The sequence below is a fragment of the Notolabrus celidotus genome, chromosome 23 (assembly GCF_009762535.1).
Source record: "Notolabrus celidotus isolate fNotCel1 chromosome 23, fNotCel1.pri, whole genome shotgun sequence".
In the NCBI taxonomy this organism is placed as follows: domain Eukaryota; kingdom Metazoa; phylum Chordata; class Actinopteri; order Labriformes; family Labridae; genus Notolabrus; species Notolabrus celidotus.
In genome coordinates this window covers 8,986,379-9,128,854 of record NC_048294.1, presented here as the reverse complement: position 1 = coordinate 9,128,854, position 142,476 = coordinate 8,986,379, and the positions used below count along the sequence as shown (strand labels likewise).

Here is a 142,476-nt window from a genome sequence, read left to right as displayed (position 1 = left end):
ATTACTTCGTTGTTGTGCAACATACACAACAAAGAGATTGCATTTTGCGCAGTCAACAGGTTCATTAATCCATATTTATGATCCCTGTCTGACGTTGCAGCACAATGCTAATGTGACCTCTCTCCTTACACACTTACATAAAAAGGCTTTCACACTTCACTCCCTCAGATTACCGTAACGAGAACATTAACGTACGCTCTGCTGCTCAGCTGGGTCTTCTTATTCCATGACACGGCTCTTTTTTTCCACACAGTCACCTCTGCCCGCCCTCGACCGGCCTCAGATACCTGACTCCCGGCTGCATGTGTTTGTGTGTTTGACTCACTGCGTCTGGATATCCCATGACTATGATGAACTCATACTGACTCTCATATTCACAGTCTGAAAGCTTCTCTGCTTGTGTATACTACAATTTTGGCAGTGCACTGATCAGTCAATCAAAGAGAGGGAAGACAATCTTTGAGATAAGGGGAAGCCAGTTTTTAATCCAAAAGAAAATTCCATTGATTCCAGTTTTATGGTTTCCCAGCGTTGTTTGAATTTAAAGATAATTATGTAAAACGATGGCGCCCAATAACAAGAGAGTTAGCCATCCTGTTGACGACGACAGCGACACTGCAACATGCAACTCCCAAATTCTTTATGTTTGGGCGGCCCACTGTGGTTGAAGGTCAAGCAAGGGTGAGGCGTGACTCATCATAATTTCTAGCCTTTGCTTTAATAGTTGTGACATTTGATTCAGATTCATCACCAGCCTCTCGCCTCAACTCCAGGCCCTCCAGTTTGGGATTCATCTCACTGGCTGGTCCTATTTTGGGTTACGTTTAGCTCAATGCCTAGACAGTTTGAGCTTTGTGGCTACAAAATGATGGATCAACTCAAAAAAAGTATGCCTTAAGAAAACCCAACCTAACTTAGCAACACAGTGACTCTTAGGACTAATGTTTATAGACAATACAGAAAAAATGATTGCCAAATACGTTAGCAAGTTATGTCGTAGGTTGAAAAGTATTTGATAGTGATGAGAAAGAGCTGAACATATCTTTTTAACTGTGACTTGTTTTCACCCCCTCTAAACCACTCCTCAAAAAGGTTTGATTACTGCGTTCAAATCCGATGGAATAATATCAAAGCTAACCCTGAAGCTACCTAGCTTAAAGACCTCAGTCTTTAATCTAGGTAGCTTCAGGGTTTTATTTTTCTGGCCTGCAAATTATGTACCTGCTTAATTTCATCCATATTGCTTCAGTTTTTTGCTAAAAAAACATTAACAACAACATATATTTTACCCTCTGTTCGCTAGCTGCTAGCTTAGAAACATATTTCAAATAGACAAAGTTAGTAACTAGCTCTAGGATTCAAGGATTCAAGGTTTTTTATTGTCATACCAACACAAAATTTCATATCCCAGGTCCCATATAAAGCCACAAAGAATACACAATTAAAGGAGGACAACAGTAATAAATATAAAAATATAAATATTGTGCATGGACTGATTGGGTTGTTTATGTCATAGTGCAATTGAATGTGCAAATGTACAATGTGCAAGTTTTTGAGGTAGTCCATTGTATAGTACTGTTCGTATCGGAGTCTGTATGGCTGGGTGCGGCCGAGACCACAGAGCCCAGAGTTCAGCAGTCTTACGACCTCAGGAAAGAAGCTGTTCCTCATTCTGGTGGTTCTGCCTTTGATGCTCTGCAGCCTCCTGTCTGAGGGGAGAGGAGCAAACAGTGTGTGTGCAGGGTGGGAGGTGTCCTTCATGATGCCAGAGGTCCTTTTCCTGCATCTGCTGGTGTAAATGTAAATGTAAACATACTGTAGTTGCTAAACCAAACCAAAGTGAAAGAGGCTTTAGTATTGAAATCTACAACAAACAAGGCAAATTGATTGGTTTATTTATAGGTGACTTACCAGCCATTTTAAGTTAATACGTGTTTAATAGGGTAATATGTCAGAATCAATGTTTGCTAGACTGCCCCCAAGTGGCCAAAAAGATATGCATTTAGAAGGATTTAAACGGTATCATGAAAAGAGTTTCTATTTTCATGGCTGGAATCTACAAGGTAACTAAGAGACAAAGAAATAACCAGGAGAGTGAGAAGGCAGTTTTTAATGCTGCTTTCAAATGTTGATTGACTGTAACTCACTTCCTGTTCCTGATCTTTGATTTTAATGTTTGCTTTCAGGCCATACGAAGATCGGCTATGCACTTTACTTTTACTCCTACAGCTCATGGACAGGAAGAGCCGTTTATATGGAGGACTTGTACGTGATGCCTGACTTCAGAGGTAAAATTAACTGTTAAAAAAATCATTGTTATTATGAAGGTAACGTCACTTGTGAGAGAAGCACATTTTAAGTAACAAGGTTTTTGTCTTATAGGGAAGGGAATTGGTAAAGCACTGATGAGCAAGGTTGCACAGGTGAGTGAAACATCAATCTGCTGTTGAACTCTAACAGTCAAGAAATAGGAATGTGATGTTAAAATTTAACAGTACTCAAGTGCGTCTTTCTGTTCCTTTTTTCTGTCCTGCAGCTTGGCCTGGCCGCCGGCTGTGGCCAGCTCAACTTCACCGTTCTGGACTGGAACAAATCATCTCTGGACTTTTACCTCAACCAGGGTTGCACCGATGTCACTGCTGACATGGGCTACCACTACATGAGCTGCAAAGGAGAAGCGCTGGAGCACCTGGCCCAACCTTAAGCCAACATCGGGCAATATGGAACGGCAAGACCTTTGCGACTATAAGGTTAATATTCACAGTACAGGGATACACTGGCCCCGTTCCAAAACTTGACCATGACAATCGTTCCACTTACATAACAAAAAGAGAATGAAGCAAATAATTGACTGTTTGTTAAGCCCCCACCACTACTGGGTGCTGTTGCTACACCTGTAGTGTTCCACAGCAGCACAGAAGCAGCATTTAGCTAGTGCTAGCTAATAAGCTGAGACTAATAACTCACAATTTGGCTAACTACTCTATGTTTTTTAAAGAATACCTGTCTTCAAATTTACAAAGCTGCCCACGAAAGTAAGATTATCTTCTATAGACAAATACTTTTTGTCAATTCTCTCAGTTGAAATGACAAAAGTATGAATATTTTGAGTTGTAGTTTGAGATGGCTTGCTAATTTACTGATGCAAACTCACCAAGTTGGCGGAAAACTCGCTTTACAGATGTTCTTTTTGGTTGACTTTCTCTTAACTGATATCCTAGTAAAATATACATAGCATGGCTGCATACATGATTACTTAAGAAATAAGGCTAAAGCTAAGCTACATGTATCTGGCAACAAGTCTTTGAAATGAAAACTACATAGTAGATGGTTAACAAACACACAGCTATCATAATGAATTAACTAATAAGCTTGATTAAAAACCTTCCGTCCTAAATTATGAGAAGTATTGCTAACATTAGCCCTAAGCCTTATATAGCATTTTGGCTAGTTGTAGATTTGACTTATATAACGTCATGAAAAAAATTAAGCTTATTTACTGCTACCTGTAAGCAGCTAGCTAGGTAAGCATGCTAACATTTGCAGCTAGCAGATAAACCATGGCGCATTCCTCCCTGTTTCACTCAGAACTATTAATATTGTTATTGATATTGCTTCAACATGACGGCTACATGATCTGCCTTGTTCGGTTCATGGAGGGCTTAAAAAACAGTCAATTAGCAAGAAACAGTCACTTAGCTTAGCAATAGAGAAACAAGAATGCAAATTTAAAAAATATTGGAATGGGGCCTATGCAATATATTTAAATAGTATACAACTGAGACACCGAATAGTGTGTTTTGTGTTAACCCATGTGATACATTATGACTTAGAGCACCTTTGATTTCTATGTTAAATCAGATAAGTGTTAATAATATAGAATATATGGCCATGAGGAGGGTCTAACACGAGTGTGTGTGGGATTATGGGAGACATTTCGTACATCATTAACTATGAATAAAATTTGCACAAATATCCATAATAAGAACATTATGCATTGAAAGCCAAGCTGTATATTTCCTTGTGTGAGTGCTGAAAGAGAGACTTTGTGGTATCCTATCCCTTTAATTTCATTATAGAATATGACAACAGCAACCAAAGAGTCAGTCACCTCTCCCATCGTCTTCCAGATGAGGAGCTTTGTAAAAGCTGTTGTGAAGCACAATGTTGGTATTTGCACTGTTTTCATGGTATAAAGCTACTTGGTTAGCGTTCTTGAGGTTAAATTGTGACGTGATTGAATCAGTCAGACTCAGGTTGCACTTACTTTGGAGGTGATGTCTGAAATCAGACAAAAACACGATGTACGCACATCTGGGGTAGATTTAAAAATAAAGTCTTGGACTGGACTTGGTTTGTGTCTTTGAACCTGTCCAGCAAAAACTAAAGGGGCACATTCTGGTCTGCACTTCTGTTTTATATCCCAGACTACTTTTTATTTTTTTAACTTTTTGTATCATTTCCAGCAAGTTAATGAAAACAGCCTGGGCTGCGGGTTATATTTAGTTTGTTTTCTCTAGCTCTAAACAAGTAAGAACCACTGACCCTCCTCTGTAGGTTTTGCAATTTTCATATCATTTTAGACTTTCTCTGCAAAATAATTTAAGAGAACGTGCTGTTTTTATTTTGAGTTTTGGGGTTATGAGGTTGTAAAATATTCAGGTATTGTTTGTTTTCGATGTGCAGTATCTACAGACGAGTACATTTAATGTGCTATTACGGAGCGTGTGAGCCAAAAGATCAGCATACAGTCCAAGAGAACATGAAGGGGTATTTATAGCTGCCATTGTTTGCGAGTACAACACATCGCCAAACCCCAGAGCTATAAAAATATACAACTTTGCTCCCAGCGCGAATGCGTGAAGTTGAAGTTCAATCTTGATTCCTGTCAAATATTTGCAATAATTTTCTGTAGAGGAGCAATGTTTCTGTGGAAAAGACAAACAGATGATTAAATGTCTGAAATATTTACTCAGATTTTTAGATTAAAGGTTGTGTATGTAATTTTCAGAACAGTCAGTGAAAGTTGAAAAGACTACTACGATAACAGTTTGGTTTTCCTGATAGCCGTATTGAGGTATCCTGTGTTTACATTACATGCTTCCGATGTGTTCGTTAATTCATTAGGCATTGATGTTATAAGGAATTAGAGGCATATTTTGAATGGGTCTGGTTTTGTGGCTGAAATAGTTCAAAGTGAATACGGTCATCGTGAAGTGAAAATCTTGTGAATCCAGACATTTTTTAAAAATCACATCATCCACTATGTTTTTAAAGGGCTTCATAACATCATATAACTCCAGCATCCATAAAGAAGCATTAAAGCTCCTCTACTGAGGTCGACACAATAATGGATTCATAGGTTTTTCACATGACCACATACATTAATGTCTTAACGTTCTGTCACATGTAGAACCTAGAACCTGCATGAGATCCAAGCGTATTTTAGGCCACCTGCTGGCACCCACTCCTGAACACAGAGTGTGTTTCACTGTTTACCTGTCCTTGTTTGACTGCTCTGTTCAGTTTACACTGAGGAATAAAATCTGTCAGACTGCAGTAAAATAAAGTGATTCGTGGTGTGAATGTGTTTCTGTGTTGAGTCCAGTTGACAAAAGGCTTAAAGACACTTTTTTCTTTAACTCTAAAGCTAAAATGTTCATTAAAAAATGTGCATTTGGGGAAACAAGAGATGTATCTGACACTGGATGCTTTATTTCAGAATATCACAAACACTGGTGTAAGATAGTAGATAGAAAGACAACATATGCCAGGTCTAATGGGACCAATACAGATCATGACATCTCTGAACCCGAGCTAACCTCACCACCTTTTTTCTTCATCATAACAAGTGTTTACATTTTGCCGCAAACATAATCAGTTTACAAACTAACTATGGTGACATAAAATATCAGAACATAGTAGCTGGCAGTAAAACAAGAGCTTATTTTTAATGCTTGAAAAAGGAGGAACAAGGTATTTGAGAGTTGTTGGAGTGAGAGTTGTTCAAATCAGGAATTAATTAACAGAAATAAAGACTTCTCTTTAATACAAACAATTTACAAATGCAATAACGTAATGGAAGTGGTGCACATGAACCATAGACTATACACAACATGGATGTACCCTTTGCGATGTGCTCCATTGGTATCTGAGGACGGGTTCTGGAGGTCAACTATTACCGTAACCATATTTCAATCATGAGAGACACAATTTGAAGATTAAAGGTTATTTAATACAACTGAATGAATAATGAAACTTGACAGAAATCTTTGGTGTAAGGACTATGGGGATCATTTTGTGAGTGTAGGATGTGTGAATTTGTCAGCAGAAGAAATCCCCCTAGAGTCCAGAATCTGGTGGTGGTGGTTGATGAATTCTAGGAATTGAAGACTTGCAGAGACCAGGTGGAGATGGGGAGGTGGAGGGGTGCGCACCATCAATGCAAGAAGGAACCAGCTGGAGAGAGAGACACGTTTAAAAAGACAGAAGAAAGTTGATAGGCTGACGATAAGGGTGTGCCACTGAGCTATTGGATGACAGCCGCCGCTGATTAACCAATGACAGCTCCGGAGCATGCAGCTGGAAGCGGGTGAGCTATTGAACGAGGGAGAGGAGAGTTAAACAACTGCTGTGATTGCTTTTATGGTTTCCCTGTATGAACTTTCGCTAGAGCTAAATTAGTAATATGGCCAACCTGACCCAACCTAACATTTGGTCAACCTAGAAGAGGAGGAGTTACAGCGTTGAAAGCATGTTGAAATACTGCTCCCAGAATAAACATTTAAATATGGGACATAATGGGAATTCCATGGCTTTTTTAGCCATCCTCAAGTGGACACTTGAGGAACTGCAGTGTCCGACAATTTCCATTTGACCTCCTCCCTTTTTTTTAAAAAAGGTTTTAAATCTTAGTTTTTACACATTGTGAACAGAAGATCAATTTAAACTATTTAAGCAAGTGGGTTTTTTTTTTTAAAGGAAGCATGTTGCAGCAAAGAATACAGTCGGACGCTGGACGGACGTTTCACTCGTCTGAACTTTATTTTACCTTCACTGAACTTCTTCCACATATTCTCTGGCTGCTCACAGAACACTGCAGCTTCTTGCTAACAGCATCTTTCAGTAACTACGAACAATATCAAACTCTTCTTCTCACAAAACGTCTGTGTATATGCTCCCTTCCTGACTCACAAGCACCACCTAGTGGTGTAAATAATACAGTGCATGTAATCACATGTCAACGTCAGCCACGAAATCAATACTGCAGTTCAGGAAAATACATTAACTTTCTCATTTTTTAAACACAAAATAACTATAGCAAATTCCAGAAGGAATTATTAAAACCAAACAAATATGTATATGGTCCCTATTTAACATTGTCAACTCAATAGTCCTTGTTGGATCTCTTACAAACACAAAATATATAAAAAATAATAAAATAGATATATCTTTTCAACTTCATTTTTAACACGAGACGTTGCTGCTAACATAAAAATACTATTAGAATTGCAAGAAGAGAAAAAAAAGTTGGTTTTTTTTGGTGTGGGTAGGGGTCGGCGCAATAAAGACACCTGGGCCCCCCCACCAATGAAAAACAGTAGTACGCCCCTGCTGCTTCATGCAGATATCATTCTAAGTATGTCTTTAATACTTTCCTGACCACACAAGTACACCACTTGTATTCTAAAGCAGTGGTTGTCTGTCCGTGTTCAGGACCTCATATGTGGTTACAAGATCAAGTAAACATTTTCAGACATTTCACTCAATGAATGAATGGGCTGTTTATTCTTCATTGAGATGCAACTTCACGACTGGTAATATGGCAGAGACACTGCAGGTCCTGAAGCAGGGTGAAAAGATTTCGAGTCTTAACTTGTACAGGCATGGCCGTGGGAAGTAGGGGTGCTGAGGGTGCTGCAGCACCCATTGTTGGAAAAGGCATCACACGTTTTTTTCTGGATGCATAAATAAGTTGAAACAAATACATTAATTAACACAATAAATCAGTTTTTTTTTCATTGTATTATTTTTTGAAAATGTAATGCCTGAGGAAGATTTGAGAAATAATTATAGCATTTTAAAATAATTATTCATTTGAAAATAACCCGATGCCTTGTCCCTCTGTGTGTGCCTGCTTAAAAACTGAACATATTTGGATAAGTTCTGTTCAATGTGCTTTACTGCCTTTTGGGTCTGTTTTACAGGTTTGTCTTGTATGCTCTTTGCTGTACAACGGGGTATGGAAGTTGCAATTTGTGAATTTAAAATGAAAAGTTCTCTTGAAAGCTTGTATTCAAACCAGATAAATAAAAATAAAATGTATGTGTGCCATAGCCTATCAGTTGCATAAGTAACCTGAATGCAAAAAGAAAAAAAAATGCACCTCTTACTACAGCACCCCCAACTTAAAGACACTTCCCACGGCTCTGTGTACAGGGACTCTAAAAGTCATGAATATGTCTCCTGGGGCAATAGAAAAAGCTTTTAAAACAGAAGAATAACAAGGAAAGGTCATTTTGTGGGTTAAATGTTCAAATTCTTCGCATATAAAAAACACAAAGTCAGTTTTCAGATTAATTGAGTTTGTTTAAAAGACTTTCTTTTTGGCCCTTTGGGATAAATCTGAGTTTTTGGCTCACCTGTTGATAATACTCTGGAGCCACATCACAAAGAGAACAGTCTTGCGTTCTTTCCTATACATTACTGCCACCGTGTGGACATAAACGGGACTGTCCCACGCGTGAATGGCACATATTTTCACGGTATGCAAGTTGATGAAAGTGATTCGAGCAGCAGAGGAAGCTCCAGTGCGCCTCGTATGTTTTCCTTGTGGTCCCTGCGTAGATTTTAACAGCGGATGCACGCTGCTATCACAACATCAGAGCAATTTGAGGGCGCGCGAAAGTTCACATCCGAGTCCTGAGTGTGTGTGTGACTGTGTGTATGTGTCTGAGTGTGTGTGCTCTGCCTGTCTAATAGAGTGACCCCCCAGCACGCCGTTTTAAAGGGAAGACAAGAAAGCTGAGTCAACGAATCGCGAAGAGAAGGATGCAACAGTTGATGTGCGCGACTTGCACAGTTTTCTGGTGTTTGGAGACGGCGCGCGCACACGGAGGATGGTGGCTTTGATGTGTGTGGAGGAAGGAGCGGATGTTTTCTTGCTTTAAAACCCTCATCTGTCAGATTAAATCAATCAGAGAGATCTGCGTGTCTCGACAAAAGGCAGCTGCAGCGTGTCCACTCGCGCGTCCTCTCTCTCTCGCCAAAATGGACATTTGGACAGAGACGCTTTTGGAGGGACTTCTTCACGCACTGCTGCTGGAATGGAGTTGAAGCGGGGGTTTCGGATGGTCTGCGGCGGCGGCGAGGAGGAGTAGCAGCAGGAGCAGCAGTGCAGTCTGCAGCAACATGCATCGGATTCTGCAGAGGAGGCGAGTGCGCAAGCTGCGGGTCGTCTGGGCTTCTCTGGCCCTGGTGGCGCTGTCTCTGGCCGCGTGCAGCGCGCTGTTTACGGCGTGGACTTGGCGACAGACGCGGGACCTGTCGCAGTCCTTTAAAGTCCTGCAGGACCGACTGGAGCAGGTGAGTATCATACTTAAGAAAGAAGAATTAAAACCAAACAAAGTAGGGTGCATATTTGTGCCAAAATTTAATTTTGACCCTCTTGCAACTTCTGCAAACATTAAAGTGTTTCTTATGTAACTTCTTTTATGACTGCGGTTGTGTGGAATCTTCGCGGGGGGTGTATGGAAAAATGCAATTCCACACACTTCACCCCCTTCTATTTTCTCCCCCCTCCTGCACGTACTCTATTCTTATTGCACCATTCCTCTGCTTGGCACTTTAATTGCTTACCAATAAGCGCAGTCAAGTTGTGGTGGAGTTACAGCTTATTTTTGCCCCCCCTTCCTTCTATTCCTCCCCCCTCTCACCCCATCCCCTCCTCCCGCCGTGTTTAATTAGTCTGGTGCCAGTTGTGCTCCAGTTTTATCTCAATTTACTGGAAAGCCTCAACTATTTGGCACGTGAGCACTTTGTATCCAACTGAGTGCACAGAGGCTGCAGGAGAAAGTGTGGCAAGTGTAAATCGTGTGGACGCAGGATGTGATCACTTCAGGAGCAAGAGGGGGGGGTTCGATGCGCAGACTCCAGCCTGCAAAGTCATGCATGTGCAGCTTTAAGCTTCTTGCACTTGCAGCAAATGCTACTTTCCAGCATGAGTTGCATCACGCGGCAAAGTGTTTCTCTAAAAGCAGCCAAAAGGAGCTGATGGAAATTCTTCTGGTCTCAAAATATTTCCAAAACCAGGTTGTGCTGGATTTGAGATCAGGGGGACAGGTTGGACACACACGCACACACACCTTTCCCCTCTCTCTCTCTCTCTCTCTCACACACACACACACACACACACACACACACACAAACACCCTAAGATTGGCCACGTGGAGTGTTGATGCTGGAGCTCTCCCAAGGGGCCCCGTTCTGTCCATTTGACCGTTCGCCAACTCCTGATGAGAGCCAGCGAGCAAATGTCTGGAGAGCAACTCACAGCCTTTATTTCCACAGTAGCAGTAAATTTAAACACACTTTCTTTTTTCCCCTCCCGAGCTGCTTCTCCTCTTCAGACTCAAAGGCCTCCTCTGGTCACTCAGCAGAACCCCTGCCAGAGGATTTAGAACTTTGCTGCCTTGACAAAAAAAAAATCAGAAAGGGGAGTAGAGACGTGAGGAATGCAAAGCACTAAAAACATGCATTAGATGTCGCAACCGGCCTCGGAGGAAGTGGTGGGCTGATGCTAAAGCTAGCATGGCAGCAGGGGCAGGATAACTGTAAAGACGGGGGCCTGTTTGTTCTGCTCAGCTGAGTCTGAGCCAGAGAGAAGACATAATAAACTCATTGGAAGTGTGTTAATGGCGCTTTTCTCTCTCTTTCAACAGGTCAACACGCAGAGGAAAGCCATCGTGCAGCTCATTCTGGAGAAGCGAGAGCTGCTTGTGGGCCAGAGAGTGAAAAGAGACGGTATTTCAAATTAAAAGTCCTCCCTGGAGTTTTGAAAGAGGGACACAATACTCACCAAAATGCACTGTGTTGTGTTTTTTTGGGAAGAACATTTAACACAAACGCCGGCCACTCTTTGGCAACACATGCCACTTTGGTCAGGTCTAGCGGGGCCGCGGCAGGCACTACCCGCTGCTAAAAGTTGACACAGGAAAAAGTAGGCAGCTGGATTTGGAGAAATTACAGGTCTGACCAGAGCGGCCCTCGGAGCCCACAAAACCAGCTGGCGCGGGAGCGAGGCCTTGTTGCACGCTTCTGGGCAGTGAAATTGATTTCTTCTTTTCACCCCCCCTGAGCACACGACTGACACAGCTATGATTTGTTGTGAAAGCGGTGATATTTGATGACCTATCATTGCTGTATTTATAGGCCGTGCTTGCGTCACCATCACGAGATGGCTCGATTGTTCACATTTGGCCGAGAGTGAACTCTGAGAAGCTTTTTCTTGCAGGAGAGGGAAGAAAAAACAAATTGGACGAAGTGATTCATTTAAAGATCGGCGTGTCCTGCCAGAATATCTATAGAGATATCCTGCGTATATGAGCTTGAAAAGTCACTTTCTCTTCCAAAATGCATAAAAGAAGTTCAGATATTCATCGCTGTCAGAGGGAAAAAAGCCCAAACAGCTTTTTCTAGTTTGCAGAGAGTTGACCACCAGGACACTGCTGTTATGTTCTCTCCCGGTGACTGACAGCTCCAGTCAGGAAACTCAGGCCAGCCCGAGGGCTTAACGCTCAGCCATAGCGAATCCTGAATCTACAGGGTCACCCACCTGCGAGTTATTTTAGCAGGGGCTCTGTATTCCAGTCGGACAGCAGGGGCCCTGTGTTTGGCTGCTCCTGCTTGAAACATAAAGCATTTATTTCACAGCTCATATGCACAGAACGTGAGTCGTATCTGTGTTTTAAAGCTCCCTGAAGGACCAAGCCATAAAGAAACAAGAGCCGCCTTTCTGCAGCTCCAGCCTTTTAGAGTTGTCTTTTATTTATTGTATTTATCCAAAGATGTTGCTTCACTCTGTTCCCGAGCCAAAGACCTCTTTGACTCTCTTTTCCGGCACTTCATTTCTCTTATTTAGCGCTCCTCTCTTTGTCTCACATGTAATGCTTTCCTACTTCTCTATCCATCCTCCTTCACTCCACATCTCCTCTCTGTCTCCTGTATTTTCTACATGACTGCGACCAGCTGGCACTAAGATTAGCCCCTGCAGGAAAGAAGGGGAAGAAAAAAAAAAAAGTAAGAGGCACACGCTTCTGCCTGAAAATAATACTTAGAGGAAATATATCGAAGCACGTGAAAGGAAATCCTTTGCCCATCTGCTCGCCGCGTTAAAACAAGCCAAACTGAAACGCCTGCAAATTAACACACAATGTTATTACCCACACACGTACACCAGGATGATTGTTTTATCAAAAAAAAGCCACAAGTATTTCTCTCTGCCAGTCAAACTAATATTGTGTCTCTCTCTGCCTTCCGAAGGGGGGGCGGCGCGAGGGAGGAATGGAAACGGAAAGAAAGCGGCGTCTCATTTTGAGAGTAAGTGGCTTGGCAGATCCCTCACAGCCGTCTCGTGTAGCATCTGCTGAAGTGGTTTTCAATCATACACCCCGATACGGTTGCACTCGTAAAATCTTAATTGACTTTCCCTTTTTCTTTGTCAATGTCTTTTTTCTCTCCCCATCAGTCACCAAAGTCTCCTCTCAGCAAGGTAAGAGTCGTAAAAATGAAGGATGGATGCTAATCTGTGACACTCTTACCATATGAGAGGTTTAATCTTGTGTGTGTGTGTGTGTGTGTGTGTGTGTGTGTGTGTGTGTGTGTGTGTGTGTGTGTGTCAGTTGGAGAGGGTGGTGTGATAAAAGGTTGGGAGGAGAGGACGCTGAATATGAGCAAAGCGGTGAGGTACAACAAAGATCTGGGCACCTTCACTGTGGAGAAAGCAGGCGTCTACTTCCTGTTTTGCCAGGTGAGTCAGTGCTGGGAGTTGTAGTTTAGTCACTTTGTGGTCTTATGTTCACTTGTAAACCACATAGATCAATGTATTTGCATGGACAAAGGATCATATTACTGTGTAAAATATTAATGGAGTCGGCAACTCGAATCGATTTCTAACTTGACTTTGTAAATCACTATGTTCTTGAGGGCATTTTAGCGTCTTTCAGCTTTTTGTTTTGGTCTTTAAAGGGCACATGTACACAGATTTGGAGTAGATGTCACAATTGCGTCACAGCACTTGCGTACGCATAGTGGTGGCAGAAAAACACTAGAAGTAAGTGGTACAATCCCAAGACTAGAGCCTGCTCACTTAATTTAAAACTGTCTTGTTCCGTTGAATGTGAGACAAGGAATACGAATCTGTCAGGATACGGGGGATTGGGAGACAAGTGCAGACTTGGAGATGGGTTCTGAAAGTTATCCCAAAGGAGTAACCACTAATATTGCAAGGGATGAAAAGGGAAAGGGAGACAAGACAATCATATTGAGCAAGAAACAAAAAAACTAGGGTAAGCCGATCTAAACCAACGCTACGAAAAAGCAATCTCTCAGGGAGACCCTGGAAGAACTTCCCTTTAGGCCACACAAAGACGGCCCAAGAGGCTTTAAGGGTGAACAAAATAAAGCTTGGGCAAAAAATAGGCCCAGAGACAACCAACTGCTATATTGTAGAAACTAGAAACTGCTTTGATACCGCTCACTATCTCTGAAGGTGAGACAGTGAGCCAGCACAGAGCACTGACACTCACAGGTATATAAAAACTACTCAACCCTGGTTTCAATCATAGACATATAAAGAGTAGACGGCGCATCGACCGCTACTACCTATTGGCGCTGACGAGCTGTGGGGCTGCCATCTTGGTCCGGTCACCCGCTCCACTCAGTGTAATCTGTTTGGCAGGCGCAATTAAGTGTCAGCGCATTTAATCAATCATAACTAGCTAAATACTAAACTGATTTTCATGCAGGGTTTTTTTTCTGCAAACATACATGTAGGTATGATACAGGACACAAGGTTCGGCGTATTTTAATATTCATAGTGGGCTTAACAGTAATAGAATATATATATATATATATATATATATATATATATATAATATGTGATAAATGTGATGTATGATAGGTATTTTGCCGCAGTGTGCTCTGGCATCATGAAGTCTCTGCTGCTTCAGTTTACGTTTAAAGGTAGGATTATAGGTAGGATGACTGGACCAAGATGGCGGCCGTATTTCTTGCGCCCCAGCAGCCAATGTGGCGTCTACTCTTTATATGTCTATGGTTTCAATCAGGACCAATCAGCCCGCCACACACACACCTGACTCTGCTCTGGGATGATAACCCCACCAAAAAGTAGCTGGAGTAATGGCCCCTCACACGAAACAATAAGACCTCCAATTCTACAGAATACCTTTGTCGAGGACGCAATTTCATATCTTGTGGTTGCGAGCCATTGAATTCCCTGACTGGAAGATCAAATATAAACTAAAATGTTTCAAGTATATTGGTGTTTTGATAATTTTGGCCTAAAAATATAAGAATATTAAATTTATAACAGAGTGCTTTTATCTGTCTAGTTCATCACATGTAACCACAATCACAGGGAAGACTGCTGATTTGACAGTTGTCAATAACCATCTCCGAACAGCTTTTCTAAAACCATTCGTTTTGGTGTATGTCTCTTTAAATGCTTAGTTTGGCCCTTGTCTTCTTTATTTGGCATTGGGAATTTCCACAATTACTTAATTCTGACTGCAATTTATGAAATCAAACACCTGATTATGTTAAAACATACTGATCTAAAAGTAAGACAAAAAGGTTTCCTTCAAACATACTTTGAGATTCCTCATTATCAATCAATCATGGAAATCCCCCACACCTCCTTCCCATATAGTGTGGTTAAAGGACATTCTTCACTTTGTGAAGTTGGAGAGAATCAGACACTTAGTGAGAGGCTCCCTGAGGGAATTTCACAGGGTGTGGGACTCGTTCTTTAAGTATCTGCAGGAGCTGGACCACTCTGAGATACATTAGGTGGTTACCTTTTTGGCAATATTCAAAGTGAATCAATCAATCAATCAATCAATCAATCAATCAATCAATCAGTCAGTCAGTCAGTCAGTCAGTCAGTCTTTATTTCTATAGCGCCGAATCACAAGGAGATCTCAAGAAGCTTCTACAAACAGAGCAGGTCTAGACCGTACTCTATGTCAGGGGTTCCAAACGACCCCAAAAATATAGGTGCCAAAGACTTGTGACCCCTACTGTCCCTCAAAGTGATTAAATGTTGCTTCATACTTCATTTACTTCAACTTCAAAATTAGTTTACCTACATATTTAACTGTTAGCTAACCCTAACCCTAACTGTAGGAGTCATCTGGCAACAAAGAAAGGCAGAAAACTGATATAATGTACTTAATTGCAGGGTTTTATTTAAAATGTAACTACAATTGTTGTCAATATTTTTACAATAATGGGTAAAATAAGCAAATTTAGATTATTTTAAAAATATCAAAAAATCTTGAAGACATCTCGCAACCCTCCATTGGTGTCCTGCGACCCCTCAGGGGGTCCCAACCCACACTTTGGGAACCCCTGCTCTATGTTATATTATTAAGAAAGACCCAACATCAAGACAGCATATGACTTGGTCTGATCTCATCTTAATCCACAATGAGCAGAGCACATTGCAGCATTTAGTAAGTTACAGCGGCAAGGAGAAACTTCCTTCAACAGGCAGAAACCTCCAGCAGAACCAGATTCATGTTAGACAGGTATCTACCTAAACTGAGTTGGGTTGGAAAGAGGGATAGAGGGAGAAGGACAGAGAGAGAGAGAGAGAGAGAGAGAGATTTAAGTGGTAAGTGGCAGGCATGAAATATTGACGACCAAAATGTTAAACATTTCTATTTAGTTTCTTTAAAGGGTAAAAAAAAAAAAGACCTTTCAGAATAAATTTAGCTCGTAGTTCTGATTAACATAATTGACAAAGAGAAATATAAAATGTTGCTCTTCAGTTTGGCTTGCTTCTTAAAGAGACTGATTCATGTTTGTGACTAGAGAGAATCAACAGATTCTTGGACACAGCCCCAGTTTTTTTCATCGTCTTACTTAGTGCAGCTTTATAATGAACAGCCTTTATGTCATTCCAACATACTGAACTGGTACGTGTTGTGTTTTCTGGAATGGGGCTATCATGTTTTGGGTAAGACGTCTGTTGCCAGACTTTGGTTTGTCAAGTAGACAGACGTCTGGAGAAAATCTAGCTAAAGGCAGAAAGGGACCTTGGAAATCCTGGGGAAGTCTGGTTAGTTTTGAAGTTCTGTTCCGCTTGACACAGTAAATCAGATGAGGATTATATTCCGTGTCTCCTCAGGTGTTGTTCAACGAGCAGCAGTCTCAGTATGTGAAGCTGGACGTGGTGACCAGCGGACAGAGGCCTCAGAAGCTGCAGTGCATGGAGGGATACGGGACGACCCCCTCCGCCGGACCACACCCTTTCCACTTCCTGAAGCCGTGCCAGGTGTCCGGACTGCTGCGGCTGGACCGAGGAACCGAGCTGCAGGCCATCACGGGCCCCTCCTTCAGACTCCACACTGTTGGCAATCCCTCAGCCTCGCCTCACATCTTCAGCATCTTTAAAGTCAACTGAAGCTTTGAGTCTCATCTGGGACCAAAAAAAGAAAATGACTTTTTACGCGGATGACATTCTTTTCTATGTGGTAAAACAGTCATGAGCAATCAGGACATAAAATCAAGCCACGGCCTCTTCCCAAAGACGTTAATTTGAAAGACAGACCAGGCATTTGTGGAAGTTGTTGTGGAATTTTTTCTCTGGACAGCTGTGCTGTTTTGGAATGGAAAAAACAGACTTTTGGATTAAAACCAAGACACAAAGTAGACAGAATGCCAGGATGAATGTCTGCCGGGAGAACAGATGATGGACGGAAGCTGTTCTATAGATAAAGGGCATCTTATAAAAAGGAAACTAGCCTTCTTATCAAGTCATAAAATGTGCTTACACTCTCTTTATAAGACTGACAGTAAAGTTGCACCTTCCACTTTTTTTATATCACCGCAGCCTCAAGAAGCTGAGAGCACGTCTGCAAGTGTTAGATCCCAACACTATAAACAGCCTACATGAGTTGTCAGTGATATTTTATATGATTTAGTGTCAGCGTGTGTTTGTACGATGTTATGAATCAAGCCTTTTTATTTTTATTGATTTTATGATCTTTACAATGCAACAAGTGTGAAATTCCCTTGTCTCTTCTTTGAATACTCTGTATATAATTCACACGTCTTTTATGTATGTGCATATCAAGTTGGAAGGAGCAAAGGAAGGGAACATTTAAATACATGGATGTGAATTTGTGCTCTTTTTTAAGGTCAGATTTGATTGTAAGGTATTTTTGTGTATAGTGTTGGCTTAACTGTCCTGTTGTTAAGCAAAATGTATGGTTTTGAATATAGCTTTTGCCCTTTTTTTCCTGCGTTTGTTATCCTTTTAATAGCACAATAATGATCACTTTCAAAGTGTACCTTAAACCCACAAAATGTTGGTTATACGCCCCTAGTTGACAGATTTTGTGCTGGAAAAAATGCTACAACAGATCTCTAAGAAAACTCACAACACTAGTTAGGTAAGAACACTCTTTGTACAGCATAAAGGAAAACCAAAGATAACAGGTTCTACGACTAGCAGCGGCCTCTTAATTCAAATGTATTGAAATGTTTTCCTCACTAAGACAATCTACAACCATGCTAACCATACACAAAGACTGTGGTGTAACCCAGCGCCACTTTGAGCTAAATACTGATGACAGCAAGCTATCAATCAATCGATCTTTATTTAAAACGCGCTAAATCACAACAAACGTTATCTCAAGAAGCTTTTACAAACATAGCCGGTCTAAACCATACTCTATGTTATATTATTAACAAAGACCCAACTTCAAGACAGGGTGAGACTCAGTCTTATCTCATCTTAATCCACCATGAGCACTTTGCAGTATTTAGCTAGTTACGTACAGCGGCAAGGAAAAACTTCCTTTTAACATGCAGAAACTTCGAGCAGAGCCAGACTCATGTTAGACAGCCATCTGCCTCGACCAGGTTGGCGTTGGAAAAGTGGATAGAGGATATTAAGAGAGATGATCGTGATGAGATGGATAGTAGTAGTTGTTGCCTCTTGAGTCTAAGCTAACGTGATCCTGAAACCAATATGGTTCTTTTCAGCTGGTAAACTCTAAATCAGGTTCACTATCTTTCACTATTAGCTTGCTTTAAACCAGCTAATTAGCCATAAGCTGTTGATCAGGATAACCCATAGATTATAAAATATGGGCGTAGTATCCGTGACGTCACCCATTTGTTTCTGAAGCGCTGTTTTGAGGCCAATCGTCGGCAGCAGCCATATTGCTGCTGTTGAGCGATTGTGATGTAAAGAGGCGGGCTTTGAGCCTCCTAGCCAACATTTTAAGTGTTCCCGCCTGTCAATCAAGTCAGCTGTGCCTCTCATTGGAAGACTCGTAACCTCAATATCTTCTAAATACACCCCCTGTACAGTGTGTGCTGATCAAGAAATGAGCTATCCAGACTACATTCGTCTTTTGTACCAGGCTGTAAACATGTTTATTTCTGCTGTAAAGATCGGCTTCTTTGAATTGGTGTGTATGTGGTTTCCATCACTTCCAGAGCCAGCCTCAAGTGGATCCTTGATGAACTGCAGTTTTTAGTACTTTCCCATTGGACTCATATTTTTAGACTGGAGGTTGACGCTTGGATATGTCAGCTGAAGAGAGACAGGAAGTGTAAGGAGAAGAGAGTGGAAATAGACATGCAGCAAAAGGCCAGAGCTGGGAGAAGAACCAGAGTCCAGGTTAACCATGCCACCAGCTCTCTGAGGCCACAGTTTAGCTTTGAGGTAAATGCCAATGCCATAAAGTTAGCATGATCATAAAGCTAGCAGTCATTTTTGACTGGGAAAGTAACAATTTCATTTTATTAGCATGTTAGCCTGCTTCAAAGTAGCCAAATAGCAGTTCACTGTTATTCAGATTAACCAGACGAACAGCTTACAACCATACCAGCAGGTCTCTCAGGCTGCTTAGCATATTTGCTCACCAAATACTAGCCAATTAGACATGAACACAAAGTAAAATCAAAGTTTAAACTTTGGCAACAAACCGGGGGAACATAAATGTCAAAAAAAAAAATGTATGTGAAGATAATGAGATATTTGAGCCTGAACCAACTTTTAGCCATCTTTTCAGGTTAGCTAACAAGAACAAAAATACAACAAAGTGTATTTAATGTGGTTATCAAAGTAAATTAAAAAATGTAAGTGCGCCCATGGGTCTAGGATAACTCTGTTTAATGTCAATGGTCACGACTTTCTTGTCTTTTGAGAACTCTATCCATTTTCTTGTATTTTGCCGCTGCTTTCTGTAATATTCCTCGCTACGATGCAGTGTGTATTTCTAGAAGTTGGTTAAGCACGCCCACTCTTGTTTATAAGTAGTTTTTGTGGACAGACCACATTGGTTTCTCCTCAGCACTTTACTGCAGCGAACGTTGTGTTTTTAATTGGAGCCAAACGTTCATGTTTGCGAATGGAAAAAAAAAGTCTGATTTTTAAGTGTAGACATTATATCCTGTTCGATTTCCTCATAGTTTTCCTCTTCCTTTTTTTTTTTTGCCCTTTTCGCCCACACACCACCCCCACACCCCCCAACCCCCATGTACCTCAAATTTCCCTGTCAGCACCGATCAGACCGCACACACACACTCTTAATCCCCTGAGTGTCCTCTGCAAACACACACACACACACACACACACACACACACACACACACACACACACACACACACACACACACTAGCAGCCATCTAAATTTTCACTTCCTGAATCTGAACCTGAACCACATAGCTGAAGGTCTTTGAGGAAAAACATGCCTCGTCCCTCCACACACACACACACACACACACACACACATAGTCTTGCACACTTCCCTGCACCAATTCCTATTTCTGTAAATGTCAAAGTTTATTGAAATTCGTGTGAAGTCTTGTGAAGTCATTATCTGGAAATGATGTATACAATGATTTGGCTTTTTTATTTTCATTTCTACACCCTGCTCATCTTTATGTTGAATAAACCTTACTGGTTATTTTTTGAAAAGGTATTCTAATATGCATCACGTAAACATCTGTAACACCAATCCACGGAGAGGAGTTTGGCACATTTTACCGCTGCCTGTTGACAGTGTGGCAAAAATGTTAGTTGGTAGCTGAGTAACAAGTGAGATAATGTAAACCTTCCTGTTCACTATACATCATCCCTTACATATCATAATATGATCCATAATCTCCAAACTTTATACCAGGAATCCTAAAGCAGAGATCAACTGTGTTGCATCAATCTGTTGAATAGAGTGGGATGACTCCACACCTCATCATGAATCATTAACCATCTGCTCCTCAAGGTTTTTGTTGTGTGTTTGTGTGTGTGTGTGTGTGTGTGTGTGTGTGTGTGTGATGGAGAGAGTAGAAAGTGTGATGTATGCCCGAGAAGTGAGACACGCTGAATCACTCCGTCTCTTTCACATACGCCCACATTGACATCTTCCCTGCCAGAAGGCAAATTGAGAGCCATGTTTAATCTTTGAAGACCCAAGGTTAAGATTTATTTACATTGACTTATTAATGAAAGTAAACTAAGAGGCTTGTTTAAGAGTGCTGAGCTTTTAAAAGGGTTTTTAGTACTATATATATTATAATTTCTGCCAACTTGAATTTAAAGTCTGTTTTTTATACGTCTGGTTTGGATGGAAAAATATGGAATATGGGTCAGATGTGGAGTTTAAAATGTGATTTGTTGCTCCTAAATCTGCTCAAATGAAACAGCTTACACAATAAAGTGACCATATACACATAACTTGAAATCTGCTCAGCTTTAACAGTCCCAGTAGTATTGTTTTTTTAGAATTTAGCACTGTGATGAAAGAAATGAACACACACATTATCCTCTACTCCACACTCCTGACCAAGTATTGGATTTACTTTACTGCTACAACAGCTTCAGATAGTATGGTGAAGTAGCTTAGGGTGGCTAATTGTAACACAGTAAAAAGTATAATTTAGTGAAATTCACAAATAATTGTTAAAGTTTTTTAATCTTTCTTTAATTGTGCTGCTGTGAGATCATATCTAAGTGTGGACTTCATCCAAGTGATGTCACTATTAACTTAGTTCACATGGTTGACAGTTAACCTGCTGGAAAAAAAACTCTGTATGGTCATGTTAGCTTTCTAACATTGGCATTTAGCTCAAAGCAGCACTGGGACACACAGCATCCTCACATAGCTACTAGCATGGCCACCATTGCTTTTGTTCCTCATAAGCAAGCGGCAACCTCTGGTGTAAAAATATGAGTCCAATGTGGAAGTGCTAAAAACTGCAAGTCATCGAGGATCCGCTTGAGGCTGGCTCTGGAAGTACTGGAAACCACATACACACCAGTTCAAAGAAGACGATCTTTACAGCAGAAATAAACATGTTTACAGCCTGATACAAAAAATGAGTGTAGTCTGGATAGCTCATTTCTCGATCAGCACACACTGTAGGGGGGGTTGAATTTTTTTCTAACGCAGCAATTTAGAAGATATTGAGATTACAAGTCTTCCAATGAGAGGCACAGCTGACTTGATTGACAGGCGGGAACACTGTAGCTGTTGGCTAGGAGACTCAAAGCCGGCCTCTTTACATCACAATCGCTCAACAGCAGCAATATGGCTGCTGCCAACGATTGGCCTCAAAACAGCGCTTCAGAAACAGACGGGTGACGTCACGGATACTACGTCCATATTATATACAGTCTATGGTAAAGACAGTCAAATTTATTATCTAGTATGTGGTGCAAATTTGACACCTACTGTTATGTGATGAACTTTGACTCAAAATCCCCAAAGTTAACTTCACAGTGGCGCTGGAAGAAAAAAAAAAAGCAGATCATCAATGGCGGTTTGATTCATCCTCAAGTAACAATAAATTATGTTACCATTCTGAAGAGGATTGGTGCCACTGAAATTATTTTTTAGGTCTAGATAAAAGTCAGAATTAAAGAAAAAATATATCAGACCCCCCCATAGGAAAATAAATTTAGAGAGGAGATCTCAAAAGTGTTTCATGTATGTCTCCTAGACAACAATGAGATCTGTTTGAAAGCATAATGAGACTATAGCTTATGTCTCCTGTTTCTCATTCTTGCCTTCAGAAAAAAAGTTTCAAAAAGTCTCAGCTTAGTCTCCCTTTCAGTTCAAAAGGAGATCTCGTCAAAATCTGAAATGATTCTCAGGTATTTCTCAAGTTTTGTGACTCCATTTGAGCTCAGGTGGAGAAATCAGGGAGCTCTCTCAATTGTCTGGTGGCCTAGCGGTCTAAGCGCCCCACATACAGAGGCTACAGTCCTCGTCGTAGGGGTCACCAGTTTGATTCTCGAACGGTCGACCATTTCCTGCATGCCTTCCCCCCGCTCACTACTCCCCACATTTCCTGACTCTCTTCAGCTGTCCAGTCAAATAAAGGCAAAAAGGCCAAAAATATATTTTAAAAAAGAGAAGAAAATTAGCCATTAATGAGATCTCTCATTTAAGTCTCAAATAAGACTCATGTTATGGTCTCAACTATTTCTCCTAGTGAATTTTAGGAGAAACAAATGAGAAACAAATGAGAACAATTTGAAACTTGAATGAGGCTGAAGTGAGAATCTCAATTTTGTCTCCAGATACTTAGAAGAGAAAGCTTTGAGCAGTAAAATTTTCCTCTGGGCCGACAAAAAAATTCAGTGGCACTAGTCATTTTAAGTTGTAGAGAAGAACCAAATTATTACTTAAAAAAAAAATCACAATTCTGACAAAATAAAAATCAAATTGTTCCTTTTTGTCAAACTTCTGTGTTAAAATGTAATACTTCACATTTCTTCTTCAGTGGTGCCAGTCCTCTTCCACAGAAACAATATTGCTGACCTTGCTATCCGTTGAGTCATGCGGCTATATTAAACAAAAAATCGACACACTACATTTCTTCATTTCATTCAGTTTTATTACAAACAAAAAAAAAAAGAAAGAAAAAAAAAAAAAGGAGATGCGTCATCATTGACATGTTTTAACTGCCATTCATCATTTGATTGGCACCACTACATACACAGTGACACAAAATACCCAGAAATTAACACAAAAATCTGGAGAGAGGACAAAGTAAAAGTGGAAAAAAAAAAAAAAAGAAGTAAGTGCTTTTGTACACAACGTTTTAGTTCAGGGGTCGCAAAACTTTTCGATGAAACATAATTTAGAAAATGGATTGAGCATTTCCTGGAGGAGTTAGCGTTAAATGTCGGTGAATTAGGGAATAAATTAACTCCTTAAGTATGTCTTTTTGTTTGAACTTAAAGCGGTCTGACGAGGGTTTACAGTTGACATCAGGGTCTTAAATCAGTTTTATGACTTTACATTTGTTCAGCTAAGTTTAAGGCGTTTTTTTAATGATGCGGTTTATAAAATGGATTTCCAGCCTTAGATTTTTGACAAAATAACCTTGTATTGTTGCATGGGTTAGATAGTATACATTGTTTTTTGCTTAGGGAGGCATTTAGGGTTACATATGGCCTATTTTCTACATGTGTATATATGTCATTTGCAAGCCCCAGATCTAAAACGTAAGCAAGAAAAAGTTGTTTTCTTGTTATATATCTACCTCTGAAGTTAGCTCAACTTCTTCGTTTGCGCTCTCTTGTAGTTATAGGACAAATATGGCAAGGAGGTGCATTGTGGGTCGCACATATTTCATCGTTTTACAACAAAAAAAGTCTCTTTTGGTAGAAGCTCTTTCTCAAATAGCAACAGCGAGAACAACTGCAACATCAACAACAACAATACTCATAACTGCGAGAGTAGAAACACAAAGAGAACACGAATGAGCGGTTTAAATATGCAAAGTATATCACAGGTTTGTAGAAAGAAAAAAAAACTGGAAAAGGAAAAAGACTGATAAAGAGAAAGGAAGGGAGAGGGAGTGTTGGGGGTTGATCGATAGGTTTTAATAACACTGACTGCTTATGAAAGGTTATAAACATTCATAGGAGGTTTCTGAAAAATAGCACAAGGCTTTTTCTGGAACAAACCCCCCAAAAATACCTCAAAGCTCTGTACATAGATCTGAACATAGAAGCAGGATGGGATGGCAGGAAATACTTAACGTGGTCGAACAATTCCTGAATATTATTCTCACATCTTGCTGTGTGTATTTATATGAAGATTAGAAACACAAAAGATGGGAGCTGTGCTGGGAGCTGCTCGGACTGCGAGATCGGAGGGTCAGCCTCTCTCTGAGAATTCAAAATAAAACGACCGTAGGCACAGCTTTATTTTTTTTCCTTTCCACGAGACAGCGTTATTGTGATTAGAGCATGCTTCAGGGGATGGAGTGCGGCGGGAGAAATGATTTTCACATGCAGCTTCCTGTCAAGATCGGAGGAGAAGGAGAAGGAGGAGGAGGAGGAGGAGGAGAGGGGTTACATGGTCTATTGAGAGATCTAAAGGTTTTTTTTTTAGGATTGAGGTGGTGTGTGTGTGCGTGTGTGTGTGTGAAGTGTGTGTAGACGAGGTTAGAAGCATCCTAAGAGGATTAGGAGGAGGAGGCCTGTGTGAGGAGGCCGCGTATGAGGAGTATAATGGTTTGAGGCAGACGAGAAAGGTCACAAGAAGTTATGAGACAATATGTACTGTAGGGGTACGTGTGTGTGTGTGTGTGTGTGTGTGTGTGTGTGTGTGTGTGTGTGTGTGTGTGTGTGTGTGTGTTTGTAGTTTTTAGTGGAGTACCAGTCAGCAGAGACAAAGTTTGAAAACTTTCTTGGAGAGGAACTGAATATATCTTTGCAGCAGATGGGTTCAGTGTGTGTTTTAGTGTGTGTGTTTTAGTGTGTGTGTGTGTGTGTGTGTAGTCTAGTCGTCGATGCAGATGACCTCTCCACTGCGCTGCTCCCGCCGGTTGATCAGCAGCTCCACTTCCCGCTCCTTCTTGACAGACATGGGAGGCCCATTCAACACTACAGAGGAAAGAGAGGGGTGAGAGTTTAGCATTTGAGTTTAACCTTCTTCTCTTTTTTACCTGATGAAACACTGGAATGAGCAAATGCAAGTTAAGAAATGTTGACATCTTTTCAATTCTCTGTAAAAAATAAATACAAGTTGCAATCAAAGCTTTAAAATCAGATGCAGCATCTTTGTTTGAAAAGTAAAGACAATGCAAAAGTGCCTTAAACCTGCATTTCATCTTGTGTCCATTGGGTGACTACTTCCCTACCAGCAACTGAAAAACTGGATTGAAAAGAATGGACAACATAGCAGCTCTCCAAAAGTGAGGCCAAAATATTTAAAGCTCCTCCTGGTGGCTGGCCGCTGTATATGTCAAAAAGCCTGTCTCCTCCATGTTACCAGATTGGACATCAGTCAAACTTGTTTGCATCTCAAATACTGCTTTCTTATGTCGCATTCACACCAAATGCATACAATCGCTTAATTTGTGTGTATGTGAACAGCAGGATGTTTTTTATTGAATAGCGTAATTTGTGCGTCAAAATCGCGTGTACGACAGTGCCCAATTTACGCAAGAGGGGAGGAGTTTTCCTTCAAATGCCACTCCAGTCCGTTCTCATCAAAGACGGTTTAGCTAAACTACATTTAATGACGACACCGGTTATACTGAAGGAGGCAGTTCTAAGTTGCTAGTCCAACCGATAGCTGGAATCAAGAGAAAGACAAATGTTTTACAATTTATAAAAAATCAGACGTCCTAACTCACTTTCCTCAAAGTGAGCTCCTGTTAATTCCTGATCTCTTTAAAAGTAGGTAATGTCACAAAGGCCCTGTGATAGGTTGGCGACCTGTCCAGGGTGTACCCTGCCTTCCGCCCGAAGCCAGCTGGGATAGGCTCCAGCCCCCCGTGACCCCTAACGGGATAAGCGGTCAAGATAATGGATGGATGGATGGATGTCACAAAGTTTGGGGAAGCTGCCCAGATATACAATCATTAGTCATTAGTACGCCTCAGTGACACAGTTTCTTATCTTGACAGTGGGCATGTTATTGTATGTTGGTATGTTGAATGAATGTATTGTTTGTGAGCAGCACTGCATATATGTCCACGACAAATTTCCCCCGGGGACAATAAAGTTTATCTTATCTTATCTTACAATCAGTTTGTTTGATATATTCCAGATGAATGAACATCTGCCGATCTGTTCATCACATTATACGTCAGCGGAGGATCTGCACACTGATTGGCTATCATGAATGATTTGCTTGAGTTCATATCTTTTAACTCTCACAAATAGCGAATGATGCATGTATAACAAGCTTCATGGCCGGAACTTGCATCTTTTCATTGACTTTACAAGTAATTCACTTGTGAAAATGGTTATATTTGCGCCTCAATACAGTGTCTTACTCTATTACTGAAAGTTCATCCATTATCTATACCCCTTATCTTATTCGGGGTCTTCGTGGCTGGAGCATATCCCTGCCGTCATTGGGCGAAAGACTACTACTGGAAGCAGGAACCTTCTGACTGTGAGGCAACGGCGCTAATCACTTCACCACCGTGCAGCCCGTACTGTAGATACTAGAACACATTTTTTTTGAAGTATTGAATTTTTATTCCCTATAGATGCATTTGAGTAAAAAGTAAGTAATAACAGTTAGCTTTAGATACCGTCTGTAGAGAATGGATCATGTCTTTATTCTCTTCTGGAGATCAAAAGTAAAATTCTTTGGTAACATCTTCTGTTGCAACATGATGCAAGTTTTGGGGAAATATTTAAAGAAAAGTTTATTTTCTTTTTTGAATAAAATAGGAAAATGGTCCGTCTTTTTACTCTGATTATTTACCCAAAGAATATATATATATATTTTTTATCACAAGTAATGACTTTCCAAACAATAGTGTTGAATTAATAAACAAATTCTATCCAGGCTTCCTTGATTTCATAATGATCCTTTTAATGAGCAAACTTGCATACTACAATACATTTATATATCATATTACATGTACAGAATCTTGTTTACATTAATGAGAAAATCCCAGAATGCAAAACTGTTTACCTGAAGAGAGTGAGGCCAGCATGAGTAAACACACATTCACTCGGGCAAATAAGGTCACAGACACACAAACACACACACACACAAATGAAAATTAAATTCTTTCTACACAACTGCACAGCTGGCCCGCCAAAGAAGCTGTGCTTTCATTTATGTGCTATCATGAAACTGCTCAGGGAGTAGAACGGCGAGTTTAGCGCTCCTTTCAAAACAAAGCCAGGAATAGACTAACAGCGTACTTCTCTCACTTGCGCCACAGGGAAAGATAAACTGTCATAACACCCCAGTGCAGATCAAAGATACGATAAGGGGCATATTGAGACCAAGACGTTTGGGGGGGTGGGGGTGTAATGGTGTGTGTGTGTGTCTAGAACCGGAGGGGGGACCACTTTTGGGAAAACGTATGGCATTTGGCCAGAGGAGGCCAACAGAGGGGAACGGAGAGAAAGAAGAGAGACAGAGTTAGTAAATGTGTGTGTGTCTGTGTGTGTGTGTGTGTGTGTGTGTGTGTGTGTGTGTGTGTGTGTGTGTGTGGTGGGGGGGGCAGACCAAATCTGATAAGAAGCAAAACAAATCGAGGTAAAGACTGGGTGAAAGAGCGAGAGGAATTACGGGTGCAAAGCAAAAAAGATGCAGAAGCAGAAGATAGAGACGTGGAAGAAAGATAAAAAAAGACAGACGGAAACAAAACAATGGAGTGTTCTGGAAGAAGAGAAGAATGTGAACGATAAGCCACCGCAGCCGATAAACATACACAGCCAAGGAGCTGCAGTGAAAGAAAAGTGAATGTGATGTGTTTGAGGTCATACTTTGTCCACCAGAGGGCGCTCACAAGTATGTTCCCCACTGTCAAATATCCTGATTTGAAACAAGTGTCAATCTCTGGTGTTGAAAAATGAAGCCAAAACAGAAGTGCAATAAAATGCAGTTTCTCAAATGTCCACAAGAGGCTGGCTCCAAAAGCTGAGGAATCTCCATTTGAGCTCATATTAAAATGTTACTTTTCACCGCAGAAAGAAACGTGTTTAAAGTCAGGTGTGTTTTTCTTGTTTATGCATTTAAATAAGGGGCGTGGCCAAGTTGAAAGACAGGTGTTCCTCGTTGTAGCTTGTTATCTGGCAGGAGACTAAAGGTCCACTTGGGCTCCAGCTCTTTTGTTGGTTAGTGATTGATCAAACATCAATTTGAGTCAGAATGATTTTAGTGGATTATTCGTTACCTTTTTACACCAATGGGATTTAAAGGTGACATATTATGCTCTTTTTCATCAAAATATATTGGTCTAAGAGGTCCCCAAAACATGTCGTTAAAGTTTATTGCTCGAAAAACACTTTGAAATCAGATTCTGGCATGCCTGTAAACCCCTCTTTTTCAGCCCTGTTCAGAACAGGCTGTTTTCTGTGTCTGTGCCTTTAAATGAGAATGAGCTCTCTGACCACGCCCCCTCATGAAGTGGATGTGCCCTCGGCTGTCCAGCACGTTGATCTAACATTTACATGTTGGCTGAATAGACACGGCTGCTCACAGACCCACGTTACTTCAACCCTCTGAATCTGATCCAGAATCTGATCCTGACGGAGAGGCGCCTGCAGCAGGACCTTTCTGAGGGATTGGTCACAGATTTTGTGTTTCTTGTCGTTTTATTTGTCAGTATATTGACATGTGTCTTGGTACACAGCGACGAACATGTAGCTATATGCCTATGCTAACTAGCACTAGCACTTTTCCATGAAAAATAAAAATCATCCACTAGATCTTCAAATCTGCAGACGTGGGGAGTAAAACCGACCTTTGTGTTTATTAAGACAGCCTACAACTAGCATGCCTCCCTCCTAAGCTTCTTGTTAGCACACACGTGTGCAGGTAATGAAAAACGGAGGTGGGGTTGAGTTGTATTTTATACAGTCTATGGGCTGAACAAGCTCCGAGCTCTGACTTCCGTTACAGACGAGATGGCGTTATGACGTATGAAAAGCACTGAAATCAGAGCATTTAAGGTAAGGAAGCCATGAAGATAACACAGGAGGAGGAATTCAATGAGGCTCTTGTATAACACCAGATAACAGATATCTGCCAAATTCACTCTGCGATACTTCAACTCTGTCCATCCAAACTCCTCTCTTGTGTCCTTTTTCCAAAAGATCCTCCTCTCTCTCCAACCCCGTCTGCAGCTTCATCGCAGTAGCAGACATTGTTAGAAGTATAAAAATGTTCTTGTCCCAAATGAGGTTGGCAGTGACTTTTGTAGCCATCATAAAGATATGATCAATCTAGCAGCCCACACCTGGACACATCTCCAATAATCTCATAAATCTTAACCTTCTGTAATCGCCTACTGGGTCTCAAAGTCTGGGACTTCACTATTTGGACCATCTAAAGTCAATAAAGGCAATAAATTTAATTCCTGGCTGGCCCGACAGCATGTGTCCCTCCCCTGTAGGTCCTGCCTACTATCTGATAAAAGTGAGCGCTGCCATCTTGGCATGAAACGCAGCATATTTGCATGCTGAAAAGCTTTGCAGGAATGAATACATGCCAAACCCTTTCATCAGGAACAAGCCTCTGTGTCTGAACTGTCGACTGTTCAGGGTCTGATTTTAGAATTAAGAGTCTTTCCAACTGAGACTTTAAAAGACTTTCATACTTTATGTGCTGCAGGAGCTTCAGGGTGAAATCCACAACCGAGGTTCTCAGTCAAATAGGTCACTTTCACATGTCTATGCTACTTTACTGTGTGAAGGTGTATAATTATCATTAACAGTGAACACTGCACACCATGAGTTAAAAAAAAGAACAACTTTGGCATCAAATCCCCAGTGTCTAATTGATCGTAACTTATTCCTTGGTTAAACATTCTTGAATTATTTTTTGCACTATTTGGGAACATTGAAAAGCAACTTCCTTAAGAGTTGTGGATGATGGAACTGTAACATACTTAACGTTCAAGCAGATAAAGAAACATAATTCTGGAGTCGTGTTTCTGGCCTTCAAACAATAACTGCAATTATCTTTCCTTTTTTTCCTCTGTTTTTGGTCTCCACCACCTAATTTGGGAATTAATTGTCTCTTTCGCTAATAAAAGCTTAACTATCCTCACCAGTTGGTCTCTTACTTTGTTTGTTGTTGGATAAGTCAGATACAATCAGTTCATCATAGACTTTCTTTCTTTGAACAGCTGCCAGCAGCTGAAAACAAAGCTGATGAGTACGGTGGCTGATAAGGCTAACCAATGCAACCGCCTAAACTAGCTTAATTCTGAGAAATGTGCTCAAATTCAGAAACGGTGCACATTCATAAATTCATGCTAAAGTCCAAAGCCAATGCATTAATGGGAATGTGAATACATATGCAAAAAAAAAAGTGAAAAAAAACCAAAAACATTAATAAGAAATGCAATGCAAATACAAAAAAAAGATGCAAATCCAGAAACCCAAAGACGGGAAACGTTACAGAACCACAACTTTATGAAATGTATTACCCCACCCCCCACCCAAAACTAGCCAAGACTTTAGGCTTGCCATGCAGGTAGTGGTTCTATCATCGAGCTCTGCCCGGCATCCGGCTCTTAATACAGAGTGTATGTTTGCTACAGAGCTCAATCAGCCCAGCATTATTGTATGTTTGCAATATTAACATTACTCCCTGTCACGACACTGTGACACTCACTTATTTAAACAGTAAATTCAGTTTTTCATCGAGTTTACATTAAATAAGCAGGAGGAAAAACAGCTCATGTTTCTAATAAGGGCGGCTGTGTCTCAGTGGGTAGAGTCGGCTGTCGATCAAACAGAAGGTCGGTGGTTCGATCCCAGCTCCGACAGTCACATGCCGAAGTGTCCTTGAGCAAGACACTGAACCCCAAATTGCTCCCTCTGTTGTTCAGAGGTGTGTGAATGTGAATGAATGAGATTAGCTAACACTGATGGTCCCTCACTACATAGCAGCCTCTACCATCAGTGAGTGAATGAGTATGAATGGGTGAATGTGACGAGTAGTGTAAAAGCGCTTTGAGTGGTCGGAAAGACTAGAAAACCGCTATATATATAATTACAAGTCCAATAAATTGTTCCACTGAGTGCCCCCTAAAGGCTGGGAGTATTTCCGTTGTGGTGTCATAGTTTGCAGGGTTTTTCTTTTGCTTGTGTTTGTGTATTTGTGTGTTCTTAGCTTTGCATTGTTTGTGTATTAGCAGCACGTTTGCTTTTATTGCATGTTTTTGTCATTATCAACGTGTTTCAATTGCTGCATTTGTTTTGGAGTGAAGCACATGTTTTTATATTTGCATTTTATCGAATTTCCAAACATGTCTCCTGATGCAGATAGAGCAAGCCATTGCAGGATGGTTAGCTTTGTAGGCTATCATGGATTAGAGGGTTTGTTTGTTGATTGTTGACTCCTTTTGCAACACAAATACCAGTTAGCCTAGTTGATCATATAAATACATTCTTATAAATGAAGCTGTAAGTTTTAATTTTGAAAATATTCAACTTTGTCGTATTTCGCCAGAAATCTCCAATGGTGGCTTTAAACAAAATGCAGATTTCTGAATTTCGGCATACTTGACATTGACGCTCCTGTGAGGAACTGCCAGGTTGTGTAAATTTTAGTGCCCCTTGTGTACAAAGCAGCAGCTCTTATCTCGTTGCTTATTTTGTATTGTAAATATGAAGTAGTATTATATTTACAAAAAGTCTCCCTGCTTTATTTTGACAGTAAAATATATCGCACAGAGGACCTTAGCTGGGAAACAAAAGGCTGTTTCGGCTGAGTGCAGTAAGTTGCTACATTTGAGACCTACCCTCCTGGCAGTGGTTCAGGTATTAAAATATACTGTATAGAACCAGTTAGTCTTGCTTTTGTAGGCCATAAAGAGGCATCAGTATTAGTTTCATTGCCAGTTAAAAACTCCTTACTGGAGCTTTAAAAAACAAGGTTTATAGAAAAACATTGTAGTACAAATAAAAAGTATGGTGTGTTTTTATGAGATTATAAAGAAATGTGTTTATCATGTTGGCCCCAAAATTCAAAATCTTAAAGGATAATTCCATGCACATGTTTCCAAATCTCCACACACACACAGTGTAGTCCTCATTGCGGGCCACACGCCCTTCAAGCATACAGAGAAATACTTTAATTTTAGCTTAGAAATACTCAGACGTCTTAGAAAAGTATGAACTGTGTAACCGATTTTTCACATCTCTTGAGGCAGAGGAGTTTGTCCAGCTCTTTAGTCTGGGATGTCACGCTGATGTACAGCTCTACTGCACACACACACACACACACACACACACACACACACAGACACAGACATTCATACACACACACCGAGCTGGAAAACCGATGACACAGTCCAGAGTGTTTTATTTTCTCGGGGATCGGGGGACATTTTCCAGCATGGCATCCATCACGCTGTCACAATAAAAGAAGCTTAAAGAACAAAAAAAAAGTCTCCCCGGGCTTCAAAGTGAGGCTCCCTTTTTCTTTCGATGACGGATTACCGCCTTTAACTTTGGGGCAGAGCTGCTCATAAATATTGACGTTCTCTATGATGAGGCATAAAAACAGGAAATGTAAAATGGTTTGGAGTAATAACTCTCTTTGAGTAACCCCTGTGATGAAGGTGCAATAGTAAATATGCTTTGTAATACATTAAACCCCCAATATGAGCGGGTCAGATTGGGTAACATGCTGCCTCAGTGCTGCAGCATCTTACTTTTCTATATTTGGGCTTCTTTGCTTGTTTGGACTCAGGAATTCTCAGGCCGAAGAGTTCATGGGATATAGTCTTTTATATTTAAAAACTCCTTGTCTGTCGTCTTTTTGTCAACAGTCCACTTAGTGCCTTTTCTATTTCGAGTTTGGCCTTCATCTGCCTTTACTCAGCAGATAAAGTCAGCTCTTTGCAGGTTTCTAGGTTGTGTGTGAGGTCCAGAGTGTGTATATATATACTGTATAAGTGTGTGAGAGCGAGAGAGACGGAGGAGTGCAGGATTGTGGAGGAATGAGGGAGTTCGGGGTCGGCGTGAGGGGACAGGCTTGTTCAGTCAGCCGGTGGATGAAGAATTGATCCGTGGGGAAATCTTTTTCGGCGCAGAGGGAGAAAAGAAGTCTGTCTGAGAAGGTATAAAAAAAAAAAAGAACAGAAAAGGTCTGATTTTTTTTTTTTTTTTGCGTTTTCTTCTTTTTCAGCCCTCGTATCTGAATTCCAAACAAACCTGTGATTGCATTAACATACCGTCTTTTTTTCCTCCTCGGCGGAGCATCTTTTCCATTAACGTCACATTCTTTTCAGCAGCGTCTTTTCTCTCTCTGCACGAGGATTTGTTTGTTCCAGACAGGTCTCCCTTCTTTCTTTTTTTCTCCCTCTGTCTCTCTCTGCTTCATTTTTCCCCCCACGCATCATTAGTGCTTGATCTCAGGGCCAGCTTTGCACCTCTCCCTCCTCATTCCCCGTGTTTTTCTTTTAATAGATGCCACTTTTTTTCCACTTTTTTTATGCCCTCTCCTGCTGGCTTTTAATCCTCCATCGATCCATCAAGTTAGTTTTACTTCTCCCTTTTTATTCCTCACATTCCAGCAGAGTCACAGCGCTCTGTCCTTGGGTCCTTTTTGGACGTCATGCTTGAACACTCAGGTATTCATCTCTCCCTTTTTTATCTCTTTTTCTGTCACATTTCTTGGTTCCCTTCCTCTCCTCAGGGTTTCTTTGGTCGCCCGTTGCGCGGCAGGTTCTCCACCGTGTTGCTGAGCCGGTACTTGACGATGATGCTGTGCACCGTCGACTTGGGCATCCTCAGCTCCTGCCCGATGGCACCCTCCGATTTGCCGTCCTTCCACAGGTCCACCACCCGCTGCCGCTGCCCCACATCGTGCTCCTTGGTCTTCTGGCAAGCGGCGGCCAACCCTCCGGCGGCTCCCCCGATGGCCCCGGCAGCGACGGCGGCTTCTGTGGGGGCAGACAAGCGGCAGACTGTAGTGGAGACTCGGAGAGGGGAGCAGGAAAAAGTGACACTTTACTCGTCCCATTAGGGAACTCTTTTTTTAAGACTGGAGGTCAAAGGTCAGGGGATTCACTTCAGCACAGCAGGCGATTGCAGTCACGAGGGCTTGCTCCATTTCGAAGGACAATCTCCCTAATTTCTACGCCTCTACCAGATGAATCTATGTGGGACTCCTTTTAGTGCAGATGAGTCGCTTCCTCTTTGCAGCACTGATGGCAGAAACAGGTTTTTCCAAAATGCATTTCAAGATGTTGTGCGAATGCTGAATTTCAACATGTGTGAGACAGCACAGAACAATCCTTTATTGGAGCATATGATGCATCATTAACATTTTTCACAGGGTTCACAGAGTGGAGCTAAAGATGTAGATGTGAAGTTAGAAAGTGCCACAGCAGACATGCATATTTCTGGTTATGTTTTCTGTACTTCTTCCCTCCAGAGAGGTCTATTAATGGACGGATGCTCAGAGGTCAGAGAATTTTTCTGTTCTTATAACTCCGTCCTTTTTGCTTTTTTTTTCCCCCTCTGAGTTTAAAAAGGTCAAGAACCAGCGCGACCCCAATCAGGTCTGTAAATGTGGCCTCATTTGCTGCGTGCTTCTGCCCTGCCAGAGTTCAGGATGTTCAGACTCGAGGCCCTCGCGAGCAAAAAAAAAACCTCACAGAGTAACACAACTCTGTGCGCGCGACTATTTTTGCACAGCCCAGCCCTCTTGCTGCTTCACAAGTCACAACACGACGTTTACACAACCAAACTCCTTCTGTGGTTTCTGTCCCTCTCAAAATACCTCGGCGCAAAGTCCGAATGTTTTCTTGGCACGGCCGGTTTCAGACGGGCTTGAGCATAATGACATTTTCAGAGATAGAGCCCTGGCTCGCGAGAATGCAATGCCTTTGACAGATGTCTCAGTCTACAATTACATGAATGGAGATACAATGAGTGAGAGGCGAGCAGAGAGCTGGCTGTTATGGCTTTTTTAGGGCAAAGCTACCGGGGAATATCAGGTTTTACCAGTTATCTCTGCTATCTAAACATCCCTGAACACGAATACACACGCAGAGCTGAGACTGTGCGCCTGGTGAGCATATGCTCTTACCAAACTAATTATGAGAAAATAAATTCACAAACTGTGTGTGTGATGATAGACCGCAGGCCAGGGGAGGCCAACAACGTTCTTTTTTTTTTTTTACGATTTAAGAGTAATGAGAGCCACAATCGGACTTCAAAAGAGAAAATAAACATGCTTGGAAAAGAAAACACTCCTCAGACAGGTCTGATAGCGCTCCAGACTGTGCTTTTATTGTTGCACAATATGTCATTACTGCTGAGCCCAGCATTGAGGTTTCAAGGTTGGACATGTTAAGAGATGAAAATGCCTTAATATAGCAGCGCAGCACGTTATGTGTTTGATTTGGGTAATGTCTATTTCAGGTGTCTGTCTGGCAGCCACATCAGAAACTCTGCTACACACGTTATTTTCCAATATGGAGTCCTGTCTGGATTTTTTGAAGGTTTCACAACTTTAGCTGCTGCCGGAGGAGATAAAGTGTCTATTCAAAGAGTTCAAGCAGAGCTGCTTTAAAGCCATCAGGTAGCTCTTTACACCACTCAGGATTATACCAGAATTTAGGGTTAAATAACACAGACCCCATCGTGAAGCTAAGTGAGGAGATGTTCTTCTGACATACTCGTTTCCCAGAGTCAGTCATGTTGATGAAGCCTGACCCTTTCTCTGCCAAATACTTCTCCTCAACAACATAACCAAATAAAGCTGGAAGTCCTCTGATGCTATCTTTAAATAGAAGAAACTTTTTGGATCGTTTTTTGCCCATCATCAGTGAAAGTTGCCAACTAATCAAGCGCAGACTTCAAAAGGCGGACTCGTTCTTCTCTTTTAACTACAGGGATTAAAAGACCTGTCATTAGTGAGCTTGATCTGAATGTGTTTTCTCTGTTGGATATCTACGGAAGCCCCAGGAGGCAAAAAATAAAAATCAAGGTCTGATTTTCTTTTTTTTTTAAAACAGGTGAAAGCTTTGCCAGGCTACTCCTTCCAAGATCCTTGGAATTGTTTTATGCAAAAGAAAAAAAATTTCCAGGTGAAAATAAAAAACTTTGGAAAGATGAGCCTGGCGAAAAGAAAACCCACCTGCTAAAACTTTTATTTACCATCTGCTTCACAGATAAAAGGAAAAGTTACTTGAAGAGACCGTCCTGGAACATTTCTTCACCTGTTTTGAGGGTTAAGAAATGTTCCAGGACAGAAAGCCTTTTGAAAAAGGTCTGAGTTTTTCTTCATTAAAAGAAAATACAAACATTATTTGGCAATATTTTTTTCTCACCTGTTTTTTGGAATTAAATAAAAAAAAGAGAGATAGTCCTTTAACCCCGACCCCCCAAACAACAACAAAAAAAGAACAAACAAGAATAGAATAAGAATGAATAAAATAAGACTGGCATGTCTATTTGCTCAATTCATTAAGGGCCTGTGTCTATTAAAAGCGGCAACCTCCAGTCTAAAAATATGAGTCCAATGTGGAAGTGCTAAAAACTGCAGTTCATCGAGGATCCACTAGAGGCTGGCTCCAGAAGTACCAGAAACCACATACACACCAATTCAAAAAAGCCGATCTTTACAGCAGAAATAAACATGTTTACAGCCTGGTACAAAAGACGAGTGTAGTCTGGATAGCTCATTTCTCGATCGGCACACACTGTACGGGGGGGTGAATTTTTTTCTAACGTGGCAATTTGGAAGATAATTAGATTATGAGTCTTCCAATGAGAAGCACAGCTGACTTGATTGACAGGCAGGAACACTGTAGCTGTTGGCTTTTCAATTCAGAAGCAAAACAGTTCTGCGTTTTAAGTTCTCAGAGTACTCATGTTGGCATCAAATGTTTGTGTTGTGCTCTCTGTTCAAAATAGTCCATCTTCTGGAACACCAACATCCTCATCAATGTCACTTCTCCATTACCAACCAATCAGCATCAAGAAGAGGCGGGACTTTTTGGAATCAACTTTGTCAACAGCAATGGCCAAAGTTATGAGAACAGAGGAACCTACAGAGAAGAAACTAACCACACTCTTATTGAGGTACAGTTTACAGGTCTGGAGCTGCTGCTAGTGAAACGTCACTATTTCAGTAGTTTTTACGTTTTACTTTGAAATGCCATTGAATGACAGTACATAGTAAGCGTACAGAGCATTTTAAAGTTATATTTCTTTAGCTTTTTTTGGCCTTTATTTGATAGGACAGCTGAAGAGAGACAGGAAATGTGGGTAGTAGAGAGCGGGGGAAGACATGCAGGAAATGGTCACGGCCGGGCATCGAACAGCGACCCCTGCGACGAGGACTGTAGCCTCTGTATGTGAGGCGCTTAGACCGCTAGCCCACCGGCACCCCACACAAAGCATTTTAAAACAGAAACTTAATGCCCACTACTCAGGGAAGCACAAGTGTCGTGGAACAACCCTTTAACCTCATAGCCATATGTGCTGACGAGATGTGCTCTGAAATTGAGTTTGTGGATGCTGCCAGCACAAAAAATGCTACCAATGGACACAGGCCCTAACACAACTGAACATTGCTGTTGCTTGTAGAACTTGTTAAACTTAATGTGCAACTTATGTAACTTAATGGAGCGTTAACATTCAATTTTTTTACTTCCTTAAAGTGGTAAACTTGCAAGAGTTCCTTTAAAAAGCAGACAAAAGAAAAGTCAAAATCAAAACAGCACAGGTTAAACATCTGAGCTTTTTGGCCCAATAATTGGATGAAGCTCCAAAAAAAATGTCTCCTACATTTCCCATAAGGCAACCCAGTCTTTAATTAGAACCCTCACAATGCCTGCAGTTTTAATGTGGGCTTTTTATTTTAAACTATTAGTCTCCAACTCAAGAAGAAACAACCTTGATGACATCTCGATGACATCGTTATTTTCTCCTCCAGTGCCACAGAGAACATTTTACAACAGTTATAAATATGTTATCACCAAGTAAACAAGATTATAATAGGATATAAATGGAAATCATTCACCAGCTCAAGCTCCATGTGGTTTAAATTGCCAGCTTGCAAACTGCCACACAGATCACACACACTCTTATTGTTGTGTAAATCATCTTGAGTACTATAATCACAGACTCCTTAATACCTAAGATTTTTTTTATTACTGGTTGCGACACACACCTTTGTGTCTCTCACACACACACAGAATCACATCCTACATTGGTAGGTGAACACTAATCCTCCCAAAACAGCATTTATTTGAACATTCTTGTGGCATCCTTTCAAATTAAAAGCACATCAACAAAAATATAAAAACTCAAAACAGCACCCGAGAATTCCCAGATGTGCATCCAGGTTTTTCAAGCATTGTCAAAAAGAATCTTTGCCTTTGATTCAGTGCAAAGTGTGAATTTAAGCCCGAAACACCGACCTGATATGAAGGATCCAGGCGGCATCTGACTGTAGTTTGCTCCTCCCATGTGCAGAGCGCTTGGGGGTGCAGGGGTGAAGGGGGCGCCGTAGTTCTGAGGGGTTGCGTAGGGTCCTGGAGGGATGGGCTGCACACAGAAGAGGAGGAAGGCAAGTTTATCTTTAAGGAATTATGTGAATTATGGAAATAGAAAATAAAACAATGAGACAAAATAAGACACTTAAAGGTTACGTAACTGACAATGAAAAAAAATCTGCTGACTAAACAGTCGAGGAGTGAAAAAACCACAGGTGGGTGACAACATAATGGGTTCTTTATTTTCACTGGCAGTCCTCCGGCTGTTATTTTTCCACTTAATGCAGGCAGCACAGGCAGGTTCTGACTTGTGACTGTGGAGGCTTCTTTATATGTGTGTGTGTGAGAGAAGGTAAAGTAAGGCTGCTGACCGGGGGTGTGTGCGTCTCGGTGCCCTTGCTGGCCAGTCGGCTAAGGATGCTCCTCTCGGACATTTGCAAGCGGGCGGCGATGGGCGGGACTCGGGACAGCGTGGCTGGTAGCCGGGTCACGTCTGCCTTCATGTCACTCAGCAGCTCTTCCAGCTGGTTCAACACTGCAACAGTTAAAATAAACATTGAATATTTTATATTTTGACCTCAACCTTCTGCTTCTTGTGCGCTGCTTTTCATTATATATTTTACTTGAATAATTTATTGATACAGGTGGAAAATACATCTAAGGTTTGGGAGATAGTATGTATTCACTTCCTTCAGTCAATCTGGGAACCCATCTGCAATTATCATCTATCATTGTCTGACAAAATATATTCCTCTGGGTATCGATGCTAACTTCGCTGTAATCCTCATGAAGCCAGCGGGTTGCATTGAACAACTTCCAGCCAAGGCTTCCTTTTCAATGCATTTACTTCTGAAGAATATACTCGCCCATTTTTTTGTTTTACTATACCCCCCAAACACCCAGTAATCTCTTTCTGGTGAGTCTCAGCTTCACTGTAATTATTTAATTACACAGAATGGATCCCAACTCCTCTGTAACTCCGGTTTAGAGTTTGGTTGGCACTGAATGACTTCAAGCCAAGGCTTCCTCTTCGATGCAAAGTTAACTTTGGCAAAATAAACCCCACCATTTGATCCGGTGAGTCTCAGTTTCACTGTCAATAGTTGATCACGCAGAGGCTTCACTTTGGCTGTCTTCAGTGACATGAGCTAAAAGTAAAGACGTAGGGTTTTTGGTGATTTACTTTTTATTAACAGGTCTTCAATCAATCAATCTTTATTTGTATAGCGCCAAATCACAACAAACGTTATCTCAAGCCCCTTTACTAACATAGCAGGTCTAGACCGTACTCTATGTCAGGGGTTCCCAAAGTGTGGGTTGGGACCTCTTGGGGGGTCGTGAGATGTCTTCCAGAATGTTTTTTTTTTTTTAAATTATCAAAAAATAGTAAATTTTACCCATGATAGTAAAATATATCAACAAGAATAGTAGCTAACCTTGAAATAAAACCTTGAGAATAGAATATGTAATGAGTTTTCTGCCTTTCTTTTTGCCAGATGACTCTTAAGTTCAGGGTTAGTGAACAGGTAATTATCAAAAGCATCAGTAGCAGCAGGTTAATTCATTACGGCACAGGAAACACAGACACATGCTCATATAGGTAGGCTGATTTTCAACAGACCAGCTAAATGAAGCCACCTTAAATCACTTTGAGGGACAGTGGGGGTCGAGAGTCTTTGGCACCTATATTTTGGGGGTCGCGGGCTGAAAAGTTTGGGGACCCCTGCTCTATGTTATATTATTAGCAGAGAGCAAACATCAAGACAGGATAAGACAAAGTCTTATCTCTTCTGAATCCACCATGAGCTAGTATTTAACTAGCTACAGTGGCGAGGAAAAACTTCCTTATTCCAGGCAGAAACCTTGAGCAGAACCAGACTCATGTTAGACAGCCATCTGTCTCGACCAAAAGTTGAAGTCTTAAGTTTGCCAGAATAAGATCATGATGCAGATTTGTACAAAGTAAGAACAAGAGCTTCGTCAGAGCTGGCCCTTTAGAGTAGAAGAAAACTCTTCTTAAAATGGTTGTTTGTTAAAAGAGGTCAGATCAATCATTTCTGGTGTATTCCGGGAAGTTGCTAATCTAAACCCTGATTGGCTCCAGCAAAACAGCAGCAACAGATTTGATTAGAGAGATAAATATGTCGTCATCAGATTACTGCAGAAAGGAGCTGGGATGTCATATTGGTGGACTGCATTTCAACTAGCTTTTACTCTCTGCACTGACTGTCTTTCCTGAATGAACCAAAGTCTGCTGATACGTGATTGGTTAATACCACTCAGCAGAAACTAAAACACTTCCCATACTGAAAATCCTTTAGTACCCTTAAGTACAATTTCTTGAGACACCATTTTTTGATTTGTCACATTTCCTTTCTCATTTTCCAGGACATTTTCAAGACAGTTGAGCATTGTGCTCATTCTTTATGTTTAGAAGGTTTCTTGTCCTTTTACTGCAACTCTGCATTGAACATTTACTGGAATTATCAATATAAAAATAACAGCAGTAGCACGACTGCATTTCAAACTATAACCTAAAGTTACACTCAAATGGTAGTTTAGTTGGAGTATAAGGGCTAATGACCCTTACCAGTTTCTCACCACATACTCTAACCCTTTTACTACTAATATTAAGTAAAGTCTTTGACAGTGCTAAGAGAAACAGCTACAAAAATTACATTTCTTTATATCGTCCATTTTACCAGAACACTGCAGCACTGCAATGCTCGCAAAGAAAAACACAGTACCAGTTGCCAGCTGGTGTTCGACTTGCTCACGGTTTGGCTGCCGTTCATAATTTGAACCACAGCGTCCCATTCATGATCAAACTATCCCAACAATGCCCAACACACATTTGAAAACAACGCTCCGAGCCAGACTTGGTTGAATCACAAACCTTAAACCTCTGCATGCAAAACAAAGTAGCTAGCAAAGACAATTTTAGCAACTGAGGCAAACATGCAAACCAATTTCACATTCTTTGACTATTTGAAGCAGAATGAGAACAAGAAGTGATGATAATCTGTGCAACCAACAGAAAATACAATAAGCAGCCAGCTGTGGCTCATATTTGTTTTCTTAAAAGTATTGTTCATAAACTACTGTCACTATTTGATACAGTCCTTAACATAATGTGAACCTTTAAGATGACTGAGGACAATCACTTTCTAGGATTTTGCTTTTTTCCCCTTTTCCATGAGTTTTCCATGATTTGAACATTTTCTTAACTGTTTTCTAGGTTTTCCAGGTAGCGTGTGAACCTTGCTTTCTGTTCTGATAATCTGAGACAGGATCAAGAACAAGTTGTGCAGTGTTGTACCAGACACTTAAAAATTTCAACAGCATATTAAGTGTTATACAAGCCTGCCAGTGAGCAAATGTTTGGAGCTATCACTACACAAGCTTATCTGCTTGGTTTGCTTAAGTCAGCTTCAGGCAGAGTGACAGAGATATTGCACAACAGAGCTGTGAAATGTGTTTATGTGTATCTCTTTCACTGTATGCCTCTGTCTGTCTGACAATCTTTCATGAGTTTCTCTGTTGGGTTATTTCTCTCACACTGGATCTGTGTTTTTCATCACTGTGGGCATTTTTCCTCCCCTTTAGAGGCATCATAACATCACCTTTGTGCAGCACAGCGTTGGCAGGCTTGTTCCCTGCCAGTGACTCTTTGCTGAGGTGCTGATGGGACTCGGCGAGACACTCGACCTCTGCAAAGCGAGCATTTAGCGCCATGGCCGGGTGACTCGGGTCCTGGGTCATGTTCAGGTAGGCCGCCCGCCGTAGCTGCTCCTCGATCACTAGCGCCTGCTCCAACAGCTGGAGACAGAGAATGTCCAGAAGTGTTTGTACATATCTTGTATCATATTAAGGCAGTTTCGCTTTCTTTTAGCTCCGTTTGGGAGATTCACAAAAACCTTTGATTACTTCGCAAGACAGGATTGAAGAGGGGACAGAGAGAGGGAGATACAGTAAATGAGGATGTTGAAGGCAGGATCTGAAACATGTCAGCCGGCCAAAACAGGATGAGAGCATTTCCAGAAATGCAGCGGTCAGCAATACCACCCAGCCAATATGTGGGTCTAGGGGCATCCGTCATGCGACCATCAAACAAGTCAGGTGATGAAGACACAACTAAATGTGACTGAAATAGTTTGTCTGCATGGAAGTAGGGCTGGGTTTTGAACCTCAGGACTTTTTTAATGGAAACCACAACATGTCTGAGCAGAAAGAAAAATGTCTATTACTGAGAGGCTGGCTTTGAATAGTCATGATCAAACTTACTGTATTTATAAATGTAAACTTTAGCTTAAATTAAAAAGGGATTAAGAAGCCTATGTGGTTATGTTTTAAAAAATATGATGAATAGATCCTCTGTCTCTGTTCCTCCGAATCCAGGTGAAGCTGTCCTACCTTGAATCTTCTCGCCAGGAACTTGTTCTTCATCTCCAGGAAGTTGCCTTTATTCGCCTGCGATTTGAAAGGCTCATTTACAATAGCAAACTGAGGATCATTCTGGATGTCCTGCCACCTGGCGTAGCCGTGACTGGCAAGGGTCGGGTTAAGGGTAATATAACAGTTAGGGTAACGTCAAAATAGTGATGCTAAAAAGAAGCTAACAGGAGCGTGAGGAAGAGATGTTTAGAGTCAAATAGGAAAAATTAAGTTAAACATTTCAGAAAATATGTTAATTTCCTTTCTGAATTAATGTTAGTTGATAAGATTGACATGACAGTAAACCTTGTCGACAAGTGAAGTGCTAAAGCCAGAGCACAGCTAGCATGACTAAGCAGAAAAAACTAGCTTAAAGAGCAAGAGGATATAGCTAGCCTAGCTCTGTCTTAAATCTAAACAAATATCTTAAACACATCTCAAGCTCACAAATAAATACATTATTTTTCTTATTAGAGACAGAAATGTAAAAATAAATTTTCTGTGAGTACAAATGTTACTATCTGTCGATAAGCTCAATGTAGAAGCAGGGTTAGCAAACACTGATATCCATGTAAGGAGAAACACCATAGCTCCCCTTAAACCACAAACTACATTAACTCTACATTTAAATTTCTGAATTGGTTAAAAAAAAAGTAATACATGATACTAAACAACTTTAGAGCTTGTTTTGTGTTTCTATATCTGGGAAGAGCAAAGCTTGCAGTTTCCCACTTTTTCCAGTCTTCATGCTAAGGTTAGCGAAATGTTTTGCAGCTTAAGTTTCATGGTCAAAAGAATTGTTTGAACTTTAATATATTCAAGTTCTTAGCAATTGTTTGGGTGAGAAGACCTTAACTACTTTAATGACTGTCATGTTTAATTTAAAGCTACAGCAACCAGTATGTTAGCTTAGTTTACCATCAAGGGGGAGAGCAGAGAAACAGCAAGTGTTGCCAACTTGCCAACAAGTTTTCAGACCCCTCTAGTGACTCTTTTTCAAAATATGACTAGCGACTTTTTCTGGTTTTACATGGAGACTTTTGGAGACTGACGTGAAAGCATGTATCGTTCTTAACGAGCAGTGGATGCTGCTGTGACTCCCTCCTAGCTGCATTCAGGGCAGGCTGCATTCATCCCTCAGCATCCAGACTGCAAATGCATCACACATGTACGAAGACACCGCTGGCTGATCCCACCTACTGTCTCTTTTTGGTCCATTCAGATAGTAAATGTAGATTGTGTACAATAAACATTTTGAAAATCTAATGTTTGAAAAATGTAATGTTTTACTTTGATTTGTAGGCTCCTAGGTGTAGTTATCAACATATTTAGGGTGTTTTATTACCTCTTTTTGTCTCTCCCTCAACATTACACGTCTCTCCTACAGCGTCCATTACAATTTAAATTATGCAAATTAAGTGATGACGTCATTTAGAGACTTCTAGCAACTTTTAGGACAGCCAATAGCTACTTTTCTCACTGAGGAGTTGGCAACACTGGAAACAGCTAGCCTGCCTCTGTTTGAAATTTAAAAAAGCTTTCAAGGTCAATAACTAACAGGTTGTTTGTTAATTTTTCATTTTCTGGATTAAAAAAATGCAAAACAGTTTTAGTAAGTGAGTTTTATAAAGTGTTGTTTGGTTGTTCAAGTTTTGGGAAGAGCTAGCTAGCTGTTTTTTGCTCTTTACAGTCTTTACATTAAGCTTAACGCCTTGGATCTCCAGTTCAATACTTCCCAGAATGGTTTGAGGTTTCACAAAATATTTATATTTTCAGGAAGAGTTTGACGAGAAGACCAACACCACTCAAATTACTGTCATATTCAATAAGACATTGCAAGGGAGAAGTTAGCTTACTGTGAATAATGAGAACAGGGACACAGCTAGCCTGCCTGTCTCTGAAATTGGAGAAATCCAGCTACCAACTTTTCTTAAGATCTTTTCTGAACCATCATTTTGATCTACTCTAAAACAGAAGGTCTTAATAAATATGTTAAGTTATTTTGAAATGCTAACCGTTCCTTGTTAGCTGTTTCACCCTGCTTAATCAGCCCAGTAGTTTCAAAGTTTATATCCCAAAATTGAGAGCCAGTGTTTCCCTGAACAAAGATTTATTTCATTTTTTATCATCTCAAAATACAAAATCTGGATTTAGTTTATCTTGAAATCGTTATCTAGCAGCTCCTGCATCAAAGCATTTCTCTCTTCTGTTTCAGTCAAACTAGCCCTGAAGCGTTAACTTGCAGAATAATGAACATAGAGTTTAATGTGTATGCTACATGCTCTTCATTACCATAATAGAAAGAACAGCATGAACTAAATGACCCACTGCATCAGTCTCCAGCAGACACAGTTCGCTGTTTACTGAGCTCTTGCTGGGTTGTTGACTTATTACGCTCGGCTTCTGCGGGCTGACAGAAAAATAAACAGAGCGGGGGTCATTGCTTGGGCAACTGCTGTCAAGGATACATCACGATTCCTGCCAGCAGCCAGAAGTCGTGTCGGCGGTGCCAGATCTCGTTCATCTTCCCTGAGGAGATGGCAGCCCGCTCTTCATTCTGCCAAAGTGTATGCAGCTCTGCGGGGGTGAAGCCGACACAGGTTAAAAAATGTGGTTTGTCTCAAAGTGCTTAGCTAGCTGAAACCTGGCCGCAGGTGTTTCCACAGCACAGAGAGCTTTTCTAGGTTTATGATCGAGGTGGAGATAGTTGTGGCTGCCTGCTGCTGTAGTACAGAAGCTCTGGAAAGTCAGTGGGAACGTTATGTTTTTTTATAAGTCATGAATTTGATGTTGTTTGGACTTCTTTGTAAGTTGTTTGGCTGAGATAATTTCACCTTTCTACCTTTCGCTCCTCTCCTCTAAGGGATAGAAGAAAAAGACCATAACATTTAAACAAATCAATCTTTTTCTTAATGAAGTAATGTTCTTTATAATCTAAATGAACTTGAATGTGTGTATGTAACGCTTTTCTCTAGTCTTCATTTAATGCATAGCAATGTAGTGCTAGCTTAAAATATAGAAGTGCTGGTGAAAAGCTACCAAAAATGAGTTTGAAAGGCGAATTCATGCCAATATTGGTGGTATAAATTCAAACTGAAAGCTTGGGTATTTATTAATTATGATCATATATTCAAGTGTGAAGTTGGAAAACACAAGTCCCTAAAAATTCGGGTGTTTTCTTTCACCCTCCTGTTATGTTGCGGGTCAAAATGACCCTTTTTAAAGTTCAAAAATCAAAAGAAAATTGTTGAAAGTATTTTTTTGTATGGAACTTCTTCTGCTTGGCTTAATAAGTGAAATGAACATATCAAATTAAAATGGTTAATTTCACATATTTGCAACCCCCCCCTGCATGTTTATATTACATAGATACTGTTTGTGGGTCAATTTGACCCGGCAGTCAAAGTGGAGGCTAAAAGGGGTCAGAGGTGTCAAATACTAATTGTTTCTTTGCAACTGTGTTACATATTTCACCCCAATCACACACACACATGCACACACACACCCTTTTAACATTAATTTTCTTAAAAAACGAGTGATATATCCTCATTAAACCATGATCTGTGAGAATTAAAGAACACTACTGCACTAAATATTGATTTAAATGGTTAGTAATGGAGTTAATAATGAGATTAAAAAATATTTATTGGGGATTTTTTTGGGTTCTGACACTTTATGGATAATTACATATGCCCCGGGTCAAATTGACCGAGGAACATTATTGCTGTTCTTGAGAAACAAACATAACAGGAGGATTAAGGTAGCTAATTCCAAACGTAATGAATAAAAATGGACTTATACTGACTATGATTTTGCAAGTAACATTTATTGTATTTATAATCTACTTTATTCTGATTAATCCTTTGTCTACAGGACATTCAAAACATTAAGAATTGAGAACAAGGTGTTTCAATTTTTATTTTGAATCCCCCGATATTCATTTCAACAATGAAGCCAAACAAAGAAAGAAAAGAACATTTAAAATTTGTAACTTTCACTTTTTTTGACATTTTTGTCTTAAAATGACTTTAATGACGGAAAGAATATTGAAAAGTGGCAAATTAATCTTGTTCCAAGCACTTTAAATCACTCAGTTTCAAAAGGACAGCACTATATTTTTCTATTAACTTATTATAATTTACTCGCAGCAGACTGCCCAGCTACGGCTGACACTGCCTGTGTTTCAAAGAAGATGGAGAACAGTAATTGATTATTTTAATTAGGATTTTTATGTTTTATTATTTGGATGTTCATCTCTATAAATCTTGCTAGATGGCTTTTATTAAGGTCAATCTTTATGTGTGCATGTTAAGCCAGGTATATGTATGTCTAAATGTATGTCTCTATGTATGTATTATTATGTGTCATGTGAATGGTAGGTCTACCTGTGTGTACCTGTATATGTAAAAGAGGATGATTGTGAGTGGCAATGTATGGCTGATGTGTGCATGTTCCACCCTGTGTGGGACTGCTCAGCTAATATCTTTCTGTGAGTTGGAAGGGGCCCAATCTCAAGGTGAAACTGTTTTTGTGTATTTATAAATTGCCTGTTGTTTTGAAACTGTGGCAATAAAGTAAAAAAAAATGATAATTTACTTGCAGCTGCTCTGCATTTCAACTTCAAGTCTTGCCTTGTGTGTCAGTTAGTCTTTGAAGCATACAGCAGCCTTTGACCGAATCAGCCTCTACTACAATGCATACTATTCCTTTAAATGTTGTTATTTTCTCAGCACCAGAGGGATCCTTTGGTGGGTTTCTAAGCTGCATTTCTTTCTCATGAATGTGTATAAAATGCCTCACATGACTTAAATCACTTTCACAACTTCCAGAGGTCACTCCGTGCTCACCTGTGAAGCCACCGTCTGCGATGTTAAACATAAAGCGAGGTCGCTCGATTGGAGCCCTCCCGTTCCCTTTAGGGGGAATGGGCGTCTCCTCCTTTGCTGGTTTGACTTCCTTCCCAGCATCCTTTTCACCTTTAACTTCCTCTGTAATGGAGAGAGACGATTAGCCGATACATTCTGATCGTGTTAACAGAATCATACTATCAGACAGTTAGACGTACCTTTCTTCACATCAGCCGCATCGCTCTTCTCCTTTGCATCTGCCACTTCTGCTGCTGTCTCTTCCCGTTTTTCTTTGTCTTTTTCCTTCTCCTCCACAGACTTCTCTCCTTCTGCAGGAAAAACAACAACTTTATACTGGCAACAATTCTCTTTTCCTCCTCACTACTTGTGAGGAGGAATAAATAACTGATTGCATTGTTTAGCCTCTTCTTTTACCTGATTTCTCCTCTTTGACGTCTGCGTCTTGCTTTGTTGTTTCTTTTGTTTCTTCTTTGCTCTCCTCTTTCCTTTCCTCTGTTCCAGCAGCAGGAGTGTCAGATGTTTCTTTTTTCTCCTCCTCTTTCAGGTCGCTCTCCTCTTTGCCTTCCGTTTTTTGACCAGGGGACGAAGTTTGTGACCTCTCTTTTGTCGAGGACAGCAGCTACAAAAAGATTCGTGTCAGTTTCTGTGTCTATTTTGTAACTGGCGCTAAAATATTCAGCCATTAGATTAAAATGAGCTTTAATAGAGATGTGAAATTACTATTCATGACTTCCTGTCACACATTTTTTCTGTGTACAACCACAACAAAATTTTGGATGATTTCACAAAATTGACAAACCAAACAAAAAACAAAAAAATGTATGAAATATAAAGAAAAATATGCATCAATTGCCTTTTTAAAAGCACACTCTATCTGTTCTCTGAAAAACACAAACTCTCTATATTTTAGCTGCTAAGTGTCGCCTGTTTTAATGACACTGTCCCACCTCTTCAGGGTCTGCCGTCTTGTTTCCGTCCATCTCTTTCCCCTCATCCTTCCCTTTCTCCTTGTCAGATGTCGCTTCTCCTTCCTCTTTCTCCTCCTCTTTCTCTCCCTCTTTTCCGTTCTTTTCCAGCCTCTCTGAAGGAGCAGGGGTTGCTGTAAGAGTTCAATAAAATGAACACACATATTACTGTTGGGCTCCAACCAGATCTGCTGCCCCTTTGAATAGGTCGCCCCCTGGTGGACCATGTGAGGATGATTGTGTGTGTGTGTGTGTGTGTGTGTGTGTGTGTGGGGGGGGGGGGGGGGGGGGGGGGGGGGGGGGGGGTTACCTGGCTTGGAGGTGCATGGTGTGTTGTTGTAGCTGGCGTCTGGAGTGGGCGTGGAAGTCTTCATGGCAGGAGAGGAGGCCCTGGACGAGGTTTTGTCCACGCTGACCTCAGGTTTGAGCTCTGGGAGGCTCCAGCGCCCGTTGATGTGCTCAAACTCCTGAATCTGGACACAAAGCAAAAACAGTGAGATAAAACCTTGGCACACACTTCTTTTACCTAATAGCTCCCTATTTAAACTCACCACCCACATGCCCTATTCGCCTGGCACTGTTTCATCAATTCCCTCTGGCACAGATAGCAGTTCAGGATGTCAGCAGGTTTCAACAAGTCGGACTGAACACTGGATTAATGTTTGGATCAATTTGAGTTAACTGGCAAACTGGCAGCAGCAGGGAAATCAGAACATCTTTGAAGATGCCAAGAGTGATACCTTAGACAGTTTTATAGGATCAAAAGAATTTATCATCTTTGAGGTTTGTTGAATCAGCAATTCTATTATACAAAACAGAGGCAAGTTGTACTTAGTAGTTTTCTTCCTAAGTAGAGAGGTTATATAACAGTAATCTAATACTGGGACAAGCTTTTGTGCTAACCTAACGACGAAAATTTGATGCAATCCAAACGTTAAGTTTCAAGGCCATACCAACATCAGGTTTTGACGTCTTCCCAATGTCTTGCTGCTACGTCAACCCAATGTCACGTTTTGATACCATCCCAACGTCAGGTTTCATCCCATACCTAATGTGTCATTTTGATGAACTCTCAATGTCAAATATGTACCCATCCCAACAACAGGCATTGACATCATTCAAATTTTAGGTTTAGACGCAATCTGAATGAAAGGATTTTAACGCCATCCCACCAACGTCACGTTTTAACGCCGTCTCAACGCCAGGTTTTAATGGCATCCCAGTGTCTAAATCTCAATGTCAAATTTGGACCCATCCCAACAACAGGTTCTGACACCACCTCAACGTCAGGTTTGAACGCCAACCAGATGTCAAGAATTGACTATCCCAATGTCTGGAATAGTGTCACATACCAACATTGGGATGGCGTCAAAACCAATGTCAGGTTTTGACGCCATCCCAACCTCATGTTTCGATACCGTCCAAATGTCTCATTTTGATGACATCTCAATGTCAACTTTGGACCCATCCCAACATCAGGCATTGACGCCATCTCAATGTCAGGCTTTGACGCCATTGGAATGAAAGGACTTCAACACCATGCCAACATCAGGTATTGATGCCATCCCAATGTAAGGTTTCAATGCCATCCCAATGTCTAATTTTGATGGCATCTCAACTTCAAATGTGGACCCTTTCCAAGAACAGGTTATGATGCCACCCCAACGTAAGATTTTGACACCACCCCAACATCAGGTTTTGACGCCATCCCAATGTCAAGTATTGACTATCCCAATGTGTGGAATAGCATCAAATTCTGAAATAGGGATGGCATAAAAACCAATGTCAGGTTTTGACCCCATCCCAATGTCAGGTATTGGCGCCAACCCAAAGTAAGACTTTGACGCCATCCCAACCTCGTGTTTTGATGTCATCCCAATATCATGTTTTGACGCCATCCCAGCATCAGATTTTGATGCCATCCAAATGTCAGGTATTTTTAAAGCCATCCCAATGTTCGATTTTAACACCATCCCAACATCAAGATCTTATGTCATCCTAACATCAGGTTTGGAAACCATCCCAATGTCAAGTATCGACGTCATCCCAGTGTGACGTTTTGACGCCATCCTGATATCAGGTTTTTACGCCATTCCAATGACGGAATTTATTGCCATCCCAGCATCAAGCTTTTACACCATCCCAACATCAGGTATTGACGCCATCACAATATTGGGATTTTGCTTCAACCCAATGTTTTGTTTTGAAGCCATCCCAATGGCAGGTTTTGTTGCCTCCCAATATCAAGTATTTTTATCGCCATCCCAACAATAGGATTTAATGCCATCCTACTGTCTGGTTCTGTCACCCAAAGTCAAGTATTGACGTCAACCCAACTAAAATCTTAATAAGACTTGATGTCAACCGAAGACAGGTTAAGATGTCAACAAAACTTCTTGTACTGACATCAATCAGGAGTACATCATGTGTAACGCCTCTTTTGAATTTAACGGTACAAATCTGTAAGACTGAACTTCCTGCCTAGGCACACACAGGTGTCACACAATCAACCTGACCTGAGCTGTTGAGTAAAACATACTTGCACTGACCTTTTTCTTGAGAAGAGACATCACGCCGATGCGAGTAAGGACTGGCTGACGACACAATCCTTCTCTTGGCACGCCATCTGCGAACGTCTCGGCACCATCAGCCACCGGCTCGCACAAGTGACGCATGAAGAGTGACACGTAAGCTCTGGAGGAGGAGAAGAGTAAAAAAAACATTTAAAGAATAAAAATAATGTAGATTATCTCAAAATAAAGAAGCAACAGTTCGTCCTTACTTGAACTCTTTCTCCGTCTTTCCTCTGAGGTCTCTGACGAGCCACTGAGAGGAGAAGGCGTCCTGAGAAGGCATCCCCCATCGCATCACTGCATTCAGGAATGCTTTTCTCTGCCGGGTGTTAAAACCCAACACCTATTGATGGAATAACAGGATATTTTAGATATTTCTGAGTGTTAAACCCAGAACATTGTGATCACATCCAATATCATCCTGATTGAATCTGCATGAAGTGGCTCAGATTTGTTGGAGATTTTCACTTTTACAAAGCAAAGAGAACTTTAAGATACACAAGTATGACTAATAAAGAAGAGGAACCGGTTCCAGAGAGATGCACAAACCTCAAGATTTCCGCCGACTCTGGCCAGGAGAGGAGGCAGAGGTTTGTCCTTCTCATTCCTCAACTGGCGACGGACTGCCTTCGACCTGAAAGAACGCAGAGGAACACAAAAATTTAAGGGAAGAAAGATTGTTTGTTTTATTTTGTAAATTTCTCTGTCTCTTCTTGAAACTTTAAAGTTACAAGTTTATAAGTTTGTCAACCAGGAGAGCTCGCCTCTAGCATTTTTCCTAACTTTATGGAGTACAGAGGAAGAGATGGATGGCGGTCCGCATTTTTGGCGATAAAGCCCTTTGCCTCCGCCAGGCGACTGTAAAACCTAAATCAATTTCGACCTGTAATTCAACACAGACCTGGCTCTGTGCGCATGCTACAACAGGCATCTTCTATTCTTTATGACCTTCATTTGTGTCTTTTTTGAAAATCTCTTCTTACCCTCCGGTCGATCGTCAAAGTCCTCGTCCTCCTCCTCAGAGCCCACTGAATACTCGGACTGGTTATCTGAAATGTCAGCATGCCACTCTGAAACAGCACATGGTGGTCGGTCAATAGGCCAGGCCCATTCACTTCCACTGTGCAAGCAATAACTCAAACAAGGAGACATCATCCAAAGTACTTCTTCTACCAAGATCACAAGAGGTGTAATAAATCTGTACAAATCCAGGGCTTCACACAGAGATGTTTCACAGATAACATAATCCCAACACTACGGTGTGATTGATAAAAAAAAAACAAAAAAAAAAACAGCTTACTTCTCGGCTTACTTGTGTTTTTGAGACCACAGAGTACCAGGTCCAGACCTGGTTCCTACCTTGGTCCTCCTGTGCAGCGTCGTTATAGTTGACAGGTTTGCGGTTCCTCTTCCCTTTCCCCAGTTTGCTGGCCAGGTCCTCCTGCTGCTGCTCGTAGTGATGCCGCAACAGCTTCTCCCAATAATCCGGATCCACGTTCTCCTCTTGTTTGATGATCTCTCGCTCGATCTCTTCAATCTGCGGCAGTGGAAACAGAAAAGTCGGTTATCGGACTTCGACCAGATTCATCTCTGATCTGCTGCGCTCCAACTCCGTACTCTCTCGTCCAGCTGCATTGTCAGAACGAAGCACGGAGCAGGACAGCTGGAGTCATGCTGGAGTCATGTTTTCCTGCTGTAATTACTGAATCAAATATTACCCGACTCCTCTCCTCATCCATGTTGTCTTTATTGGCCTCTAAAAACCTCTGACCTGTTGACTCCAGGCCTGGCTCAGCTCATCATGACAGTTTGTTGTTGTAGTTAAGTGAAATACGATCTGGTGTTTTATTCTGAAAATCAACCGGATGTTTTTGTTTTGTTTCGGTGCCTCACTTCCTGTCCTGCTCAATCTGCTCCCTGCAGACTTAAGTGTTGTGCTCCAGCATCCGTCAACAATAGAAGTCTTGTGTATCTGATCCGGAGGGCTCTAACCTGCCGGATCAGAGATGGAGCTGGAATGCAACAGAGTGGATCCAGTGGAAGTTAACACATTGACTAGAATAGAAACCTATCAGATTCGACGCCGTGACGGATCAGAGACGGACCGGACACGGATCTGGTGGAATTTGGCTGATAAACTCAGAGCTGCGGTTCGTTTCTATCGTCTTCAGACTTCAGTTAAGAACCCCTCTCACCTTGTCCTCCTCTCGGACCATGTACTGAGCCACTTTAAAGGAGCTGAGGTACTCGTTCATGTTCTGAACATCCGTGTCGTCTGTTTCGTTTTGGCTTCGGTCCAGCAGCCTCTCGATGGCCATGTTGTCGTAGTGTATTACGTTGCCCTCGTCCTCGGCTTTATCTCCAGCATTGTTCTTCATCATACCTGAATTGTGAAGATTAAAAACAAGTGAAATGAGTTTTCCTCCTCTTCAAAACGAATTTCCCCCCCCAAAATAAACTTCCTGTTGTCACCTTCTCCTTGGTCCTTAAAGAGCTCCTCCGTCCCAAACTTGAGGATGTCGTCCAGCTCCTGTTTGCTCATGGAGCCGGCTTTGGACCCGAGGCCCGGCCGAACCACCAGGTGGGTCAGCATCATCTTCCTCTTGGCCACCTGTGTGATCCTCTCCTCCACGCTGGCTCGCGTCACGAAGCGGTAGATCATCACCTTGTTGGCCTGCCCGATTCTGTGGGCTCGACTGAACGCCTGTGTATGGAGCAAAAAAAATTCAGTTCATGCCATATCAAGTTGTTTTTCGTCCTCTTCAGCTGACATTATGTGGTACCTGGATGTCGTTGTGAGGGTTCCAGTCGGAGTCGAAGATGACGACGGTGTCCGCTGTGGCCAAGTTGATGCCCAAACCTCCGGCTCTAGTGGAGAGCAGGAAACAGAACTGACACGCACCAGGAGCTGCACGAGGAGAGACAAACAACCAGAAATAGAAATTATTAAACATTCTTTTTCGGCTGCTGTCAACACAAACAACCTTTGTTTTCTTTTTTTGTGCGCTTGAACATCATGAGAAATCTTTGCTTGTGATTTCCTCCCTCAGTATCTCACCATTGAAGCGGTCGATGGCCTCCTGTCTCAGCGCTCCTGTGACGCTGCCATCGATTCTCTCATACTTGTAACCTTCATGGTCCAAGAAGTCCTCCAGTAGGTCCAACATCTTAGTCATCTGTAAACAGACGGAGAGAGAGAGAGAGAGAGAGAGAGAGAGAGAGCGAGAGAGAGAGAGAGAGAGAGAGAGAGAGAGAGAGAGAGACAGATGGTTGTGAGTATGCTTTCATCTGTAGGAACAGCTGGAATCAGAGCTGTGGTGGGAATAACTCACCATCTGTGAAGAGGAGGATAGTGAGTAGTGTGTGTGAGTGTGTTTACCTGTGAGAAGACCAGCACTCGGTGCCCCTGCTCTTTGAGTTTCCTCAGCATCTTCTGCATCAGCGTCAGTTTCCCAGAAGCCTTAGTGAGCGCTGAGCCCTCGTAAGCACCGCTGGGGGTTTTCTGGGCTTCCTAAAGACACGGAAAAACATTTCATACAGACAATTCACATCTATAATTTAATGTTTGAGCATTTACTGAGTCTTATAAGATTCTTAATCACTACAGAACATCACCACAAGGGGGCACTGTGCTGCAGTTTGGGTGTTATTGAAAGCAGAAACTGGAGAACTTCATGCCAAACCTATCAGACAGGCGTTTCAAAGCAGGACTCACCATGGAGGCGACGGGGAAGAGGTAGGGGTGGTTGCAGCACTTCTTCAGGTCCATCATGATGTTGAGCAGGGAGACCTGGTTTCCTCCACCTTTTGAGTTCAGAGCCTCGAAGTTCTTTGTCAGGATCAGCTTGTAGTATTTCCTGTGTTCAAAAACACAGAGACAAGAAAAAGATGAATAATACCCTTGCTCATTGGGAACTGTAAAAATAACAAGGCTGAGAGGTCAAAGAAGTAGCTTTAAGGGAACTTCTGCCCCATTTCTCCTGTCAAATGTTTTTATCACTGACACGTCTCCACTTTCCTCCTCCTTTATGTCTTACTTCTGCATAGGGCTCAGCTCCACCCTGACAATCAGCTCGGTCTTCGCCGGCATGTTTTTGAACACGTCGGCCTTCAGCCTCCGCAGCATGTGAGGCCCCAGCAGGTCGTGCAGCTTTTTGATCTGGTCCTCCTTGGAGATGTCGGCGAACTCTTCCAGGAAGCCTTCAAGGTTACTGTGCAGGGACACGCGAGAAAGACAGAGACTTAGAAAAACTGTCTTTAATACATCAAGCTAGTGTTTTATACCAATAACCAGTTCTTATTAAAGGAAGAATGATGTGCATGTACTTGAAGCGGTTGGGTGTGAGGAAGTTGAGCAGGTGGAAAAGCTCCTCCAGGTTGTTCTGCAGAGGAGTTCCTGTCAGCAGCAGCTTGTGGTCGATCTTGTAGTCGTTCAGACGCCTGAAAAACTGCAGAAAGAAAGAAACAAAAAAACTCATCATATCATGCATCTAGAGTAATACTCAAATAAAAATTTAATTTTCTTATGAAAAATACCCACAAAAAATTCAACAACACAAATGTCTTCATTAGAAGTTGTCAGTACACTCTCTGTCCACCAGAGGGAGCTGATGAGTTAATTTATCAGTACTACAGTGGCTCTCTACATGTATTGGTCATATTTCTTTCATAAGCATCATTAAACTGTAAATTAACAATATCTAATAAGAGTATACATGCACACTGACAAGCTACAGTACCTTTGATTGGTTGTTCTTCAGGCGGTGAGCCTCGTCCACCACCAGGCAGGCCCAGTCGATGGACTTGAGCGCCGTCTGATCGATTGTCACCAACTCGTAGGAGGTCAGCAGCACGTGGAATTTGATTGGAGCCTCTCTCTGTGGAGATGAAAACAAAGAGGGAGGGGGATAGGATGATTTTAGTTTTTTTTTTCTGATAGTCATTGAAATTTGGCGATTGCACTGGAGTGGTCCAAATATCTTGTTTTTCCCCCTCAATGTTCTTTCAGGTCTTCTGTATGTGACGGACAAATCTGATTGGATCAATATATTTCATATCAATCAATGATTCATGTTCATACAGGTCAGATTCTGGCACTTTTGGAATCATGGTTTTGATTGTGTTCGAAAGGAGAAACCTTGATTTTGCAGCACTTTTAAAAAAAACTACAAACTGCCTTACGACAGCAGAATAAAAAAGCAGGAGGCTGAGGATTGAACCCTGAGGGACTCCACAAGGCAAAGATTCAGTTGAAGGTCTACGATCAAAGCTTTCATGGATTATTTAAAGATGATGTTGTTTAATTATCATCCAACCCTTCATAACACACATCTGTTTCCCTCACCCTCAGCTTGAAGGTCTTCTTCCCTCCTTTTATGGCCGTGTCGTCGAAAGAGAGCTCGTTCTCTCTGATGATGGCTCGGCTGTCCTTGTCTCCCGTGTAAGTCACCACGTAGAAATCCGGCGCCCACATCTCAAACTCCCTCTCCCAGTTGATGATGGTGGAGAGTGGAGCGCTGACCAGGAACGGACCTTTAGTGTGACCCTAAAGATTCACAGAAATCTGTCAGCCTTCACAAGAAGGTGAAACAAGACAGATAATGTTAGCGAGAAGTAGTGCCGGTACCTCTTTGAAGAGCGAGTAGAGGAAGACGATGGTCTGGATGGTTTTGCCAAGGCCCATCTCGTCTGCCAGGATGGTGTCTGTGCCCTGAGCCCAGGAAAAGCGGAGCCAGTTCAGACCCTCCAGCTGGTACAGGTGCAGCGTCCCACCTGTTGATGTGACAAAGTCCGGCTGCTCCTCGTACTTTATCGTAGGCTGGAGGGACAAAAAGAGGGAAGACAGAGGAAAGATTTAAAAAACCTTGTTGGACATAACTAGAGTTTGAATTGTAGTAACAGTTAATAAAAACTGTGACTCACATCAGTGACTGGTGAAGCAAGGGAATCCTCCTCCTCCTCCTCTCCATCCTGGCTCTTGCTCCTTATCTTCCTCGGTTTGTCCGGGTCCTCTTTCATTATTGTGTCTCTGTTGGGCAGAATGTTTTCAGTGAGTCTGGATAGAAAAAGTTAGCCACAAAAAAAAGTATTTCTCTTGGTAATGAAGTGGATGAACTATTCCGACCTGTGCCTCCAGTAGTTGCTCTTATAAATCCCAAAGTCAGGGATATCCAGGTCATCTCTCTCCCAGGTGCACTGGTCGTAGGTCAGGTCTCTCCATTTGACCAGGTAGTGATATGTACCCTTCTTGTCCACACTGGTAAAAGACACATACATTACACACGCTATGTTTATAAGGACCACTTATAACTAGAAAAACAGCCTGATCAGAGTAAAATATAAAGTAGGTAAGCAAGGAAGGAAGAAGAACAGTGAGTACTTAAGCAAGTAAATAAGCAAGCAAGCGAACAAGCAAGTAAGTAACTAAGTAAATACACAAGGAAGCAAGCAAGGAAGCAAGTAACTAAGTATGTTGGGAAGTAAGTAAGTAAGGAAGGAAGGAAGGAAGTAAGTAAGCAAGTGAATAAGTACGTAAGTAAGGATATAAGTCTGTTAGTAAGTAAGCAAGTACGTAAGTAAGCAAGTAAATAGGCAAGCAAGTATGTAAGTAAGTCAGTCAGCAAGGAAAAAAGTAAAGAATTAAGCAAGCAAGTAAGCAAGTTAGTAATTAAGTAAGTAAGCAAGGAAGAAAGTAAGTACACAAGCAAGTTAGTAAGGAAGTAAGTAAGGAAGTAAGCAAGTGAGTAAGCACGTAAGTAAGGATATAAGTCTGTTAGTAAGTAAGCAAGTACGTAAGTAAGCAAGTAAATAGGCAAGCAAGTATGTAAGCAAGTCAGTCAGCAAGGAAAAAAGTAAAGAAATAAGCAAGAAAGTAAGCAAGTTAGTAAGGAAGTAAGCAAGTGAGAAAGCACATAATTAAGGATATAGGTCTGTTAGTAAGTAAGTAAGTATGTAAGTAAGTACCTAAATAAGCAGGTTAGAAAGAAAGTAAGTAATTAAGGATGTTAGTCAGTTAGCAAGTAAGTAACTATGATAGTAAGTAAGTAAGGAAGGAAGTTTGTAAGGACGTAAGTAAGTAAGGACGTAAGTAAGTAAGTAAGTAAGTAAGTAAGGACGTAAGTAAGTAAGGAAGGAAGTAAGTAAGTAAGGAAGTAAGTAAGTAAGCAAGAAAGTCAGTAAGTAAGCAAGCAAGTTAGTAAGGATGTAAGTAAGGATATAAGTCTGTTAATAAGTAAGTAAGTAAGTAAGTAAGTAAGTAAGTAAGTAAGAAAGTAAGTAAGTAAGAAAGTAGGTCATAGCATGTTTGTTTTGCTTGGACCATAATTTTTACTTTAACAGACTAGAAAGGTGTGATTATTAGGTTTTCCTAACATTTAATAATATTTTACATTACAAGAAGTGTTCACCTGTGATTGATGATGCGGTGGATCATCATCCACTCGGGCTTGATGCCGTATCTGTAATACTTGTCATCCATGATGGCGTACTCGGGGTCCTTGGCCCTCCTCTTCTCACTCTTCCCCACCCCGTTTTCGTCCTCATTACCCGAGCCATAGTCCAGGCTGGGCGGCTCGTCCATGTCCGTCTTCCTCTGGTAGTTTCTGTACATCACTGAGTGGAAAATCTCCAGCTGAGGAGAAGAAGACGGAGGGAGAATTAGAGGACTAAGGATCAGGATTTCTCAACATTTTTAGCTTGTGATCCAGAATAATAACTTAAACAAAGTCCAAAGAGGACCAAGTTATGTAAGCATGTGAGGCTTGGATGAGTTATCATTACTCTTGTACCTGCAGCTCAGTGATCCAGGTGCAGTGCCAGTACGACTGCCCAGCTAGCTTGACAAAGAACTCCCTCTCAGCTCTGCCCTTCATTGGAGGCGGTGGAGGAGCATCAGGTGGGGCGTCGGGCGCTGGGGGAACGGGAATAGGAGGTGGTGGCTCACCCCATCGCCAATGGAGGATCTTCTGAACACGGCCTTTGATTTGTGGACACTAAAGAAGGGCATAATCATGCTAAGTCATTGCTAAGGAGAGTAGAAAAAAGCCAAGAATCCAACATAAACAGCAAGTGTCTCACCGTGCATCGCGGACACAGCCACTCTCCGTTGGGGATCTCGGGCAGCGGCGGGTTCAGACAGTGGATGTGGTACGAGGATGTGCAGGTGTCGCAGCACAGCAGCTCCCCTCCGTCTTTACACACCCGGCAGAACTCCATGTGGTCGTCATCCTCCTCCTCTGCTCCTGCGCCGCTGGGAACCCCCATGCTGACCTCTGATATCACTCTGTCCTCACTGTCCTCCTCGAAATCCTCAAAGTCCTCGTCTTTCGCCTCCCACTGGATTCCCTCCTTTTCCTGGGTAAACGATGGAGGGAAAGTGTTAGGATAACTCTTGTTTTGGTGGAGGAATTATACTGATGTCTGTGCATGTCTGGCATATGTATCTGTATCCTCATCACCCTGTGTACCAGAGACTATTTATGAGTACAAACTTAATCTGGATATAACAGAATAACTTCATTATCTGATAAATACTGGCATTCCATGTGATGAGCAGACTAATTCCCCGGCTGATATTTGCCGATTAGAAGGACAAAGTTGTGGGAAATGAAATATGAAAGCTTGGCAGCTGAATGTGAGTCGACAAAGAAGCTTCTGTTGCAGTCTAACATGCCACTCGCGTACAGTGCTTACTCACGAGTCGCAGAAACATGCTTAATAATGATGACGAACGCTTGCATGTTGTGCACAAAGCTTGCAATCTTACTTGTGCTCTTAAAAGTTCTGCAAGAAGAGCTGAACAGTCAATCAAAAATATTTATAAAATGCAATGTGCCAGAAGGAATATCCAGACAACAAGAAGATCAACTGTGACAAAGCAGCCTTTTATGAAACACTGTAGTGCTGAAGAGAACGTGAGATCAAAATGTTGTTTTTCAGATGCAAGAACACATGACCGGGTATTCAATCCAGTAGCCATCAAATATCATTAAAATTCTAACTTCCAGTTAACCTGTTTTGATACAACAGCAACAAAAAATTAACTCTGGGCGCCAAAAGTTCTGTTACTTTCTTGTTTTCAAGTCCCTTTTTTGTGACCGAGGCAGAGCAGAGACACACAGCGTGCAGTGCGAAGAGCAGCTGCATTTGAACAGCTTGCTGCAAGTTTGTGAGGAGGTGTGTGTTTGTTCTGTTTTAGAGTGTAGTGGCAGTGAGACAATCAAAAATAACATCTAATTTTCCTGTTTCATCACTTTGTTTTCATTAGCAGCACTTGCTCACCCAACGCTGCTCTCTCTTTTTTGTTCGCAGCAGCTTTTGGCTTAAAATTTGACTTCAGACCAAGCGACAACCTCCGGCCGTGAGAATTGAAGCCAATGCGGAAGTGTTATAAACTGCAGTTCATCGAGTGTCCGCTTGAGGCTGGCTCCGGAAGTACCAGCAACCACATACACACCAATTCAGAAATGCGATCTTTACAGCAGAAATAAACATGTTTACAGCCTGGTACAAAAGACGAGTTTAGTCTGGATAGCTCATTTCTTGATCAGCACACACTGTACGGGGGTTGAAGAAGATATTAAGATTACGAGTCTTCCAATGAGAGACACAGCTGACTTGATTGACAGGCGGGAACACTGTAGCTGTTGGCTAGGAGGCTCAGCCTCTTTACGTCACACTAGCTCGACAGCAGTTAGTTCCCACATAGCAGATAGCTCTGGGCCAGATCTGGCGTCAAGCCGGCACAGCTGGCTGACTGCTGGCATGGCAAGTGGTATGTCAACCGGATGTGGGCCAGGTCTGGCAATGATGGCATTGTATATTTGATGGCATACCACATCTGGCCAAATTGTGGCTTGGTTTATGTGGCCCAGATCTGTCCATGCCGCATCTGGGCCGATTAAGGTTGAGCTTGTGATTAAGCTGGCCCATGTGTGGACCGTCTCTGGTAAACTATATCTGGGCCACTTACTTACTTACTTACTTTGTGGTATGTTGGCCGAGTCTAAGTTTATTGTGGGCCAGAATCAAAACGTGGGGTTGAATCAACATTTCAAATATGGCTCCTGCCGACAATTGGCCTCAAAACAGTGCTTCAGAAAAAGATGGGTGACGTCACAGATACTACGTCCATTATTTACACAGTCTATGCTTCAGACCTGTAGTTCTTTTTTCAAAGCTTTGGTTCTTTGAACACTATCGACTTTAGTTGGAGATGGTATCATTTTAGAGCACACAGTGCAAAAAAGTATAACAAATTGTGAAAACCCTGTATCACAGGAACACGATTTGAATATATTTTGCTTGTCGCAGCAAATTTTCATTAATAACAAGAATATATTTTGACCTTTTTTGAGGACAATTTGAAAATATTGTTCACAATAGCTACATAATCATTCAGAAGTATCCAATTAGTTGTGATGATTGAACTGTTTTCTGCTTTAATGTCCACATTATTAAATTCTCTTCCATTCAACTTTGGGAAAACAAGAACCCGAGACCCAGAGCAACTCATGGAGCAACACACACCCTGTAACAATTCTGGATGCCATTAGGATAAACCAAATAAACCATTATTCCAGGAAGTGCTGATACAGCTGACTAATCTCACTTGTTTCAGCAGAAAGGCAACGCACCGTATCATGGAAACATAAAATGAGCTCAGGCTTTTATTACTGAACAGATCTACACCCACAGCAGCCCTTCAGGTATCTGTCTTTGTGCTGTGTTTGTCTGACTGAGACTCCCTCTCCACTGAGATTTGTGATGCAACTACAAAAGCCGCTTTTCATCTGCTGCTCCAAGCAAATAAACACAAGACACTTTTAAACCATTTTTAACTCTGGCTTCACTTGAGCAGACGTGGAGATAGGCACGCGAATCAGGTCATACCTAGAAAGCAGAAACCGGGTGTGATTTTTTGATCGGTGGTACTCACGCAGTGCGGGCAGCTCCACTTGCCCTCGGGCGCTTTGTCCAGCTCGGGCTCGAGGCAGACGAGGTGGTAAGCACGGGGACACGTGTCGCAGAGGATGATCTCTCCGCCCTGCTGACACACCTCGCAGTAGTCCTGATGATCCGTCTCGTAGCCGTCGCCTTCCTCCTCACCTGGGGCTTGAGGTAGCGAGACAGAAGCATCTAAAACAGGTAGAAAAAAAGTATTTTTTATGTTATTCATTCACAGAAATCAGGTCAGACACAGATAAATAATATCAATTAGCCTAGATGGAAAGCTCTCAGTGCTGATATGTAACCCTACAACTAACAAGTACTTTCTGTGTTATTTCGAAAGTGAAAGTAAAGCTGACACAGGTCTTAATATACATGCATACAATCTAAAATGTGCTTACTTTTCTTCTTCTTCTTGGCCGGCCGTCCTCTTTTATTCTTCTTGACCCGTCCCGAGCTGTCAGAGCGAACCGAGGAGCTGTGAACGCTGGAGTCCTCCTGCTCTGATTCGTCTTCCTCCAGATCCTCGCTCTGACAGCGAGCGAAACAAAGGTGACGAGATGAACAACATAAACAAAGAGAAAAGGGGTTGGGCAGGCAAGAGAAATTGAGACAAAAATTGGGAGATGGCAGAAAATGTGTACTCACGGAGCAACTCTTCTTCCTCTTGGCTCCTATAGGTGACAGTTTGATACGAATGGGGGCCATCTTTTTAGCCTTAGCCAAAGCCTTTTTCTTGTCAGGGACTCGGGGACTTTTACTGCGCTTCTTATAACCAGGACCTGGACAGGTGATATATAAATGTGCAGTATTTAACATTAAAGGATGACAAAGCTGAAATAAAGAGGAACACATAAGATGTCTGTCACTTTAGCTGTCTGATATGGATACAGCTATCAGAAATGCCTCTAATATGGCCTAAAATTAAGTAATAGAGATTGGTGAGTGCACCAGTATATACACTGATAATGCACCACAATGTATTTACCCAAGAAAACAATACACTTGTTTCCTTTTCCCTACAGCGACAGCCTTCAGGAACTTTATCAGATGCTGCTAGCAAACTACCTCAGTGTGGTGCTAACAGAAAACTTAACGCTAGCCCAAATTAGCTAAACGTCGGCACACTGTGTTTTATTATCCCACACAAGTAATAAAGTATTAATTATCATTAAAAAATCCAAACTGAAAAAAGTTATTCATAGTCAATAGCTGAGTTGATGCTAATACTTCTTGGAAATGCCTCTGAAAGGGCCTGAATGAAGTAATGGGTGTTAGCGAACACACTAGCTAAAACACCAATAAAAATACAAAATTTTATCAGGCAAAAAAAAATAGTAAACTTTTTTTTTTTTCTTCATAACTACAGCCTACGTAGCTAAATGTTACATGCTACTAGCGACTTGTGTTTTAGAGGGTGGAAGAAGAATTATCAAATGTTGCTTCCAAACTAAAACAGCTAGCAAAAGCCTCAATATTAGCTAAAAGTGGCTTCTTGTTAACCTTCAATGTCCTCATTTTAAATCTGTATGTTTTTAATTATTACAGCTCTAGCATAGCTGTTTAAGTTTTAATGACAGTATCAATAAATAAAGAGTCTACACCTGGGTTGTCACCAATACTACGGTTAGCAATGCCTAAAATGAAGTAATGGGTCTTGTTTAGTACATCTGTACATACACTGATAAAAACTTTGATTAACTAGCCTACCTGAATGTTAATTTTGCCGTTATCTCCTTCAAAACACTTGCCTGAGAGGGAAATTGTCAAATGTTGCAAGCTAACCTACATTAGTGCGTTGCTAGCTAAAAACGTAATGTTAGCCAAAGAAAGCTAAATGTCAGTGTTTAAATCTGTATGTTCTTTGTGTTATATAGCCTTAAAATTACTTTTTTGTATAACTACATTTATACAAAATTAAAAATTAAATAAAGCAGTTTCTTTTTTTTTTGTGAAAAGGTAGCTACCGTTAGCTTAGCTTGTTTCTAGATTAGAAATCCTAAAGAGTGCTGAGCCAGGTCGTATACAAACTGTTGAAATTATAACACAACAATACGTAGTTTGGAGTACGTAGTTTACAGCTGTTAAAAATTATTATAGTATGTATATTTGTTCTCATTGCACCAGTATCAGAGGGGGACACTTAAAGGGATATTTCAGTTTTTTTGAAGTAGGGTGATATGAGTTATATTGCACTAGTACTCCTGCTAGCCACAATGAGTGCCGGTGAGCTCTTCCCCTTTAATGAGAAAATTCCCAGATGACCGGCAGGCAAGCTAGGCTACAATTTTCTGCAGACAGGGACACCTCTTTGGCGTATTTTTGCTAAAGTTGAGAAAATATGGTCCAGGCATTCATCACGGTGCAATTGCATGCACACGCGAAAGAGGTGTCCCCGTCCACAGAGAATTGTAGCCTAGCTTACCTGCCGGTCATCTGGGAATTTTCTCATTAAATGGGAAGAGCTCACCGGCACTCATTGTGGTTAGCAGGAACACTAGTGCAATGTAACTCATACGACCCCACTTCAAAAAAACTTAAATATTCCTCTAATTAAAGACCTTTCAAGAGCATGTAAATCACAGCAAACAAAAGCAGATGAAAAGTAATTAGCATGTGTTAGAAATTATTGCTGTTTGTTGGGTTTGTTTATAACTTCAACGTCCTGGCCTAGGGTCAGTTTTCATTGGAAACTACTTTATAATGGATCCAAGGAGAGCAAGATTACAAGTCTAAAGATATCTGCTGACCTTTCCCCTCTTTCGTCTTCGCCTTTCTTATTGGCGGCGGCTGTGGTGGTGGCTCAGGCGAAGCAGTCGCTGCGGAGACCTGCTCAGCGACAGCGATAGCAGCTGCTGCAGCTGCAGCGGCGACGGCAGCAGCGTTGCCTTTGAAGGGGTTGTTGGAGCTGAACTCCCTCCACTTGGCTCCCAGGATGGTCATCATCTTGGACATGGGGATCTTAGGGTTCTTCTTGGCTATCATCGGCCTGAGTGACAAAAAGCTGAGGTTGTTAAAATGCTTTGAAGGGAGGACACAAAGAAATCTGGATATCTATGAGGGTTGTTAAACACTCTTGTTTTATTCACACTGATTGTTAATTAGATTTATATAAACTAGCCAAAGGAACAGTTTGTATAATCCTCAGCACGGCTGAGCAGACTTTATTTATCCACTGCAGCTCTGTCTGCCAGTGGAGCGGAAACAGACAATTACTTCCCGACATCAACATGCAGCAGACATTATGGATTACTTAATGTTATCAGAGTCAGAGCAGGTATGAGTCAGACACAGGCCGAGGCTCAGGTTGCCACTGACAGCACTGTTGTTGGAGTACAGCAAACCAGCCGCGATGATAAAGATGCAGCTGCTGGAGGAGGACAGGAACAAGTAGTGCTCTTGTTCTGAATCTATGACACCTGTACCTGGGGTTTCACAAAGGACTGTTATTGTTGAATTGAGCTGCCATTGTTGGAGGAGGCTGGTCTGGGTGACTACTGGTCACTCAGAGGAAGAGCCTGAATGATATATGATTATAAAAGTGATACAGCAAGCTAACTGGTTGTTGTACTGTGGCTGATAAAGCTTTACTTTAAATGTGTTTGTTTATGGGAGACAGAGAGTGGGGAAAGACATGTGGTAAAAGGCTGGGATCGAGCCTGGGCTGCCCGCTATGAGGAAAATAGCCTCTGTACATGGGGCGCAACTCAACCACAAGGCTTTTTTCATTTCATTGTGTGCAAGTTTATCGTCCAGTCCCCCAGAATCTGAAGGTGCTGTTTTACTTTGTTGTGCAAGTTGCAATGTTTCATGTAAAATACAGTACATGCATTTGCAGTCAGTTAAATTGAATTCTGTTGACTGTGACGTGAGTTCAGTTTGATAGGTGTTTAACAATCTGCCTGTGTGATAATCCCATTTTGAAGCACTAGAATTAATTTAATCTTGCTAGATAAAACAGATGCTGATGTTTTCCCACAGCTACATAATTTTCAATAACAAACCGATAGTTGTAATATACAGTATGTTATCGAAATAATCAGCATTCTAATAAAAATGTTAAAATCACTGAAAATATCAAATTTTTGACTTCAGTATTGAAATAACATTAATCTGAAGCTGTCCAGTGATTCCTTACTCGGCAGATACTGCATTCATTTTATACTGAAAAAAATTATTGAATTTTTTTTTAACATTTATATAAAATTTCAAAGCCTTTCCTAAGGCATCCCATAATTTTTTTTGCTCTTTGGTTTGCAAAAAAACAGGGGTGGGGGGTTGGGGGGTTAATCTTGGCTTGTATTGAAAAACATGAGCATCCATGATATAATTGGGATAAATACCAATATCGGCTACTACTATTGGCCAGCTAATATAACTGATAGAAAAATACCAATTTGCATTTTTAAAGAACAGATAAAATCACTTTGATTTATAATTTTAGGACTGCAGCAGGTTAGATCTCACACAATGTGGCTATAACTTCATCATAGTGCAAATAACCCTCCAAGCAAACTCAAAGAAAGCGGTATAAAAGTCAATTTTGCAGCTCCTCACCTCATGAACTGGCTGAAGGCTTTGTAGTTGGTGAGTTCCCTGTAGTCCTCCTCTGTGAAGGTATGATCAACATCCTCCAGACCCCACTCCTTGGCCAGCTGGGCCGAGGTCTTCTGTTCGATCGGTTGCTGCCATGAAACCAGCGATCAGTGCAGGAAGATAACAGATCAAACAGAACGAAGCTTATCAAAGATGATTAAGTTGTATTTACCTTTGTTGTTTCCTCCTGACTGCTGTCTCGGTCTCCGTCATCTTTTTTCTTCTTCTTGGTTTTCTTCTCCTTCCTCTCTTTATGCTTCTTCTTCTTCTTTTTCTCTCCAGAGCCATAGTCGCTGGCTACACTGTCTGAGTTCTCGCCGAAGTCTCTCTCTCTGTCTGAGTCCCTCTCTACATCACTGTCCTGGAGATAAGAGAAGTGAGAGACACTTGAAAATAACAGAGTATTGATATCTTCAAACACAAAGCATGACAGTTTAACAAACTTACAATCTTCTTTCGTTTCTTTGCTTTGACTGGTTTCCCTTCTTTGTCTTTCTTCTTTGTGTCCTTCTTCTTCTTCGGTCGCCCTTTCTTCCGAACCGGGACCTCTCTGTCTGATAACTCCGGCTCTTCCTCTGGGAGAGAGAAACGCAGAGAGGAGACGGAGGTTGAAGAAAGCAAAGAAGAAAGATCAGATTGGCGATAATCTTCTCAAATGCTTCCCCAACACCCTGCGATAATCCCCAGTGAACATAATTACACACAACAAAAGCTGCGTGATAGCCACTGTGGCTTCTGCGACCTCTGACCTCTTCTGAATTGTGACACACGCTAAATTAGATACAGTTTGTCAGAGGGCTGTAAGTAGATTTGACAGCCGGTTTTCCATAGAACAGAGATAATTGGTTTATAGTGGGGGAAAAGTGTGACCAGGAAATATCCATACATCCTTTGAAGAAGAGGCTGAATAAAAAAAATCTATGGTTACACTTTGAAAAACTTTTGATTTAAGAAAAACACAAGAAGAAATAGAAATAGTTTAAACCTTTACTCCTGTATCATATCATAGTAAAGTCTTACACACAGTGTGTCCAAAATAACTGACTCTCTCTGCTTGCAGGGAGAAGATGATGTGAAAATATCAGGCCAGTTATTCCCCCATGGTGCCTGTGCAATATCACAACCACAAGAAAAGCAATTTAACCTGTAACCTGACCTGGCTTTGGAGTATTAAAGAGATTCAGCAGCAGCTCTCTGCTTCAAAGTGCAAACTGCAGCAGAGCATCAAAGCAGAGCAGAAATATGGACTGCGGTTTCCTCCACGCAACCATCCTGTTTGAAAGACTTAAAGGTGTGATGTTTGCGAACGAGTCGGCCTTTTGAACGGCTCTTTTAAGTGAACGATGAGAACCGATTCGCAGTTGCGAGCCGTTCATTTGGGAGCTGTTTTTATCAGCAGATTGCCCACGCTGCCTTCACGTGTCACCTGCGTGCCCCATGAGTCTTTTGTTCACACTTATTGTCTACACTTTGTTATTGTTTACAGTGTTTACAGTGTTTTGATGTGGATTTGAGTCAAGGAGCTGAGCTCCTGTTTGTAAAGTAGTTCAGGTGTAGAGACACCAGGTGGGGTAGTACAATTTTGCATTCACATTTTTATAATGTCCTAATTTTTATTCTAGTTGTATTTATATTTTTTATATTCATATATATTTATTCTTATTTATTATTTTTATATCTTTTTCTGTATTTTTAAAATATTATTGTATGGAAAATGTTACAGTAAAGTTGTTTTGCATGGAAGTTATCTGTAGCCTGCGTAGTTTTTATAGTGCCACAAAGTTTTTTTAGGTGAGGGAAAATTCAAAATAGTGATCTCACTGTTAAAGCATGACCATATGGCACCATCTTATGGAATGTTTACAATGCCAAATTAAATTATAATCAATATTTCATAGTAATTCCCGCTAGTATATATGTATATGTATATGTATATATATATTGGTGGGATGTGTAAGTTTGAATTATTCTGATCCAAATATTACCTTATAACTGCTACCAGTAACTGTTTCCTTGATAAAAACGAGTTTCCCCTGGTTGACTTCTAAAAAATAACTATAACAATGAGCCAAAGAGCCAATCTTTTGAACGGCTCTTTGAAAGGAACGACTCTTCAATATCCGGTTCCCTTCAAAGAGCCAAAATCCCATATCTAGAAAGACTGCAATTTCTCTGATTTTATTGTCTGCCTGCCTTTGTTGTTGAGCACTAACCCACCAGCAGCACGCAGCAGAAGCAGCAGCAGCAGCAGCAACACAGCCCCCCAACACCTCCTCTTCCTCCACCACCTCCTCTTCGCTCCCACCCCCGTCCAGTAAAACAACCCGCTCCCCGCGTGTCTGTGCAGCGAGCATCCGCCGAAGACGCGCCGGGGGCGGCGGCAGCACGCACGCAGGGCTCGGTGATTCAGAGGCCGCCAGCTTAGCGGGACGGTGCGGTGAACTGGAACGACTTTCTCTGCTGCGGTGCTATTCCCACGCCGGGACCTCGACCACCACGGCGGCTGGAGGTCGTCAGGGGGTTAAATAAAAGGTCCTCCAGTGAATTAAACCGGAGTGTAATTTATCTGTCTGGCACCGGCATGGCGGCGGGTCCAGAGTACAGCTAATTAAGCCTACAGACAATGGATGATAACTGTACTGTACGCATAGAAAATCACCCCTGAGTCTCCTTTATTTTTGCATTTTCTCATATTTACACGAGTAATGTGTCTTTTAAGTTGTTCTGCTACATCTGCAATGCATCTAAACCACATTATTACAAGTTCTTCTAATGAACTTCCACCATAAGGCTGCCGCACTGCCTTTTTTTTTTAAACTTCTACCAACCCCTACTTTCTGCTACAGCTTCACTGTCACAGAAACTTCCAGAATGACATCCAGTCAGTCACATTTAGACAAAATCAATACTGCAGACGAAGCAGCTGCTGCAGCATGAAACTGCTTTGTTGTGTAAAATATTTTTAAATATGTTTAAGAATGAGTTAGCTAATTGAAATGGAGAGTCACACCTTCCTGGCCTGAAAGTGAGCATGCAGCAGCAGCAGCAGTGTCCTATTTTGACCTGTCATGGAGACAATGAGGGGTAGCAGGGGGGCAACTTTCTGTCTCACGCCGCGCGGTTTCACACCAGCTTTCATGTCTGCACAGCAAAAACGCAGCATCTCCTCCCATGATGGGTATCAAATACATGTAGCCTCCGGCCAAGCGGAGTCCATGTTTGTGCCCGCCGTGAGCTTTGTACCCTTCAGGGCGACCTTATTACCTCGCAGACCGAGCTCATTTGCATGTCATGACATGTCCGTGAGCTGTCAACGGAGATTTAAGGGACAACTTTTTGATGGTTGATGGTGGGGAACGCCAAAAAAAGCAACCGTGGCAAGTTGGTGTAAACTTTGTTGGGATGTGCAGGAGGTGAGGAGGAAGTGGAGGGAGAGAAAAATGAGGCGTAACAACACAGAAGAACACATTTTTTGTCCGGTTGTGATTTTTGTTGTTGCAGTTTGTTGCAAAGTGTTTGTTTTGGAAGCGCGCGTCGTCTTTTACGCGGCACGTATGGCATCCTATATGGGATCATATAACGGGGATATAGTGGTTTTAGGAGCTGAAATATTTGCTTGTTCGTCTCAAATCTCGACTATAAGTGTGTTTCTGATATTTACGCGCACTCGACTCCTCGCTGCTGTCTACTGTACGCGGACAGGCAGACATGGGGTACACTCTGCGGCTACTTCGAACGACCCATTTCTCCACATTTTTAGTGCTAGTAAGTGTTTTTATCCCGTGTGCGCGCTCCCGACCTGTCCGCCAGTTTTCTTTACTGTACCTGGCGCGGCTGGTGTTGCAGTTTCCCGAGGCGCCGCCGGCGAGTTTATGTCGCTTGCGTTCTCGTCTAGGTCTCCGTCGTCGTCTTCTTCATCAAAATCTCCTCCCTCGGAATTAACCACCATGCCCTCGTCTTCCTCACAGGACCGGAGAGGAGAGGACATTATATTCCTGTCATTGGGTTCCCGTCCTTGTATGCAAAAAAGCGTATTCTTGCTCGAATGTGTGATATTTATTTAATATTCAAATCGGCACAGAAAAAAGTGGGGGGCGTTTTGAAATATTTTACACTAGGCAGAGCAACAAAGATGGCCGCCCTCTTATATTTATTTTTTAACAACCCCCCCAATAAGAAAAAATCCCCTTACATAAAAAATGGCTGACTATATTATTTCAGAACGCACCCCCCTCCTCCTTTCTCTATCTCTCTCCGTCTCTCTTTCTCCCTCTGCGCGCCCCCTCCCTCCTTAAAAACGTACACATTGTTACAAGAAAAAAGGGGTGTGTGGCTGCATGTAAGTTACATTGTTAGTTGTTTGTTTTTTTTCTGTCTGCCCCCCTCCCTCCCTCTCTTTTTTAGCTCCCTCTCTTTCTCTCTCTCTCTCTTTCTCTCTCTCTCTCTCTCTCTCCAAGTCCGGATCAGTCACGAATCCGACAGACTTGCCTGGTGTCACTGTCACTTGCAAGATCACACGCGACAACTCTCGCTTTCTGCATTGCAGAGCCCGACACAAATCTATCAAATATGGCCACCTTAGATTCTCCGGAGCCCCCACCGTTGTATAAAAAAGTATTTTGGAGCAGCAGGGTTGTGTGTGTGAGTGTGTGTGTGCATGTGCGTGTGTATGTGTGTGTGTATGAGTGCTGGGGAGGGATTGAGAGAGGGGGGTTGGGAAAATCTGCCGCAGCCATGCCCAGACTTACATCAGATTGTATTGCTTAAAAATTAACTACTTGTGGTGGGGATGAAAACAATTCAGAATATGTAAACTGCACCCCCCTCTCTTCAAACCACCACATTAAACCGCTTAAAGTGCACAACTCGTCTCCGTGAGTGAGGTTAAAACACAAACACAAGCATTTTGTGCACACTTACTGTAAAATCTGAAGCTGCAGGCTGTGTCAGCTGGATGGCAGTAAGGCCATGGGAGTCCCGAGATCCACATCCAGCCCTGAGTGGCTGCTCGGAGCACTCTCTGTTTTGACAAAAGGAATTTTGATTTGCTGCTCATATTTGAACCTTGGTTAAAGCTGAAACAGGGGTCAGAGCAACTGTGGTGGATAAAATAGGAAAAAATAGCTGTATTTGGATGAACTTTATGCAAGAGGGAGCAATTTTCAACCAACATTATTGATCTTTTTTTCCAAAAATTTGAAAATAGGGCAATGCAAAAATGTACAGAAGCCCAAGCAGACATGCAGCTATAGATTTTCATGTGACAACAGTTAACTTTTTAAAAATATCTCAACTTAGTCAGATGATCATAACTCCAAGTTGCAAAAGCACAAAGCAGACACCGAAACAGTCTTATCTTACCTTATCTTATTAGTGTGGACAATGACAGTGTGCCATGCCGTGGTCCGGTCTATCACATTGAACACATTTCACTTGAAAGTTTCCTGTGAAAAAATGAGCTTTTGTTATCTTGAGATATTGAGGTAAAAAGAGAAACAAGGTTTGTTATCCTGCAAACATGAGAAATTTAAGTTGTAATCTTGAGGAATCAACTGAAATAAACTTCAAATCATGGGAAAGGTGTCTGAACATGCAGTTTTTTAATGTCTCATATGACTTGTAATATGTAAAAGGCCTTTAACTCCATCAATCACATGAACATCTTGGTCACAGTTGACAATAAGTGCCTCAGTTCACCACATTCTTGAACTTTAAAACAGTTTGATGAAAACAAAAAGTAACAGACGGATCACTTTCCAGCTGATCCTGAAGTTTTAAACAACTTTCAAACAAAAAAACTGAGAGACGATGTTTGATCCCTTCGATAGCTGAGTGGAACTAAATGGAAGGGTCAACAGGTGTTTTTTTCACGTGAGAAAATCTGTCTTGTCCTCCATGAGAGAGCAGACTGTTGTTAAATGTCTTTACACTAGATCTCCATTATTACTAACTGAAATTTGACAGTTTTTAAAAAATAACTTTTATGTTAAAGCTCAGCTGTGCAATAAGTGCATTGTTGAGGGCAACAACACAGTAAAGGTCAGAGGTCAACAGCTCCTTATCCTTGTTCAAAGCCCTTGGCATGTCGCTCATAACTCTGCTGTGCTAACAGGTGCAGCCAGAGTCCTTGGAAAGATATAACAAGAGGAACAAACTCAGTATCCATCTATTCAAAAAGTTAACTCTACACATGTTTAATTTAATTCAAAAATGTGTCTGTAGAATACCAAGAAAGGCCACACTTCAAATACTCCTTCACTAGAGCTTAATTTATCTGATGAGCCACGTTATCTCAAGATAACAAGAAATCAAAAGATTGTTTCAGAGATAAGGAGGGCCATGTTAGAAGATAGTCTTAACATCTGTAGCAACTGGTTTAACCTGAAAACAATGATAGAAGGAGCACTCAATATTAATGAATGTAAAGGAATGGATTTTAGGGCCTATGTCCACTGACTCTATTTTTTGGACTAGCAGATTTCAGAGGTCTTCTCATAAGCCCTTACTGCTGGTAGCCCATAAGATGTCCTGAGGCACTTCCACTTCTCTTAGCAGTGACCATTAGTTTGTTTTATAATGCTCTGTTGTATGCTTCATATTTATTCAATTAAATGCAGAAATTCGAGAAACAAGTTTTAAAGAGAGTCCTAGCATTAGCAGCAGCTCTAAACCTGGAAACTGTAGACCTAAAAAAACAACAACTGTGTTTCTGTAGTTTCTCTCTTACAGACCACCATAGTTGTGGAGAAAGCTGATATCAGAAGCCCCGCCTCTTTGATTTTGATTGGTAGACGGTGGGAAAGTGACAGTGACAAAAGTTGAACTGTTTTTAAGCAAGCGGCAACCTCCGGTCTAAAAATATGAGTCCAATGCAGAAGTGCTAAAAACTGCAGTTCATTGAGGATCCGCTTGAGGCTGGCTCCGGAAGTACCGGAAACCACATACACACCAATTCAAAAAAGCGGATCTTTACAGCAGAAATAAACATGTTTACAGCCTGGTACAAAAGACGAGTTTAGTCTGGATAGCTCATGTCTCAATCGGCACACACTGTAGGGAGGGTGAATTTTTTTCTAACGCTGCAATTTCAAAGATATTTAGATTACGAGTCTTCCAATGAGAGGCACAGCTGACTTGATTGACAGGCGGGAACACTGTAGCTGTTAGATAGGAGGCTCAAAGCCCGCCTCTTTACGTCACAATCGCTTGACAGCAGCAACATGGCTGCCGCCGCCGATTGTCCTCAAAACAGCGCTTCAGAAACAGTCTATGATTTTAACTTGTGGGGTGAGCACAGCAACAAAAGACCGCTGACCCTAAGGGCATTTTTGCATTTAGGACCAGAGTGCTGTGAAACACTGAACTGGGTTGTATAGAGTTTAGGCATGCCAGCACAAAGAAACACAGTTAGTCGACACAGGCCCTTAATTAATGTCGTAGCAAAAAACCAACAGTGGCAGAAACACAGGTGGTATGAAAGGCCACTAAATCAAGCCTGACAATATACAAACTGGCACCTTAAATCCACGGCATGTAAATTTTGAGGATGTGCAAAATGACTTTGAAGTCATTTCATATTTAAGCTAGTTGAAAACGTGACTTTGGTGTGACATTATAGGAAGACCAAAATAATCTTCTATTCTATTCTGTAGGGAGTCCTTTTTTTCATCTTTTCAGTACTCTGTGTATGATACTGTACCAGCTGCTTCATCTCCATAACTGGTGAAAGTAAGCACCTCAGTTATCATTTCCCTCTGCTGCAACAGGTGTCTGAGCTGCTCTGGTTGTCTACAAACAAGAGGAGAGGAATCTGTTAGCGCCTGATCCAAGAGGGACACATCTGCCAAGAGAGAGAAGGCACAGAGTGGAGATGTGTGTGTGTCAGCGCAGGAAAGAGCATCTGAACCTACCAGATATCTGAGTGTGTGAAGTGTCTGTTCTCATGACTGTGCATCTGTCTGCGAAAAAAAACAACAACAACACAAGGGTTAAACTAGCCAGGCCTCTCTCTTGTACGCCGCAGGCCCTGACACACTGCACTACTCCGCTGTGACTACACCACCACCACCACCCCCCTTTGTGTCCGTTTGGCAGGGAGACATGAGAGGATGAGAGGGAAAAGCGCCTCCCCTGGGTGCTGCACTCCAGCTAACCCAGATTTTATGCAGTGTGACACACACAGAGAAGACACCGGCGCCTGTATTGCATTCAGAGCTGAGCTGTCTGAGTCCCGGGCAGCACAGAAAGAAGATAATGCTGAAATAATGTTGCAGCAGCAGCAGCAGCAGGGGGGGTTTGGAGGAGAGGTTAGCTTCGTACATCACAATGAAGCTTCTAAAGTGAAAGTATGACTTGTTCCTGCTGTGCTTAGCTTGCATTAGCTGTGTAATAGGTTCAAACCATGTTCAGTTCTGTGTTTGAAATACATTTAATGTACACTTATTGATCTATGAAGTCATGTAATCAGAAGGATACTGTATGGTGAGCAGGTTATTACAGCAGAGAAACCCCTTGAGGATGAAACCCCTTTCCCTCAGCATTTGGGTCCTGCTCACCCTCTCAGGTTTTGTTTAGTTTATTAGTGTATTTGAGAGGGACCATGCACAACACAGCTGCTGAGCCAGAGTTAGCTAAAGGACTTCATTTACATCTGTGATCCCTGGACAGGAAGATATGCAAAAACAACCCGCTCACTATACATTATCCTTTACTTGGAGTCTTTCTTTCTTTACTTGGAGCCTCCATCTCTGCAATCATAACACTTCCTTATACCTTAAAATGTCTATCCACTAAGAGAATAAATGATTAAAGGTGCAGAGATGTCGTCAACACTACTGACAATCATGTATTAGTAATCTGTCGTCACTCAGATTTTAATATTTTTGGTTCATAAATTTGTTTAAGAGTTGAAGAGTAATTTTTCCAGTGTAGTTAGTTCCAACATGAAGTCAATACTGAGTAAAGGATGAAGTCTTGTTTGTGTTTTCTCTACATATTCTCCACAAACTCTGTAACTAGTTTCTGGGAAATTACCCTGTCCTCCAAATAACAAGGTGGGTGGAGCCTCAGAGTGACGGACGCAAATACATTATGTCAGAAGAGAAAAATACAGAGGTAAAGTTGACTCACTTTTATGTGTTTTCCTGCATTACATTGAAGAATGCATCCATTCTCAATTCAGTTGTTACAGCAACCCAAACATAAGTACAATCAAGAAAGAAGTTTCAATAAAATAAAATAAGTAATAATAAAAATAGATAAATAAAGATAAAATACAATTTAGATATATACAATGTTACAAATGGATTTTAGATTAAATAGCAGTAATTACAGGCAGTATTAAAAATGTTTCAGTAGTGACAGGTTGACATGGTGTTATTATGGTTGGTAATGACAAATTAAGCAATAAATAAAAATAAATATGGGTATGTAATATGACCATGAGTTGTAGTTACAATAATAATGTAATATAACATAATATAATATGGCAAAGATAATTATAATACAGTATATTATGCATTATAATGCCAGCAGCAGAGCAGTCAAGAGAGTCAGTTCAGGATGAGATGATGGAGTGTGATAGACAATGCAGGGATGGTATGGATCTGTTCATGGGGGGGGGGTGTCAGTGGTCAGCGTGGTGCAGTCTGTGGCCTCCGTTACTGTTCAACAGTCTGATGGCGGTGGGCACAAAGGAGCGCCTGAAGCGTTCAGTCTTGCAGAGCTCCCCATCAGGTAGAGTCACTTCTTATGAACCAAATTATATTGCCAAATGAACAATGTGCAGTTTTATTTTTTTCATGTAAGTCAGAAGTTTCCATAAATCAAAATCTTTGTATGAAAAATTAAAACATCATTGAATGTAACTTTAATTTGTAGCATGGATTAATTTTGTTTAGTGTCACAGTGGTTGAAACACATTGCAGGTAAAATTTGGCACAAGCTTTCTTATCTGATAAAACTCAACATTAAGACAGACTCATGAATAAATTAGCCTTCAGTTTCAGCCACGTGACCAATGCTGGACCTCATTATTAAGGGATTCAATTGGCATCTTTGCTGATGGTTCAGTATGTCTCCATGTTAATATAAAATTGTACTATTGCGTTATTAATTAGCATTTTGAAGCATGTTTTACTGTCTACTTTCAACCATGCTTTCAACTCATAATAAAGCAGAAACTGTCGATGTAGTCCACCGGTCCCGCCCACTCTCTCTGTTTAACCAAAGATAGCGGACTAATGGACGCCACCACCGGGACAAACAACAACAAAACACTGAGTTTAAGACAACAAAGGACAATGCAGTGTGTCCAGTGACCACTATTCTTCACCTGGGAATGATAGAGCAACTTGTAAGTCCGTTGTAAAGTCTCTATAATGTAATATAGACACTTTATTGCAACTTTTAGGAGGAAATCACATGGAGGTGTGGTTTAACTTGGACCACGCCCCCAATGCAGCTATCACCGTCTCTGTGGCGCAATCGGTTAGCGCGTTCGGCTGTTAACCGAAAGGTTGGTGGTTCGAGCCCACCCAGGGACGAAGCGTTTTTCTTTTTCGACAGCCAAATAAAGACAATAATCACTAATTGAACTTTTACTGCAACACAGGTACGGTAGATTCAATTCTATTTAACTCACGACGCACCTTTGTCTCGTATTAACACATTCACAGCACAGATCACCTTGGTTTTATGTTATTTGAATTTAAAATGCAAAAAGAGGCACAAGAAGATACATTTGATATATTTCCATGAATTTTTTTCATCAGTAAAAAAAAGATCAGATTTGAAAAATGCACTTAAAAAAGGTAAAACCATCAAAATCCAAGCTTTAATTACTTAATATTAACACACACAACAATCAGGAACAAATGAACATGGAGCAAATGAAAATGTGTTGTGTTTTTGATTATATTTTAATGATTATTACATGTGTGGTCAGTCTATTCTTTCTTGGAGATGAGATAACATGATCGATTTGACAAAATATAAAAGAATAAAAATGAATTGATAAAAAAAAAGCACCCTTATTTAGAGGAATTAATTGTATTGGTCATACAAAATATATTAAAGTCTGTCTGCGAGTTACTAAGACTTTTTAAATCTTAACTTTAATGAAATAAGAAACTATAATGAGGGCAGTGCCTTGTCAGCTGAAATAAAGCTTGTGAATATGTGCCGGCTTTAGCAATTCATTCTTAATTTTCGTGATTCTCTACCGTCATTAGTGTCTGTTATTATGCTACTGATTTTGTTGTTTACTTGTTTTTATAATTGCATTATTAACCTTCAGTGGTGGACAGTAACAGAGTAAATTTACTTGAGAACTGTTCTTAAATACATTTTTTGAGTATCTGTACTTTACTTGAGTATTATTTTTTGGGGGAACTTATTTATTTTACTCCACTACATTCAGAAGACAATTATTGTATTTTTTTACTCCAAACATTTCTATCAGTGCTCTAGTTACTCACTACTTTAGCATTGAAGTCAGCTCATGAATTTCCTTCTCTTTTCTGAAATCTGATCCCTCAGACAGTAAAATGTGTTTGTGTAGTTCTGTTTGTCTCAGTGGTTTAGTCGTACCTGTATATCATGCGTCTCCATGGTTGAACGTGGAGCAAACACAGAGCATCACTCAGATCAGGCAGTTCATGTAGAGGTGGTAATGATGTCTATAATTCTCCACCTGAGCACCCATGGCCATATCTTCAGCCCGTGTTAGAGGTTTTTGAAATGAAGAATGATACGTATCGTTTGAAATGTTCTCCCTGTTTCCCACTCTGCCCAAACATACAAACATTCACTGTCCAACCTGAGAAAGTGTGTTGAGCTACGTAACATTTGTTTCATTCCAGAAGAACATTTCAAACTAAGTTGTCTGTGATTAGAGTGACTTAGTTTATATTCTATGGTATAGTTTTTTGAGATTTCAAGTAATGGTTTCTAGATAAACAGAATGTAACAGAATGTACTTCTATGTATTCTTGACTGCACTCGTGCTTTGTGAAAATACAACATTTTGAGATTTTTTAAGAAGTACTTTGAATACTTAAGTATTTTTAAAAGCAAGTACTCCAGTACTTTAACTCAAGTAATAAACTGACAGAGCAACTTCCACTTGTATTAGAGTAATATTTGACATGAAGTATCTATACAGTGACTTAAGTAATGAAGCTGTGTACTTTGTCCACCACTGTTAACCTTCATAACATCAATAAACCTCGGTGGTCAGAACTCTGTGGTCAGAAGGTTACGTCCCCTTTAAGAAAAAACACTACAGTTTGTGTTTCCGGTTTGGCTGGTCCGTCAGCTAAATCGCTCCGTAAGCAAACGTAGGAGAAGGAGGATAAATAATGGCAACAATGATTGAGGAAAACGGTCCTTCGAGTCATGTATGTTGTTTTCTTTTTAACACTTGGCATGACTACTGAAATTATTCATTGAGTCAAAGTGTCGAGTCACGTTTTTAGACAGATCCCTGCGTTATAGGGCGACAGGTTGTAGCTTAGCATTAACCGGTAGCTAACGAGACTGATGTGTCAAATGTTGTATCCCAAAATGTATCCTTATTGCTGTGATAATGTTTGCAGAAGTTAACCCAAGTGACTTTGTATGGAACCACATGGTGAAATAAGAAGTTACTATGTTAAATGAGTGGAGTGTCTTGTTCCTGCACTGCTTATATTGGTGGTAATTGACTCTGTTACCCTTCTGTCCGCACACAGCAGCAGGCTGAAGTGTCCTCCTCGTCCCAGGCCAGACAGAAACTGGAGGGTCTCCTGAACAAGAACATGAGGATCCGCATGACAGACGGGCGGACCCTGGTGGGGCTCTTCCTCTGCACAGACCGAGACTGCAATGTCATCCTGGGATCAGCTCAGGAGTTCCTCAAATCGACAGGTGAGTCAAGACTTAAGAAGACAAGAAGACATGCATGGAAATAAGGCAGGAAAGGTGGGAAGAAGACCAGAAAGGATGAGCTTTTACAAAATACTTAAATCAGTAATAACAAAGAAAATGTAATGAGTTTTCTGCCTTTCTTTGTTTCCAGATGACTCCTAAGTTTAGGGTTAGTGAACAGTGACTTATCAAAAGCATCAGTAGCAGTGTGTTAATTCATTACGGCACAGGAAACACAGACACATGCTCATATAGGTCGAGTGATTTTCTGCAGACCAGCTAAATGAAGCCATGTCAAATCACCCCTGATCTAATAGATGAATTGATAATTAATCCAAGTCATTTGGTGCGCTGTTGGCCTAGCGGTCTAAGCGTGCGCCCCATGTACAGAGGCTATAGCCCCCGTTGCAGAGGTTGCAGGTTTGATTCCAGCCTCAACCATTTACTGCATGTCCTCCCCCTCTCTCTGCTCCCCACATGTCATGTCTCTCTTCAGCTGTGTGGTCCATTAAAGGCGAAAAGGCCCCAAAAATATACCTTTAAAAATAAATAAATCCAAGTCATTTAAATCCAATAATATTTTCGTCTAAGATTGCACTAAAATAACATTTTTTGGACTACAATCAACATTTTTTTCTCATCAAAAGTCTCTCTTACCTCTGTAAAGAAATAAGCAAATGATGTGTTTCTTTCCCCTTCAGACACATTCTCCCAGGGTGAACCCAGAGTCCTTGGCCTGGCCATGATCCCTGGTCACCACGTGGTGTCTATCGAGGTGGAGGCAGACAGTCTGGAGGACACACAAGGATTTGGAGCGAACTGCTGATGATGATGACCTGCACGTCAGTGGGACTGTTTCTCAGTGACACGGCCGAGGCGGAGCTCAGAACGGAGTGGACATGATCGCTGCTGGATTTTGTTGCTTCACCCCTGCAGACGTGGACGCAGAGCTCCTGTGTCAGCTTTCTGCTTGAAGATGTGTCCACTGGCAGTGAGGACTGCACATTATAGGATGTGTTTAAACTGCCTGGGTATGCCGTGTGTGGATGAGGAGTAAGCAAACAGAAGTGATATGTGTGTGTGTGTGTGTGTGTGTGTGTGTGTGTGTGTGTGTGTGTTTGGTGATATTTCAGTGTGGTGTTCAGTAAATGTCTGTTTCATGATGTTTTCAAACTGAATCCTGTGTTTGAGACTTCTGGTATTTTGACTCCTTTGTACGTTTTGTATCACCTGATATGTTTATTTCAAACATGTTTATTAAAGGGCAGATACACCAATAGTTGAGTACATCCTTTTTTAGCCTCATAGGAAGTGAAACCCTATGGACTGCCTCGGGTGATGTCATTTGAGGGATCAGTTTGAGGTGCCGACTAATGCCCAATCCCAATATCCACCCTTCAACTCAAACATTGAACCCTCATGGACTTAAATGGCATGAAGCGTGCAGTGTGCAGGGGCAGAACCAGGAGGTGGCCCCAATTGAAATCTGACTGGCCCCCTCAAAATCTTACTGACTTCTTTTTTTTGCCTCTAATACGACTCATTGAACTAATATTACAATCAACTCTTTGGACTGCCAGTAATTTTTTTGTATCAAGACGTTTCACATTTTTTGTTGGTACATAAAATTGTGACATCTTGTTTTTGAGTCCTCTACATTTAAAGGTGCCATGTGTAGAAATGGGAATATTAGCGCCATCTTGCAGTCAGATTCTAGAATGAAACCCTCCGTTCCTCAAGGCTGATTTATACTTCTGCATCGCCCTTACGCAGCAGAGGCTGACGCGGACAAGAGCACCACGTACTTGTGTGTCGAGCAATTCTCCAGCAAAACGAAATGCTTGAGGGCAGTGCGGTCTCTCTGAAAGCCCCGCTGCGATCTCTGTTTACTTTTCCACAGAGATTCAGAGCGTGTTATGTTCATCTACTAATCTACAGCTTATACATGTTGCTGTTTATCATACAGACATGATTACATGAAGGATAGAGTGGAGGATATGAAATACACGGCTGATGAGTGGGGATCCCTGAAGTTCTGTAAATACAGGAAATACAATGCCGCCGAGCGGACCAATCACAGGGCTTGTGGTCCGCGTCGATTCTAGAGGTAGTTACATTTTGGAGGAGGTGCACGTCAGCTACATGCGTAGGTACAGGAGCTACGCGGACCTCCAGCGTAGGCTACACCTTCGATTCGATGCAGAAGTATAAATCAGCCATAACCCTTCACATCACCTAATCCAGTGTTTTTCAACCTTTTTTGAGCCAAGGCACATTTCTTACATTAAAAAAACAATCCTGAGTCACACCACCAACCAAAAGTTTTTAAAAATGACACATTAAGTCTCTCAATATATTAATCTATTTATCAGAGAGAGGGACTTTGGCTACTTTTTTAACTGTGTCAGGGCAAAGCATCTCATTTATTATGGCTTTTGCAGGTAGTATTAATGTCTCTGCCACAGTGTGTAGCTTTTTTGATTTGGCTACGAGTTCAGCTACTAAGTAGCTAGCTTTGAGAGCTCTCACAGACACCATTGTAGTTTTCTCATAAAAGTTGCCTTTTCAACCACCCATATTATGCTCTTCATCCAGGTTAGAATTTTGTCCAGGGCCAAGTTTGGAGTTTTCATTTTTCCTTTTTGAATATTTATCCATCACTGGTCTTGTCACATACACCTCACGCACACATCATTAATTCTATTGTCTTAAATTAACAAGGTCATTAGTGCGCTTTATTGCCACCCAGTGGGTGGGTAGGGCAGCTCAGTACATGTACGACTACTGAATTACTCCACCAGTCACTATACTGCAGGCACAGACGCACTACATGGCAAATTATTAGCAGTATATGAATAATATTTTTTTGGACTCATTAAGTGAAATTGTCCCACAGCACATCTGACGATCTGTCATGGGACACTAGTGTGCCACGGCACAGTGGTTGAAAATTACTGACCTAAGCGACGGTGGCTGTGGAGGACCAGAAGACCCAGAACATAACAGGAGAGTTAAGAAAAGTAAGCCAAAGTTACCTCATCAGAGCTCTGTAGCCCGCTCATCATTCAACATTCAGGTTTCAGGGGAATTCGTTCTGAAATACTCCTTATTTTACCAAAAGTCAAGAAAAATTCAGACAAAGTTGGGTTGTTTTAATATTTTTATACGCCTTAGCATATCAGCTGATTCAGTTTGGCAACAGTAAAATTGAAGCCACAATCAACAAAAAAAAACCCCTCAGAAAAGAAACCCAGAAAACAAAAACAGTCCCACTGAGTCGATTTAAATACAAAGAGCCCGTCACATTCGCTTCACACAGTCAAAATGATTCAAACAGAATAACTTAAAAGTTTAAACTCCAAATGTCATAACCTGCCAAAAAACATAATTTTGTGTCTCTGAACTTCTTTAAAAAGTTGCACTTTTATTCTGCAACTCACTGAAACTGTGCCTCTGACTGCAGCTCCACTCCTCTTTAAGACTACTCTACAAATGAGGCTCTCATAATTACTGAAGACACACTTGGCTTGTAGAGAGTCTTTAAAAGGCTTCTAAAAGCCTGCGGTAACAACTCAGGAGTGGATGACATGTGGAGTGGTCTGTCTAACCAAAAGGGTAAAAGTGCAAGATTTCAAAGACGTGCTCTGAAAGGAGTGAAAAGAAAAACTCATAAATCTCTTGTACAGTCAGACTGCTACACCGTTATCTCAAAAGAAAACCTTCCTCTCAGTTCAGACCGTGTTCGAGTTAAATCATGAGTTATATCACTGACATTTGGTGCTGCATAAATAGCCGTTTGAAGATACAACAATACAGATTTCACACATTATTCCTTTTTAGATAGTTGTAAAAAAACAAGCTCAAGAATAACTTTTAAAACGATCACAGAGTGGCTCTGATTTAAGATCCATAGGATTTCAAAACTGTCCTACGAGTTTCCTTTTATAGTGCTCAAGTCTAAGCAACTTACCGCCACAACAACAACGCCGCTGCTGTGTAGAAAAGCCTTGGTTCTCTAATCACAGAGAAGGTTTGACATGGTCAAAAATATAGACTGAAATCATTAAATGTGATTCCTCATTAAGAATACTGCGAGCAGAGACACAGACAGTCCGCCTGTGTGATGGCTGAGAATGAGCGACTGCGTTAAAAAAAAAGGAGAGTCCCTTGAGGAAAAAAAATGGCACAAAGAAAAAAAGTAAGAGCAGACACCCCCAAATGTCACAATGACTGCTTTCGCCCGCCATCTTTTCCATTCCTAAGGCAGTGAAGTGTTGAAACAAGACTTCATTTTTCTTTCCTCAGCAGTAGCGACAGTCTGGTCCTTCATTTTAGTCCAGAGAAGTTACAATTTATAGTTCAAGCCTCTTCTGTGTAAAAAAAAAAACAACAAAAACCCCCCGAATGTTCAAGTAACTGACAAACATGTCCAAAGCCAAAGCAAAAACGTTCCTGGGAAGACGTCTATCCGTAGTTCCTGTAGTTCTCTCTCTCTCTCTCTAGTTGTGGTGGAACTTGAAGTGGAAGCTGCCGCCGGACTGGAAGGGGTCGAAGTGGAAAGGCCAGCCCTGTCCTCCTCCTCCCCCGCCGCCCTGCTGGTTCTCTGGGTCCAGAGGATCCTCACCAGCATCAAACTTCTGCCTCATTTCTGTCCAGACAACGGCAAGCCAAGAGGGACAAATTTAAAACAGGAAAAGGTTAACAGACTTCTAACATGATGCACACAGTACATTAGAGTCTGGCTGTAATATGTCTTTAATTTTGTCTTATGGAGGTAGAATATTTGTTTGACTGATATCACCGATACAGCTTGGAGTGAAATAATACAGCTAATATGACAAATCCATATTTTGAACTAGAATACATACACATTATCGATGTAAAAAAAAACTGTATAATGTATGTGACAAAAATGTTCTTAACTTGATATCCAAAAACATGGACACCAATATTGATGTCTCTGTGATATGGGGCTGATAATAACAGCTATAATCTTTGTACTCCATCTGGCTTGCGGTTCCTTTATGTCTTCTTAATGCTAAGCTAATGTTTATGTTTATGTTTATATATTTGCACAATTAAAAGAAAATATATACAAAAAAAAAATAGCAAAGATAAATAATATAATGTGAGGCAGAACACTCAGAGAGCTTTTTTGAAGCCTCCACCTAAATAATGTTCTAATATCAAAAATGAATTAAAAAATACTAAATTGACACATATGAAGACAACTAAAAATAAAATAACATAAGAATATACAAAATGAAAATTTAATATAAATACAGTTATTACATCAACAGAATTCAGAAGTAAAAAATATGAATATGATGTGTATGGACACCTACTCTATGAGTATGTGGTTGAGCATGATGAGTATAATTAAGTAACAGCAGTTAAAAGTTTTTTCAAGCATCCTTTATAACATTTTAAAGATAAACAGTTTTTCGCTACATTGGAATAAATATTAACTGTTTCCTGCTAGCTAGCTAAGCTAGCAATCTGCTCACTGTAGTCTCAATCTTTAACGCACAGTCACGAGAGTGGTGTCATTCTTCATGTCTAAGTTTGGACAATTAGATGAGAAAGTCTCTTCTAATGTTCAAGTATTGTTTTACTTAAAAAAAAAAATTGCCTTTAAAGCCTCTTTAATGTTTGTTGTTTTACTGTACCAGTTCTTCTTCCCAAGACAAACCAGAGATCAGACTCACTGAGGTCCTCCTCAAATTAAACTAAAACAACTTTTATCAGCTTAGTTGATGGAAGCTACTTTGTTACATTTCTGGAATTGAGAGGATGCTGACTCAGTGCTGTGAGTTCCTTACCTGGGTTAATGAGGACTTCTTTAGCTGACGCTATGTCAATAAACTTCTTTTCTGCTTCCTTTTTCTCCGTCTCAGACTGGAAGTTGTCGGGGTGCCACTGCTGTGCCAGCTTCCTGTATGCCTTTATGATCTCCTGCTTATTTGCACTCCTAAAGAAAACAAAGTGAGCACAGATTAGGGAGCTTGAAGTCATTGAGATTAAACTAACATTTTTGTACACATTTAGATATTTCCATTAAAAAATTCTAAAAGTTTGGGCGCCATTGGACTAGCAGTCTAAGCATGAGTCCCATATACAGAGGCTATAGTCCTTGTAGCAGAGGTCACAGGTTCGATTCCAGCCTTGACCATTTACTGCATGTCATCCCCCACTCTGTACTCCCCAGGTTTCCTGTCTCTCTCCAGCTGGTCTAGATACTTTCATTGCATGTATTACAGGGAAATGGTACCAACATATTCACACATTTTCAACTTGCTATAAGTTCCTCTGCTGCTTCCTCACTCTGTCTGGTTTCTCCTTTGTGCACGCTGTCACTTCTGTGTAATGTTTATGCAGCCTAGGAAAAAGTAGCACTACATTAAAGGCAAAAATGCCCCAAAAACAAAACTTAAGAATAAGAATAATAATTCTAAAAGTTTGTGATAATTTCTACAGAAATTTCTGGAATGGATACCCAATATTTTCATGGATATATGTTCAAAAATTCAACAGAAAGCTTGGAAAGTTTCTGGAGAGTTCAACTGAAAACTATTAATTTCCCCAAAATAGCAGTACAATTAATAAAATTTTGAGAATTTTGTAGTATTTTTTGTTCCCCAAAAGTTTTGGAAAATTGCATTGAAATTCACAAAAATCCGAAAATGTAGGACATTTAGAATTTTCTTAAGTTTCAGAAAAAAATCTTGAAATTGCAGAATTTTCAGGAAATTTCCACAAAAAAAAAAATCTGAAAAATTCCAAAACATTGCGATTTATATATATATTTATTTCTAAAATGTCTTCTGACATCATTTAAGAAAAACTGGTTACCTGCTGACACCCAGGATCTTGTAGTAGTCCCTCTTCTTAGAGACTTTCAGCATTTTCTGTGCTCGATCCAGCCCTTCTCTAATATCCGGGTTGTCACCGTCAAACTCTCTTGCCTCCTGGTAGTCCTCAACAGCTGCAACAAATCAAAACAAAATAAAATGTTAAAATTAAAATAAACATAGAAAGTTTTGATGCAGAGACAACAACACATGTTTTAAATTTCCTCTACTTTGCCCAGCATGCTCTACCTTTCTCGTAGTCCTGGTTGAGGATGTACGCCTCAGCTCGATCTCGGAGGATGTTGACGTTGCGAGGGTCTCTTTGATGAGCTTCTGAACACACATCTATCGCCTCGTGAACCAACTTGATCTAGAATGGAGAAGACGGAGGGATCAAGTTTTTGCAGATATCATTTTCAAAATGTTGATGATCAGACTTCATGGTGAGTATTACTCCGTTAACTAACCAAACATCACTTTCTTTAACTTAAAATAAACGCACCTTGACATAGCAGAAGCAGATCCTCTCTTTGGCCAGGTTGGTGTAGAACAGGACATTTGGCTCCGTCTTCATAACTGATTCGTATTTTTCAATGGCTTCCTCAAACCTAGTTGTAAGCCAGAGGAAACACAGTAAAGATAATTCATTAGGTTAGTTAGGTTGAACGTTTTATTATCATTTAAAGCTCCTGTAAGGAACTTTAAGTCTGTGTTGATTCTTATGCCACCTGTGGACGCAAGATCTTACTTTATTTCTACATTAATTTTGTGAAGTGGATGTAAAAGTTGTTTTTTTAAACATTAAATCTCATCCTGTTCAACCAAATGTTTCACTCATTGCTGTGGAAAATGTAAATAAAGGCTGCTTAGGCTGCTTATAAAGGCACTGTGCACCTACCTCCGCCCTGTTAGAGATGTCATTCATTAAAAATAACGGTATAGAAAAGTCAGTCTTTATGTTTGCAGTCTCATTTGGTTTTGTAGGTCCTCAAGAGACACCAGTATAAATTTCAGTCTCTTTTTTCCACCTGCTAAAAATTCCTTACAGGAGCTTTAATTTAGGAGGGGAAAGTCTACCGACCTGTCCATGTGTATGAGCTCCTCTGCTGCATCCAGCTGCTTGCTGAGCTTCTTCACCTGCTTGTAGTGGCTGAAACACTCCTTGTCATCCTGGTCCAGCTTCAGACACTCTCGGATGTGACTGCAGGGACACACGCACAGATTTTTAAATGAGATGAAAATCAGCTTGGTTTTGCATGACTCAGAGTCATTTGTTTACTTCCGGGCTCACTTGAGGGACTCTTGGTGTTCTCCGAGGCTGTAGTGCAGCATGCTGAGCTTCAGGAAGGCGGCTCGGTTGTCGTTGCGGAGCCTCGTGGTCGGCGTCAGATCCTGGATGGCTTTCTGAGGGTCCCCCATACGGATGTAGCACTCTGCTCGGAGCTCCCTCGACTCTGGATCCCAGGGGGAGATCTGAGGAATAATGGGAACATTTATACAGAGTGAATTTCTTTAGTCAGAAGCAAACACTTGACTAAATGTGTGAGATCTTAACGTTCTACCACAAAGGTTGGAACTGAAGAGGTTTAGGATCATATGTAATTTCATATCCTGCTGATATGTTGTTTTAATCACACATAATCCACCCAGCTACAGATTATTGTTGACTGGGAGGACCTCCAGAGTCCAGAATGTACAAAAGTTTAAAGCCCTTTTCACACACGTGTTACAGTCCTGAATATTTTGAGGTGGGCAGCATGTGTGAACGCAAAAACTGTCAAATTTTACACCCTGACTTTATCTCAGTCCGTCTCAGTAAAGGACGGCAGAGAGATAATGTTGTATTTGTAATTCTATACTAGAGTTGGACATCTTGCACACTTGCAAAAATTACACTGTGGCAACAGCAGTGTGCTTCTTCTCTCACATCCTGCCTCTCGACACGTATCCACGCCCCCCCGTACAATAGGGCAAAGTTCCCGCTGTGAGGAACATGTTTGAATAGCACTTCGGGAAATTTCAAGGACAAGCTGTCCAGATATTTTATAAAAAAAATTCAGGAATACATTTGTGAAAAGGGTTGCATTTCTTCCTGTAGTGGCTTGCTTTCGCCAATAGAAACAAAACCTATACGCCACTGAGGGGCTGCTGTACCGGGACTCAGTTGACGCGTGTCCTTGTGCAGGATGGATGAATGACGTCCAAACTCCATACATTGACACCAACGGGTTTATTTTACATCGACATACAATAAAGGCTCAGCGGATCAATCCACACTTACATCTACTATGCGCTTGCAGAATTAAAGGCATAAAGTTATTGGGCACGAAACGATGACAAAGATTACGACGATGGTGAAGACGGCGTTCAAAAACGGTTTGCTACCCGGTAGACAGCTCACCTACCACTAATTGGGTTTTCTTCGCTACATTACGCTTTCTACACCTGGCTTGACACACCCGCCACCTAGTGTGTACACAAGTGCATCAAACAAAGTAAAACAGTCCACACATAATATTGACACACATATGGCTCTAACACTTCCTCTGTGGTATTTCCTAATCATTTCTGTTGCCTGCTTCCGTCTCCCTTTTAGTATAATTTCTGTGGATTCTTTATTAACGTATCTATACGTCATAAAAGTAACAAAAAGTCATTGTTTTACAAGTGAGTGCGGCAAGCTTCAAGTTGCAGCAAATTAAATTAATAGATATATGTTTTTTGACGGATATTTGACAATTACTGGGAAATAATAAGACATAAACAGGTTAATAAAATCGAAATACAGGAAAACAGCTTTAAATGCAAACTCCCTCACCTCTATCACTCTCTCCAGCACAGCCACTGTAGTGCTGTAGTCTCCCTGGTGATACGCAGCATGTGCCTCCTCCTGCAACTCCACCAGCTCACTGGCTTTTTTCACCTGCTCCTCGGCTTCTTCGTGGTCTGGGGACCTTGACAGCTATGAAAATAAAAAGCTTGTTGACTCCTTCTGCTGGAAGATTTTTCTTCTTAAAGGAGGACAGAACTGTGAGGAGTTAGACTCACCACTGCTTCAAAGTCGTCCAAAGCCTCGTCTGTGTTTCCCTGCTTCAACAGGATGTTCCCTCTCTGCAACCGGGCCTGAAAGAGCAGGAGCGTAAAGATGTGATGAGATGAAAAGTAGAAAAGAGGAGAAGTCGGAAGACAATGATGGGCCTGGTGAACTAAAAGAATTTTAGCTATTGTGGACTAGTTTTTCTGGTTGTGATAAAGTATACATACAGCAAGGAAGTCAGGTTTGAGCTGGATGGCTCTGGTCAGGTCTGGGAGCGCTGATTTAGACTTTCCCATCGCCAGGAACACGGCAGCCCGCTTGTAGTAGGTCAGATAATTCTTAGAGTCTCCCTCTTTGAAATAACACAAATGTGGATTTAGAATTTGTCACCAAACTTTGGTCTTGAAGAGGACACGTCAGCTAGCGGTGAGAGCATAAATGTGACTCAGCGTCTGTCTGTCTGTCTGTCTGTCTGTCTGTCTGTCTGTCTGTCTGTCTGTCCGTCTGTCCGTCTGTCCGTCTGTGTATGCGTGTAACCTTACCCACGGCAGAGTGGTAGTGAGACAAGGCTTCAGCCAGCTGCCCAGCCGCCAAAAGTTTGCGGCCCATCTCCAAGTGCTGCTCGATCTCGACATGGGATGCCCCGAGGACGCCTGTAACATAAGATGGAGCCTAAGTCAGACTGGAAATACACACTGACAAAGAGACAGCGATAAAAATATAACAGCATGATGGAACTTCCATTTGTCTTCCTGTTACACACAGGCAGTCTCATCTCAGGCAGTAACATCAACAGGTAAGAACTCTGTGGACTACATTAAGTTTACTTGTGTTGTATTGTACGAGGTTGTTGACATTTTATACTATGATAACATTTAATTTGGTGCCAACATGATAACCCTGGTGATGTATCGGCTCTCACTGCCCAGCTACTGTCTCATTTTATGCCACCTGTTTCTGGGACTATAGCTTCTGTACATGGGGTGCATGATTTTCCTGCAAAGCCAAACTGGCGCCAAAAACTGTGACATTTTTTAGTTTAATAAGAAAAAAGCAAATGGGGCTTTTTAATTTGAAATATATTAGAAATCAATTTAAAGCTCCAGTGAGAAACTTTGTGTTTGTGTTGATTCTGATGCCTGCTGTGGACCGGCCTGAACATCAACACTCTATGCTGATCTTGTTCTATACAAGTGTAAGTCGTGTTTTCTCATTACAAAATCTAACCCTGCTTTTTTGACTGTCACATTATCTTCCTCGTCGTTTTAGCAGCTTCCTGTTAATCCCTTCAGCTGACACCTACCCTCCTCCAGTGGTATGAAACATTAAAAATTAAAACCTAAAAGTTTTATGGGCATTGTCCAGTTTGCTCTTGTTGGTCAAAGAGAGGCAACATTTGTCATATTAGACAGTTTTATAAAAAATTCCACACAGGAGCTTTAAAAATAAATTCTCCAGTGCTGAAAATTTCAGTTAGCATTAGCATCGATGTTTATTTAGCACCCTGTGTTTGTGTTACCCAAAGACTGTGTAAATAATGGACGAAGTATCCGTGACGTCACCCTTCTGTTCCTGGGCGCTGTTTTGAAGCCAATCGACGGCGGGGGCCATATTGGAAATGTTAAATTCAACCAAACTTATTGTGACGTAAAGAGGCGGAGTTTGAGCCTCCTAGCCAACAGCTGAAGTGTTCCCACCTGTTAATCAAGTCAGCTGTGCCTCTCATTGGAAGACTTGTAATCTCAATATCTTCAAAATTGCAACGTTAGAAAAAAATGCTGGTCTGGCAGCGCGAATCGCACGAAGCGAATGAAGCGATTCACAAGAGTTGAAATATCTGAAATCCAGCGAATCCATCGCGCTGTGAGAGCCAATCAGCGTACAGATCACCCGGTGACGTGAGGTGTGATGTATGGACCAGTGGAGATTCCCTCATCTGGAATATATGGGACACTTTGATTCTATATCTGTGCAGCTTCCCTGAACTCTGTGACTATACCTGGTTTTTAAGGGGTCAGGAATAAACAGGAGCTCACTGTGAGGACAGAGAGGGAGGAGGATTCTGTGCTGAGCTGTGAAAAACTTTGTCTGTCACTTGAATCCTGCTATGGGTTGTAGTAGGAAGTTTAGCATTACTGGCTTCCACATTCAATGTCAGCAAGCTCAACCTTGTTTGATGACAACAAACTGCTGTGGCGTGGGAGCCCCCCTCCCCCTGTCCATGTACTTTGATCACCACATAAAACAGTTGTCCCGGTTATGCTTCTTCCATTTACGAAACATTGCCAAACTCAGGTCTGTTGTGTCACATCCCGAACTGGAAATGATCATACACGCTTTTGTTTCATCCCGACTGGACTATTGTAACTCACTTTTCACCTGCCTCAGTAAATCGTCCCTCCATCGTCTTCAATTAGTCCAGAACGCTGCTGCAAGGCTGTTGACCAAGTCCAGCCGGACAACCCACATCACTCCGATTCTAGCTTCCTTACATTGGCTTCCAGTTAAATTTAGGATTCACTTTAAAGTCCTCGTTTTTGTGTATAGAGCTCTGCATGGTCAGGCTCCTGAATACATCGTCGACCTGCTCCACCCCTACCTTACCAGTAGGCCACTCAGGTCTTCTGACCAGGGCTTGCTGGTTGTCCCTCGAGCGCGCTTAAGAACAAAAGGTGACCGTGCTTTTGAAGTTGTGGCACCGACATTGTGGAACGCTCTTCCTGTAAATGTCCGTTCTGCTATATCTGTTGTCGCCTTTAAAAAACTTGTGAAGACACATTTATTTAAACAGGCCTTCGAGTCACTGTGTTCAGACTAATGTTCTATTTATGCTATTGTCTGTTTCTTTTAATGTGTTGGATATTTTCCTGTGAAGCACTTTGTGATTTTATTCTGTGAAAGGTGCTATACTAAATAAAATGTACTTACTTACTTACTTACTTACTTACTCCCTCTAAGCGAATATTCACGTCTTGATTTGAACGCACCATTACCCTTGACTTCATCGACGAACCACACAGATTACAGGTCAAAGTCAAAGGTCAAAGTTCAATATTATGGAGGGGATATTTTTTTTATTCCTATTTTGGCTTCTAATTAACGGTAAAATGAGTTAGCACGATTATATAATCGCACAGTTTTGAAAAAAATGTAAAAGTTAAGACGGTTTCGAAGCCGCCATCCGCCATCAAAGATCATAGACTACGTACAATAACATTATCCGTCGCTGTTTTGAACTACACGTCGTCGTATGTCAATAATTGGTGAACCCTCACTCCTTTTCTCTATATTTAGATATTAATGCAGGGGTAACAACTGAGGTGTGGTGTCCTCCTGACTGGAAACATCTTTTATATTCAACTTTAGGAACGTAAATAATTAGTGGTGCATTTACAGTAACAGAGAGGCTGTTATGACTGAAGCTCAGAGGGGCGTCATCTGAGTTAGCATTCACTTCTTAGCAGTTTGTGCACACATATCAAAATATATCATCACATATCGTATCAAAGTTAAGCTAGCTTAGTGTGTATAAGTGTTTGACATGTCTTTCAGAAGCTTGTTGATGCATGTAAAGCCAGCCCTACCGTCCAGCTGGATGTCCAGGATGACACAGAGCAGTGACAGGGAGCACAGGACCCCGCTGAGTCCTGCCCGCCGACACGAATCCATCCCTGAAGCCGTTCACCTCCTCACACCGGAACCTTCCGCGGCTCTGCTTTCCAGTCCAGTGAGATTTAAGAGTAGTGTCATTGAAACGGTGATATAACTTATTGAATCTGCATTGTTTCCCTCCGCCGGTCGGACGGCAGAAGCAGCAGCTACGACAGTTGCTATATTTACGGTCCGTGTGTTACTGTACTCCGGGTGGGAACGAGGCACGCAGCTTGAAGGTTCCCCCCTAAGCCGATAACAATAAACAGCACCTTTCCTGCCTTGATAGCGGCTTAGCTGTCTCTACCTGACTGCAAACACCTTCACATAACAAGCTGATACAGAAGTTAAGTAGCTGCCGGCCTGTTAGATTCGTACACGAAACCCTCTGTGTCTCCGGTTTCGTCGTCCCCTCCCTTTCTGCCCTACATTCCCGTGGTTGGTCCACGCAGCGCACATCCGTGTTGGTCTAGAAACGTGGGCTGCTCTCATTGGAGAGCCTATTTTAACCAGCACTGATGCTCTCTATGTCCCTGCATGGGCCAGACAGGAGGTATGAGCTGTACACACACAGCGCATGCCATTACTCATCATGCAAATTACCAAGATTATCAGGCTGAACTTGTTAATCTCATGATGTTCCAAAAAGAAAACCGAAAGTGCTCCTTGTGTAACTGAAGCTTATTTATGCAAAGTAAGAAGCTCAAGGAAGTGAATTTAATTTGCTAATTCTGGAGCAGAACCATGAATCATTTTTGATTTTCTACTATTTTAATAATAGCATACTCTTACTTTTTCTATTTGTTTAATAAAATAAAGAAAAGCTGAATCTAAAAACTGAATCTAACATGTATTATTTCCTATTTCAGAAAAGTACAAAGCATGTTCTGACTAAAGCATCTGATTACTCATGTAAATTACTGTAGACCATGATTATCAGGCTGTACTTGTTAACCTCATGATGTTCCAAAAAGAAAACCGAAAGTGCTCCTTGTGTGACTGAAGCTTATTTATGCAAAGTAAGAAGCTCAAGGAAGTGAATTTAATTAGCAAATTCTGAAGCAGAACCATGAATCATTTCTGATTTTCTACTGTTTTACTTATAGCCTACTCTTACTTTTTCTGTTTGTTAAATACAGAGGTGTCAAGTAATGAAGTACAAATACTTTGTTACCTTACTTAAGTAGAAATTTGGGGTATCTATACTTTAAGCTGACTTTTTACTTCTAATCCTTGCATTTTAAAAATAGCCTCGTTACTCTTATTTCATTTCAGTTTGTCATCTTAAAAAAAAACCACATTTATGTACATTGACATTCCAATAAATGCTGTTGATAACATGCCTGTGAAGTTTGACTTTTTGCACCATGACAATACTTATAGGCAACTAGTCATCATATCCTCCACTCCATGAAACATGTTAATGCTCAGTAGTATACATATATGGTTCTTTAATGTATTTGCATTGTACAAAAAAGCCTTCATTTTCAATGGGCATAAATGCGACTGAAACAGGTGCAACCCAAATATTTCAACATTAACATATTAATATAACATTATAGTCATTATGGCCTTTAGAAAAGTGTTTTTTGGGGAGGGTGGAGTAGTGCACAATAGGACCCTGTGGCGCAGCCTAAGCTTTTGTCCGTAATGGCATTTTTTCCCCCTTACATTACTTTTACTTTTATACTTTAAGTAGTTTTGAAACCAGAACTTTTACAGTTTCACTTCAGTAAAAAGCTTGAGCTGATACTTCAACTTCTACAGAAGTCTTTTTAAACCCCAGTATCTATACTTCTACTAGAGTAATGAATGTGAATACTTTTGACACTTCTGGTTAAATAAAATAATGTGAATCTAACATATATCATATCTCATCCTTTCGTATCATATCATAATGTTTCGTATTAAAATAATGTGAATCTAACATGTATTATTTCCTATTTCAGAAAAATACAAAGCATGTTCTGACCAAACCATCTGATTGGATTCCATGAGTGCTAAAGAGAACATCAACACTTCGCCTCAGCCAGATGTTCTGAATAAAGAACAGCTGACTATTAATCTATCAAGCAAATATCTCTGAAACACACAGGCCATCTAGTTATTGTAGGGTCTAATTTCACTGTCTGATAACACAATAAGACAAAATGAGTGATTAAATGAACAAAAACTACAAATCTGTTGCTTTAAAAAACAACAACTTTGTGCTTCTTGGATAACTGATGTACAAAAGTGCTATCAGACTTAAGGTTATGACATTGGACTGAGTATCAACACTGGTGTGACTGTCCCTGTAGCTTTAACCAAACCACAGCAGTGCTGATATTTGGTAGGCCTACAATATCACTCCCTCTTATGCTTTAGCGTCTAAATATTTCTGTCTGTCTTGAAGCAACAATGTCCTCCAAATGTGCTAAAAACTTGTGTTGTATAAATAATGTACCTAAATAATTTTTAATACCACTTTTGTATCAAGAAAATGAAAACATCTGCAATATTTTTCTCTGAGACACAACACATGACCTTTTTTATAGTTAACTCTGCAATCATAAAATAACCTATCATTAATAGAAGTATACACTTTGAACTTTGCTAACATCATGAATACAGCGTTAAACCAAATCATTGAGCATAAAACATTTTATTACGTACAATCGTATAAAAACAAACAAAAAACAATGCACATAACTCGTCCTTGTCCTTCTTTCAGAAGAATTTTCTATAAAACTGTACAAAAAACACAGACGCGCACAATGAATCACATCAGTTTCTGACCAAAATTAGACAAAAGTCTTAATAGAATGTATACAGATTATCAAATGATTGGAAAGCTTTATGAAAAGTGACTGTGTGTTAATGTATTTGTGCTCATATCATCAGAGAAACATAAATAGAATCATTGAGGGCGTACAGTATGTCTGTGTGATGTGTGATGTGGCCCATTGGCCCTTCACAACTTTTACGTCTTGAGCACTATCAATTTGAAAGCTATCATTTGTACAGAGTACACAGTTCTGTGGTTAATGTCATATCAACCACTGAACATTGAACAAACAGTAAGCTCCATCTGAAGTGTAAAGGTCGTACACTAGGATATATTTAACCCATCAACAAACAATGTGGTGATGAATAAGTTCCATCCAAGCATTTGTGACGGATCAGGTTTCTGTTTCTCAAACATAAGCATTTCTTCCGTAAGTGCTGGCAGCCACACTTCTGGTCTGTGCTGGTCCAGAATATGCAGTTCCTCTGGATTGATAAGGCAACGGGCTGCAAAACAAGATGGTGAAACAGGAACAGTCATCATTTGAGTTGGGTTCAAGTTGTATCCTCCAATCAACATTCTTTGAAGCTTTTCAGTAACTTTTATCACTTGGGTAATGTGCAATATATGTTGTTTGTGGAAGTCATTGGAATGTGCTTCTCTGTTTACATGTGGATTGTTTGATGTTTGATTTTTTTCTCCGTACTATTGTATCGGATCAAACTGTATTGTATTTTTTTGGGACATGTCATATTCTGTAGTGTCCTGTTGTGTTGTATTGTGTTGTATTGTATCATGTTGTAATGTTTGGTATCATATCATGTCGTAGTGTTTCGTATCATAGTGTCTTGTTTCATATCGTATCATAATGTTTCATATCGTATCATAGTGTGCTGTATGATATCATATCTCATCCTTTCGTATCGTAACAATGTTTTGTATTGTATCACATCATACCATATCCTAGTATATTGCATTATATCGTATTATATTGTATCGTATCATATCATATTATATCGTATCATATTGTATCCTATCGTATTGTATCGTATCGTATCAAAATGTTTCGTAATGTATTGTTTCGTATCGTATTGTATCAACGTGTTCTGTATCATACTTTACGGTACTGTACTTTTTCGTATTGTATCATAATGTTTCATATCGTATCATATTGAATCATATCATATCATAATGTTGCGTATCACATCCTAATAAATAAATTAATAAAGTACATTCTATTCTATAATGTTTCGTATCCTATCAGTGTTTCGTATCGTAACACGATTATGTATCGTATCATTACATACCGTATTGTATCATATCGTATCGTATCGTACCATATCGTGTTGTATTGTATAGTATCATATTGTATCCTATCGTATTGTATCATATCGTATTGTATTCGTATTGTATCATATCGTATTGTATCGTATTGTATTGTATCGTATTGTATCGTATTGTACCATATCGTATTGTATTGTATCGTATTGTATCATATTGTATCCTATCGTATTGTATCATATCGTATTGTATCGTATTGTATCATATCGTATTGTATTGTATCGTATTGTATCGTATTGTATCGTATCGTATTGTATCGTATTGTATCGTATTGTATCGTACCATATCGTGTTGTATGGTATCGTATTGTATCGTATTGTATCGTATTGTATCGTATTGTATCGTATTGTATCGTATTGTATCGTATTGTATCGTACCATATCGTGTTGTATTGTATAGTATCATATCGTATCGTATCCTATTGTATTGTATCAAAATGTTTCGTAATGTATTGTTTCGTATCGTATTGTATCAACATGTATTGTATAATATTGTATTGTATTATAACAGCAACAAAAGTAGAGCTTTACCTTAAAGCATTAACGATGGCCTGCTCAGTTCCACTCTCACAGTCATGCTACCTTCAGACTGCAAAGACTGGCCTGATTTTTGACAACCAGTATTAAGGTAACTCACGACCTCACAATAATCAACGACATTATTACATTTAAACAGTGTTATACCTTTACTATTACTCCAATAGGATTGTTGTTGACTTGCCTCAGGTCTAGTCCACTAGGTGGTGCCAAACTCAACACAAAGCAGTTCTAATCGCTAAGGGGCCTAATTAGGCTTAAATCAACTTAAACATACAACACAGGTAATTAGACTACACAATAAAGTAGTTATGTTTCTCTTTAAATTTCACTTAAGTAAAAGCTTTTGAGGGTGCAAACCTCATAACAGCCTCTTTTATCTCGCATAAGGAACCTCCTCAGGCACTTAAATTGAAGGGCACTCCCAACAAGCTTGAGTGAAACTGCCCATTGAAAACTTTGTTTACACTCAACAGGTGTGGTGGTAAATTCTGGCCTCTAGAGGGCGCCAGGTTGCATCAAATTTCTTCCTGTAACTGCTTTAAAACGGTCAGGGAGCTCTAAAGTAAAAAACATTCAATGGGTGTTCAACAAGTGCATGTGAATTACTTAAGCTTGGACAAACTTATTATTTATTTTTTATAAATTATTTGATGTATGCATGTGACTGTTTACTTAATTTTTGCAGCTGTATTTTGTTTTTAAGGTCAGATTTCTATCTAGATATACATTTTCCAAGCCTTAAATTATTCTAGTATCAACTGTCATATTTTAATATTGTTTAAAAATGAATTTGTGGGTAATTTAAGTCCTTAAATGAATTATTTCACAGATTCATCTTCTTGTATTTCAGTGTCTGACACGTGAAAGTGACCTCACACCAGTAGATCTGTTGTATGGATGCATTATATCACATTTTTACACATTGGATGGAATCAAACACCAACACATGTACTCACTATTTTTCCTCATGCCCCATTCTGCAGGAGCAGGTTAGGCAGGCTCCTCCGGCGATGGCGAGCACAGCCGAGCACCAGCCGATGTAAAGTGCTTCTCCGATTTCATACCTGAGACATACGGAAGTTTCTTGTGTGAGGCTCAAGATCAGACTTTATTCTACCCTCCCCTTTCTCCACTATGACAACAACAAACACAGTCTCACCTTATCCCCGGATAGAACGGGTCAAAGAAGTCCTGAGTGATGTTGAAGGCGTACCAGGAGACTGAGACCATTGTGCACACACCTTTAGATAAAAAAACAATCAGATATTCTTTAATCAATATATGGCAGTTGGCAGCTTCTAAAGATACAAATGGGGTCCAAAGTCTTTCAGGTCACCAGAAGGAAATCTATGGATAATTGATTTGAATGTGCAATAAAATATTGATAAGTAGTTTTTGAAAATGTGTATTTCTGACATGCATTTCCTCGTCTTTGTTACCTTGCAGTATGAAAAGTACTCCAGCAGTGCCAGCAATCCTCCCTTTAAGAACTACGTTGCCCTCTGCAGCCTTCGAGCACTGCATGCCTATCAGGGCCGCAACCAGTCCGAAGGTGCCCAGCACTACAGATGTGATCATGAGGGCACGAGACGCCTGGACGTAGCCTGCAAGTTCACAAAGAGAGGCAATAAATCCACCATGTGGGACACGTGAGCTGTTTTAAAAAACGATCATGTGGCTGAAGACAGTTTGTGACTTTGATAAGGCCTGTAAGCATTTTTTTATGGACAATTAAAGTTCAATAAAAAAATTCTCAAGGTGTACAAAGCACCATAAAACCTCAAATCATCTTAGAAAACATACACAACCACATTGAATTATATTTTTAAACTAAGAAACAAACTAATTCTCTATTTTTTTAACTTTTCTGTGCAATGTGATTGTTTTTGTCCACGTACCACTCAGAGCCAACAAAGAAGGGAACTCCCTGCAGTTGTGGACCCCGGTTGAATCCGTCGCACATGACATCCACAAGTTCTCATAGATGGTGGATGTGGTGATGACGTTCCCGTCCACGGTGGAGGTCTTCCAGTACCTGTTCGGCAGGGTGACCCCGACCATCACCCAACCGACGAACCCCAAAATAAAAGCCACTACTTCCACAATCGGATCCATGATCCCTCCTCGGCCCAGCAGTCGTGAAGAATTAAATCCAGATCCTTTATATTTATGTGATAAATTCACCTGGTTGTTGAAATCAGATGCTCTTATTTTGAAAGCAGTGTGTCTCTGTGAGTGTGTTGAGTCTCGTCTGCCACTGTGAGATGTGCCCAGCTCCACAGATATGTATAATGATTTATATGACTCCCTCTCTCTCCTCCCTCCTCCCCCTCACACACAAACTCATCGTCCGTTTTTTTTTTTTTTTGTATTTTACACCCCTGAAACTGAACAGGTGTTTATCGGCTCATTCTCAGGGTCCAATGGTCATGTGTCGCTCCTAATGACACCGCTCTGTGTATGTTTATTAGACATGTTGGATCACGTTTTTCTTCAAAATACATCCGAACACAAGGAAGAGCTGGATTTGAACTGACTTATGCACAGACTTTAAACATTTATGTTTGATTTTATAAAACAGAATTCTCAAATATGTTGGTGTTTGTGTCATTTGTCCTCCATGATTCACGTTCAGTTGAAAATACTTTTCATACAAACCTAAAAACAACTTGGAATCTTTATTGTTTTATTTGAAAATCTCAAGGCCAAGGTCACTAACAGTGAGCGTCACACCCAGCATTTTTCTAGCCTTTTGGAGGACTACCAGTATGTAATTTGTCTGATCTAAGGCCACAGCTAAACGCTTCCACAAAAGCTCTTCAGTTAGCCAGTGGTCTCCCATGGTTTCTGTGTTTGTGTGTCTTCATTAATTATCTTCCTGATAGCTGCTGGGTCAGCGTTGCCAAATCCAGTGCACGCAGAGTTCAACAAGCTGATAATATTCAGATAAATCTTAACCTGCATTTCAGACAAAGCCGTCGAGTTTTAAGACGAGAGAGGATTTGTGAGCTTGCAGACTAATTTGTTTAAAGGTCAAGAATGAGGCGCCAGAAATAGAAACACAGCAGTTCAACAATAATAAACCCTGATCCAAGATGTGTGGCGGTTTTCTGAAGGGGAGTGAAAGCTTCAATGTCTGTTAATCATCTCCTGTTACAAAGAAATGTTCAAACTTATCACTATCAGTTTTTTACACCCTAAAAAACTTTCGTTCTGAAAGGACGATACGGAAAACAGAAAGAGGAACTCAGCTACAGAAACAATTCTGTTTGAATCCATCATCCAGTTTTAAGGTAATAAATTGATCAGTCAATTTTTATCTGTAACGTGCCAACTCATTACAAAAGTCTTGGTTATACTCTTTGTCATATTATTTACAGACACCCAACACTACTCCGCCATGAGCAAACACTTAGTGCCACTTGAACAGGGCAAGCTGCTAATAAGATATTAGAAAGCTGCTGCTGTTGTGCAATAATCTCTGACGATAGAAACCAATTAAAGATTACAGTATTTTTACAAGATAACAATAAAGGTTTGTACATGTTGTGACATGAGGTGACCTGTTTTCACAGGAAGGGTCTAGTGGAACTTTCCAAAACACCTTTTCCTCAGAGGATGAACCCTCACAGTCTTGGTGCTTCCCAGGAGCTAGCTGTTAATGAAATCAGATTGGATTTGTCAGGTCAAGCTGTTCTGGCAAAAATATGTCCGAAAAAATCTGGATTATCCCGATCCAAGCAGCGGGCTGGATTCAGCTTAGTGGACAGGATGAAAATCAAAGACCTCCAAAACATGGATCTAGTCTCAGTGGTGTCATCAATTTTTTTCTGAAGCAGAGTTTTGAAACCTATTAATGGCAGTCGCCATATTGGGAATACTGACTCAACCTAACTTTCTGTCAACCTAGCAGGAGGCAAAGAGGTGGAGTTGTGACGGGCCTATAGCCTCTTTGCTCACAGCTACAGTGTCAGTCATGTCAGTTGTGCCCATAGACTGTATAAAATATGAACGTAGTATCCGTGACGTCACCCATCTGTTTCTGAAGCGCTGTTTTGAAGCCAATCGGCGGCGGCGGCCATATTGCTGCTGTTGAGCGATTTTGGCATAAAGAGGTGGGCTTTGAGCCTCCTAGCTAATAGCTACAGTGTTCCCGCCTGCCAACCAAGTCAGCTGTGCCTCTCATTGGAAGACTCATAATCTTAATATCTTTGAAGTTACCACGTTAGGAAAAAATGCACCCCCCTTACAATGTGAGCCGATCGAGAAATGAGCAATCCAGACTACACTCGTTTTTTGTACCAGGCTGTCAACATGTTTATTTCTGCTGTAAAGTTCGTCTTTTTTGAATTGGTGTGTATGTGGTTTCCAGTGTTTCTGCAGCCATCCTCAAGCAGATCCTCAATGAACTGCAGTTTTTAACACTTCCACATTGGACTCATATTTTTAGACCGGAGGTTGCCGCTTGGGGTGTAGTTGGCTTTTAACACTTTTGGAGCCGGCCTCAAGTGGACACTTGAGCAACTGCATTTGTGATCCCCAAATTTCTAATCTAGTGCCACCATGAGGTTGACAGGCCTACTCCTGTTTTTCATTAAATGTCTCTACAAGATGTAAGGCCATAAAACTTAATTGGTAAACACATTCTTGTTCTCCTATGAATAAAATGTGAAATCTTTTGGGTTATTAACTTCTGATAAAGTCCTAAAATCCGGCTATGACCAATACAATACGTAGAGTCTCTGTTTAGCTGGGATGTTTTGCTGCTTTTCATAATTCCAAGCTAATCCTTAATAATCAGAAATCCCTAGGGCTTAATTTTAAATATGAAGGTTACCATCATATTTGCCATCACAATTATTTTTTCTCCAGTAATGCAACGCTCTGTGATTGGAAACCTAGCATGTCTGTCTTCATAACTTTGACAGAACAAGAGAAGCTGAGGCAAAGGAGCATCAATTAGAAGTGAAGTTGTAATAATACTACTTTGCTTAAACTTTAAATACTGAACAATGTGGAAAGGGAAATGCTAATGCCCGGCGATGTGACATCAACATGATTGAATTGCCTTCTTTACAGTACATTTTATCAAGCAATGACTTTATTTTTCTGAAACCAAACCCATCTTAATCCAGCCAGGAATTAAATTATGACCCTCTAAACTTTTCATTTCCTGTCACCAATCTTTTGTCTCTGGAAAAAACACTCCCAAACTCAAACCAGTATTCCCTCCTCTCTTCTATTGTAAAGACCTGATCGCTACTCAGTGTGACCTACTAGAATTTTCCTCTCTTACTTCCCCTGATATCATCAGCTAGACAGTATATCACTTATGACGTTTACCACCCCCCGTTTGAAAGCATTATCATAATCTTCTATTTCCTGAGCCTGATAAAAGTACAGTATGTTCAGTTAGCACAACTGATAGGTGATAAAATACGACAAACTCTCACTGATATGTGTAAGGTCCTGACCGCGAGGATAACACTACTCATGAATGTTCCCAGGACAGGCCTGGACCTTTTGTGCTATCTGTATTTTTTCCCCCTGTCTTCAAAAACACTAGAAAAACAATGGTGAACTTTTCAGTCATCAAATCCTGCTTATTTTTCACCATTTCATCAAATCATGGTCAGACTGCCCCCAATATTTCTACAACTATAGCTCTTCTGAATACCTGATTTCACACTAATAAGTCAATCCCTCATACTCAAACTTTGGGAATATTTATATATTTTCCTTTCTTTTGTAATTAGGAGTGTTCAACCCTACATGTTATTGTGATATACTGTATTTTAAAGTATGAAACAGACCAAGGCCACTACAAATGTACCAAAATAATTGGGCAAGATTCTCCACATTCATTGCTATTAATACCACAACCTTGGAGGAGATGGTGTTCCATTGGTTTTTGGCCTGAGACAACATCAAAAGACCTCATTAACTTCAGTGTGGGTGCTGGCTGAGTCAGTGCAATTTTCTAACTATGGACCATAAATAACTTCCTGACAGACTTGAAGAATTGGTGAGACTATCTGACACGGTCTTTGGCTGGCTCAGATCATATCTCAAAGGTAGCTGCCTATGTTGTAAATCTTTGCAGGTCAATCTTCGCAGGTCACTCTGACATATGGAGTTCCCCAGGATTCTATTCTTCAACCACTATGTTTCTAAAACACTGGTGGACGATACAATCCGCATTAATAACTTCTGGAGGCTACAGATTCTGCACTTTTATGGGAAATCTTTACAAAGGGATTAGTGTGACTTTTACATAGACAGTAAAACACTTAAAGCTGCTGTTGGTAGTCCTGGAATAAGCATCAGTTCAGGGAGAGATATCAAATGTCAACACTACCCCTCCACACCAGATTTCCCTCTCACTACACCCCTCTCCCACCTTCTCTGCTCCTATAAGCCCCGCCCACAAACAGATCATAGTGCATGCTCAATCAGGACGATGTAGGAGGACCAATTAGGAGAGTGGCTCTGATTGGTTGGAGCTAACGTTGGAGCAATTGGAAGTTATAGATTGCTGGAGTGTTAAGACTTTTTGTTTGCCAAACACAGCACAGAATAAGTGAAGTTTTTTAACCCCAATCCAACCAACTGCAGCTTTAAGTCCAGTTACATGGATTTCTGGATTAATTTTGTAGCTGTGTTTTCAACAGCCATAAAACCAGGTAAATGTTTTTTGTTACGCAGAGGATACTCTGATCTACCTTTTGTACTATTTGATGAAGTTCTCACAGTCCCTTAATTTCCTGTCTTAAACAAGTAAGCAGCTGAATGCAAATACATTTCTTTAAATCAAAGACCCACATAGCAAAATTGGTCTGGCCTGGTTCTGGCCCACAACACACTTAGACTTGGTCAACATACCGCAAAGAATGACGGCCCTTAAGTGGCCCAGATATAGTTTACCAGACATGGGCCAGCTTAATCACAAGCTCAACCTTAATCGCCCCAGATGTGTCATGGACAGATCTGGGCCACATAAACCAAGCCACCATCGGGCCAGATGTGGCATGCCATCATATATACAATGCCATCATTGCCAGACCTGGCCCACGTCCGGTTACACCACTTGGCCCGCCAGCAGTCAGCCAGCAGTATCGGCTTGACACCAGATCTGGCCCAGACCTCTCTGCTATGTGGGTCATTGTTCCCTCAGAATAAAGTCTAAATAAAGTAATTTTATGTTTTAGTAAACTAAGATCTGAGCTTTGGCATCCACATTAAGGCAAAACTAAATCAGTATTATATTTTATTTTCTCAAACACAGAGCAGTCACAACAAAACCCGAGGCTAAGATGTCCAGAATATGTAGTGTTTTCATTTCCAGTTGGCTGGACTGCTTTCCTCTATGTCTGGTTTTGTCTGAAACTGCTACTTCAGTTCTAATGAGAACCAAGAGAACTAACACATTTGTTCTTTACATTGTACACTACTTCAAGCATAGATAATAAAGCCCTGCCTCAAGTTTATGGATCACTCAATAACCATGGGCTGAAACGCAATTCTGCTCACGTCAAAGAATATTTAACTCAGGGCCTCGAGATCTTTAAGAAGCAATCAACTGTCAGTAACCTCGAGTCTGAACCAAACAAGGTGAAGCTGGGTGACGCTGCAATTCTGCTGACATGATTAAAACGTGATAATGAATCTGCCTTCTAGTAAAAGAGCAAATATTCTACAACAAGACAATCCTGTAAGTTTCAATGTTTATGTCTAACTTTGGCATCGAAGCCTGCTTCATCTCCACTTGACAACTCTTTTGACGACTGGATCCCATCCTGCCATAAATGTTCGTTTATGGCAGAGCTGTTTGCCAAGTCCATTTTTTACAGCTCACTTGACCGTGTTGTTGCTAATGTGTTTGTCTTTTTTATTATGATGTGAGGACCACAGAGGTTCGGCCTGTGAAAACAAACTTTATGTGATTTGAGGAAGAGCAGATAAGCCCGTAACTTTTTCATTCACTTTCTTGGAAAAGCTAATTAAAGAGGGGTGAGATCAGCGAGTCATAAAGATGAACAAGGTGGACGACAGACTGGATATCTAAAGCATGTCTTTGTGTGCTGGTCTATCTGTAATAAGAATATGGATCACGACTGGGATAATTCATAATCACGTGACCTAAATAAATCCTAGTATCTGGGACGCCCTGACTAACTGTTAACCCATTCAAAGGTGGCGCTGGATGAACTGGATGGCACATGAGTGAAGGGAGGTGCCTGCTTTATGACTCTTGTGATGTTCCTGCTCTCAACTGCCTATCTGCCTCCATTCATGCATGGATGATAGGGGACATTCGGGACCATGTGGAAGATATTGTCGGAGACAGATAGGCTCTACTTTTAAGAGTAGGCTTAAAAATGTTCCCTTTTCGATTAAAACTTATACACTACCAGTCAAAAGTTTGGAAACACCTTCTCATTCAAGGGTTTGTATTTATTCTAATTATTTGAAACACTGTAGATTAATACCAAAGACATCAAAACTATGAAAGAACATATATGGAATTTTTTAATTAACAAAAAAGTGTTAAACAAACCAGAATATGTTTTATATTTTAGATTCTGTAAAGTAGTCCCCTTTTCCCTTCATGACAGCTTTGCACACTCTTGGTATTCTCTCAGTCTGCTTCATGAAGTGGTCTCCTGGAATGGTTTCTAATTAACATGAGCCTTGTCAAGAGTTCATTTGTAGAATGACTTGCCTTCTTAATGTGTTTGAGACCATCAGTTGTGTTGTTCAGAGGTAGGGTTAGCACACAATGGATGGCCCTATTTGACTACTGTTGTAATCCAGATTATGGCAAAATCAGACTATTTCATAGTTTTGATGTCTTTAGTATTAATCTACAATGTTGAAAATAATTAAAATAAATAAAAAACATTAAATGAGAAGGTGTGTCCAAACTTTTGACTGGTAGTGTAGTTAGGGCTGTCTCAGGCTTGGGCCAGCTCTTAGTTGTGCTGCTATTGGCTTAGACTGCCGGGGGAAACTGACACACTGGTATCTCCCCAATCACTAACTGTAACTCTCCCCGTCCCATCAAAGTTACTAACCATAGACCTTTCTGGATTCCCTGAGCTCCCTTGTCTCGTAGGTTCCTCCGAGTCGCTGTGGACATTCCAGACTCCAGCGGCTACATCTACTACTATCCGTCTCACCACTATCATCTCTAGCTCTTATCCTCCTCTATCCCTCTTTCCAAACCCAACTCAGTCGAGGCAGATGTCTGTCTAACATGAGTTTGGTTCTGCTCAAGGTTTCTGCCTGTTAAAGGAAGTCTTCCTTGCCGCTGTAACTTCCTAAATACTCCAAAGTGCTCTGCTCATGGTGGATAAGGATGAGATCAGACTAAGTCTTACCTTGTCTTGATGTTGGGTCTTTGTTAATAATTGAACAGAGTACGGTCTAGACCTGTTTGTAAAAGCGTCTTGAGATAACTATGTTGTGATTTGGCGCTATACAAATAAAGATTGATTGATTCATTGATAAATGCTGGGATGAGGGGAAATGGGATGGGTCTGTTCACTCTTCACAAGAATGAAGATGCAATGTGTCCGCATGGCTAAAAAGGCTGAAGGAATTTGAACCTTTAAAAGCAGACATTTAAAGGGCTTTTTTATGCGCTCTGATTGAGGGATCACAAAATGCTTCATCATTCTTCCCTACAAGCTTGTTTCTGCATCCAGGAAACCACGAAACAAGTAAACGTGACTGTATCAAAGATAAAATCTACAGATAGAGTTTGTTATCTGTGTCGATAAAGATAAGGACTGTTTTCCTGTTAATCCCTTCAGAGATCGATGCTCTGCAAATAAAATCTACAAACCTTCACTGATGAAAAGAGGCAAGAGGAGGAAATGTTCCATATAAAAATCACCTTATAACTAGTCAGATATCTACATGCACTGCCTTTGTCTGTGTGATTAAAATGTTTGCTGCTCATTTGGATTACACAGTAACTTCTAATTACTGTGATGACATGTAAACAGGGTGTAACTCAACCAATACACCGTGTTCTCTGACGTATTCCCTCGGCTGTGTCTAAATCAGTGGGCACTCAATGAACATTGGCCTTTGTGACTGAAACTCACTGATGCGTACCTGAATTACTCTGAGGGAATCATTCATGTAAGAGTTTGTGGTTAATTATTACGTTTGTTTTCTGCCCTCGTTTGGATTTCGAATCCAATTTTTGAGAACTTTATCTGAGTCCTATTTCCCCTTCACCCACTCCATCACCTCTTTCACACCAAAGCAGCTTATTGTTCCCATCGATCCGTCCCCCCCCTGTGTAGTTTCGGTCCCGTCAGGTCGGTTAATGAGTAACACCGCACGAGGCTGATAACGCCACACACCACTGATAGCCTCCGTGAGCCGTCCTGTTGTAAAACGGCGACATGAATCCACCCGCAGGTCAAGATGTGAGGACGATCGGCTGGCGAGGGAAGTAGGGCAGGCACGTTTTTTTTTGTTCAGACGGTTACGGCATTATCTTTGTGTTGAAGACTCACTTAGATAGAGATCAGAATGTGCTCTTCTGCTCGGTGTACATTTAATAATGTCAATAAATGGCAACGATAAGGATGGACTTTGCACCATCAATTAAATATCTTCAATAAAAGGATGCAGGTTTAAATAACGGAAAATCACAAGTTCCTCCACCTAAAAATGTTGGGGAATTTTCTAAAATTTGCATCAATTTTAATCTTTCTTTATTTTAAGTGTTCACAAGAGCCAGCGTCATTGAAACAGCTTGCAGATATAATGGGGTTTGTATTTTCCTTTGAACAAATCGTCTAAGTTGGAAGTGATATTTAAACCTAAATATTAAAAACTTACTGGTGGACAACATTTGTATATGTTTTCTGTTGGCGTCATGTGTTAAAGGCAAGCATTTGATTGAATACATGTATCTTATATCTTGAATATCTTCAAAATAATTTAATATGTACTTAATAAAGATGGAATTGAGTTCTCTGGTTCTGTTATATATATATAATTATATCGTCTGCATATAGGGATATTTTGTGTTCACTGTTAGTGCATACTTTTTGAGGAATTTTGAGAAAACCTTTGAGATATAAGAAACTTTCTTATGAAATGTTTAGGAATTTTTGGAAACTTGCAGGAATTTTTTGTTGTACCTACATCTGAGAGTAAGTAAATCACGGATCTACAGTAGACAGGAAAAGCTGGGTCTAACTCTCTCAACTCATTTCTGTAGAAGGGGACTCTGCTCAGTGTAGTTGGGAAACTCATTCCACCACTGTGGAGGAGAAGAGTCTAGCTTCTGACTTGGCGCCCTGTTGATATGGGAGCATCCCTTAGGCACGGGGTTCCCAAAGTAGGGGTGGCAACACACTAATGGGGGTTGAAAGATGTCTTCCAGAAAGTTTTTTTGTTTTAAGTAATCTAAAATTGCATATTTTACCCATTCTTGTAAATATACAGTTGTGCTCATAAGTTTACATACCCTGGCAGAATTTGTGATTTTTTTTGGCCAGTTTTCAGAGAATATGAATGATAAGAGAAAAACTTTTTCACTCATGGTTAGTGGTTGGGTGAAGCCATTTATTGTCAAACAACTGTGCTTACTCTTTTTAAATCATAATGACAACAAAAACTACCCAAGAAATCATAAATTCTGCTGAATTCAAATGCAAATTCATTTTTCTTTTATTCATTTTCTGTCTTTCTTGACAGACGACTCCTGAGGTTAGGGTTAGTTAACAGTTAATTAACACAAGCAGCAGGCTAATTCATAAAAGCACAGAAAACACAGCCACTCGTGCATGTAGGTAAGCCTACATTTTGGGGGTCATGGACTAAAAGTTTGGGAACCCCTGCTGTGGCGTTTGGGAAGGAGTGTAGAACATGGGCAAGGGGTAGGCAGGAGCTGTTGTAGTTGCTGTTGTAAGCATGACGTAGGGTTATTAATTTGATGGGAGCAGCAACTGGAAGCCATTGGAGAGAAATGAGCAGCAGTGTGATCCGTAGGTTGGTTGAAAACCAGTCGGGCTGCTGGATCATCTTTGAATTTGCATACAGAGAGGCCGGCTAGTAAAGAGTATAGGCGAGACAAAACGTGATGCTACAGACCACAGACCACATCAGTGCAAAGGGTTCACTCCTTGATAAGACAAATCTCATTTTAGTTCAAAATTTTTTTTTATTTAATAAGATGGAAAACACAACCCATTAAATGCAACAAAGGTAAATAATATGATGCAATTTACAGAATAAAATATTCATTTATAGCAAGTGCGTCGCCTCCCTTTAATTTAAAGTAGTATTCAGAACAAGAAACGACACCTCTGGTTCTGAATCAATGCAAACATCATCTCATCCCCTCAGCGTGGCAAACTCTGCAACCTCTACTCTGTGTGTTGCGTTTGGCATGACAAGCTACACTTTCTCCAGCAGCCGTAACACTTTCCTAAACAACGCAATTACACAGATACAGATCAACAACTGCACTTCTATCACGGCTTGTTTCAACAAATGTAAATGTCAACGTAGAAAGTTTAGGCTGAGGTGCATATCAGCTATGAAAGTAGATTAAAGTGAGCCGCACCTTGACTCTTCTGATTTATATACAGAAATAATTAACAGTGCAGTGTGTTGTGTTTGAATAGACAGCTGAGCAAAGTCATATGTTTGTATGAAGCTAAACCAAAGTATGAAAACAGGTTATTCTTCAAACCCTTTAATGTAGATTATTTATATTCAACCTTGAAAATCCTTGAGGAATTCTTTGGAGCTTTTGCCGCAAACTTTTAATATTTTATGCGAAGGGGAGGGTCAGTGTGTCAGTCCAGCAAACCGAGGACATGTAGTCCTGCACATGGGGTTAGGATTTAGCAGCTCCCTTCGATACGGCCAAGCCGATGAGGCCCGCCAAACCCATCACGCCGACGCCGATCCCCCCGACAATCGCCATTCCAACCAGGCCATCTAGACGACAACAAGTGAGTGTCAGAGTTTTGTTTTTAAACACTATAACTGATGAAGTCAGGTTGCATGCAACATGTGCTGTTACCTTTTTTTAAAGCCTTGTCGATGAGTTTCTCCAGATCCAGAGCCTGCTTGTTCCCCGGCTCGTTTTTCAGGAGAGTCCGGATGTACTTCAGAGCTTTCTCATATTCCTTAGAAGGAGAACAGAGCAGGAGGGAAAAGAAAGTACTCTCAGATGATTGAAGATTTTAAAAGATGCATTAACTTTAATAGAGGCAACCTTAATGCACAAAGCTTTCAATTAACAGTCACTACTGTCCGGACTTAAGGTGGACACTCACTTTGAGTCTGTAGTACGCCACAGCAAGGTAGAACAAGAAGTCCCGGGAGTCTTCCTTTGATGATTTCTGGACGAGTTCTAATAAAATAAAAAAATGATGAGAACAGAAACATTCAATGATTAAAACAGGGTTCAGTCGTGCACCTCAAGTAGAGACGCTTTAATCCTCATGCAGGAGGCCGGGGTTCGCTTTGCAACCTGCGTGTCACTCCCCTATCTCTCTCTCCTGGTCTCCTCATCTATCCTCTGTCCTATACTCTCTGACAAAAGGTGCAAATGCCTGAAAATACAACTTTAAAAAAGGGATAACCTCAACTGGGCTGTTCTTATCGTCTGTTTTTAACCTTGTTTTTACCTTTGCTGCTTTTATGATTTTTTTGTAGCACTTTGGGGTTTGTTCTTAATGTCAAGTGGGTTATGAATAAAAAGTATTATTATTATTATTATTATTATTGTTGTTTAAAGAAATGTGACATATAAATAAAGTGGATTGGATTGGGAATTTTTTCCTGCTGGACTATTTGACCAATGATATCTTAATCTGCCATTTTTATAATGCCTTCATTCAACCCAGTCCAAGCTGAGCTTTTGTTTTTTCTTTTTTAAAGTTATTTTAACATTCTTTTACTCTTTATGACAAGCCTTATCTTGCACTGTTGTTGTCACTGACATGTTGACTGTTGACTGTTTGTTTGTTTGTTATTGTTTGTGTTGTTTATCGACAAGCTTGTACGCTGCTCCTGCTGCCGCTGTTCGTTATTTACCCTTTAACCCTCAAAACGGTCACTGTGAATAAGAATTTGTTCTTAATGGCTTACCTGGTTAAATAAAGGTTAAATCAAATCAAATCTAATCAAATAAACCAAATTGTCCTCTGGGATTAATAAAGGTATCTGAATCTGAATCTGAATCATAGGAGTCAGTTATACAGAACTGCGTCATGTCTCTGGGTGATTTTTTAAATAAAGTTTTGAAAAGTAAATTTAAGACTTACCTTTATAATCTGGCTTTTATCTTGGAGTAATTTCATTTTAAGCCCTGGACTGCATTATTACTTTTAATACTTTTATGACCATTGTTTAAGCATACATTTTTATTTTTTGTATTCTAAGTTATTCTATTATCGTCTTTTTTTAAAATATTTTATTCTTCTGGTATATATTTGAATTTATTTGAATTTTTATTTCTAAAGTATTTCACATCACATTCCTCTATCTTGTTTGAGTCTTGTATCATTTTATCTGTTGCTGTTGCTTATTGTCTCTGTTCTTTTGTGAAGCACTTTTGTGAAGCACTTTTGTGAAGCACTATATAGATAAAAATGAGTTGAGTTGGGACTTCACTTTGACTATTAACTTACCTTCCAAGAGCACGATTCCCTTCTTGATATCGTCTGTGTATTTACTCCTGATCAGACACCAAGCATATTCAAACTTTGTTTCTTTGGAGACAGCTCCTTTCACCAGCTCGTTGTTGTATTTCTTCTCGAATTTCTGCAGAAACAATAATAAAACCCCGTTATACATAACGTGACCATACTGGAAGAAAGTGACACATTATTTCAACTTTACGTCACTTTTGGCAGGTGAATCACAGAATGATGTAATGAGTAAACAAAAGCAAAAATAACAGTTATCTCCATCTGTAACGGAATCCATGTCACAAAAGTATACAAACATCTGAACCTGGAGTGCTTATGTTTCATATTAATCCATCAAACGTCATTAGAAGATCAACCTGCCTCGATTTTAATCGTAAACATCATTAGCATTAGCTCGCTGGGTCACGCGACAGTCTCCTCCTACACGTCCAGTTTCCCCTTAATTCTTCATTTAACGAAAGTAAAGCGGGTTTAATAATCTAACAAAGTGTCTGTTTTGAGTTTTTCGGGTCTCTTTTAGGGAAAGGAAGGCGTTAAATGGTGTCTTTACTCACCAAAAGGTCTTCGGGAGCTACAACATCACTCACTACAGCCTCCATGTTTCCGGAAACAGATTCCTGACTCCGCCCACTTTCGTGACGTGAGCTGGCTTCTGGAGATGTCGCCTTCAGATCTTCAGAGCTCTGGTAAATTCTCTGTTATATAATACTGGTACTACTGGTACTGCTGATACTAGTACTACTATTACTACTACCAGTAATAATAATTATATCAATAAAAAAATAATAATATCAACAATTAAAAAAAAAATTAGAATAATACTCAAATAAAAAATAAAATACAAAAAAATGTTAATGGTTACAAAATAATAATTATAAAAAAACAATGGTAATAAATTATAATGATAATAATTATAAGATAATAGGTGTTTTTTTTTTGTTTTTTTTAAACTTTGTTTATTGATTTTCACATCGAAAAACAGTCACATCCAAAATTAGAAGTTTGCACATGCTACTTTTTTCTCTAGGCTGCATAAACAGTACACAGAAGTGACAGAATGGACAAAGGAGACACCAGACAGAGTGATGAAGCAGCAGAGGAACTTAAAGCGAGTTGAAAACATGTGAATATGTTGGTACCATTTCTCTGTAATACATGCAATGGAAGTATCTAAACCTGTTACCTGTTTACTGAGATACACTGACAGAAAGAAGAGTATATGAAAGATATGATTACTGTGGAGCTGTGGGAGGAGGTTACACTACCGTAGTCTAAAACTGCAGCTAATCACACTAACGCTGAAAGCCAGGTTGTGAAACTCTGGCGCCAATATGTGGAACAGCATTTTCCTTTTTTTTTTTTGGAACAAAGAAACATACAAATGACATACGAAATACAAAACAACAAATAACCCCCCACCCCGACACATACTCCCTCCAGACTAACTAGATAGAATTCCAAAAATGGAAAACATAAGATAAAAAGCAAGTATAATAAAAACAAACAGATGAAAGCAATAATCCAAACATAGTAAGACACACCATGTTGATGCTCAGTCTAAAGACACACAGCAAGCCGAGCTCTCAACATGAGACAAGAAAGGGTCTCAGATTTTTTTTAAAAGATGTGAGCCTTGCCACCCAGGGTCAGCCTAATCTTTTCAAGTTTAAGGAAATAGAGCACACTCTTGATCCAGCTCGAATGGGTAGGTGGGGCAGAGGACTTCCAATTTAACAATATCAGCCTTCTGGCCAGCAAAGTCGTAAAAGCTAACATGTCCTTCTTGGCTGGAGAAAGAGCAGACAGAGGAGGAGACACACCAAACGAAACAGTACAAGCATTAGGGACCAGTCTTACTCCAGTTGCAATAGTCAATGTACCGATAATAGGTGTTTTTAAAAGTAAGCTTAAGACTTACCTTTTTAATCTAGCTTTTAATTTGGAGTAGTTTATTTTAGCCCTGGACTGCATTATTATAATTTTGGTTTTTTTAATCATTATTATCTAAACCAAGTATTTCTTTTTTAATCATGCCTTTTAGAATTTTACCATTGCTGTTGTTTTCTGACTGTCTTTTACTCTGTGAAGCACTTTGGGCTACATGTTTTTATGTATGAAAGGTGCTTTATAAATAAAGTTGAGTTGAGCTGAGTTGAATTGAGTAATAATAAAAATAATAAAAGAAGACTGCACATTTAGGAGGATGTGTTTATTTCATTTTTCTATCAATTTGCAGTGTTTTTGTAACACATCTCAAGACTAGCTTGCAACAACAACAACCATAAAATGAATAAACGGCTGTGTAGTCTCCTCATTTCTTTGCAAGGTGTTCAGAGGAAAATGCGTGAGGCAGCAGTTCATTGAGGCTGGTTTCTTTGTAAGATCCATCAGGCTTGATCAAGTATACAATCCAATCTGCTCCAAACTGTGAAGAGGGAGAGAGAAGCTTGAGTTGAAAGGAGAAAATACTGACATACAATGTATTTACAATTCTGTATCTAATTATTGTTGTTTACCTTCAAATTATTGACAAACTGTGAGTCCAAAAACACTGGAATCAGCCAATAAAACATTCACAATTTCTAGAAATGTTACTGCATCCAGTTTACTAAAAATCCCACACTCCCTTGGATGCATTTTGTATTTAACTCAGCAATGCCAAATGTGCTGTGAAACCAAGATTTTGCAGGTTGGTTTTTATAAGCTCATCATGACTTCAAAAATGAATGTAAAGAAAACAAAGGTTGGAAATGTATTCCTGTGGGAGCTTCTCTCTCTGACACACGCTTAAATGTTTTAGTTTAATTACAAAGGTAGAAAATAGACAAAAGATCACTTCTTCTAGGATACCTTATCTAAGAACGACTGATTCACTGCTGCTCTACTTTTTGAGGAAGCTACAACATTATTGGTTATTATTAGTATTAATGCTGTAAAATACAGTGTGTCTTAATTTAAAAACACCCACACTCTAATGCAATATACAAAACAGGTGTCACAGGGTTGAGTCAGTGTTTTATCAAGTCTCAAATTCCATGAAGTTTAAGATCAATCAAAATATCTAACGAGGTACTTTTATGGTATGTTGGTTTTTATAGCACACTTACGGACAGAATTTACTCAACACGTTCCAACACTTTTTACAAGAGATCACCTGCCAATCACGAGATAATAAACGAGATGCCTCACCTCCATAAGAACCTGTCGACATGCTCCACACGGCCCGACAAAACGGTCTTTGATATCACTACAGACATAAAACAGAAACAGGCAGATGAATGCAAAATGCACTGAGCAGCATTTTTCAATGTAATGCAATGCTAGTGAGAGTCTCACCATGTTACAGCAATGGCAGTGAACTGTCTGTGTCCTTCCACCACTGCCCTCTGGATGGCGGTTCGCTCAGCACACACTGTGAGACCATAGGAGGCATTCTCCACATTACAGCCTGAAAACACATGATACAAACCACTCAGGATTATTTCACAGTGTTAAATGAAACATTTAAATATTTTAAAAGTTGTAAAATATGACCTCTGTATAATGTGAGCTGCACTGGTTTAATATTCAAAACACCTCTTTTGGGCATAAACCATTCTGAAAATTTTTGTATGAGCAAAATTTTCTTAAAATCTCAAAAGTGAAAAAACTCAAGCATCATAATGGCTCCTCTCAAAAATAATAATAAATAAGGTCAAATTAATTTTTTTATTATTATAATTCTGAGAAAAAAGTCAGAATTCTGAGATTAAAGTCAGATGTCTGGTGGATTTCAAAATAAAAGCCATCTGAGATATAAAAATGTGCCTGGTAATTATATATTTGGCATTAAAATAAATCCAAGTTTCCACAGATACGTTTTGATTCAGACAGTAAGGAGAAAACCTCAAATGTGATGCAGCCAATTACAGCTACACCTGATGTGGAATTTCAATATAAAAGCAATTGAAAATGTAGCATATTAGTGATGATTTTGGATATTTTCAAAGTGAGATTCTTAAAAAAAAAAACTGTTTCCACTGACTAATTTCAGTTCAGACAAAAAGTAGACAGAATTCTGACTTTTTTCTCAGAATTCTGACTTTTTTCTCAGAATAATAATAATGTAATTCTAATTTGACCTTAATTTTTTTTGTTTTCAGTGGCCCTAATCCTCTTCCGTAGTTTTCAGTCCGTTTTGTTAGGTGTACTCAGAAGAAAGGCGAAGTCACCTGTTGGGTTTTTACCTGTAATTATAGCGCCATCTGCTGTCAATACGGCGGCACCGACAGAAAACCCGCTGTACGGACAGTATGCCCTGTCCCGGGCCTGCAGGCACCCTGACACGAGCTTTTTAATTGTGTCTGCGCATGACGGAAACAGAAACAGAAACAGCAACATTTCATATAAAAATGTTGCAATAAACAATGAGAAGTGTTGCAATGATGAGAAATGTTGCAAGTAACAATGAGAACGCTTAGAGTGGAGGACTTACCTGTCATGGTAGAAGAAGAGTGTCCACAGTTTTTAGAGGGCAGTTTTGGACTCTGGTACTCTTGATAGCCGGACCGTCACGTGACCAAGGGAAAAGGATGACCATTCTGTTATTGGTTTAAAGTGGATGCTGATTCAGGCTATATCGCTTTCCCCGCATTGTTTACCTTCACGTTATTGGCTGGTTGAGCACCAGCGTCATCAGCCCGCTGGGGACAGGACTGTGTGTGGTGACCTGGTGACCAGATACGATTTTAATTTTGTCAGTTTTCTCTGGAATTAAATGAAACGGATTATGAACCAACGGTCACAATGATAATAATCTTTATTTATAAGCACTTTTCAAACAGGGTTATAAAGTGCTTTATAAATAGAAGACAATAAAAGAAAAATGTGAGGAAGAGAATGAAAAATAATAAAATTAATAATAAAAACACAATAACCTGCAGGGAGGTGACTGCAAGAAGAAATGACAGAAAGGAAAATAAAAAAGGTTAAGATAAAAAAGAGTACTAAAAGCGGCAAAATGTAAAAGATTAAAACAATAAAATATCAGAAATATAAAATATTAAAATATTAAAGAATAAAAAGAATAGACAGTAAAAACCTACCATTGATACTGCCTGATAAATAATAAAACATCTGGAATAAAACTTTGATTTTAACAATGATGAAACTGACCCAGTCCCATGTTAAGACTTAATATTTTGATGTAACTAAGCTAACAAACTGGTCTTTGTGTACCTTTGTAACATTCAAACCAAGGACCCAGAAAGCTCCAATTTGGCTACAATAAAACCTTTTATTATTACAGGAAAATTATCAATCAATCAATCAATCAATCAATCAATCAATCAATCAATCAATCAATCAATCAATCAATCAATCAATCAATCAAGCTTTATTTATGTAGCACCTTTCATACAAATCAGATGCAACCCAAAGTGCTTTACAGCGATTGAAAAACAAGAAAGAAGCAGAAATGAAACAATGGCAAGGCATTGGCAATGGCAATTATTGAACTATTATTAACTATTATTATCATATTAAGCAATAAAATCGGACAAAAAGAGGTGGTTAAAGAGAAAAACTCATGTATTTAATGACTCCACCCATTTCTAAGAACAAAAATGGTAAATTACTTAAGATATAGCCTTCAAACACACAATAATGACATTTTCTTTAAAATTAAGTTGCAAACAGAAAAACAATCAACATTACTGTCAAAGAACCGTAACCATGATTAAAAGGAAAATACAAAATGTGAATTAGCTTATTAAAGAATGACTAACAGTGTTGATAATTTTGATCCAATAAATACATTTCATGGATTATGTGATATCAAGATCAATGTAATGGGTTTCAGAATGTTGGCCAAACTTAACCTTTGCATGTTAGACATTGAGATTTGTAAAAAAATTTTGCAGTCAAAACACATTTTTAATAATTTTTGAAAACAAAAAACTTTGACCGTCTCTTAAAACACAGCTGAGACATATAATTCTTCTCTTTTGGACTTTGCTCCAGGCCTTATACATTGCTGTTTAAGCCATTGTTGGTTGGTACAGGACTCATGATCACACCGCACAACAGACCTTTGCAGAGTGTGGCGAGGACAAGCCACATTACAAACATCTCCCACACTGCATTCCAGAAAGCAAATGTGTACAGGTTCTTATTACAGTACAGCCCATCAGCAGCTGCAGGATCGTAGTTGGGCTGATATACCGAGAGGATCCACACATCACCTGTAAAAAAAAAAAACATTCAGGAGTTGTCTTTTTAACTTGAGATGCAACAAGTTGGCTTTTGTGATGTTTTCATTCTAACCTGCCAGGGTCAAAATGAAGCGCAGTAACTCTATGACACCGTGCAGACAGGCTTTGACACCTCTGGGATGCTGCTTCGGATGAGCTCCATCACTCTCACATGAGAGGGTTACGAATGGCACCAACAGCAGCTGAGTCAAAGCCAGTCCTAACAGGTATTTGGGAATATTTGGCTGCTGAGGGCACTCCTGAAGATACACAGCACCTGTGGATGTATATTAATAATATAAAAAAGCATACTTATAGTACAGAGATAACAAAATAATGTTAGAGAAAGAGCACACTGACCAAAGGTGATTTGTGCCAGAGTTAAGACACTCCATCCGACTGTAGCTGCAACTAGGAGAAGAAGAAGAAGAAGAAGAAGAAGAAGAAGAAGAAGAAGAAGAAGAAGAAGAAGAAGAAGAAGAAGAAGAAGAAGAAGAAGAAGAAGAAGAAGAAAGTACTTTATTAATCCCCATGAGGGAAATTCAAGTTTTACACTCTGGGGTTTCTTTTTACATACACTCATGCACAAACATGCTACGATCATGCACTTATGGAGAGATGTCAGAGTGAGGAGGCTGCAATCAACCAGCAACACCCAAGCAGTTGGGGGTTCAGTGCCTTGCTCAAGGGCACCTTGGCAGTGCCCAGGCAAATGAACCAGCACCTCTCCAGCCACTGGTCCAATTGCCAAACTTGGTCCATGCCAGGACTTGAACTGGCGACCCTCTGGTTCTCAAGCAAAGTCCCAATGGACTGAGCCTCTGCTCCCCAGGTTAGGGTCAGGTTGAACAAAATCTTAAATTCAAACTAGTGACGTTAGATTAAAAAGTCACATTTGCATCCTTTATGATGTTTTTATGTCAATAAATAGCAGATATGAACGGCAACAGCAAATGGACAACCTTTGATTGAAATTTCCAATGCCTAAATCATTGTGATGGGGAAGTTGTCAGATGAGATTATTTACAGTACGCTGAAGAAAACCCCTTCAACGTTTTGACATCTTTTTTGAGGACTTAATTTAAGCAAAATATCACACAATGCAATATCAGTATAATCTGGTAGTTTGGCAAAGACATGATTAACAGCAGAGTGTTGATATTAGTAATATTAGTAATATAATACTCACCTGACAGTCTTGGGGGTCTAGGTGTAGGTTTCACCTGAACTCTCCATACAGCAACCACAGTAATTCTCACTGGCTGACCTGTAGATGGAGCCAAAGAGCATATATTGAAATGTAAAACTTCCTTACTTACTGAGGTGATGGGTCACATAACTTATTTGGAATTATTGAACCATATTGTTGTTCGTAGTCAGAGGAATGGTTTAATCTTAAGACCACAGAAAGAAGACAACATTCAAAACATTAAATTACTACAGACAGAAATTAAACATAATAGCTAATAGGATGAAATGATATGAATTGATATGGACAGTATTCGTGCAAATGATGTGCTCACCTTAAATTCATTACAGCACAAGACTTAAAGTGTATAGCAATGCTAGCAGCTTTGGAAGACTGTGGCATAATGGGGCTTAATTCAAAATACTACTGTCAACATGCTAACACACCCATAATGTGGATGTTAACAGACTGGCACAGGTACAATGATTAGTTGTCAAGATTTTATCAAACCACCAATATCAACGTGATATATAGTCTGAAATACCAGACACAGGCTGCACTTAACAGAATATAAAATATTTCGTACGGCTAAACATTTTAATCCACTATGTAAAAACCAAAACCTACTTGCCTGCCATTGAAGCTAAAGCTCTCTCGTCTTGAACAATTCGTCTTGAGACAAAACTAGAGTCTGAGGTGTTTACAAGAACAGCTGGGGATTTCTACAAGGTGATGTTTTGACAGTAGAATGAATACAGAACAAGAAGAGCTTGTTATTGTGTTTGGGGCAGGCGTGTCATGCTATTTTAAAATATGTAAACAATGAAAAGAAAGTAAAATTAGTATTCTTCTATCTGTACTTGAAATATGAGATTTAACACTAATCAGTTTTCATGAGTTGTGTAGGTAAAGATTAGTTTTTCTGTTTTTTTTGCCATCTGGCTGAAAGGGGGCATGGCAGCAGGAAGGGCTTATTGTGAAAAGGCACGGCATGCAATGAATTCACAGGACTGGACTTTAGAGTGTCATAAATATCCAACCATAACTCCGCCCATGTCACACCTACTGTCATTTTCAACATTTTCAAAACCTTAAAAGGAAATTTTCAAAACTGGATTGAGGTTAATTTCTGATACAATAAGATGGTTAATATCAGATACATGAGACTATAAATAACATAGTTAAAAGGTTATTGTGGCTTTTTGCTCCATCTCAAAAGAATGTTGAAATGCAGGATCAGAGTACAATGAAAAAATAAACACTGCAGCGTTCAGTTATTGTCTTTTAAACATGGTGGGCACAATAAAAACACTGCGAATGCCGGACCAATCAGAAACGTTCAGCTTGCAGACACTATCCCCCATAGTTCCTGGAACTCTTTTGATAGTACTACCCCCTCAGGCATGGCCTTTTCAAGATATAGATCACTTACACTGGAGCTAAATTTAGACCCAAAATTTGGCACATAGTTAATAAAAAAGTCCCTGGTTCCTGGGGAAAGTTCCTGCGGTTGAAAAGCACCTTTATATTAAAATCAACGTTAACTCTGTTATCTTCTATTAAATGTAGAAATTTAGTATGCAAAGCACATGGTTTACCAATATTGGCTGCACAATACTCACACCTACATGTAAATAAAATGACTAGCACTTGGGTTTTTTTTACACTTGAAAAGCATAACCTTATCCTCACCTCCCTTTAAAAGTTCCCCCAAACTTTTATGGTGACATTAGGTGCATTTCGACCAAGAGTTCCAGGGTCTTTTAGCCCCCATAACTACTTTCCCCTGATCTAAAAGGTTCCTGTGCCCCCATTAATGTCTGCGTTTCGACTGTGAGCTGAAGTCTTGGGTAGATTGTACAAGTCAGGCCAGTGACGTATGGAGACATTTTTTTTTATTAAATAATATTTTGAAATCTTAATAAAAAGCTAAACTAGTATGCATTCCCAGGAACTCCCTCTGTGTTTCAACAACTGTGTAAACTCCACAAACACCGTTACGTTCAACCGATAGTCCAAGGACCTTTGAAAAGTACTACCCAACTGTACAGCCACCTACTACAACTAATGTTACACTACCAAACAGGGGCTTTTCAGTGGGGAGATTATCTACCCCTGGACTAAATTTAGACCCTGGTTCCTCCGGTCGAAACGCTCGTAGTTCAGGGGTAAAGTTCCTAGTTCCGGGGTAAAGTTCCTGCGGTCGAAAAACGCGTTTTGGTCCCCATAAGTTGCCATAAGTCCTCAGCAGGCATTAAAACCAGCCTGTGAATTTAAACTCAGCACTTCTCAGGTGGATGTTTAGTTTTGTAGCCTTTAATCTGCCAAGCCTGCTCTTAAACTCTACCCCAAATATGAGCAAGGGCCTCAGAAGTGACTGTGGCGTGCTTAAGGTCCACAGGTCCTAACAAGGTATGTACACATCCAGTATATACCAGTCAAGGTCCCCTCCAGGCATCATAAACCAGAAAATGAATTTACACCCCTTGCTTTACTGATAATAGTTGGTTTTATTAAGCTATTCTATCAGCCAAGCCTTCTCTTGGGTTTTCAAAAGGCCATAAATAGAACGGACTCGTATCAAGAGGAACCAAAGGGCATTGAACCAATCGATAGAGCCCCCTTAAAACACACAAACACACATGCACAGAAACCCCTTCACTTTCTTTGATCTTCATTTTTTAGGCTTGATCGTATTTTAACTTTGATTTTTGTAGATGAGTATGTTGTCACTGACGGAGGCTTTCATTTGTATCCAAGACCCTTTATTGGATTAACAGGTGTGACATCAGATAACATTGAAGCCACACCACTGCTCAGCCTTTGCCCCCTCTTTCTCTCGCTCTGTCACCGCTTCTATTTGACTTTCACAGTGACTAAGAGAGGTGTGTTGTGTGTCATACGCGTCCTCCTCTTTGGTTCCTCCACTTTGGTTCCTCTACTTTGCACTGCCTTCTTTTTGGCTCGAACACACTCTGAGGAAGAGCAGAGACAGAGCGGGAACAAAAAAAAGGAGATAAAAAAATTAAACATGTGTTGTACGGGGAAGTGTGCCCGCCTGGTGGGCTTGATCCTGCTGCCGTCTGCATTCATCTGCATGATCTCAAACCTGCTGCTGTTCTTCCCTGATGGGAAAAGTCTGGATAATGATCAGATCTCCCTGCAGGTCTGGCTTATGGGGGGCCTCATCGGAGGAGGCCTCTTTGTGAGTATGACCTGAAAAGTCAGATTTTGAAATTTAAAAGTGGTTTATTTATTTTTGTGTCAGTCATTACCTGACTCCAAAGCTGCAGAATATTTTTATAGTTTTATTAAGGATTTTTTTTTTTGCATAAACACGACAGAAATGATCATTGTATTATTTCAATCTTGCTTTATCTATCATGTTTTATAGCAAAATGTGTCAAATACATAGTGACTTGCCAGCTGACAACTTGTAAACTGTAATGGGTATCACTTTACTTTACATTACTTTCCTTTACTTTCCTTTACTTTCCTTTCCTTTACTTTATATTAAGCTGTCAATCAAAGTCAATACAAACAAAACTTTACTAAGAACTCTTTTCTGGATCAAACAATATTTAAACATGAAAAAACAGGAATTAAAAATAACTTTTGCTTCTCCATATCCAGTTAATACCACTTTATACGTCCATTTTACTTTATTTTAACAGGAAGTAATAAATATTTTTACTACACTTTATTAATTTTTAACTTTTGTTGCATTAAAACGTAAGGTATTACATAAAAAACCCCACCTAAAGTCAGAATCAGAATCAGAAATACTTTATTTATCGTTGGGATGGAAATTCGGTCAATACAGAGCAATTATAAATAGTATAAAAGAAAGTCAAAATATTCATAGCAGAAGGAATAAGATAAGATATGAATATGAATATGAATATTCACAAATAACTATTATATCCATCTGAATCGCACTGTTCTTCATACTGTGTATTTTTTTTAAATAACCTGGTGCAATTTTATCCGTGCAATAATTTACCTATCTATTTATCAGATAGAAGTGTACATAGTGTGTATATAATAGTTGCCATATTTTATTCTATTCTATTCTATTCTATTTTATTTTTGTATTATAATTATTATTATTATTATTTTTTTTTATTTGATTCTATTTTACCTGTATCATAGCTATTATTATTGTTATTATATTTTTGTGTTCCACTGTCCTGTGTTGTAAGCTGCTGTAACAGAAGAATTTCCCCCAACAGGGGACCAATAAAGTATATCTTATCTTATCTTATCTTATCTTATCTTATCGTATGAATAAAATAAAATAAAATAAAATAAAATAAAATAAAATAAAATAAAATAAAATAAAATAAAATTAAATTAAATTAAATTAAATTAAATAAAGTATATACAGAAGCGCAGAATAGTTAGAATTATCTATGTTCAAAAGCGCTGGGGATGAAGGAGATATATACAAGGATATTAAAGTGGAGGGGGAAAATCTGCAGAAAGTTATCTCTACCTTGATTTTGTGAAGAAATGAAAGTGCTGCATAATCTTTAATAAAAAGAAACAAGAAAATCATGTTCAGTAATAAGTTTTAATTTTTAGTTATCTGTCTGCACTGAGCACTTTTATTTTTAAATATTTTGTATAAATATAGTTAGCTCCATTGAGGTATATTTATCATCTTCTTCTACCTCAAATAAAGGAACTGAAAATTACTTTGAATATTATAAATGAGACACAGCCACTACACTCCTTTTTCAAAGAGGAAGTTTTTTGACGCCATTAAGAAACTCACTGTTCGATCCCCCATAATTCCTCACTTACGACTCTCACACCTAACTGATAAGTAAAGGGCCCATAAATAATTCATAAAACGTATCTCATTAATGGATCACAGAGACCTTTGAGTCGTGTAAAAGGAAGCACCTTTATCACCGGTGTATAACTGTTCAAATAAAGACAAGGAAGTTTTAATTCTAACCATTCCTCCTCCAAACTAAGAGGATGTTTGATGTCATTGCCTGCACAGACGAGGAGAGAGACTGAAACATCCATTTAGGATTCACAAATATTTGGTTAAAGAGATAACAGAACAGACACACACAGAAACATCCATTTAATCCGATGAAGCCTCTATAATAAAAGCTTAAAGGACTCTGCTGTTGTTTGCATTGAAAATACTTAAGGGAAGACATGACGCGTGATGCTTTTGATAACTGAGGGTTTATATGTGTTGCACTTTTCAGATGCTGTGTCCCAGCTGCTCAGCTATCAGGGCTGGGGGCAAGGGTTGCTGTGGGGCAGGATGCTGTGGAAACCGTTGCCGGGTGAGTTAAGTCATTTGAAAGATTTACATTTCACTGAAAGGACTGCACCGATAATGACCGGCGGTAAAAGGCAAAGATGAGGGCGGCCTGATGTCAAAGACCGATGAACAAACAAAGAGGGCCGATAGTTAGTGTATTAGCCAAAGAGGCTTTGGGTTGAGAAAGAGGAATATAAGCTGGAGTAACCACCACTGCAGAGGATGACTCCTTCCTAACTTTGAGTACACTGAGAAAAGTGCTTTTGTTGGACTTTGTTAAATTAGCTAAATTTCATCTGTAGCAGTTGTTAGTCTAGCTTCCATGTCTGTTCTCGGACCATCTTCCAAACTGAGGGGCCAAGCTGACCTGCATCCCCTGTGGACTCACTATCCCCACTGTAATCCATCTTCTTGCATTTGCATCCACAATTCATGGCTTTGACCAGTAGATGGCGTTTGTCAGTTTACTTGGATAAAGCTTTGTATCTAAATGAGCCATGACTGAATCTGATGTACATTATACAGCAAACGTATTTGGCCACACCTGTTAATTGTTGAATTCAGGTGTTTCAATCAGACCCCTTCTCTCCGTGAACGGCGACCTTAATGCTTCAGTAACGAGTTAAATACTGTGAGGTGCAACGCTCATGGTGGATTAGGTCTTGGTGTTGGGTCTTTGCTAATAATAAAACATGGAGTAAGGTCTTCACCTGCTGTGTTTGTAAAAGTGTCTTGAGATAAAGTTTGTTGTGATCTGGCGCTATACAAATAAAGATTGATTGATGATAAAGGATTCATGTCATCGCACACAGTCCCTGTTAAATTAAATACAACAAATTAAACTGTTATGTATTCAACAGGTCACCACTTGTCTCCTGATAACTGATTCGAAGAGTTTTTGTAATGTAATGACTTTTAAGAATAGTATTAAGTTATAATGAATTCATGCAGTGTGGGAGTTCAGGTCAAAGGTCAGGTTAAAAATAAAAGCAACAAAGGTTCATTTTAGAAAAGAAACAAGAACAGATGAAGAAGAAAAAGTGACTTCCTGTATGGGAGGGCCCAGTTTTAGGTGTAGTAGACATCAGTATTTCTTATATGACAAATTAATTAACTAAGTGTCCACTGTGTTTCCTTCTTCAGATGCTGAACTCTGTGTTCTGCTCCGGTTTCGGCCTGGTCGGATCAATCTACTGTGTCAGTGTGGCCTCAGCTGGTCTGGCTATCGGACCCAAGTGTCAGGTGGAGGGTGACAAATGGGAATACCCCTTTGAGAACATGGGCTCGTAAGTGTTTATCAACCTTTACTCACACATATTAAAATGTCTATTTGCACCCCTTTACAGGCCTTCCTCATTTAATAGGTTTGTCTGCTCTTCTCTGATGTCTCCATTAGCTAAATTTACCAACTTCGTGCTTTCTTTTAGAGAAGCAGAGAAGTATCAGTTCTTGGTTATTAAAAAAGAAAACGCACGGCTTTGACAATCCAGCAGGTGGCAGACTAGTCCAACCCTTCATTTGTGTGTCAGAGCAGCTTCAATTGAAAGAAAAACTCCAGAGATGCTTGGATTTCTTTTTTTAGCTTGATCATAGGTCTTGCTAAGCTACAGATTAGCATTCTTGGACGAATTATTTGCAGTTTAGGAACAATTGCTCTATTATACTTTGTCTTCTCGCTGGCCTCCAAATCAACATGAGACCCAGCCAAAGTGATAATGCTTGAGAGAGAACAGGATTAGCACCACTGAAGCATTTTTACAAGCTTAGGCAGGAAAAACTGAGTCACCTGACGGAGGCCCATCAGCTGATTGGGACAAATGTTAATAAATAAAAGCAAGCTGTTAATATGTATTGCTGTTCCTGATGACAGCAGATTAAAGGTCACCAAGGCCAACAGGAGACAGAACCGTGGTGGAATAATAATATTCAACCTGTGATTGTGCTTCCTCCTGAAAACCTCAGTTTCCTCTTTTCTTCTATTTCTGTTTTTCGATGAGGGGTTCTGCTATCCAACCACCTGTATACTGTCTATCACTGTGCACAGTGAAGTCAGCCATGTAGTATGTTTGAAAGTGTTGAAATAAGAAGAAATATTTACATTTTGGACCATTGTTGGAACAAAACAATCATTAATCCAGACAGATTATCAAGGTTATTGTGGATTATATAAGAAATAACTTGTCCTGCCCTGATTTCGTTAGTCTTTGCATTTTTATCAGTTTTGAAAACAGTTACCTGTTACCTGGTTTCCAGTTGGTTTTTATGTCAATTATTTTTAAGCCACTTGAAGACAAGATGGCAACTGAGTGATTACCAAACAGTTGGGTTTCGCCAGTTGTGATATCATCGTACATGTCTCAAATTTCCAAACTTTTAAAACTAGTGTTTTTTAAAACACTATCCAAACTTCATATTTAAGAGAAAAGTTTGCTGAAATTGATATTTCACCATTTTGGGCCATACACTTTTGCCCAGATTAAACAGAGTAGTTTGACACCATTCATGACTGTAAATAATGATGCTAAAGCTAGCAGCTAATTAGTGTAGCTTAGTAAAAATATTAAAGGGTAACGGGGCGCTGGTGGCCGAGCGGTCTAAGCGCCCCACATACAGAGGCTAGAGTCCTCGTCGCAGGGGTCGCCGGCTCGATTCCCTGCTGGCCGACCATTTCCTGTATGTATCCCCCCGCTCTCTACTCCCCACATTTCCTGTCTCTCTTCAGCTGTCCTATACAATAAAGTATAACTTTAAAAAAAATGAAAATTAAAAAATTAAAGAGTAGCTAAACCCCCGAGTTTCAAGGAATAACATCTACACAGGAATTTCAGAAAATACCATTGGAACGTCAATGCATACATTTGGACAGGGCTGGAGTTTGTGGAATGTGGAGAGGTAGGTTATAAAGGGTACGATGACAGACGGAAGTACCAAATGATGTCACCGTAAACTCAGCCAGCCATTAGAAAAACTCCATTGCAGTAGTCAGGTTTCGACCTGCAGATGGCAGTCTCTACACACATTTACAACACAATTTGAGGAATTTTAATACTTTATGCTCAACTGCTGGGATCAAGACCCACATTGATTAACAGCACTACTAAATCTAGATATAATATGTTCTCAGCTAAAAAAAGTCGTTTTGGGGTTTAGTTACACTTTAGTAAAGGTGCAAACCGCAAGCCTAACTCCACAGAAAAAAACAGGTGGATGAGTTCAATGAGAAAGGACATTGAGCGATTAAATGGCGAATCAGTAATTTCCAAATAGTTGGGGTTTCGCCAGTTGTGACGTGACTGTCAGATTCCAAAATTTCCAAGTCTAAAGTCACAACCCTCTATAACACACCTCCAGGCCTCTGAGGTCTTCTAATATCGGTCTTTGGAACAGCTTCCCCTCCTCAATCAGGGGAGGCGACTCTTTCAAGACTCGCCTCAAAACAAACTTCTATAGTTTAGCATTTGAGTCCTCTCACCCTGAATAGGTTTCAATTCCCAATGTTGTACTTTCCTTGTTGTTTGTTTGTCTCTTTTTCAAATAATGGTTTGCTTTGGTCTCACATTGTGTTTTTTATGTATTGTACAGCACTTTGGTCAGCTTCTGCTGTGTTTTAAATGTGCTTTATGAATAAATTTGACTTGACGTCCCTTCACTTTCAAGACTTCTCATTAAAGACGATAGTTTGTTAGAATGAAACGCTCACCGTTTGGGGTCTCACTCTTTTTGACTTTTTCGCCCAGAGTTACTAGTTTAACACCACTGTCATGACTGTAAATGCAAAGCTTTGGTTTTTGTTTGTTTCTCTTTGTTCAAAGATTCAGTACAGGGGAAAAAAGCTAGTCTAACTGTGAGGTAAATCATATTGGCTAGGTAGGCTAACTATTTCCCAATATTTCTTGTCTTCATGCTTAGCAAAGCCAACCAACCCTGCTGTTAGTGATTCATTTACTGTGCAGACATGTGAGTGGTATCAATATTCACATCTTACTCATGCCAAGGGAATGAGAAAGAGCATATCCTAAGATGTCATCCCATTTCATTCATATTTGACTTCATTTGAACCTTTCTCGAACAAACCTTAAGAGATTTCTATTAACTTTTTTGGTTTAGTTTTTTCTTATGTTTTTCCTTATGTTTCTTTCTCCATTCCTCACTTGTTCCATTCACACATTTTTTTCCTCTACTCAGTCATCACACTTTTTCTTCCTGCTCTCCCAAACTTGGCGTGCTACACGTATTTTCTTAATGCTTCTTTGTGAGAGTTGGACATTGCTTATGTTCTGTAACTGTGTTTCTGCAGGGGTAAGGACGGTTACCTTGTAAACCAGACTCTGTGGACGACCTGCCTGTTCCCCGAGAACGCAGTGATGTGGCATGTCGTCCTGTTCTCCATTCTGCTGGCAATGGGGGGGCTGCAATTGGTGCTGTGCGGCATCCAGGTGGTCAACGGCTGCATGGGATGCATCTGTGGGGACTGTCGCGAAAGCAAAGATGTAAGTGAACAAAATCTGAAATCTCAAAAAAGTGCACTGAGTTAAGAAAAGGAGGGGAAACACAAGATTTAAACAACCCAGTCAGTGTGAATGTTTTTGTTCCTTTAAGTAGGCCAGCAACTAAATAACATGACCTTAGTGATATTTTGCAATACTAGGTTTTTTTCATCAGGCCTGACACTAATGGAAAACAGGAAAGGGAAAACATGTGGCCGTTTTGACCCCGTGTTCATAATATGTGTGTAAGGAAATGGGTAAATTGGCTGATAATGCCAACTAAGCAGAAAAATAAACTGACTGCCCTAATTTAAAGGAATAGTTTAAGATATGTGTGTCTCTTAAAAGCAGATTTTTAAAAGTAATTCAATTAGAGAACTTCAGATTTGCTGTTTATTGGAATATGTGATCATTGAAGCAAGGAAGCGAGCTGTTTCCTCCTGTTTTCAGTCATTGTGGAAAGTTAAATTATCACTAACTTTTGGCTGTAGCATTAAATGTAGTGCAGACCTACAAACAAATATGAATGTGAATTTCAAAGGCAAACAGTTACCACAGACTGTGTACTCAGCTAAGAAAAAGGATGTAAAAATATTATTTAATATCGGGACTGATTGAACTCCATGCATCTACAATAAGTAAACTGTTAAATGAGCAAACAGTGTGACTCTGAACACGTGCCTTCAAACAAAAATATCTCCACAGCTTGAAAATTAAACCCAGGTTTAGCACGTGGTTTAACGTATAGTGATGACTGCCAAAGATGTTTCTTGCTGACTCGTCCCTGGACTCAAACATATTTCAGATCACATAAATATGGGACAGAGAAAGTTACTATAACTGATTAATGCAACTGAAATACTCCTTACACTCCATTTGTTGCATTTCTTTGAGAATATAACCAAATCCTCATGTATTGTGTCAACACATGTCCACACATTTATGTGACTCACACTCATTTACAGCTCTGTTAGTAATCCGTGAGCTTTCCTCCTGTCCCAAACACAAAATAAACATTGTATCCTGTTGCAGGATGACGCCGGATTGTGAAAGTGAAGACCGTCTGGTTATAACTCACCTTAATGAGGGGACACGGAGGCGTCTCTGCATTTCATCTGCTCCTGGAAGTCCAGATTTGAAGATACATCGCTGTAAAATTACATTTTAATGTTCTTTTTCAACTCCAAATTTGTTACTTGGAGTTTTTTTTTTTAATACATCAAAGTCTTACTCCATTATTGCATGAGTTGTGTTCTTTCTGATGGTTATTTGTGCATTCCCTGACTCTTTCTGACCTATATGTAGTCATTTTAAAGTCGTTTTCATACTGAAAACTCCACATGCGAAATATGGATCAAAGCATTAATGTCACAGAATTCTGAGATTAAAGTAAGAATTCTAATTTTAATCTCAGAATTCTGACTTTAATCCCAGAATTCTGACTTTTCTGACTTTTATCTCAGAATTCTGACTTCAATCTCAGAATTCTGGCTATAATCTTAGAATTCAGAATTCTGACTATAATCTCAGAATTCTGACTATAATCTTAGAATTCAGAATTCTGACTATAATCTTAGAATTCAGAATTCTGACTATAATCTCAGAATTCTGACTTTTCTCTCAGAATTCAGAATTCTGACTTTTTCTCTGAATTCTGACTTTTATCTCTGAATTCTGACTTCAATCTCAGAATTCTGGCTATAATCTTAGAATTCAGAATTCTGACAATAATCTCAGAATTCTGACTATAATCTTTGAATTCAGAATTCTGGCTATAATCTTAGAATTCAGAATTCTGACTATAATCTCAGAATTCTGAATATAATCTTAGAATTCAGAATTCTGACTATAATCTCAGAATTCTGACTTTTCTCTCAGAATTTAGAATTCTGACTTTTTCTCTGAATTCTGACTTTAATCTCTGAATTCTGACTTTTTTCTCATGACAATAATTATTTTTTTTAAAAAAGGACCTTAATTTATTTATTTTATTCAGTGGCCCTAATCCTCTTCCGTAGATTATCAGGTAAATCTGGCAATAAAATGAGAGCTGGTGAATAAAAGAGATATATTGTTTTTCATCATTATTCATGTTTTTATGGTTGTAGTTTTGTTAGTGGAATTTCTTTTAGAAATGTCATTAGTTCTGCTTCCTTGCTTCACCCCATACACACTCACACTTATAGAAACTTGTGCACTCAGTGTGACACTCCAACTCTAATTATCCACTGGAAAAAACTTTTTCAGAATCACAGTCAATTACTCATCTCGTGCTGTGCCCAAGCATCCAGACAGCCAGATCTAACAGGATTATTGAGCGCTGCAGAAGAAGTCAAAGGTCACAATGCCCCCTGTGGAGCACTTGAACACTGCAGCTGCATCAACAGTACACAATCTGGTCCAGCAGCGCCTTCTAGTATGGGTGCAAGTTAAGCTCATAATCTTTTGTTGCTGTGGAGCCTCTTCTAGGTAATTGTTACCTAACTTTCAAGATGAAAGCCTGTTGCAGAGCTGCAGGTAGGTAAATATAGACACAGTGTCTTGAGAAAGGCCAAATAACACAAAGCTGTGGCTCAGAGCTTAAGCTAAAGTCTCTGGCTGTACCCATAAATACAAGTAGGCAAGTTTCAGTGGGCTCAATAATGCATTTATGTGTTTTTCTTAGTAACAGCACTATTTGAATTTCAGTACATTGTCTCCTCTCTAAACTTGTTATGAACCTCCAGGGCAGGGAGGGGAAATGATGTAGCAGTGGAAATGAAGCCAGTGCCCAGTGCCATGGCTACATTAGCTGACTGATTGGCCGGTGTTCTGCAGCACTCTTATATAATGCACAGCACAAAGCGAGGAAGGAGCGTAAGTGAGAAGAATTTGGAATAAAAGAATGGCGGCACAAAGGGAGGAAAACGGGAAAGGGGCCCATTCTTGGCCACTTCTCATGCAAATCGTAGCCCCACTGAAAGAATCCAGAGAGTCAAAGAAAGTGGTTTTTAATGGGGTGGTGGATAAACAATGATGTAAGTGCACATGCTCAAAGGGAGACTTGAAAGACAGAAAAAAGCCCCGTTGCAATAACAAGTCAGAGAGACGGTCATCAGAGCATGAAAATTGCCTTGTGCCTTGTATTTGGGGCGAGGCTATTATTAAGGGGAGATGTACCCTTTTCCCGAAATTCTGCCTCCCCTCTCTGCTTGATTTGGGAAGGCCAAAAAAAAGAGTGAAGTGAAGCAGAACTGGACTCTGGACCAGATCAGCGTCAACAGGATTCCAACAAAGCAGGACACAGGGACAGAACAACCTGTCCAAGATGTCAAACGCTGTTCACTGGAGTGATATTTTTACAATGCTGCAGCTGAGCTGTGTTTTCATTGTTCAAATCTGTACCTCAGCTGAAATCCCTTCAGTACACAAACAAACCGCAGCCTCATTTAAGGCCAGCAGTCATGCTGTCACAAACTCAGACACACGTAAGTAATAACCCAGCAGTGTCTACCACCCAATAATTACGCCAACCACGTTATGAATGACCCGAGCCAGGCCACAATGAAGACAGTCAGGAACACTCAGCAGTTTGTTTACAACCCCGTCAGCAAGTCTGAAGCTTATTAATGTTTGAACTGCTTTTTCTTCTGTTCACTTAACTTGTCAATTATTTAACTTTTCACCTGTCTGTGAAATCATTATTTTAAATGTCCTCTGTGAATATATGGAGTGCAGTTTGTTTATCACAGCACTGCACAGAAAGGCAGCAAAATCAATTAATTTTATGTTAAAATCCTTCATTAAAAAAATAATGTTTTGATGAAGGGACTGCTTTTTCAGGACATAATTAGTTAACTTATGCAGATGAAACTTTTTCTTAACCCTCCTGTTATGTTGCGGGTCAAATTGACCCTTTTTAAAGTCTATTTTAGGTAATATATACCTTCCAAACCAGCTAAATGTAGCATAAAAATCTGGGCAGCATGTGACAGAAGAGATGTCATGTTAATTTATCGACATCACTTCATAAAAAATGCAAAATTTAAAATAAAATAAACAAAAATCTATGTCATGTAAAAGTATTGTATTTATATTTAGGGCTTTCCAATGTACATTAAAAAAAGTTTTGACATAAATTTGAATGAAAAACTATGATCTGTGAGAATTAAAGAACACCAATGGACTAAATATTCATTTAAATGTTTAGTAATGGAGTTAAAAATTAGATTTAAAAAAAATGTGTATTGGGATATTTTTGGGGTTCTGACACTTTTGGATAATTGAATATGCCCCGGGTCAAATTGACCCAGGACCATTATTGCTGTTCCAGAGAAACTTACATAACAGGAGGGTTAAAGATTCTGACAGCACCTGTACTAAGTGTTGTAGTACTCAAGTCCTTTACACTGAATCAAATCCACCCTGAGTCCTGACTTTCACTCGACTTGAACTCGAGCTCTGATGGATTTGATGGATTGGATTTGGACTCAGACTTGATCATTGACTGTAGTTGCACTCAAACTCATAGAGAAGAACTTAGACTTGTTTATTGAATTGGACTGATTACATTTTTTTGTTCAAGGCAGATAGCTGTCTAACATGAGTCTGGTCCTGCTGGAGGTTTCTGCCTGTTAAAGGAAGTTTGTCCTCGCCGCTGTAACTTGCTAAATGCTGCAAAGTGCTCTGCTCATGATGGATTAAGATGAGATCAGACTGAGTCCTGTCTGTCAGATGGGACTGGATCTTATCCTGTCTTGATGTTAGGTCTTTGTTAATAATTTAACATAGAGTACGGTCTAGAACTACTTTGTAAAGCATCACGGGACAACATTTGATTGATTGTTAGTATGAGCCGTCTTGTTCCTGCAAGGCTGCCAAAAGAGGCGCCACTTAACCCTCCTGTTATGTTTGTTTCTCTGGAACAGCAATAATGTTCCTGGGTCAATTTGACCCGGGGCATACTCAATTATCCAAAAGTGTCACAACACCAAAAAATCCCAATACACATTTTTTTAAATCAAATTTTTAACTCCATAACTAACCATTTAAATCAATATTTAGTCCATCGGTGTTCTTTAATTCTCACGGATCATGGTTCAATGAGGTTAACTCACTCGAATTTTCTTTAAAATTCATGTTAAAACTTTTTTAATGTACATTGGAAAGCCCTAAATATAAATACAATACTTTTACATGACATAGATTTTTGTTTATTTTATTTTACATTTTGAATTTTTGTTGATGAATTAACACGACACCTCTTCTGTCACATGCTGCCCAGATTTTTATGTTGCATTTAGCTGGTTTGGAAGGCATATATTGCCTAAAATAGACTTTAAAAGGGGTCAATTTGACCCGCAACATAACAGGAGGGTGAATCTTGTTCTTGCCAGGAATCCAAATGGTGCAATTTTCTCTCAGAGATTTTACCGTAAAGCAAGCTAGAGCGGTGCAACACATTTGATATTTTAAAAGAACCATAAAGGAGATCACGGAGACAAACTCAAGCTTTGAAAATAAATCAATCTAGGATGCACTCGACAAAGTAAGTGAGATGCTAAAGTTAGTTAAAGTTTTTCTGACTTTTGATTACTTTTAATAGTTAGCAAGCAACTTATTAGACTCAACCTTCAGTGGCTCTCCAAGGAGTAAAGTCAGTCTGCTCTTTGCCCCCAGATTGCATTTTTACAACGCCCAGTATCATCAACTGATTTGCATGAAATGTAGGGTAAAACAACATTTAGGTCTCTTCCTTAATGTGTTTGAGGATAAATGTAATCACAGAGAACAATAAAGTGTCTGGATAGCTCTTGATGAGGTCAAAAACAAAGCATGTGATAAGTGACACAATGAATCTCAAGGGAGCACTGCTGAGGAGTCTAAAAAGAGTGACCTCAGGCAGCCTCAGTGGGCCCATGTCCCGGCTCCACAGAAGCATGCCAACATCAACTAAAAATCAACAAATCTAGAGTGTGGGAATGTCTGGAGGGCTGAAGGAAAGGGGCGGGAATAAGAAACAGAGGGTTGTAAACAGAAGGGATCAGTAAACACTCAGAGAAGACTAGACTGAACTGGTTTTCTTATGTTTATGACAAATTTTAACGTCTGATTTGAAAGCTTTTATTTTGAAGTAATTCTAATTGAAGGGCTGTTGAGAGAACAGCACCAGAAGTGTGGTATGGGTAGATAAAAACAAGGTCTCAAAATCACTCAAGGGTCAAAAAGTTATTAATACGATTCTCTGAGAGATGAGGAAGTCCTTAAAAAGCATCTTAACCTGAACTAAGATGTCACTGAGAAGGTGTGACAACATAAGCAGATTTTACAGATCATAAACTCGTGCACACGTGAAGTCATAAACCTCCATTTCAGATTCATTGGAGGCTTCAAATAAATGTGGATACACAGAAGGGATGTGTCTGTTGGAGCCATGGACTGAAGTCACAACTTCACCGCTGGTTAATCAGCATGATAAGAACTAACGTATCCCATCTGTTATAATGGAGGGGGTCAGCTTTATGACTCATTCTGCATCCTGCCACCAGGGGGAGTGCTCCGAATTTTTACCATTCTGGTTCCTAGTGATTTGGTCACATGGAAATTTGTTTTTGTTTGTTTTAAGTATCTCTTGAATACATATTTCTGCCATTAACTAATGGTCAAATTAGCTGAGGGACAGGGCAGTTCTCAGCTCTCAAAATATGCAACTTGTGAGCCTCATGTTGATGAAAAAGGCACTTTTACGATGAGATTTAAATGAACTGCAGAGACCCATTTATGCTCTTCATTTCATGAATACAGACTGGGCTGGCTTTCTGCCCATCCTCTGCATTCATATCGTCTGCATATTTGCCCTTTTTTGGAAGCTTAAGGAAACAAACCATGTGCAGCAGTACCACCAGGAAATGTGGGGGCAGTGTCGAGCGGTGTAGCCAACAGTTCACGCCAAACCATAGACTGTATAAATAATGGATGTAGTAACCGTGACGTCACCCATCTGTTTCTGAAGCGCTGTTTTGAAGCCGATCGTTGGTGGGAGCCATATTGAAAATGCTGAACTCAACCTAACTGCTGTCGAGCCAGTTTGAGGTAAAGAGGCGGGCTTTGAGCCTCCAAGCCAACAGCTACATTGTTCCCGCCTGTCAATCAAGTCAGCTGTGCCTGTCATAATGGAAAACTCATAATCTTAATATCTTCAAAATCGCCACATTCTGAAAAAAATTCACCTCCGTACAGTGTGCGCTGATTGAGAAATGAGCTATCCAGACTACACTTGTTTTTTGTACCAGGCTGTAAACATGTTTATTTCTGCTGTAAAGATCGGCTTTTTTGAATTTGTATGTATGTGGTTTCCGGTACTTCCAGAGCAAGCCTCAAGTGGACACTCGAGAAACTGCACTTCCACATTGGCTTCAATTCTGGCCGGATGTTGCCGCTTGGGCCAAACACAACAAAGAAGAACACTTTGGAAAATGGCTACTAGATTACTTAACGTAAAGGACGTGTTGGAGTATCTGGGTAGTGACACTTATATATATACATAAAAGAAGCACTAATGAGCAGTAAGTCCTGTATGAACTCATCCTGTGGTGATACAGGAAAGTAGGAACCACCTCTCTCTCTCTCTCTCTCTCTCTCTCTCTCTCTCTCTCTCTCTCTCTCTCTCTCTATCTATATATTCATCACGTGTGAGGTCAGGTAACGTAGTAGAAAGTGCTAGATCTGTTTGGCAGATGGGATGAAGGGTGGATTCTTGACCCAGATGTCAGGGTTGAAGTCTCTGAATAAAAGTCAAGTTCCTTCTTCATCCTGTCCCTTCAAGTTTTCAAAAGCTAACCAAATGTTTCTGTTTGACAAAATTAACCCCGTATTTGAAAGACTGGCAAAAAGATGCGTATATACATGTCTATGAATAATGTTCGTACGAATCACACACAGTGATACGGTTGCTAATTTTGCACCGCTACATAACAGGACATTTTACATCCCAATTTTTTTCAATGGTTACGTTTTGCTTGATTATTTTTAGCACATGGATGTCTCCTCTTGACCCTCCTCTGTCTCTTATTCTCTCTTGTCTCTATCTTTGTCCTCGCCGCACGCTCACAGCGCCGCTATTTCCGTCTCTCGGCCACTGGGGCAGTGCTACTGGGGGATTCAATTACGAGCGGGGCAGAAATTCACAGGGGATGATGTCAGTATTGTGACTATGTGACTTTCCACTTGCCACCCAGTCGGTGCCCCCTCGTTACAAAGTGTCTGATATCAAGGTGGCACTTTGGGCCAACCGGGCGGTGGGTGTTGTTCAACGCCTGATAAATCTGAGCCTCTACGTGGGCTCACAGGAAGCTGCAGTGTTTGGTTATGATTGTATTCAGGCCGACGGCAGATTGGCAGGGGCACTTGTCGCCTTACAAGGAGAGGAACGAGTGACCGAACGCGAGGGGGTGACACCGCAGAGGGAGTACTTGACTCCACTGCTGAGGCGCGACGATTTTATCAGTGCAAGTTTGGAATGTAGCACAAAAAAAAAAGTGAGAAGGGCTGGTTTTGTAATCGCTTTCACAGCTCCCGGTTTTCAGATTATGAAATGCACTGCAAAAACTCAAAATCTTACCAAGTGAAATTGTCTCATTTTTAGTCAAAATGTCTTATCCCACTTGATTGAAGATAAATTTACTTAACAAGTAACATTTGAGCAAGATAGAGGGACTTGTTTTAAGACATCTTAAATATCTTGTTATGTCAAAAAATCTTGAAATGATCTTGTTTTGAGTTTTAATTTAGAAGAAACAAGTTTTATTTTACATTTCACACATTTTTCAAGCTGAGATCTTATTTGTAGAAGATGGATAATCTTGATTTAAGACAAACCCTTTACTTGATTTAAGTAAATGCATTTTATTGGAGAATCTATCAGAAAACAGCTCCATTGATAAAAAAAAAGAAAGAAAGAAAGAAGTAGTTTTTTTAAGGGTGGGTTACAGTTTTCAGGCACTGTTTCCTCTAAATCAGATAAAAATATACATCCTCAAACTACATGCACACAATGAAACACCTACTTTGAGCATAGCTGGTTTATCCTAAAAAACAACATGACTGAATATTAGCATATCCAGCTCTCTATGAGAAGACATTATATCTCAAAATGCTCAAATTAAACTTTGTAATCTTATTTCAAATACAAGATGGTCTTAAACCTAGAGAAGTGCCGCTATAATACAACTCAAATTAAGGTGAATATATCTCAAATGAAGAAGGTGGCATTAAATATATTAGTGCAGAAATATTTTTTTGAGTGAAAAATACTAATAGTTAGCATTCCTGGCTTATTCTGAGACACTAAGCTTTAAAATACTGGTAAAATATTGTTTGAAATAAGTTTCCCTGCTAATTTAAAGATCACAGTTTTCTAAATATTCCGTCTTTATTTCACTTGTTATATTTTTTCACTTGTTCTATTGGCAGATTTTTTTTTATTTCAAGGTACCTTGAAATATGTTTTTTTTTCTTGATTTTGGAAGGGCATTTTTTTCAGTGTGATTACTGTGGTGGATACTGACACCATCACAGGAGAAGAGTTTGAAATCACTCTGAAAAGGTTAAGATGACCTGATTTCTAGGGACAATTCAAAAACCAAATTGAGATGGTTACTCCAAAAGAAGGGCAAAAAAGAGGAGATGTTGCAGAAAATGTTTTAAAGCTGAAGTGTCTTAAAAGTCTAAAATCAAAAACCTTAAAAGTCAGAAAACTCAAATGCCCTCCACTGCACTGCTGAATGACCTGGAAGCTCAACTGTGTGAGCTACAGAAGGTGTGATTTACCAACACGAGACAAGCTGAATGTGACACTGTAAAACTGTCAAAGCTGGAAGTTCAAAATAGTTTCTAAATCGCTGAAAGCAGATATGTTCAGTATTCATGTCAGTCGGGTGCACTGCGGTGTTTCACATAAATTTTGTTGCCTGACAGGATCGTGACTGACCTACATTGGAGGAGGAGTCATATGTTGGAGTTAGAAACTAGCCATAACTTTAAAATGCATATGCCAAAACTCAGCAACTACAGCTTATTTGTAACAAGTGGAAGTTGTACTATGTAATTTGCATTGTCTCTATCAAATAAACCATACAAAATCAATCAATCAATCAATTAGCAGGATGGAATCCGCCACATTTCACCTCTGCCTGTTGACACTGTGGCAAAAACATACATTTTTTATCTGAAGCTGATCTTGGTTATCCAGCAACAATGACAGTCATCAGGCAGGGATGTGAGAGCAGCCTGAGGAGCTATTGGGTGAGTGCATGTCTAAGTTTCTGATTACAACAAAGTAACTTCAACTATAAGCTGTTGTGATAATAACGATAATGTTAAAAGTTGTGACATTTGCCTCATGTATTTTAAAGCAGGGGTTCCCAAACTTTTCAGCTCATGACCCCAAAAATATTGGTGCCAAAGACTTGCGACCCCCCACTGTCCTTCAAAGTGATTTAATGTGGCTTCATTTAGCTGGTCTGCAGAAAATTAGTCTACCTCTATGAGCATGTGTCTGTGTTTCCTGTGCCTTTATGAATTAACCTACTGCTACTGATGCGTTTGATAATTAACTGTTCACTAACTGTAGTGATTATTCTGATCTGATTTTAGTCACTGTCTGGGTGAGGGAGTGAGGTGTTTTTGACGTGCTTCTAAAAGAATCCAATGTCCAATCCGAGGTTATTGTTGCGTTATTTCTTGCCGTCTATTGATCCAAATGATAAACAGGTAAAGACAACTTACTTTGAAGGTGATATGTATGATGAGGATAACAGTGTGGTCTAAGACGAGCGGTAAAAAACGTGTGCTCTTCTCGTTCCCAAGATCACTACTTCACCTGTGCCCCTTTTGTACCATTTACCTGCCTGTTTACCTGAAGTGCCCCTTGTGGTGATTGTGCAAGTAACAAAACAAAAAGCAAAAACAACATAGGTAGAATGGCTCATACACTAACCCTAAACTTAGGAGTCATCTGGCAAAACGGAAGGCAGAAAACTCATTACATTTTCTATTTTCAAGGTTTTATTTCAAGTTTAGCTACTATTTTTGAGGATGTTTTTTACTATAATCGGTAAAATGTACTGTTTTTAGATAATAATTAAAAGAAGATTCTGGAAAACATGTAAAGACCCCCCATTTGTGTGTTGCAACCCCTCATGGGGTCCTGACCCACACCTTGGGAACCCCTGTTTTTAAAGGAGTGTCAGCTGCAAGTCTTCAAAGCTACAGATTTTTTCATATGTATAATTTGGAATTTCTGGCTTTTTTAACTTAAAGTCTGTGATTCTATAATAGATTATAGTGAGTCATTTAGAGAAGGAAATGTCAGGGATTGAGGCATATGGACGGAAGAATAGGAGGCTCTACTGAAAAACAAATCAGGTGAAGCTGAAAACAAAACAAAACTTGAACTAGTTAATTCGTTAGGACCATTAACTGAGTCCAAAATGTAAAATATGACCTCCGAATGTGAACTACTTCATTTTAGACTGTGTGAAGCTAGCTCATTGTAAGTGTGTACTTGTACAACACTGGTGAACAGACGGTGATATGAATAAGGATCACTGAAGTAAAATATTAGAAGTCAATTAAAATGATAAAATTGTGTTTCAGAACAGTCCTGTGAAAGGATTGCCCCAAAGTAACACTAGAGTCAAGTTCATGAACTTCGACCTATAGAAAATTCAGGTCATGACACGGCACATGCAGACACTTTTGGAAATGAGTTGCACTTTACACTGTCGTCAGAGGTCGTCATTTAACTGAAGCAACACCTTCATTTTTGAAACATTGAGTAAAAAATTGAGGTTATACGACGAAATCATCTGGCACACTGTGTAGCCGACCATGTCAGGAATGCACTCTGAAACATCAAATATTACAAAAATAAGAAGTGATAGAAAAAAAATGGAGCTTTAGTCATGTGGTATTGAAATAAATTGAAGCTGACAGCATGCAATAGTGTTGCCTTTCAAACTGAGGAAAGTTGAATTGAAGATAGAGTCCCTTAATGGACTTACAATGTAAAAATGTCAATTAGCTCAATATTTGAAACACCTGTGACAAATTAAGAACATGTACAATGGGTTTAGGAGTTTCACTGGTTACAAGGCCAAAGTCTTAACTTCGAAATGAAGCTGTCTTTCTTATGCCATGATATTTAATTCTTTATAAATGTTAAATTTGAAATAGTTCTTCTCTACAGCTGCTACGCTGATGATCGGCTGCTCTACCTCTAATTATTGTTGATTTGTAATCAGAGACATTGTCCCACAGAGGTATGCCTGTCCTTCACCTACATCCACAGGTGTTAATCTACCCTGCTTTTAATGAATGAGAACACGTGCGCATCAAACAGACCTATCAC

At 40.1% G+C, this 142,476-nt stretch overlaps 9 protein-coding genes and 1 non-coding gene across 15 annotated transcripts in view; 5 read left to right on the top strand and 5 right to left on the bottom strand.

Annotated features, from left to right (window-relative positions):
* si:dkey-19b23.15 (diamine acetyltransferase 2) overlaps positions 1-5,590 on the top strand; it is a 10,378-nt gene extending 4,788 nt beyond the window's left edge. For both annotated transcript variants that reach the window (XM_034676919.1, XM_034676920.1), the window contains 3 exons: positions 2,187-2,288; positions 2,383-2,423; positions 2,537-5,590. In XM_034676919.1, the coding sequence (XP_034532810.1) occupies positions 2,187-2,288; positions 2,383-2,423; positions 2,537-2,704 (311 nt within the window). In that variant the 3' untranslated portion in view covers positions 2,705-5,590. The remainder of the gene's footprint in view (positions 1-2,186; positions 2,289-2,382; positions 2,424-2,536) is intronic.
* A 3,134-nt stretch (positions 5,591-8,724) lies between these two features.
* tnfsf12 (TNF superfamily member 12) lies at positions 8,725-17,541 on the top strand. 3 transcript variants are annotated; one of them, XM_034675996.1, is made up of 6 exons: positions 8,725-9,585; positions 10,941-11,022; positions 12,541-12,597; positions 12,746-12,769; positions 12,900-13,027; positions 16,430-17,541. In XM_034675996.1, exons 1-6 carry the CDS (start codon positions 9,412-9,414, stop codon positions 16,703-16,705), a joined length of 741 nt encoding a protein of 246 aa, XP_034531887.1. In that variant the 5' UTR covers positions 8,725-9,411; the 3' UTR covers positions 16,706-17,541. The 3 variants fall into 3 exon arrangements, with proteins under 3 accessions (XP_034531887.1, XP_034531885.1, XP_034531888.1); XM_034675994.1 differs by lacking the exon at positions 8,725-9,585 and adding an exon at positions 10,005-10,341; XM_034675997.1 differs by lacking the exon at positions 8,725-9,585 and adding an exon at positions 10,402-10,574.
* A 15,834-nt stretch (positions 17,542-33,375) lies between these two features.
* chd3 (chromodomain helicase DNA binding protein 3) lies at positions 33,376-71,409 on the bottom strand. The gene is given in 41 exon segments (XM_034676848.1): positions 33,376-34,155; positions 38,650-38,776; positions 39,096-39,259; positions 42,348-42,543; positions 43,138-43,270; positions 45,627-45,735; positions 48,006-48,146; positions 48,224-48,334; positions 48,441-48,645; positions 48,974-49,125; positions 49,302-49,464; positions 51,541-51,685; positions 51,774-51,907; positions 52,114-52,187; positions 52,190-52,198; positions 52,548-52,634; positions 52,924-53,101; positions 53,760-53,947; positions 54,037-54,268; positions 54,348-54,472; positions 54,623-54,740; positions 54,944-55,075; positions 55,280-55,421; positions 55,602-55,775; positions 55,891-56,012; positions 56,304-56,441; positions 56,909-57,109; positions 57,191-57,382; positions 57,487-57,592; positions 57,689-57,820; positions 58,971-59,194; positions 59,352-59,555; positions 59,641-59,916; positions 62,501-62,700; positions 62,913-63,042; positions 63,160-63,293; positions 65,262-65,500; positions 67,069-67,196; positions 67,280-67,468; positions 67,555-67,682; positions 70,933-71,409. Coding segments are annotated over 41 exon segments (6,396 nt in total). The 5' UTR covers positions 71,096-71,409; the 3' UTR covers positions 33,376-33,904.
* Positions 71,410-77,577: 6,168 nt separating this feature from the next.
* Positions 77,578-77,651, top strand: trnan-guu. Its single transcript has one exon. It is a non-coding gene; the product is annotated as a tRNA-Asn (tRNA).
* Positions 77,652-79,371: 1,720 nt separating this feature from the next.
* Positions 79,372-81,292, top strand: naa38 (N-alpha-acetyltransferase 38, NatC auxiliary subunit). 2 transcript variants are annotated; one of them, XM_034676600.1, is made up of 3 exons: positions 79,372-79,505; positions 79,839-80,013; positions 80,715-81,292. In XM_034676600.1, the coding sequence occupies exons 1-3, from the start codon at positions 79,467-79,469 to the stop codon at positions 80,837-80,839; spliced, it is 339 nt and encodes a 112-aa protein (XP_034532491.1). In that variant the 5' UTR covers positions 79,372-79,466; the 3' UTR covers positions 80,840-81,292. The 2 variants fall into 2 exon arrangements, with proteins under 2 accessions (XP_034532491.1, XP_034532492.1); XM_034676601.1 differs by having other exon boundaries at positions 79,379-79,505; positions 79,842-80,013.
* A 1,858-nt stretch (positions 81,293-83,150) lies between these two features.
* On the bottom strand, positions 83,151-94,109 carry dnajc3b (DnaJ (Hsp40) homolog, subfamily C, member 3b). Its single transcript, XM_034677043.1, has 12 exons — positions 93,486-94,109; positions 90,444-90,554; positions 90,129-90,253; positions 89,913-89,987; positions 89,683-89,826; positions 88,156-88,337; positions 87,946-88,065; positions 87,367-87,472; positions 87,114-87,234; positions 86,866-86,998; positions 85,836-85,984; positions 83,151-84,661 (listed from the first exon to the last, which is right to left on the bottom strand). Exons 1-12 carry the CDS (start codon positions 93,568-93,570, stop codon positions 84,513-84,515), a joined length of 1,500 nt encoding a protein of 499 aa, XP_034532934.1. The 5' UTR covers positions 93,571-94,109; the 3' UTR covers positions 83,151-84,512.
* A 2,068-nt stretch (positions 94,110-96,177) lies between these two features.
* On the bottom strand, positions 96,178-100,492 carry cldn15a (claudin 15a). Its single transcript, XM_034676647.1, has 5 exons — positions 100,098-100,492; positions 99,639-99,803; positions 99,359-99,440; positions 99,156-99,263; positions 96,178-96,825 (listed from the first exon to the last, which is right to left on the bottom strand). Exons 1-5 carry the CDS (start codon positions 100,312-100,314, stop codon positions 96,729-96,731), a joined length of 669 nt encoding a protein of 222 aa, XP_034532538.1. The 5' UTR covers positions 100,315-100,492; the 3' UTR covers positions 96,178-96,728.
* A 9,877-nt stretch (positions 100,493-110,369) lies between these two features.
* fis1 (fission, mitochondrial 1) lies at positions 110,370-113,574 on the bottom strand. The gene is made up of 5 exons (XM_034676925.1): positions 113,450-113,574; positions 112,875-113,007; positions 111,516-111,592; positions 111,260-111,365; positions 110,370-111,174 (listed from the first exon to the last, which is right to left on the bottom strand). Exons 1-5 carry the CDS (start codon positions 113,492-113,494, stop codon positions 111,071-111,073), a joined length of 465 nt encoding a protein of 154 aa, XP_034532816.1. The 5' UTR covers positions 113,495-113,574; the 3' UTR covers positions 110,370-111,070.
* Positions 113,575-115,089: 1,515 nt separating this feature from the next.
* On the bottom strand, positions 115,090-117,609 carry zgc:103586. Of its 2 annotated transcripts, XM_034676927.1 has the most exons (6): positions 117,536-117,609; positions 117,370-117,429; positions 117,122-117,238; positions 116,232-116,343; positions 116,085-116,142; positions 115,090-115,320 (listed from the first exon to the last, which is right to left on the bottom strand). In XM_034676927.1, exons 2-6 carry the CDS (start codon positions 117,374-117,376, stop codon positions 115,207-115,209), a joined length of 408 nt encoding a protein of 135 aa, XP_034532818.1. In that variant the 5' UTR covers positions 117,377-117,429; positions 117,536-117,609; the 3' UTR covers positions 115,090-115,206. The 2 variants fall into 2 exon arrangements, with proteins under 2 accessions (XP_034532818.1, XP_034532817.1); XM_034676926.1 differs by lacking the exon at positions 117,536-117,609 and having other exon boundaries at positions 117,370-117,529.
* A 5,684-nt stretch (positions 117,610-123,293) lies between these two features.
* On the top strand, positions 123,294-131,454 carry tm4sf5 (transmembrane 4 L six family member 5). The gene is made up of 5 exons (XM_034676924.1): positions 123,294-123,519; positions 125,543-125,623; positions 126,745-126,887; positions 129,899-130,091; positions 131,121-131,454. The coding sequence occupies exons 1-5, from the start codon at positions 123,346-123,348 to the stop codon at positions 131,136-131,138; spliced, it is 609 nt and encodes a 202-aa protein (XP_034532815.1). The 5' UTR covers positions 123,294-123,345; the 3' UTR covers positions 131,139-131,454.
* The last annotated feature ends 11,022 nt before the right edge of the window (positions 131,455-142,476 follow it).

Coding starts and splice junctions, on each gene's coding strand:
- tnfsf12 (XM_034675994.1), top strand. CDS start 10,141: ATGCGCAGACTCCAGCCTGCAAAGTCATGCATGTGCAGCTTTAAGCTT. Junction 12,598..12,745: donor AGCGGCGTCTCATTTTGAGA/GTAAGTGGCTTG, acceptor TCTCCCCATCAG/TCACCAAAGTCTCCTCTCAG. Junction 12,770..12,899: donor CAAAGTCTCCTCTCAGCAAG/GTAAGAGTCGTA, acceptor TGTGTGTGTCAG/TTGGAGAGGGTGGTGTGATA.
- naa38 (XM_034676600.1), top strand. CDS start 79,467: ATGGCAACAATGATTGAGGAAAACGGTCCTTCGAGTCAT. Junction 79,506..79,838: donor AAAACGGTCCTTCGAGTCAT/GTATGTTGTTTT, acceptor GTCCGCACACAG/CAGCAGGCTGAAGTGTCCTC. Junction 80,014..80,714: donor GGAGTTCCTCAAATCGACAG/GTGAGTCAAGAC, acceptor TTTCCCCTTCAG/ACACATTCTCCCAGGGTGAA.
- dnajc3b (XM_034677043.1), bottom strand. CDS start 93,570: ATGGATTCGTGTCGGCGGGCAGGACTCAGCGGGGTCCTGTGCTCCCTG. Junction 90,555..93,485: donor CCTGGACATCCAGCTGGACG/GTAGGGCTGGCT, acceptor CTTATGTTACAG/GCGTCCTCGGGGCATCCCAT. Junction 87,473..87,945: donor GAGCTCATACACATGGACAG/GTCGGTAGACTT, acceptor GCTTACAACTAG/GTTTGAGGAAGCCATTGAAA.
- cldn15a (XM_034676647.1), bottom strand. CDS start 100,314: ATGGATCCGATTGTGGAAGTAGTGGCTTTTATTTTGGGGTTCGTCGGT. Junction 99,264..99,358: donor CCGTTCTATCCGGGGATAAG/GTGAGACTGTGT, acceptor CGTATGTCTCAG/GTATGAAATCGGAGAAGCAC. Junction 96,826..99,155: donor ATGGGGCATGAGGAAAAATA/GTGAGTACATGT, acceptor CTTGTTTTGCAG/CCCGTTGCCTTATCAATCCA.
- fis1 (XM_034676925.1), bottom strand. CDS start 113,494: ATGGAGGCTGTAGTGAGTGATGTTGTAGCTCCCGAAGACCTTTTG. Junction 113,008..113,449: donor TAGCTCCCGAAGACCTTTTG/GTGAGTAAAGAC, acceptor TTGTTTCTGCAG/AAATTCGAGAAGAAATACAA. Junction 111,593..112,874: donor GGGAATCGTGCTCTTGGAAG/GTAAGTTAATAG, acceptor TTATTTTATTAG/AACTCGTCCAGAAATCATCA.
- zgc:103586 (XM_034676927.1), bottom strand. Junction 116,344..117,121: donor AGATGGCGCTATAATTACAG/GTAAAAACCCAA, acceptor ATGTGTTTTCAG/GCTGTAATGTGGAGAATGCC. Junction 116,143..116,231: donor ACTGCCATTGCTGTAACATG/GTGAGACTCTCA, acceptor TTATGTCTGTAG/TGATATCAAAGACCGTTTTG.
- tm4sf5 (XM_034676924.1), top strand. CDS start 123,346: ATGTGTTGTACGGGGAAGTGTGCCCGCCTGGTGGGCTTGATCCTGCTG. Junction 123,520..125,542: donor TCATCGGAGGAGGCCTCTTT/GTGAGTATGACC, acceptor TGCACTTTTCAG/ATGCTGTGTCCCAGCTGCTC. Junction 126,888..129,898: donor CCCTTTGAGAACATGGGCTC/GTAAGTGTTTAT, acceptor GTGTTTCTGCAG/GGGTAAGGACGGTTACCTTG.